This window comes from Canis lupus, chromosome 7 (genome assembly GCF_048164855.1).
Source record: "Canis lupus baileyi chromosome 7, mCanLup2.hap1, whole genome shotgun sequence".
NCBI classification, from domain to species: domain Eukaryota; kingdom Metazoa; phylum Chordata; class Mammalia; order Carnivora; family Canidae; genus Canis; species Canis lupus.
In genome coordinates, this window is record NC_132844.1 from 57,112,222 (window position 1) to 57,256,400 (window position 144,179).

General features: G+C 41.9%; 1 protein-coding gene and 1 pseudogene across 1 annotated transcript; one reads left to right on the forward strand and one right to left on the reverse strand.

Annotated features, from left to right (window-relative positions):
* Positions 1-14,893: 14,893 nt before the first annotated feature.
* Positions 14,894-15,688, reverse strand: LOC140636914 (peptidyl-prolyl cis-trans isomerase A pseudogene; annotated as a pseudogene).
* Positions 15,689-37,616: 21,928 nt separating this feature from the next.
* Positions 37,617-107,059, forward strand: TNFRSF21 (TNF receptor superfamily member 21). The gene is made up of 6 exons (XM_072832773.1): positions 37,617-37,801; positions 56,534-57,185; positions 58,707-59,201; positions 84,071-84,336; positions 104,105-104,333; positions 105,613-107,059. Exons 1-6 carry the CDS (start codon positions 37,655-37,657, stop codon positions 105,840-105,842), a joined length of 2,019 nt encoding a protein of 672 aa, XP_072688874.1. The 5' UTR covers positions 37,617-37,654; the 3' UTR covers positions 105,843-107,059.
* The last annotated feature ends 37,120 nt before the right edge of the window (positions 107,060-144,179 follow it).

The window sequence follows — 144,179 nt, forward strand, 5'->3', positions numbered from 1 at the left end:
AAAAATAATTGACAAAATAAGAAAATAGTGTGTAAAAAGTAGTTGCTTTACTATCTGTAGAATAGAATTCTTTTCTCAGATCTCTGGTTAATTTCAGATGTTCAGAGTGATTTGCGAACTATCTAGCTGAATCCCAGAGATCAGAAGAAATTAAGGTCCCCTACTCCTCTGCCATCTTAACACCTCTCCAAATAAGCTCACATTCAGAGGTTCTGGAGGATAAAACATTGACGTGTCTTTAGGTGAGCCACCTTTAACCCCTTATAAGTGGTTAAAGGTAAATGTTCCAGCTTTCTTACATAGATCAAATATGCTAATTTTCAAAAGGAAACAACTTTGATGTGAAATGTAATGTCACCTAGGGGGGCAGTTTTGAAAATTTAGAGTTACAATGATTGGGGGTACTATTGGTACAGTGGGCAAGGGTTTGGAATGCTCGTTGCCTTGCCATGTGTGGGACACTCCTGAATAAAGAAGGATTGACCCTGGGGATCCCTGGGTGGCTCAGTGGTTTAGTGCCGCCTTCGGCCCAGGCCATGATCCTGGAGACCCGGGATCGAGTCCCATGTCAGGCTCCCTGCATGGAGCCTGCTTCTCCTTCTGCCTGTGTCTCTTTCTCTCTCCCTCTCTCTCTCTCCCCCTCTCTCTCTCTCCTCTCTCTCTCTTTCTCTGTGTCTCGTATGAATAAATAAACAAAATCTTTAAAAAAAAAAAAAAGAAAGAAGAACTGACCCATATTCTATACAACTTTTCAAAATCCTACCCAAATTGCATATGTTCCCTAGGACCTTGATGTAGGTGAAGAACCAATTTGTCATTATCTGAGTTGAGAACATAACTCCATTTTACAAACAAGGAGGTTAGATCACCTGTGATTTTATTTCAGAGTAGTGAAAGGGACATTATAAAATATTTATTATAAAGGAGAGTTACTGAGTCTGATAGAATGGAAAGTCACTTACAGAAAAAAAAAGATTCCCCTAAGGTATTTTTCTCAAATCTTTTAAGCGAATTTTCTAGTTGGTAGTATTTTATTAGCATTTCCTAAAGTAATTACAATTGTCAGCCTCTCCTTGAGTGATGCATTCTTGGATCCAACCATAGTTCACGGCGGTGTCTTAGAAACCGTCTAGCACTGCTGGAATGGGAAGCAGAGTACTATGTAGCAAGACCGCTTCCACAGTCCTGTTGGGTGGCACTGGAACATGGTGACCAGCTTCTCTGAAACTTAATTTTATTATTTTTCTTTTTAAAAAAATTTTAAAAATTTTTATTATTTTTCAATCAGATATGTTATACATCAAGTGATTGTCATCTAAAGGTTAATCTAATTAAAATGTCCCCAAATAAATTATGAGGATGTACCTACTAATGAGATATTGAGAAGTCAGAACCCTCTGAACAGAAGGAAAGCTCATCAAGGCTGATGGCTTTCTCTGTTCCATGGCCTACAAGTACGGGCATTCGGAACTAAGAAGGTGGGGGAGGATAATAATCCATACTTTAAAACCAAATTCTCCAGTGGCGCTCCTATAATTAACTCCATTAATGGTAGACTATGACCTATGTTTTTAACATCTGTTCTCCTACTCTCAGATTGAATGTCCAAACAGTATCTTTTGAAGGAATTGGAAAAGGAATGCAAGGGAACCCAGGGTCTGAAAGATGCAGCTCCTGGTTGATGGTGGCCTTCAAATGGAATCCCTACCACAGCCTAAAAGATGACAAAATTTGACTTCCTGCCACTTCCTCCCCACCCATTGCCCTCTGTCCTCAGTGTCCTTGTCCTGCTTCTTGAAAGGTCAACCATGGTTTATTGTCTGCATCTCTCTTTGGAAATTTCTCTCTTTGGCTATTTTCTCATGCCCCATATTTTATATTTTATATGTCATATACCCTTCTTTTCTGATTTCTTTATATAAAATAGCACTTAACAATCGTATTCCTTTACCTTACTTTATTTTTTATCTTAACACCTGACATCATATTTTAAATGTATTCAATAATTTGTTTATTGCTCTTGTCTTCCCCTGGAATATAAGACCCATAAGAGCAGGGACATTGCCTACTTCATTGCTTTATCCTTCAGGCCGAGAACAGGATAGTATATAGTGAGCTCCCAATAAATGTTTGTTGACTGGATGCATTTCATTCTTTCTTAAATTATATATATATAATATATAAATTTATATATATATAAAATATATTATCAGATCTAGAATTCCAGGTCGATACTTATTCATGTGTTCCTCATGCATGTTTTCTTGATGATTGGTAAATGATACTCTTCTCTAGGGACAAGATATTTACCTTCTATTTTTGCTTTATTTCATGAATTTCCTTTTGATAATTAATAGATAGCTTTGCTTGATCAGCTTTTATTATTTGCATTAACCCAATTTGCTTGTCATGGCTTAAAGAACTAGTTAGAAATTTGGGTACAGAGGTAAGTTAGGTTTTGAAGGTCTCTAAACATGACTCAGCTAATTCCCTATGTAAATTTTGCAACTATAGACCGTTGAACATGGACAAGATTAATAGCATATTGTAAGGAGATTTACAGCAGATGATGGGAACGTGGACTCCCTGAATTGTTTATTATGCTGTACTGGGAAAAACAGTGGTTACCGGTTATCATAGTGTAATTACTGGTTATTAGACAGTAGACTATAAGTTCATGAGGGTAGAGATCTTGTCTCTCTTGCTCACCTCTGTGTATTCAGGACCTAGAACAGTGTCTAGCATATAGCTGGGGCTCAATAGATATTTTGAATGAATCCTTGAATGAAAGAAGGAACAGGGCAGAACCTGGTGGCGCGGCGGTTTAGCGCTGCCTGCAGCCCGGGGTGTGATCCTGGAGACCCGGGATCAAGTCCCTCATCGGGTTCCTTGCATGGGGCCTGCTTCTCCCTCTGCCTTTCTCTCTCTCTCTCTATGTCTCTATGAATACATAAATAAAATCTTAAAAAAAAAAAAAAAGAAAAAAAAAGAAAGAAGGAACAATACCATTGGGGAGGGAGCAAGAGGATACTCTGGAAAGTAATACTGGTTAGCTTTCTTTCTTTCTTTCTTTCTTTCTTTCTTTCTTTCTTTCTTTCTTCTTTCTTTTTCTTTCTTTCTTTCTTTCTTTCTTTCTTTCTTTCTTTCTTTCTTTCTTTCTTTCTTTCTTCTTTCTTTCTCTTTCTTTCTTTCTTTCTTTCTTTCTTTCTTTCTTTCTTTCTTTCTTTTTTTTCTCTTTCTTTCTTTTTCTTTCTTTCCTTTCTGGCTCCAAGTCCAGTATGGAGCCCAACACAGGGCTTGAACTCTTAACCCTGAGATCAAGATCTGAGTTGAGATCAAAAGTTACTTAACTGATAGAGTCACCCAGGAATACTGGTAAAATTTCTTTCTTATTTTTTTTTTAATTAAAAAAATTTTTTTTACTGGTAAAATTTCTTATGTATATGCCTTTCTTTCACAATTTTTCTTATCAGCAGAATAATTCAGAGTCCTATTGTCACATTCTTAGATTCACTGACATATTTTATCTCAGTTTTGGTAAAACTTAGCTAACAGTATCAATCATCATCTCCGAATAAGAAGAGATGAACTCTTCAAGTGTTGTTTTTAAAATTATTTCCTCAGGTGCCTGGATGGCTCAGTTCGTTAAGTGTCTGCCTTCAGTTCAGGTCATGATCCCAGGGTCCTGGGATTGAGTCCTGCATTGGGTTCTAGTCCCACATCAGGTTCCCTGCTCAGCAGGGAGTCTGCTTCTCCCTCTCCCTCTGCCCCTCCTCTCTGTTCATGCCCACTCTCTGTCTCTCAAAATAAATAAAATCTTTAAAATAAAATAAACTTCTTTTCTCACAGGATTTTGTGCTAGAACAATAAAAGTATTCTTTACTGTGTGATCAATTTTTGCAGCATGATCACTGTAATAGGTTGAATGGTGGACAAGATATATTTCTATGACCTAATCTCTAGAACCTGCGATTATTATTACCTTTTATGACAAAAGATGTGATTAAGTTAAGGACCTTAAGAGGGGAGCTTTTCATGCATTACCCAAGTGCACTCTATTTTTTTTTTAAGATTTTATTTATTTATTCATGAGAGACACACAGGAGAGAGAGAGAGAGAGAGAGAGAGAGAGAGAGGCAGAGACACAGGCAGAGGGAGAAGCAGGCTCCATACAGGGAGCCTGATTTGGGACTCGATCCCGGGTCCCCAGGATCACGCCCTGGGCTGAAGGTGTCCTAAACCACTGAGCCACCTGGGCTGCCCCCAAGTGCACTCTAAATGCAGTCCCATGCACTCCTCATAGAAACACTGAGGAGACACCCAGGAGAGGAGGAGGCAATGAGTGACAGGACCACAAGTCAAGAAATGGCAACAGCTACTCAAAACTAGAAGAGGCAAAGAATGAATCCTCTCCTGGAACCACTGGAGGGAGTGTGGCCTTGCTGACATCTTGAGTTTGAATTTTTGCCTGTAGAACTGTAGGAAAATATATTTCTATAGTTATAAGCAACCTCACTTATGAAGATTTTTTACATCGGCCATAGGAAACTAATGCATGTACCAGAGGCTCTTTTTAAAAAATAAGTGAGTTGCCATCAATTTTCCTAAGAGCCTTTCCTAATCCTTTGGCATTCTGATCAATCTCTTTTGACAGGTTGATCCTGCCATTAGTGTTGATCTTTTTTTTCTTCTATTATAAACCAGTAGTGCCCAGCCAGATTCTGTTCACCAAGGGCTTTTGCTTGGGATGTGAGCAGTTTCCTATCGGTGAGATGGGGTGATTAGGTGAAGATTAATTTTATATAATGATTTATATTTATATAACGATTCACGTTTCAGTAAGTACTGACAAATTACAACTGCTTTTGCTTCCTTGGCTCAACTCATAAATGGAGACTCAGAATGAAGGACTTGCCTGTACTCATTGTAAGGAAAATTAATTCAGAGAGATCAATGTGGGCTCCATAGAATTGTCAGGAAACTCTCTCAAGAAATACTTAGCCTGTGTCCTAAATGACAGACCAGGGGCTGGATTAGGGAGAGAAGGCATTGAGAAAGGGCATTCTAGGCCCTAGATAGCTTATGATCTGAGCTACTTCCCTTGCCAACTTTACTTGGTAGGTCGCCATAAAATGCCTTATTCAATCAAGCTATGTCTAAGATTAGGAGTCTCACTTGGGGCTTTGGTTATGCAGACAGAATCAAAGGCAGAAGAAGCAGGTCTGGGTGGAGTTTCCAGTCCACATTTTCATTCTGTTTACCCATCTCTGAGCACCTGGAGGGTGGCAGATGGGCGCCACTTAATTACCTTCCCAGAAAGGAAGTGAGAAGGACAAACCCAGTTTTGATCTGCAGTCAGGCTAAGTGGCATGTTCTGTTCCCTCCACCTACTGATCTCAGCTATGCTCTGCTACCCTGAGCAGGCCCTGGGATCCTGACCTAACATAACAAATTAATAGTGCAGCCCTTTCATTTGTTTTGTAGGTAAATTCCTAGTATCATCTGTCAATTAAGTTGATATAAATTGGACCCAATTTCCCCACATTTGGACACAGCCTTGGAAGCAAAAGTCCAAAAATCTGGGTCAAGTCTTGGTCAATTCGATTTTTTAGATTTGTGGCTCAGATTTTTCTTGAGTCTTGATTTTTCATCTCTAAAATGATTACTCTCCCTCTCCTAATTAGATCAGGTGTGGCTATCTTTAGCAAACTTAGTATTCCTGTGACTGCTTGAATAATAATATCTGTCTTTTCCCTTGGACCATAAACTCTACATATGGTCGGACACTGTCTGCCCTTGTTCTCTCTTGAATCCTCAGATTGTAATGGAGCATGTTGCACATAGCAGATACTCAACAAACACTTGTTTCAGTGAATAAATGAAACATGTTTCACTTTATAGTCCCAAGGAGGTTGAAGCCAAATGGTTCAGAGTCACCAGAGATGGATGAAAACATACATCTTTGGCCTCCTTGACACAGAAATACAGAACTGCACTTGACACAGAAATCAGAGAACAGCTCGTACTCTGATGTCATACCATTCTTTGTCACAGGCTATATCACCACTACATCTTGGAAACTGCACTGTACATCCTCATGGATCATTGGGTGTTTTGTGAACATCTTTCTTTTTCCCTGGGAAGTGTTTTTCTTATCTGCTTCTATAAGTTTTCTAGTGCCACTGCTATCTTTAGATTTCTTTGCAAAAATACATATCTGAATTCCCTTTCATGGATAAATACTTGTCATGAAAGAGAACATCGAATCACATCAGCTAGGTCTTGGACAATCTGGGCAAAAAGCATTCATCTAGACTAGATAATCTAGTCCCTCAGGAAAAGTTCTGAAATGTACCTCTAGATATCAAGTGTTAGAATAATGACATTATCTCAAAGGTAATCTATGTGAACATGTACTAATGTAACGATGAGGCAATGGGAAAAAATGTTAGGCTTTTCCCCACCTATTTGTTTGGAGTGTGTCTGGTTCTTTCCCTAGTCCTCTGTTTGCCTGATCTATGAAATGGGTGTGCGAACACCACACCTTCCCAAAGGACTGTAACTTTGACGTCAGCAAGCTTCATTAGCTACTGTTTGCCTAACCAAAGAGAACATAGGAGACGTGGAAAGTGTTTTTTAATTATGTGTCTGCTCACATGCCAGATGCTACTCTTCCAGCTTTCAGATTGAGATTGGCATCAAATCGACCAACCAAGGAAAGAAACATGGAACAATGGAAATAAAAAGCAGAAAAGGAGCCCAAGAGAGGCTGCTGAGTAACAGAGCTTTGGTCTGAGTGTTTGGAGGTTAGGCAGGCTCAGATTCAAGTCCCAGAGGAGCGACTTTCTGTAAGTTACTTAAATGTCTGAGGGTTACCTCCAAGATTAAAATGGGGATCATCATGCAAACATTCTAGGGTTGTCACGAGAATCAGGGATGTGTATGTGAACCAAATGCTTCATCATGCCACTCCATAACTACTAGTTGATACTGTTTCTGATGGTCTGGGGAGAGAGAAGATAGTTTGATAACTTCCCTTGTATGTTCAAGTGGAAGAAAGTAGCCAGTTGTTCTTTTACATGCTATTGAGAAACTATTACCTACCAGTTACTGGTAGATAGATTTTAAAGATGAAATTTTGCTTCAAAAATAGTCCCTTGCCTCTCTTACTCATCAGTTTTGTTTAGTTTTGCTTTTCTCCTGAAACATTTCTCTTATAAACTTACCCTCGGCTGTAGCTGAGGTCATTGGATTCGAATTAAAAACGAAATGTAAACTTGCCTCATCCTGGTGGGTTTCTCCTCCCATCCCAAGCACATTGGTGGTGATGTCTTATGCCCCAAGTCCCATGCTCATACAGACACTAGCCATGGACTCAAGCCTGCAGAAGGATGTTCTAGAGCCACAGTGGCCACACAAGCACTTCTATTTGCCATCTTGAGAGCTCCTCACTCCAGTGTCTGTGAGCTTTGTGTTCTGTGGAAACCCTAAAATACTTTATTTTATTTTTAGAAAGATTTTATTTATTTCTTTGACAGAGAGAAAGAGCACAAGCAGGGAGGAAGGGCAGAGGGAGAGGGAGAAGCAGACACCCTGCTGAGCAGGGAGCCCAATGTGGGGTTCCATCACAGGATCCTGGGATCATGACCTGAGCCAAAGGCAGATGCTCAACTAACTGAGTCACCCAGGTGCTCCAAACCTAAGATATTTTAGAAGAACACATAAAGTTTTCTAGCAAGAATTGCAGCTATCAGAATCTTGTGAGACAAACAGGTGTTACCCTGGCCTTAGGCAGAGCCTTGAGGGAGCTAACATAGAATTGAAGTCCAGGTAAAAATAAGACTTTTACAAAGGCCAAGAATGGAGAACCCAAATATGTAAGGGGAGTGGTGAAAAGTAAAGGAGAAGGAGGGGGGTTGTACCATTGGTTTAGCCAAGATATCATGCCATATATTAGCAAACAACCTTGGACATGTTACCTAACCTAAGTCGTATTTTCTACAGTTTTGAGATGGGGATAATGAATATCTACCTCAAATGTTTATTACCATGATTAAGTAGAATAATGTTGGTGAAATACCTTGTAGATTACCCAGTACTTAATAGGCACTAAAAAAGATCAGCTGCTACATCCTTTCCAGATCCTCTTTCTTATTTAGTGAGGTGTTGGAGTTGGCTCACACTGGAGCCAGGATCAATTGCCTGCATTTCTCATCTACTTTATGTTCAGGGACATCATGTTGGTGGCTTGAAGCTTGCTATGGTGGGATTATTTACACCATGGAAATTGGCAAATGCCATCACTCAGGACTTTCTTATCCACTCTCTCCCTAGAGAGCTTGTTGGTAAATATTTATCAGCACACCACTGGGTACTGACCAGGTAACCTGACATCTTTGAGTCAAGAATGAGACACATTCTACCGATCTCACAGGGATTTTGTGTCAAATAACAATGAAAACCTGAACATGACTGTGAGTAGTAATGGTTAACATTACCGTTAGCCAGAGAAGGCGCTCACGGCACTTCTCCAGTGAAGGGCTCTCAAATCCTCGTTTTTCTGAGTATCCTGAGGAGGTAGAAGGACTACAGTGGTGAAAATCTCGAGTAGAATAAGGTTGGGATACTTACCTTCTAACCAAATACACTCAGCAAACATATAAACCCTATTCCAAATGCCAAGGATACAACAGTGGTGAACGTCTCTGCCTTCAAGGGACTTATAGTCTAAGAAAGGATGGTCTAGTAAAGCAGAGTAACAATTCTGTGTGGTAAGTGTTATGACAAGGGTGAGCACAGGTTGCATTGGAACTAACTATGCGGTCTAATGCAGCAGCCTCTGGCCACATGTGGCTGCTGAGTATTTGTATTGTGGTTATTCAAATTTTGAAGGCTTCATAAAAAAAAGTAAGCTAACTCATAATTTTTATTATGTTAATAACATGTCAAAATATTGATATTTTCGACATATTGAGTTAAATGAAATATATTATTGACATGAATCTCACTAGTTTCTTTTTACCTTTTTTTTTCTTTTTACCTTTTTTAATGACACTGTTAGAAAATTTAAAATTGCGTCGGTGCTCACATATTTTTATTGGCCATTTGTATCTCTTTGGAGAACTGTCTATTCAAATTATTTGCCCATGTGTAAATTGGGTTGTCTCTCCTTTTGTTGTTAAATTATGTGTTCTTTATTATTCTGGATACTAGACTCATCAGATGAATGATTTGCAAATGTATTTTCTCTGTGCCTTTGCGCTACTTTAGAAGTTTTCTTCTCTCTCTTTCTCTCTCTCTTTTGAGGGAGAGAAGTGGAGAGGAGGGGCAGAGGGAGATGAAGAGAGAGGATCTTAGGCAGGCTCACCACTGAGCTTGGAGCTCTACCCAGGGGCTCAATCTCATGGCCTGAGCCTAAACCAAGAGTTGGACACTTAACTGGCTGAGCCACCCAAGCGCTCCAAGTCTCCTTTTAAAGACTATTTTGGCTATTCTGGGTCCCTTACATTCCCATGTGAATTTTAAGACCAGCTTGTCCATTTCTGCAAAAAAGACAGTTGAAATGCTTATAAGGGTCACCCTGCATCTAAAGATCAGAATACTGGGAAGTATTGCTATCTTACTATTAAGTTTTCCAATCCATGAAGATTTATTTAGGTCTTCTTTGACTTCATTCTGTAATGTTTTGTAACTTTCAGTGTACACAAAAACTTGATTAAATCTTTTCCTAAGAATTTGTGTTTATTTTATTGATAACTATTATAAATGGAATTATCCCACTGGGATGGTAGGTGATTTCGTTAGGACTGGCTTTGACCCCATTAAGCTGACTGCCTCTGGGGGTTTCACATCCAGCTTCCCTGCTCCTCTAATTGCTGACTGATCGCTCTATTGCTTAGACAATGCCCTGATTGTCAACTTGCTTTCCCTCAGATCCAACTAAACTTTACCTCCTTTACAGAGGTAGTTTTTGAGGCAAGTCTTTGAGGTTTGTTTTGACCTCTGAAGGGCTCTCCTCAGCAATGTGTTTTCCTGGTTCTTTTTGATAAACTAGCTGATCGATGGTTTAACTTGTTACTCTAATGGAACCACCAGCCTCCTTTTAATTAATGTCTTCAAACCTCCAATGTTTTTAAGAGTGACTTTAGGCTTGAACTTCCCCATATTCTGTTTCAAATAAAGTTAGTTCCTCTGGGTATAGCTTTGGAACTTTCTGTTCTTATGGACTGCCTCTCTCTCTGGGCAAAATCTCTGAGTTTCTGCTCTGGATGTGGAAACAGTGGTTCATTTCTTCTGTAGTAATACTGCAGCTTAACAAGCAGGAACTAAAAAACAAACAAACAAACAAACAAACAAACAACAAACAGAGTACTGGATGAGGGTAATAGCTTCTGGTCATTTTATTTTGCCTCTCCTACCATAGAATCTCTGCCCTATGAATGAGCTAGGGCAAGGGTGTCCAGGGCCGCAATGTTTTCCACCTGTCACATCTGGAGCTAAGCCTGTGGCCCCGTAAGTGTGAGATGGATGGAAGAAGGGAGTCCCCTATCTTTTGATCACACTCACCAGGAATTTAACTTCAGCAATTTAGAGCTGGAAGGGGATGAGAAACGCTGCTTTGTTCCTTCTGGTATACTATCATATTCCTTGTTTGGAAGCAAGGAGGAAAGGGAGCCTTTTTTTTTTGGCCACACCCATTTGGATTGGGGCTTCTGTCATGGCACCGAGGTACAGATGAGGGAAGAAAGGAGCAATCTTGGTGCAAGTGCCACAGATCCTTGATGTAACTACTGAAATTACTGAGATTTAGCAGATTTTCTTGAATAAGTATTTCTTCATTTGTTGTATGCCATTAAGACAACTTTCAGAAACTCTGAATGGTTGTTTTTTTATATAACTTTTCACCAAATTATAGCTGTCCCCTGTGGAGTGAGTCCACAGAGCTTCTCATGCTATCATCCTAGAAGTGGAAGTAGTAATGATTTTTTAAATCAAAACTCCAAAACCACAAAGGGGACAATTTATTTATTTATTTTTAATATTAGAATAAAAGGTTTTTGTTCAAGAATGAGAAGTATAAGGGTGCCTAGGTGGCTCAGGGTCCTGGGATGGAGTACTGAGTCAGGCTTCCAGCTCAGTAGGGGACCCTGCTTCTCCCTCTGCCCCTGCTCATGCTCTCTGTCTCACTCACTCTCTCTCAAATAAATAAATAAATAAACAAACAAACAAATAAATAAATAAATAAAATCTTTTAAAAAATGAAAAGCAAATGCAATGCTTGGCATAATAGAACATAAAATATAATTCTGTATTTTTCATTGTTACATAAATTTGTGAATAAAGATATGGATGATGGAATAATATACCTGAAATATAAGAGCATGGGCATGCAGGATAGGACATCAGATGGCAAATGGCATGGGGGTTAGGGAAGTGAAGATGACAAAAAAAATAAATGAATTAAAATTAAACAAAAAATGGACTATGAAAGGGCACCAGAAAAAAAAAGATGGGACACCTGGGTGGCTCAGTGGTTGAGCACCTGCCCCCGGCTCAGGGTGTGATCCCGTGGTCTCAGGATCGAGTCTCACATCAGGCTCCCTGCCTGGAGCCTGCTTCTCCCTCTGCCTGGGTCTCTGCCTTTCTCTCTGTGTGTCTTTCATGAATAAATAAATAAATAAAATCTTTTTAAAAAAAGTCTACGCAGGTAGTACTGTCAATAATATGCCCCAAACTAAGGACTATGATTGGTCCCATTAGTGTAATTCTGTGTGCCTGTGAGTCCCATAATACTTTTTTTTAAAGATTTTTTTTTAAATTTATTTGAGAGTGTGAGAACACAAGTGGGGAGGAGCAGCAGGAGAGGGAGAAGCAGGCTTCCCACTGAGCAGGGAGTTCAATGCCAGGCTTTATCCCAGGACCCCAGGACTCTGACCTACGCCAAAGGCAGATGCTTAACCGACTGAGCCACCCAGGTGTCCCCCATAATATTTTTTGATGACAAAATGAGATAATGTGTGTGTAAGTAACTAGAGTGCTATGACCTTTGCTACTTCTCTGTCACTTTCTGACTACCTCACGGGTATAGCAGCAGAATGAAGGAGGTAAATATTCAAGATAGACTTTGCAGATTCCTGCAAAAATTATAGTTGGGATTACCTCTGTAAGAATTAGGCATGGATTACTATTATAAAAATGACTATTCATTCATTTAAATTGGCCAGTAGCTGAGTCAGACAGAGATCAACTGGGAGGATAGAGTTTAAAAAGAAAATATTTTCGCAAGGCAAGTGGTCAAGGTGTATACACAGAAAATGAAAACAACAAATTCCTGGACAAAATCTGTAAGTCTGGAAATATGGTCCAAATGGTGCCATCTGCTCATAAAATCATGGGAGGCTTTTGGAACTTTCCAGCACTGGGTTGGACTGTCTCCACAAAATTCTGTGGCACTAGCTCATCAGGAGTGTTTCCAAGGGAGAAGGCCGCTGGGATACTTTCACTCTTCTTGCCTTGTTTCTGCTTAGCAATTCCCACACCAAAAAAATTGAGGATTTTCCTTCATAAAACACCAGTCTAAACTAAACTCACTTTCACTGAACTAGATCTGGGAGTTCTCCTACTTGATTATTGTCACCCATCTAAGTGATAATCACTCTTCAAATTTCATTTCAAGTCCAAAAGTATGTGGAACAAGCAAGGGCATTGGATACAGACAAACTTGGGTTCAAATCTAGATTCAACTTCTTATTGACTGCATGAACTTGGGCATAGTTTTAATTTTTTGAGGTGTTTTTGTTGTTGTTTATTTTAGAGAGGAAGAGAGAGAGAGTAAGAGGGAGAGAGAAAGAATCTCAGCCAGGCTTCATGCCCAGTGCAGTGCCCAACATGGGCTCAATCTCACAACCCTGAGATCATGATCTGAGCTACAATCAAGAGTCAGATGCTTGATAGACTGAGACACCCAGGCACCCCATTTGGTCATGAGGTTTTAAATTTCACTGTGCTGTGATTGCCTGAGCAAAATGGCAGGGGTGTGGGGGGAATATCTAACTTTCAGATATGAAAAAAATCAGAGCAGATGCTTGAATCAAGATTGACATATTATTTTCTCCTCATGTACCTTGACTACTCTTGTCCCTGTCCATCTTTCCCCAACTCATATAGGTGCAACTCAGTAACTTCCATATATATATATATGTATATAATATATTATTATATAAATTATATATTACCATATATATAATTTATTCATAAGAGACACAGAAAGAGAAAGAGACAGACAGACAGACAGACAGAAACATAGGCAGAGAGAGAAGCAAGCTCCCTGCAAGGAGCCCAGTGTGGAACGCCACAAGCTGAAGGCAGACGCCCTGAGTCAAAGGCAGATGCTCAACTGCTGAGCCACCCAGGCATCCCTTTTCTATCTTGATTGTAATTTCATTTCATGATGTAAGTCTTAACTCACCAGGAAGAGCTTGGCATGAACTTTCTTCCCCTTCTTTTCACCTTACCCCCTGCTTCCTCTCTCCATTTCCCCTCTCCTGTGCTTAGCAGACCTGGTACTTATTAAATACTTGTGGACATCATGATGAGGATGCTCCCAGCCTTCCCAGAGGCCTCCAGGAAAACATCTTGGTCAGGTGCAAAATATCTGGATGGGTGTGCAGGAAAAGCTCATTATCAGAAAGTGAAACAAAATGTCACTCTTGGACAGACAGTGACCCTCAATGCAGAGGGAAGTGCCAAGTATTTCTGTGTGTACCTAGAGTCACTTTACTTCTTATAGCACCAACCTCAGGCAACCAGAGGCCTTTTCCAATTGGTTTCTCTTTTCTCCTCCCCAATGACCCCAACTTCTCCTTATTCTGCTGCCACAAAGGGAGGTGGACAATTTATTTCTTCTATGATAAACCTAAAGTAGATAATCACTCTTTTCTCCACATAATAAGGCAACACTCAGAGCCAAAAGGGTTCTCTTTTTCTAGTTCATTTAAACTCCTAATTTCCCATGGGCCAATGATGACATACCAAACCACTAAAATAGGTCAGTTTCATCCTACTGCTCCCAATCAGAAAATTAGAATTTAATTGGTAAGAGAGGGTAGTGATAGCTATATTTCTTATAAAATCTTTAAGCCAGGAGTGCCTGGGTGGCTCAGATCATGACTGAACTGCAAATTCAAAGAAGTAGTTTAAACTTTTCAGGGTAACGAGAGCAAGCCCTCTTTGGGTTCTGTGCTCAGTAGGGTGGTGGTGGGGTTTGCTTGAGAGTCTCTCTCCTTCTGCTCCTTTCTCTACCCGTTTGCATACATGCACCCTCTCTCTCTCTCAAATAAATAAATACATCTTAAAAAATCTTTAAGCCATATGGATTATTTCATAGCTCTTCATTTTCCCAGTGAATTTTCCTGGTGAATCCTCAAGACGCTCCCTATTTTTCTGGGTGCAGAAAGCCGGATGCCCTGCTTGATGGGAATGCATATGGGGTGCCTTTTCAATTTCCATGCCATAGTGGTTCCCAGGAAGGCAGTCACTCAGCCAGCTCCAGGGCGTCCAATTGCCAAGACTCTCCAGTCAAAGGTCTTTACACCTCTTTATGTAATACAAATTTCTATGAAGAGCTTATAACCTTCAAAAGAGCTTAAAGTAGTTATATTCTGGCTTTAATATAGAGGCCATTTGTTCTACTCATTTGTATCAATTCAGTTATATTTCAGTTTACACTATTAATATTTGCTGAGTGGCTACTATGAACAAAACATTATATAAAGGCTTAAGAATAGCAGTTCTCACTCATGGAGGGAATATAAGAAGACCTGGAGAGATTTTAGTTTCTTTTTTAAAACCAGTTTTGTTGAGGTTTAACTTATATACTCATAGAATTTACCCATTTTAAGGATATGATTCAATGGTTTATTTTATTTTATTTTATTTTTTGTGGTTTAGATTTTATTTCATCATCATAAACTGAACTCTGCAATCCAGCTAGACCTGGGGGAAGGAACCACGGAGCCGCAGAACTGCAGTGAGAGTGCGGAGACTGGGCTATTTCAAGCAGGTGGGGGTGGAGGGGCGCTCTCCTGAGCTAAAGGAACGGGTCTGGAAGTTCAGATAAAACAGGAGTTAGATTCATCAGATCTGTCCACAGTCGGCGATGGTGATCTTCTTGCTGGTCTTGCCTTTCCTGGACCCGAAGCCTCCATGGCTTCCACGATGTTCATGCCCTCCTTGACCTTGCCAAAGACCACATGCTTGCCGTCCAACCACTCAGTCTTGGCGGTGCAGATGAAAAACTGGGAACCGTTTGTGTTGGGTCCAGCGTTGGCCATGGACAAGATGCCAGGCCCCGTGTGCTTCAGGATGAAGTTCTCGTCATCAGACTTCTCCCCGTGGATGGACTTGCGGCCAGTGCCATTGTGACGCGTGAAGTCCCCACCCTGGCACATAAATCCCGGGATAATCCCGTGAAAGCGGGAACCTTTGTAACCGAATCCCTTCTCTCCAGTACTCAGAGCACGAAAGTTCTCTGCTGACTTTGGAACTTTGTCTGCAAACAGCTCGAAGGAGCCGCGGCCCAAAGGCTCGCCGTCCACCGCGATGTCAAAGAACACGGTGGGGTTGACCATGGCTGGACAGCGACGGCCACTCCGGGGCGGCGGCGTCTGCCTGATTCAATGGTTTATAGGACATTTGCAGAATTGTGTGAACATTGTCCCAACCCAATTTTGGAAAATTTCCATCAAGTCAGGAGCCTTAAAAAATGTTGATGCCCGGGCCATCCAGACCCATGTAGTCAGACTTTGGGAGGATTTAGGCAGCTCCCCAAGTAGTTTTGAAATGCAGAATGTTGAGGACTGCTGCAGAGGATATAACACGGGTGGTTCCTAGTGCCTGTTCTTAGGGAACTTATAGTCTACAGCTGCCCCTATCTAGGCATTAGTGACATTTTGAACTGGATGATTCTTGTGAAGGTCTCTTCTGTGCATTGTATGGTGTTTAGTAACATCACTGGCCCCTATCTACTAGTAGCACTGTTTCTCCCTACTCCCAAATTGTAACAATCAAAATTATCTCCAGACATTATCAAATGTCCTCAGGGGGGAAATTAGCCCCAGTTGAGAACCAATGATCTATAGAGGCAACAAAACATGAGAGAAATAAGTTGAAAACTCGACAGAAACACAGTAATATCATGAGAGATACAAAAGGAATGCTGTAGCATTTTAAAGAAGAAAAGATCTTGTGTGTGTCTCAGTGTGGCACGGTGTCAAGATGGTAGGCTTGAAGCAGCAAATGTTTAGATTGATATCCTGGCTCTGACAGTGGCTGGCTTTATGATCTTGGATAAGGTAGCCAAATTTTATGAGCCTGTTGTCTCATAATAGCCATTCAGTATATATGTGGCTTAGTATTATCTGCAAAATGAAGATAATGATACCTTGGCAGGAAGTGTAGAGGTAGCGTGCCAAGAATTAGCGCACAGTAGGCACTTGATAATAGCCTTACATTAATTGAGCATTTACTCTGCCAGGCACTGGAGTAAATGCATTACATAATATCACATTTCATCTTTGCTACAATCTTATTAATTATGTATAATGATCATTCCTAGTTTACAAACTGGATAAGGCTTTAAGCTGAAACTTAGAGTCTAAGTTGATAAACTTACTGAGATCTTGGAGTTTGGTAAAGAGAGGTTCAAGAAGCAGATGGGTCTGACTTAAAAGCCAGAGTATTTGCAAGCTAAGCTATATGACAAAGCCTTTTAAACCTGCTCATCAGAAAGCCACCTGGTACATCATTAAAAATGCACATAGGGACGCCTGGGTGGCTCAGCGGTTGGGCGTCTGCCTTTGGCTCAGGGCGTGATCCTGGAGTCCAGGGATTGAGTCCCACATCCAGCTCTCTGCATGGAGCCTGCTTCTCTCTCTGTCTACGTCTCTGCCTCTGTCTCTCATGAATAAATAAATAAAATCTTTAAAAAATGCACTTCTACAGATTCAGAAGTTTTGTGACTGTGTTTTCTACAAGTGCCACAAATGATTTCTATGATCATCCAAGTTTGAGAGTGGTTGTTATGGTGCTTCTCATAAATACTAAATAAATGTTAAATAAAAAATAAGCTAGCTAAAAATTCTGGCTTGGGAAATGTGTAGGATTTCAATAGAAATAGTAAGGAGGGAATAGCATAAACAAAGATAAGAGGCTTAAACGTATAGGGTGTGCTTGGCTATTGTAGTAAGAAGAGCTAATGCTATTTTGCTTTTACAGGCACTGTCCAAAGCATATTACATGTATCATCTTATTTAATCTTCTCAAACCACTTTGTGAGGTAGGCACCACCATTTTCTCATTTGTAGATGAAAAAAGTGAAGTGCAAGGAGGTGGAATAACTTGCGTAAGATCTTGTAGCTGGCAAGTGGTCAAGCCAGGACTTGAAAACAGATGGCTTGTATCCCATCCTTATACAACCAAATCAAAGTATCTGAGTGTATGGAACTTGCACAACATAGCTACTTAGTCACAAAGATCAGATTGAAATTTGAGTTCCTCTATTCCCAAATCTTGATTTTTCCACTATATCACAATTGTTTCACTTCAAATTGTAGGGAGCTTTGAACACTGTAGCTTTCAAATTACTTTAAAAAAATATTTATTTCATGTCCTCTCTTCACTCGACAAGTAGTCATGGAATGCATGCAGTGGATCAGCCATAAAACTGCAGAGGACTAAGGCATGGTTGTGTCCTGGGGGGAATAACCATCTTTTGTGGAAGCAGACACATAAGTAATTAATTCTAACAGTAGGAAAGTGTAAAAAACACTGTTTAGAGAACAGAAAGGGCTAAAGTCTGCCCAAGGTAGTAGAGACTTGAAGAACAAGCCCAGGAAATGTGGTGAGTGCAGTCTATTCTTAATTCTTCAGATAATAGGGCACAGGTGAAAGCAGATTCAAAACAGCATTTTAAGATTAACTGATGGTAGGGTGGAAATCAATTGAAAGGAGATAAATTGTTAGTCCAGTTGGGCAGTTATTATAGCAACCTGAGAATAAGATGGGAGACACTGGGGTCCTAAATTAGGGCCATGAGTGTGGGGAAGGGAAGGTGGGGAGAGATGGTGGAGAATATGTGTACTTTGAACATGCAGTTAGTTACTAAGCCCTTCTAAGAGCTCTCTACTGGGCAGGAGGACTTACAGTGGGAAAGGGCACAAAGTGCAAGGTTGGATCTCTCTAATTATTCCCGACTCTAGTAGCAGCTGCATGAATCCAGAGAAAAGGAAGAGAATCTTAAAATTCCTGCACATAAAACTTTCTCTCCCTTCTCCCAGACATAGAATTCTTCCATTTAGAGGTCTTCCAGCATTAGAAAGTTATCTTTTGGTAATGCAGATGCCTTTGGGTGAATGTCTGACATCTAGGAGGAAGTGAATGAGAGGTCAAGATCTACCTGGGAATAGAATCTACCCTGGACATGGGAGGCTCTACCAGGATTGACTGGAGGTTTCCAAATTCTTAAGGCAAATCAAAACTTGGCAATCCTTTCCAGGAGGAATCACTGACAGGCAAACTGGACTGCCCTCTACAGAAAAAAACACAGAAAGGGATAGCCTGAAAAATTCAAGAGAAAGGAACCCATGAAACACTCAGATGCCAGAGGGCCATCTGAGTGCATCTCTTGCTATATAGTGGCCAAGAGGAATCACAGAAGCTCACTGAGAACAAGCTAATGGGGCTGGCAAGGAAGCAAAAGAGGCTAAGAAACCACCTGAAAAAGACAGCAATGGCTCCCACATGGCTCCCACAAAGGCAGCACTGAAGCAAAAGTTTTCTGCTCCCCGAGTTGGTGGAAGACACCACATTGGCAGATGAGATTTTTAAATAAAGATCTGACTATAAAAAAAGAACTCAGTTCTTAAAATAAGATACAAATATTTACATCTTTTCCTTTCCTCTATCCTCAGCACCCCCCTCTCCCTCCCCCAACAAATGAGGCTTCTGTGAGTTAGTCATGACTTCCTTTCGTACTTCCCTGCCCTCAAACATCTAGACTTGATTGGCTAGAACCCCATTCCATGCCCAATAGTTCAAAGCCCACTCTAAGATACCTTTATTCCCAGGAGGGGTACAGCGTGTTCTGATCCAAGCTCCTGTTTTTCTCTGAGTTCAGAGGTTGATGAATCACCTGGAAAAATTCTGAGTCTCTTCTTGCTTAACCATTCACTCCAGGCAGGAATATAGGACTCACTAAAGACCTAGGGGTCCAGAGGGAGCTTGTATATTGCAGGAAGGCAAATATTTTCAAATCTATAAAGTTGTTCAACCTATCACTGACAGTGACCTTCCATGTCTCAGCACAGACTCCCAGAGCCCCCTTGAAATTCTTCTCTTTGCTTTCCAAGAAAAGGTCCCAACGGCCCACTCTTTCAGACCCACTGGATGTTCAAGAGCTCAACAGCACTGAAGGCGATCTAAACTGAACAGAATCCAGCCTTCTGAGATGGGAAATTGTGGTTGTAAATACATTCTTGTGCCCCTCGAATCCCTTCATTCTGCACTTCTACTGTTACATATACCTTTCCTTTAGGAGATTTTAGTCCCTTGGGAATAAGACCTAATAAGGATACATGCAAAGTGCTGGAAGGATATTAGTAAAAAAGACACTTGCACCCAAAAGGACTTGTAGGATTAAGGGAAAGCTGTATGAGTAATCTTCCCCATCTGTTCATCCATCCATCCATCCATCCATCCATCCATCCATCCATCCAACATTGACACTGGTCTAGCCATGGGGCATTTAGTCATGAACAAAACAGCAAGGGCTATGCCTTACCAGGGTTTATATTCTAGTAGGGGGATATGAATTTTGATTCATGTCTTGCAGGAAGGATAGGGGTTCACTGTGTAGGTAAGGGAGAAGGTAGCTTCTCTATCCCATAGAGAGGATAAGACATACAAAGGCAAGAAATAGCATGAAATATAATTAAACCCCTAAAAAACTTAATATGGTTGGCTCATAAGATGTGCAGTGGGATTGGAAAGATAGGGAGAGATGAGGCAGGGCCAATCAGGCACATAGCTGGGAGCTTGGATATTATCCTGTGGTGCGGGGAAGGTTTAATTAATTGTGCAATGTCTCTGCCTTCCTTTTCCCCCACTGCTGTGCCCTCTCCTCCTCTGTATTCCAGTCAGCATGTATGCTTGTCACTCCCACCAAATGAGTCATTGGAGATGGGAGCATTAATTTATTTGAGCAGACATGTGTCAACATCATTTGGAGTAAAGGCACCAGACCCATTACACACACTCAAATAACATGATTAGGAATAGTTTGAAAGCAGCAAACCTCAGGCCTTTCTGGTTCAGTTCTGATTGGTTTAGCCCACTTTCCTGCTCAGTCTGTCTCCCTACCGAATTTCTACTTCCCTATCTCCCCACCCTCTCATCACCTGCCCGCCCCTCACACACACATTCACACAACTCTGTCTCTTTCTTGTTGTCTTAATTCTTATTAGGGTAACCCATAATATTCACTGGATTGCCATAACAAGGAAGGGGTAAATTCTTAGGACCTATCTCCCTTTATGTAGGGGAAGGCACTAGAATAAAAAACATGGTCTGATCCTCATCTCCTCACACCTTTGTTAGATTCATGAAACTGTAAAGGCAAGATCTGGACAGGATCTTAGAGACTATCTAGTGAAATCCACCTTCATTTTAGAAAAAAAGTCTCAGAGAAATTTATCTGAAGTTAACAAGGCTCTGGAGTTGAAAGCAACACAAGCACTTACTGGTTCCTTAAACAATGGGGGATACATATGAGTGTGTATGAGTGTGTGTGTGTGTGTGTGTTTGAAGAGGAATGCATGGTAGGAAGCCCTGGGGCTATGTGGGAAAGTTGAAAAGGTAAGACTCAATCCCAACAGCCATACAGCCAAGCTTCCCAATGCTGGAACATTCTTTAGGTTCTGCAGGAGTTGAATGAGCACCACATCTAGGCCATCTGGCCATGTCCTCAGCATCAAGAAGTCCTAGTTCCTACTTAAGGGTAATACCTTGTAATATCCCCATTCTTCTCGACCTCTGGTTCTATTATTCCAGTTGCTTCTGCTATTTCAGGACAATGACTTGAGAAAAACCTCATCTGTCTTCTTTATGGCTTATTCTGACTCTTGGCTGCTCCTGACTGTGGTTTCTGCTGGTTGGTTTTCTCTGTGGATTATTCAGCTTGTGCCCATTGCTAACACTCTTTCTTGTGTAGCCTTCAAACTCCCTAAGAGAGAGGGACTGATTGTTTCATTTAGTCTCATGGTTATTCTTTGTGGACAAAATTCTTGTGCTAGCCCTTCTTGGAGACTGCCATCTGGCCTGTAGATCAGCTGTCCTTGGGCCCTTCACCTGTGATCAGGGTGGCAGGAGTTTGCTTTCATAAGATGGGACTGCACAGGTGGCAGTGCTGCACCTCCTCTCCAAGTAGACTCTGCATAACTATTAGTGATTAAGATAGGGCTTGAATTCAGGTTCAGACTCCTAGTTTAGTGCCCTTTCCACTATGCCAAGCTCGCCTGAGTTCTCGATGATTCTGTGTATTTCTCCTGCACCACCTGCCTACCCCTTAGCTTCTCAAGTTGAGCATGGCATCCTACTGCATTCACTCTCCCATAGAGCAAGGCCCACGCTTAGATGCTGGAATCCTTGAAAAGGACCCGATAAAGTAATTATAGCTAAGAATGGCTTAGTTTCTTTGCTTGTGTATTTACATTTTAATGATGCCTTAAGCTGAGCAAATTACCCTCTAATGTGGCATTTCAGACTGTTCAGGAAGGAAAGAAGAATTGGGGAGGGAGCAAATTTTCCACGGTTGCTCCAATTACCATATAAACAGCAACTTATTCTGTATGCCAATAAATAAAACTTCCAGCCTCTTCTACATACACCATCTCCTCTGTCATCACCACCTTTATTTCACTGATGAAGATTAAGAAATTAATATATTTTCTGGGCACAATCCAGATTAGGGATGTTGAGACTGGCACATATAACCACTTTTTATGTTTCAAAAGAAGCTTATGCAACACAAGGTGAACGATGGAAAGTCCCTGTAAAAGGGAAAAATTTCCTAATTTGAAGAATTCTCAAACTTTCTATTACCCACAGCACTCTCCTGCAAGGCAGAGGTATGTTGTCATTCACAGACCTGAAATTAGTTGTCTTGTATTCCTGGAGAGTTATTAATCAACAATATTATCCCAGTGCCCACTATGGATTGGGTAATATTTAAGAAGTGCCAGTTAGCAGCCAGTACTAAGTAAGTAGCTCCCCTGGAGATGCCCACTGTAAATATTTTTATTTTTACATTTATTTCATTCATGTTTCAAATAAAATTGAGAATACTTATGTGTTATGTATATCCATATATATATATACATTAATATTATATTATCTTAATTTCATATTATAGGAATTTTAAAGTAATTGAACATGTGGAAAGATACTATTCTCAAAAGATGTTATCCTAATGGACTACATAATATTCCATCACTTTAATATATTGTATAAATTAAATATTTCCCTCTTGGTGGAAATTCAGGTCGTTTTCAAATTTTCACTATTGCAATGATACTGTAAATATTCTTTTACATAAATCCTTATTTGCATTGATTATTATTCCTTTTTCCTCTGCTTCCCATACATGATGGGAGAGCAGGTTCTAGGCATACCATGCAAAATCTGGAATCCTTGGAGCTTAATATGGTGACTGGCATGTAGTAGGCACTGCTTAACTATTAATTGTTGAATTTCTGATAAATTTGGTCAGTGTGGCAGTGGGACAAAGCATATAGTAACGCGAGATGTGGAATCTAAAGCCAGATTTTGAAGGGGAGGATTCGGGTTACAGATCCTAAATCGGGTTAATCTGCATTTCCTCATGTGGTGGTTGAAAAATGTCCCCCAAAGATGTCCACGTCTTCATCCCTGGAAGCTTAATATCTTAGAATAAAATACTAAGGTTTGCCTGGTCAAGTAGCCAACCAACCCATCAATTATAAATGGAATTTTTTCTTAATTTCTCTTTGATAGTTTGTTACAGAAATGCAACAGATATCTGTACATATTTGTGCCTCCCGTTTTAAATTTGGCCATTACACTGGTCAAAATTGAGGACTGAAAGGTAAAACCCGGTATTAACAATAACAATTACAATGAAAACAAAATGTAACTTTTTTGTTTTTGACAGGTCTCATCACTCTGGCTTATTTTTAAAAAGAATGCAAAGAGTAGGCCTGCCTAATTCTGAAACTTAACAAATGCATAACTTTAGGTATATGGTTACATTTCTTCATACCAGAGTTTTTCTTGGGTGTAAATATGGGTAGAAATACCCCGCTTACAAATACGTAGATTAACTAATGGGATATATCTAGCAAGTTACCTAACCTGTAGGGAAGGCCCATTCTCCCTTCTTCTTAACTTTATTTCCTCCCTTCCTCTCTCCCCGTCTTCCTTTTGATTTTTTAAAGGGCTATATGGTATTTCAAAGATATTTAGAAAGCACTAATGTCTGAAAAAAACTTTTTATGAAAATGTATTTTTCTAAGGAAATATGTCTGTGTTTATAGCAGGTATCATAGAAACCCAAAGCAATGATAAGGAGAGGGAAGAGAAAAAAAAGGAAGGAAAAACCTACATAATTTCCTTTCCCTCCTTCCTCCTCCTCTTTCTAATCTCTTTCTCTCTTTCTCGCTCCCCACCCCCCCCTCAGAATACAAATTCCTGGGGGGCAAGTTTTCCAAGCATATTTTTATATCAACACAAGTAATGTGTTGCAGAAAAAAAAATAGACTTACTGCTAATCTTGAATTAGCTGAATAAACAAAAGTTTTCCAAGCCTCTGTATGGACAGCATTGTTCCAGGTGCTATGAGGTGATAGGAACATGAATAAGAAAGGTCTGCTTTCAAGTGGCTAGTGGTCTAGCTATAGTCACATATTATCTTATGGAAGTACAATAACTCTAATGCAATGCAGATAGCCATGCATGAAAAAAAGCATGTGTTAGAACCAAATAACCTAATTGTCCTTTCTATATGTGCTTGAGGGTTTTTTTAGTTTTTATTTATTTATTTTTTTATCTATAGAGGATATGAGGATGTGGGGCAAAGCTGGCACTCTTTTTTTTTTAAATTTTTATTTATTTATGATAGTCACACAGAAAGAGAGAGAGAGGCAGAGACATAGGCAGAGGGAGAAGCAGGCTCCATGCACCGGGAGCCCGATGTGGGATTCGACCCCGTGTCTCCAGGATAGCGCACTGGGCCAAAGGCAGGCGCTAAACCGCTGTGCCACCCAGGGATCCCACAAAGTTGGCACTCTTGACACCAGCCCTGGTCCAAGGCACTACCCTCTCTGGTTATTTCAGCAACCTCTTAACTGCTATGTCAACTCCCCCATAGTCTATTCTCAACACAACAGCCAGATCGATCCAGACAAACACACATCAGACCATGAAACTCTTGCTCAATGGTTTCCTGATTCACTGGGAAAGAAGCCAGTATCTTATCCGTGGTCCACAAGGCCCTCCAGAATCCTGTCCCTGTTGTCCCTTGTCCACTCTCCTGTCATTCTTTAGCACTTGGCTTTTTTAGGGTTCCTCCAAAATAATGGGAACACTGCTACCAGGGCTTCTGAAGGGGTTATTTCTCTGAGACATCTGCCTGGCTCCCTGCCTCCCTTTCTTCAAATCTTTACACAAATATGGTCTTCTTTGATCACCTTATTTAGAAATTGCAATCTGTCTCTCTCTCTGCCTTGTCTTGCCACTATCATACTGTATAACTCTATCAGTTTACTGGAGCTGTCATAACAAAGCACCACAGACTAGATGGCTCAACAGCAGAATTTATTTTCTCACAGCCATGGAGGCTGGAAGTAAAAGATCAAGGTGTCTGCAGGATTGGTTTCCCTGAGGTTTCCCTCCTTGGCTTTAAATGGCTGTCTCTCTGTATCTCACTGGGTCTTCTTCCCTTTGTAGGTGTCTTTGTCCTCATCTCCCCTTTGTATGAAGACACCAGTCATACTGGAATAGGGTTCAAGCCAATGCCCTCATTTTACCTTAAATACCTCTTTAAAACTCCATCTCCAAATATAGTCACTTTCTGAGGTACTGGGGGTCAGACATTAATGTGTAAATTTGGGTTGGGGGGAACAAAATTCAGCCCATGAAAATAGCTTAAGTGTTTTTTACCTGTTTCTTAGTAAGTTCCAAGACTGCAGATTGTCTGTTTTGTTTGTTGCCTCTACCCGGAACTAAAAAAGTTTTGAGGGTTTTTTTAGTTTTTAGGTCCATAGTGGCTGATTAATTAGCATTTGAAATGAATAGGTAGTAAAGGAATAGACAAGAAAGCCAAAGTAATCTTTCAATAGTTTGGATATGCAATGCCTGTGGACAATGCACATCGTGAATTTAGAGAGCTGTCATCAGCAAGGGTCAGCTGGTCAAGGGAGACAGATCTCAGATTCTTCTCTGATCTTAGCTGATTTTTAACTGGATAGCGCTCCTCCACCTGCAGGAGCTACCAACAGGTGTCTTCCCCAAGTGACTGGGAAAGATTCCAGCCTTATCAATTGGCTACGTGAGCTTGGACCAGTTGCTTGCCACTTTGGAAATTTGTTTTTGCCTGTAAAATATGGTTAAGGATTCTTGCCTCACAGGAGTAATGTGAGGTATCTGTGAAAATGTCCGGTATACAGTATTCACTCAAGCTAAAGTTTCTGACCCATGAAATTTCAAGTTATACCCCTTTCAGAGATCTACAGAGATAACAACCCACCCCTTCACCCTGCTTTCCCAGACTTAAGTTTTGTTATCTGCCTTCCAAATCCTTCTGCCTCTGCCCACTGACAGAAGAGTTTGAAAGAGAAGTAATAGAAATGAGAGTATGGTTTTTTCCCATGGCTTGTAAATAGATATATCAGGGAAACAGTAATTTAATGCCTTAAAATCAAACTCATTTTAAGAATTACTTCAAAGAGAAAAATTGCATAAAATACCAATTTAGCTACCCATAAAATCATTTACAACTTTTCCTTTTTAAAATCATAAACAGCTCTAGATTAAAGACAGAGCTTAACTGATTTGTGGAGCAGACGTGTAAGTAGGATGGGCTTTCAAACAACATCATTCATAAGTCATTTCTAGAAATGACTGCTTTAGGATAAAATATCTATTGTGCTCATCATTATGAATTTTTTATGTAGCATTAGTTTTAGTGCTATGAAGAGAGATGGCTGAAACAGCATTTTTGGTTAAACTAAGCCTTTGCAATATTTTAAATATTTCAGTGAAATGATTGTTTTTCAAGCAAACTCTGGTGGTCTATGTTGCCTGAAACGTGATTTCAGTTCAAGCAAATTATTTCAACTGAGCCTAAGGCATGATATGTGCAGGATGCAAGCTTTAATGACTAGAGAAGTATAGATGTTACAAACAACAATAACAAATCATTTGAAAATGTTATTTAAATTATTTTAAAATTATGAATTTTGAATAATCAATCTTTTTTGTTTTGGTCAATGTTCACCACCTTCAGTTAGAGGGACAAAGATTAAAATGAAATGTGTATTATCCCAAAAGACGAAAAATGTAGCGACTATATAGAAAAAGCTTAAAAATTAGACTTTCAGGGGAGCCCGGGTGGCTCAGTTGGTTAAGTGTCTACCTTAGCATCTACCTTTGGCTCAAGTCATGGTCTCAGGGTCCTGGGATCTAGTCCCTGCTCAACAGGGAATCTGCTTTTCCCTCCCCCTTCCCCTAAGTCTCTCCTCCCCTTTCTCCCCCTTCCTGCTCTCTGTGCTCCCTCTCCTACTTCTCTCAAATAAAATCTTTAAAAAAATTAACTTTTTGGGTATATCTTTTTATTGGAGTTCAATTTGCCAACATAGAGTATAACACACAGTGTTCATCCCGTCAAGTGCCCCCCTCAGTGCCCATCACCCAGTCACCCCATCCCCCCGCCCACCTTCCCTTCTACTACCCTTGTTCATTTCCCAGAGTTAGGAGTCTCTCGTGTTCTCTCACCGTCTCTGATTTTTCCCACTCATTTTCTCTCCTTTCCCCTTTAATCCCTTTCACTGTTTTTTAAATTCCCTGTATGAGTGAAACTATATGATTGTCCTTCTCCAATCGACTTACTTCACTTAGCATAATACCCTCCAGTTCCATCCACGTTGAAGCAAATGGTGGGTATTTGTCGTTTCTAATGGCTGAGTACTATTCCATTGTATACATAGACCACATCTTCTTTATCCATCTTTCTATGGACACCGAGGGCCCTTCCATGGTTTGGCTATTGTGGACATTGCTGCTATAAACATTGGGGTGCAGGTGTCTCGGTTTAAAAAAATTAAAATTAAAATTAAACTTTCAAATGTTTTTGGTAAATTTTTAACTCACCCCTTGGGGCACCCCTTGAAAACGCTCTATATAGTAAGTGCTGTGAGGAATAAAAGCAAAAGAAATTTAATCGGAAGGGGAAATTTCCACTCAAAAAAAAAAAAAAATCCCCTTTTCTTCAGCTCAATGGCTTCAGGCAGGGCACCAAAGACCAATCATCTAGAAAACGTAAAGACCTTCAAAGGCGTGAAGCAGTGGGGGTGGGGGGGAGGGATTGGGATATGAGATTATATTACTGACATTTCCATTGCTTAAATGAATCCAGTTTTCTCTTGCTGATGAAGGTGTTTCACCATCCATTTGGCAGAGGCTTTTAATGCTGCCCTTATCATTTATGCTGAAAGCATGGCTCATGAGAGGTGCTGCAGTATCTATCCAAGATCTTCTACAACTGGTAACCTACTCTCATGAGATAATCTATGTATTGGCAAAGCAGGAGAGCTATGAAGCCACAAGACTTGGATTCAAATTCTGTCTCCACCAATGTCTGGGTATGTAACTACAGGCAAGTTATAAAGCCTCTATAAGACACAGTTTGACCACTGGTACAAGGGGGATGATGAGGGGCGCCTGGGTGGCTCAGCTGGTTAAGCATCTGTGTTCAGCTCAGGGCATGATCCCAGAGTCCTAGGATCAAGCCCTACGCCAGGTAGGGAGCCTGCTTCTCCCTCTCCCTCCACTTGTGTGTGTGTCTCTATCTCTCCCCCTGCTCTGCTCTCTCTCAAATAAATAAATAAAATCTTAAAAAACAACAAGGAGGATGGTGATATTAATAATACTACCAGAAGCCTGCTGTCTGGATCAAATGAAATAATGCATGTAAAGGGCTTCCATGGTGCCTGGCATATAAGAAGTGTTCAATACATGTTGCTGACTCTTAATGTTACCCTGATTACAGTGCTCCAAACCCTGCCTCTGCTCCCATCATAAATGGAATCAGGTTTCTCCATTTGAGGCTGGCAAAAGGAGAAAACTGCTCCTTTGCTTTGCAAAATGCCTAATTGAAAGGCAAGGTTCTCAGTGTCAAGACAAAGGAAGCTGAAGGGCTATACATAAAAAGTAAAATATTTCTTCCCTAAGATGCATAGGTTTTTCCATGCAAAATAATTTTGGGTTTTCTTGGGATAGACCTTAGAAAGGTTTGGTGGAAGTGCAGGGAGGCTGGGAGTGCTATATAGGACTCTGTAGAGAGGGCTGGGCCAAGAAGCAAGGTGGGAGAAAGAAGGTTGCTTCACTCTGGCTTCCTTTAACAGGCAAAGTAACTTCAGAACAAAAGCATGTAATCTAACTTTGTGTTGTGCTCCGATCTTAACTTCTACACTGCAGGGCCTCCCTCTGCTGGAAATCTCTTTCTTTAGACCTTCCCATATGGGCTCCCACTCAAAATGAATCTTTACTTCCTATACTCTACTCTTGCACTACGTTTGCATCTCATACAACAATTAGTTAGTCATTCAGCAAACATGCATTGCATAATCTGTGTGCCGGGTTCTAGCTAGGTATCTAAGGCTGAGTGTCAAAATCAAAATGCATTTATATGTTTCCAATAACAGGTCTCTCAAAAATATTGTCAGCCCCTGAAGGCAGAAGTCACCTCCATTCACCACTGTATGACTCACATTGCCTAGCATAATGAATTGAATGGAGCCAGTCCTCAACAGATGTTTGCTGAATTGAATGGAATTAAATAAGAGAGGTGAAATACTAAGATGAGTCTTGGTGGATGATGTTAATTGGTAAGGATTCCAGGCAGAGAAAAATGGACTCCACAAAATCACTTAGGAAAATGCATGGTGTGGGGTAGGAATGGTGAGAAGTTCTTATTCTGTATAGCTAAGGGAGTGGTGAAGGATGTTGCAGAAAAGGGAGGTTGAGGCCATTTTGTAGAGAAGGCCAAAATGAAAATGTTATACTTAATTTTTTAATCAATGGGGAGCCATTGATTGTTCTTCAGCAGATGTGAGGAATAACCAAACCTGTGATTTAGGAAGCAGACTTTGGCCATGGTGTGTAAGAGCATTCGGGTAGATGAGCTAAAAAGAAGTAGGCCAATAATCAAACTAATTAAATCATCTAAGCAAAGATGTTAAAAACTTCGATTGGATTGTTTGTAGAGAGAAATGGAAAGACATAAAAAGACACAGGAGACTTTGCTAAAGTACAGGTCTTAGCAGCAAGGTAGATGTGAGCATTGGGAGATGGGAGAGAGAAGGCAAAGAAAAGGAGGAGTCAGGGATGGACTGGAAATCTAGGCCTGTGGATTAGAAAAATGTGGTGCCATGAACAAAAAAAAAAAAAAAACAGTGATTGCAAAAAGCATTGCTTTATTTAGGAAAGAAATGAAGAAATAGAAGGGTTTCTTTATTTGTTTGTACTTATTTAAGGATGAAGGTTCTTGATATTATAGGGATGGGGCAACCCAGAAAAGACAGATTTTTGAGATGCAGGGGTAATAAGAGTCATGATTTTAAAGGCTGGAGCAGTGAACTCAAGACCATAAAAGGAAGCATCAGCCTTGGCAAGGACAGGTGCTTCAAAGCACTGAAATGGAAGTAGAGAAAGAAAAGGAGGCAAAAAGTCAGAGAACAATTCAGCCTTGTGAAGAGGGGAACAGAGGAAGATTACCTTGCAGAACCATGACCATGAGGAGGATCTGATGAGGGTAAAGGGACCAAGGTTCTGGGGAGAAGATTTGAGGGAAATAGAAATAAAAGAAAAAAAGCCTGATTGTCACCAAGCAGTGAGGACCAAGCCAGAGTATGCTCACCATAATTACCTAGTCACTAAGTGGACGAAAGATCAAGTGAGGAAAGGTGAGAGAAGCCCATGACCTGATAAATCCCAAAATGGACAAGCAACTCCTGAACAGAAGCTAATGATTCTCCATCATGCTCCTTCCACACCTCCTTGCATCTGCTTGGACTTCTCCTTCCCAAATACTTTCCTTTTCAATCTTTCCTGTCTTCTGACTTTAAACAACTTGAACCCCTCTTGGCCGGGAGAAAGTATGCTATCAGAGCCAATTAGAATCCTAGGACTTTGGTAGTAGATAGAAGCATAAATGATCACTTTAGTAATCCATATTTATCATTTTGCCTATCAGGAAGCTTAACTAAGCCCAAATAGATACAGAGGAGTGTGGTGTCTTGTCCACATATGCACAGTTGGCTAATGCCAGAACTAAGATCAGGAGTCAGATTGCCTGTTGTACCTGTCTTGATACTACATTGCATTATATCAGAAGAAATAATTTTTCTATCTCTACTAACCCCAAATCCTAATGTGTCTATGAAGAAATATTATACTTTCCCATCTTTCCGTAATGAGCTTATAAAAGATTATCCTCCTGAGGTGTCTTGGTGGCTCAGTGGGTTAAGTGTCTGCCTTCAGCTCAGGTCATGGTCCCAGGATCCTGGGATTTAAACTCATGTCAGGCTCTCTGCTCAGTGGGGACCTGTTTCTCCCTCTCCTTCTTCCTGCTGCTTCTCCTGCTTGTGCACATTTGCATGCCCTCTCTCTCTCTGTCAAACAAATAAACAAATAATCAAATAAATAAATAAAATCTTTTTTTAAAAAAAGATTATCCTCTCAAATAAGTCAATCAGAGAAAGACAATTATCATATATCTCACTCATATGTGGAATTTAAGAAACAAAACAGAGGATCATAGGAGATGAGAGGAAAAAATAAAGATGAAATCAGAGAGGGAGACAAACCATAAGAGACTCTTAATCATAAGAAACAAACTGAGGGTCGCTAGAGGGGAGCGGGTGGGGGTACAGGGTAACTGAGTGATGGACATTAAGTAGGGCATGTGATGCGACCAGCACTGGGAGTTATATACAACTGATGAATCACTGAACTCTACTCTCTGAAGCCAATAATGCATTATATGTTAATTAACTGAATTAAAAAAAGATTATCCTCTCAAAAGGGGACTGGGGAAGAGGAATTGATTTATTGAGTACATACCGAAGGAGAAATGCAGTGCTAGGGATTTTACATATTTTATTCCATTTATTTTTCATTTTTTATTTTTTTTAATTTTTATTTATTTATGATAGTCACACAGAGAGAGAGAGAGGCAGAGACACAGGCAGAGGGAGAAGCAGGCTCCATGCACCGAAGCCTGACGTGGGATTCGATCCCGGGTCTCCAGGATCGCGCCCTGGGCCAAAGGCAGGCACCAAACTGCTGCGCCACCCAGGGATCCCCCATTTATTTTTCATATCACCACTATGAGATAGTTCTTACATCTTACAAATGGAGAAGCTCAAAAATATTAATATTAATATTAATCTCATACCCACCGAATTAGAAAGTGATATAATGGAGATTTGATCCCATATTTGGTGACTCCTCAAACCCACTGTCTTTTGATTAAACTATTAAATGTTAAGTCTACAAATATAAATATATATAATACATGATGTATAAAATTATATAATAATGTATTTATAAATATACAAATAAAAATATATATACAATGGAATATTACTCAGCCATCAGAAAGGATGAATACCTACCATTTGCTTTGTTGCGGATGAACTGGAGGGTATTATGCTGAGTGAAATAAGTCAATCAGAGAAGGACAATCATCATGTGGTTTCACTTACACGCAGAATATAAAAAATAGTGAAAGGGACCCTAAGGGAAAGGAGGGAAACTGAGTGGGGAAAAATCAGAGAGGAAGATAAACCATGAAAGACTCCTAACTCTGGGAAACAAAGGGTTACAGAAGGGGAGATGGCGGGGGGATGGGTGACTGGGTGATGGGCACTAAGAAGGGCACTTGATGGGATGAGCACTGGGTGTTACACTATATGTTGGCAATTTGAATTAAATAAAAAAAAGAAGAAAGAAACAAATTAAATATAAAGCTATTAAACTTTCTCATCAACTCTCACATGAAGTGAAAAATTATTTAGGGCCCTGGGTGAAAAAGTTTATGGCAAAATGAAAACATTATAGTCATGGACTCCTAAAGTGGATGGGTTATGGGCAATTCAAGGTGAGCCCCACTTTTCCTCATGCTGAGGTTCTCTCCTTCAGGAAAATGAACAAATTTAATCACCTCATTGTTCTTGGGAGTGAAACAAAGGTGTCATACCTTCAAAAGACTGTGTTTTGTATTTTTCGAATCATCCTTCTCTTATCACCCAAGAGAGAAGGAAGCTTCTGGAACTGCGCCTGCTTTGCAAGTCTATTCCCATTTGATCTTATCCAAGAGTGCCTTCTTCATAGAATGTCACCATGGAGACTTGATCAAACTCATGCTCTTGCACTTAATCTTGCAATCTGTTGCTGAATGGCTGATATTCCTTCTTAGGCCAAAGAACAGCAAGTTCATAAATGAGTTTTTGAAGGAAACCGAGCTGCGGACAAAATGTTTAACCCGAGAGTGGGACGTGGCACTTTGGTGATATACAAGATTAAACCTATTGTTGCATAACACAACTCAGGATGTTTAAATTAAGGCTTGGAAAAAGAAAATGTACAACCAGGTGTGTTAACTATTCTGCTGCTTGTCAAATTTTCCAAGTTTGTTTCACTCAACTAATATTTACTGAGTTAGGTAAATGTCTTGAATCTTGACTATGGAGATATAAAGATGATTGAGATATAGACTTTGGCCCCAAAGAGCTCAAAGTTTGGCCAGAGATGTGGAAAGGTAAGCAAACTATAGTATAATGTCATACATGCAGTAACAGAACCATCTGGGAAAAAAAAAACAAGAGGCAGGAACAACTAAGTCTATCCAAATGGGATAGAGAAGGTGAAGAGAGGACATCATGGAAGGCTTCTTGGATGAAGTACCACTTGAGGTTGGTCTTAAAGGGTCGATTCATAGGAATTCTAAAGCAGAGGAGGGGAAATGAAAAGAAAACAAAACCTAACAAAGTCTGGAAGAATCACAAGGGTGAGGAAGTTAAGAAACACGGTGATCTAATACGATTAGTATATAGACCTTGGGGTCTGTAGGGATTGGCAGCAATGGGAAATGGAAAAGTGAGCTGGATATAGGAAGTAAAGGCTCTGTGCATCATATTTGTGATGTTTACTCAACCATGTGGCAGTGGTGAGGGTTGAACCATAAGGAGAGTTCAAAATATGAATAGTTTTATTATGACTTTGAACTTCAAATTGAGTGTAACGAGGGTTCTTTGTTGGGCTCTTGGCAAGGGAATGACATGATCAGATTAGGTTCTAAAAAGCTCATTTTCCTTAAGATGTAAAGAAGAGATTTATTGTGGTACTGAGAAGTCCAACGCAAAACTAGAGGCGGGGATGCTAATCAGGTTTGTGTAATCATCTAAGCAAGAGGTGGAAGGGATTTAGAGGAGGAGAAAAGGGAAAAAAACTGACATAGAATTAGATCAGAAGTGACTGAGATAGAATTAGCAGGTCTTAGTAAAGTCTGCATAGGAGGGGTGATGGATAACTAAGTTCTAGCCAATGGGAATGTTTTTCAGAAGACATACATTTCGATTCTGCTTGGTGGAAACAGGAGTTGCGTGCAGGCTTAGGAACACTGGAGTCTGGGAAAGTTGATCTTTTATTCTGGGCAGCCACATGGTAGTTGAAATAGGTGTGTACCTGTAATGGGGGTACAATAGCAGTCTCTACCACTCACACCCGCTCAACTATTTCCTCTCCCTGAGACTGTGACTCCTCAAAGACAAGATCACTCCTTATTACTGTTTTTGCAGTACTCAACACTGCCTGACACATAAGAGATACTTGGTACATGTTGCAATGAAACAATCTTGCTGTTGCTTAGACAAGTTTCATGCTCTCCTGCCCTCTGAGCTTGGCTTCAGCTGCTTCTTGTACCTTCTGCAGGCTCACAGCTATTCCTGTTGATTTCTGCCGTTCTGTCACAAGGATCAGCTCAGGATGTTGGCCATAAAGCAGTCACTACTCAGAATGTGGACAATTGCTGTTTTCATGCTAAAAACTGGGTACTCACATTTTTGAAAGTTGAAGTTTTATTACAACTGCCCACAGTGTGCAGGAGAAATAAAAGTATAAGGCAAAACTGAAGGCAAGACGGTAATTTTGGTGATTTCTCCAGCATCCAAATATGTAATAAGGATTTAGATAGAAAGAGAAAATGGACAAATTGGAGGATAGAAAAACAGATTGGTGGGATCCCTGGGTGGCGCAGTGGTTTAGCCCCTGCCTTTGGCCCAGGGCGCGATCCTGGAGACCCAGGATCGAATCCCACGTCGGGCTCCCAGTGCATGGAGCCTGCTTCTCCCTCTGCCTGTGTCTCTGCCTCTCTCTCTCTCTGTGTGACTATCATAAATAAATAAAAATTAAAAAAAAGAAAAGAAAAACAGATTGGCTGGAAAAGCACTAAGGGAGGGAAAGCAATCAATGAATGAAACTGGAATATTAGGAAGAATGTATAGCACTGACAGAAATTTTAAAAAAGCCCAAAGCTCGAACGTGTGTAAGGAGATGGCAGTTGGAGAGTGAATATAATGGCAAAGATATGACAAAGCTAATCCTTATGGATTATTGGATTTCCATCCTTTCTCAGAAAATAAACCTAGCTAAATTACCATACTGAAAATGTGGCGATGAGTTAATCAATAGTTGAAGACTTTTTATGAAGTGAAATAAAAGCATTTATAAATTGCAATTCAAAGTAATAAAGTTTCATACCCTGTTTAGATTCAAATTATTTGTAATCCATTTATGACTCAGAGGGACATGAATTTAAGTGTTAGTGGTAAATAGGATTGAGTGGATTTATCCTCCCTTAAAATGGGTATTCAGTTTCAACTTGATGTGATCAATAGCACACCAGGAAATGATAAAATTCGCAAGTAGTGAGAGCACAATTCAAACTTCTTTTAGGTTTTAGGAAGAGAGATAATTATGAAAGGACTCCTCATGCCTGCAAAGTAACCCAAATTCTAAACTTGAATTTTGCTCACTTCATGGAGCACATCAGTCAGATCCAACTTTGAGTAGGTTTGGTTGTAAGGAGTTAAATGAACTAGCTAACAAAGGCTTTTATCTTTCACTGCTCCCCTTTTTGTACACCTCTGTAACTTCTTTTTGAAAAATATGATGATATTTAGCAGTCAGTCGAATTTTTAAAGAAATAATTGAAACTATTACATATGGAGACACAATAGATAACCCTTACTCTTTTGAAGTTCTGGAAGTAGACTCAAGTCCAGACATTACCTGCCCTCCCCCCCACCCCCATTACATATGTAATGATAATATTTTTTAGAACTTGTTTGAATTTCACCAGAGATTATATGTTATGGCTTTTCCCCCATCCAATATTTATGGATAATCCTTTTCTTTACTAATAGATGTTTGAAATAAGAAATTGGAATGAATCTTGATATTTTTATCATCTTCTAAGTGTGCACAGAACAAAGTGTACACAATATATTAATCAGAAAAAGAATAGTTCACATTTGTATTTTATAGTGGGTTATCTTCAGGTCTACTGGGTGGTGAGTGTCAAAGCTGGTAATTGAGAAAGTGTGTTTACTTTTTTTTTTTTTTTAAGATTTTGTTTATTTATTCATGAGAGAGACACACACACAGAGAGGCAGAGACACAGGCAGAGGGAGAAGCAGGCTCCATGCAGGGAGCCCCATGTGGGACTCGATCCCAGGACTCCAGGATCACGCCCCGGGCCAAAGGCAGGCACTAAACCACTGAGCGACCCAGGGATCCCCGAGAAAGTGTGTTTATAATGAAATAGAAGGGGTCCCGGAAAGCTAGAATAAGTGCAGCACCACCAGGGCTCACAAATGAGTGGTGTGGCCCACATGGCAAAAGTGGTAGCTTCCATATAGCATAGTGTGAACGGTCAGTACCTAGAGGATGGACACCCCTGTACCAGACACGGTGGACCCTGGGGAGACTGACTCCCTCCAGGCGAAACAAAGACAGGAATGCCAGGTCCTGTGTCACATTCAGAACTGTAGGAGATGTCAACCATCCAAGCTACTGTTCTGGTTGTTCCTTCTTCTGGAGCAGTGTGATAACTTCCTTTCTACCCACCCACAACCCACAAAGGCATCCGAAACTCAACTCAAAAATTTTAAAGCTTTTTAGGGGGAAGGATTTTTTTTTTTTAAAATCTCTGTGATAATCTAATTCAAAACATTGGAAGATGTTTAATTAGGAAGATGCACTTGCCTACACATTTCAAGGATTTCCAAGGCCTCTCAAAGACCACCCACGGACCAAACTGCACAGCCTCTGAGTTTGGAAGCCTTCAGTCCGGGCGTCCTTAACTGCATTCATTACCCCAGAGGTTTCCAAACTTTGCTCCGTATTAAGAATCACCCGGAGAACCTTTAAACATCCCAGGGCTCGGACCACACCCCGCTTTGGATTAAATTAGCATCTCAGGAGGGTGGGTGCGTGGGTGGGTGAGATGAGATCTGCACACCTACGTTTTCAACTCTAGGTTATTGTGAAGTCCAGGCTGGTTTGAGAACCAAGTCGCGATGCGTTTTTGGCAGGCGGGGGACCGCGGTGTTCTGTGGCCACTGGCCGTTTTTAATCACTGCGTCAAAAGCGGCAGAACGGTGCCTGTCGCAGAAATAATTTAAGTAAACTAAGTCACTTGGTTAAGCAACTAAGTCAACCAAGCAGCATCGCGTCAGGAAAAATAAGCCGATTGGGGCAAGGGGCGCGATCCCTCCGCCGCGGGCGCCGCGGCCCAGCGGGCGGCTGCAGTTCCGCCGGCCGACGCCGGGGGGCGCCGTGTCCCGCCCGCGCCGCCCGCACAAAGAGCCCGGCCTCCTGCCGGTGACATCACAAAGGGCCGATCCCCCGCCCCGCCGGCGCCACCACGTGTGTGCCCGCGCCCGGCGGCCGCCGACTCAGTCCGTCGCCGGCCGGTCCGGGCAGCGGTGGAGGGGTCGCCGCGGCCGGAGGCTTCGCTATGGGAAGCCGGCCCCCCGCCGCCCCGCGCGCAGCCCTCCTGCCTGCTTCTCCGCGGCCGCTGCGGGACGGGAGCACCGGGGGGCGCGGGCCGCGGCGGCCGCTGCCTCTCCCCGCCCGGGCGGCCGCGCCGCTGGGCAGGTGCTGAGCCCCCGAGCCCGCCCGGCCCCCGCCCGCCGCCCCCCGGCCCCGCCCGCCCCCAGCCCGCCCCCGCCCCCGCCCCCGCCCCCGCCCGGCCGCCGCAGTGCACATGGGGCGCCGGAGGTAGATGGGCGCCCGGCCCGGCCCGGGCGGCGGCGGCGGGTGCGGCGCTGGGCAGAAGCAGCCGCCGACTCCAGCTGCGGGGGGCTCGGCCATGGGCACCTCCTGCGGCCGCGCGGCCGGCGCTACGATGGTCGCGGGCGCCCTTCTCCTGGTGAGCGCTGGGCCGGGCGGGGGCGGGGGCGGGGGCGGGGGCGGGCGGGGGCGGGCTGCGGCGCGGCAGGCGTCCTGCGCATCCCCGGGCTCGCCCCCTCGGCGTGGTGCGGGCCCCCTCGGCGTGGTGCGGGCCCGGGCTGCCGAGTCGCGGCTGCAGCGTCACGTCGGGATGTTACCGCAGCGGCCGTGCACCCCCGAGCGGCGGCCGCACCTGCACCCCGAGCGGCGCGCCAGCCGCCGTCCCCGCCGCGCCGCCTCGGCTGGGGGGGGGGCGGGGGTCCCGGCTCCTGCGAGCCGCGAACGGAGCCCCTAGACCCACTCTCGGGCGTCGCCGGAGCGCCGGCTCCCAGCCAGCCAGCCAGCGCGCTGGCCCGGGGGATGGGGGGGGCAGGTCCGCATAAAGGAAGAGGAATCCCTCCCTCCAGGCTTGTCTCCTGTCCCTCGGCCAGTCACCTGTGCTCAGGCAGGTGACCCCGCAAGGCGGAGCAGGCTCCCGCTCGGCACCCGAGCACCCGAGCACCCGAGCAGCGTTCAGCTCCAGGGCGTGCCCCATACCTAGCCCTCCCTCACTCACCTGGTCAAAGCCTGAAACCACCCTTGACCCAAAACTTATCCCCAACTTCCCCTACATCCTTTCCCCCTTCCTAAAGGCCAGAGGGCAGGGGCCGGGTTAGGTGGAAGAAAATGTATTTGAGATCAAACCCCTGAGCCACCGTAAGCTTCCCATGCCTATCTTTTTTTTTTTTTTTTTTTTTTTTTTTTTTTTTTTTGTCTCTGAAGGGAGGACAGAGGTTCTTAGCTGAAACCCAAACAAAAACAAAAGACCAGAGCCTGTTTTCACGGCAGGGCTGTGTAAGGAGAAGGCAGGCTTGCTGTCTCCTTCCCAAAAAGGGCTTAATGCCTGGTCGGCCAAGATCTCTTAGATCCCAGGGCATTGCAGTTGCTATGGCCTGGGAATTCACCCTACAGACGCTCTGGTTCCCTGTGTGAGTGTGGATTTTAAGGGGGAAAGCGACTGAAGAAAAGTTTGGTGCTGTTAGCATTTATAATGAGGCAAGTCGCAGGATCCTTTCAGAGAGTCTTTTCCGCCCATTTATAGTAATGGCAGAGTCAAGATCTGTATCCTCCAAACAAGTGTGGGGGATGCTGAGCAGTAAGGGGGTCCCTTCAAGCAATGAACCTGGATTGACAGTGTTGCTGTGTAGAGAAATCCGTTTCAGTTCATGGGAACACCGACCCTGACATCAGTGCAGGTAGATCTGTCCTTGAGGTTCCTCCTTCCGTCTACCACTCTACCCACCCCATGCCTATGCGGTCCCTCAGACAGAACCCATTATTCCATGCCTCACAGAGTCTGCTCCCTTAGATGAAATCTTAAGTCAGTGTGCTATTTCATTCATTTTACATTTGAGTATGAGACCGGTGTTTTCAAGTAAGGCCTCCATGTAATGAAACTGTAGGTACTTTAGCCAACTGAGAGAGAGCCCAATTCCTTTTCTTAAACCATTAAACTCAGTTCATCCAAAAATTGTGCACTGGATTTGCAACTGAAGACCTGAGAATTTAAGTTTGGCTGTCTTTTTTTTTTTTTTTTTAATGAACTTTGTTAAGGAGCTCAGAAGCAATCTTAAGCTGTTAACTAAAGCAAGAGTCCTCCTTCTCTTGGTAACTAATAGAAAGGCTCTGCTTCAGACCATGGAATGGCTTGGGGTTGACCCTGTTGTCCTCAGGGCTGACGGAGACGGTGTACCAGGGATCACCAGGGATTTGGCTGTAACCCCCAAGCAGGGTGGGCAGGCAATGTCTTTTCTTTTCTTTTTTTCCCATCCCCAATCTGCAAGCTCTAGTCCCCAGGATAGGTGTTGCTCCTGTAAAAAATAATGCTCTCATGATATTGATATAAGGATTATTTTTCCAAATGGGATTCTCAGCTATATGAAAATGACAGACACCAGGCACCAGAGCCCAGCTAAACATGGCAGGTGCTCAGAACACTACTGCGGGTGGTGGTGGTGTCCTACTCATATATTGCAGTTAGATTAAAAAAGAATAAACTCAATAAAAGGTCCTGTTTATTACAGCTTTCAGTTACAATTGTTTTTCCAGTATTTTCCTTTTTGTGCCAGTATTTGTTACTGTCATCATTTTTGACACTTTTTTTTTTTTCCTGTGAGGACTGGCTCACTGTCTGAAAGAGAACTCTCATAAGGCTTTAATAAGCTTTAAAAGAATCATGATACCTAACATAATGCCATAAATTACTGTGTGTCAGATGCTTTCTATACAGTGTTTCATTTACTCCCCACCTGTCTGTGAAGCAGGAAGGAGTTATCTCCGTTTTACAGATGAGAAGATGGATGCTGGGCCAACTTCATTGGTTTGTGCCTGGGCTGCACAGCTGGCCAGTGGTGGTTCTCGGGCTGGGAGCTGGGAGGGCCTGACTCATACCCTTGCTCATACCCTTGCTCCCTCCTTTGCCACATTACCTATTTCACAACTCCGATTTGCTAGACAATGAAATGTAGCAACAGAGAAGGCTCACTGGAGCCAAGGTGAGACTGGTGGTTTGGTGTGTGGCAGAAAATTAACGAGAGTTACATGAGTGCCTTTGGAAGAAAGTGTTCCTGCTCCTTGTACTTATGTTTCTGATGAGTCCAGGTGTCTGCACCATACATGGAAATAGACCACAAACTGAAGGATAAAAATGTCATGTGTTCCAGACCAAAAGCAAAAATCTGGAGGGAGGATCAGGGAAGCCTTTAAGCTGGTGCCAGTGTTAAGGAATGCCCTTAATGTCCAGCATGACAGGACACACTCAGAGAGGTCTCTTGCCCTCAGGGAGCTTGCTTTGCCTGGACCCATAAAATGTTGGCAATCGATGCTAACGTGCATGAGGTTCTGTGTTAGCAAACCTACACGGAGCACCCGTTCTGAGAGGGGCACTGCACCAGGTGGTGAGAACCCAGGGGTGAATTAGGATTTGGATCTTGCCCTGCAGGCACAGGTCATAGGGTACGTAAAACGTACCTGGCTATCAGTAGTGCTGGTTGGGTTTCACGAGCTTATATGGAATCAGTGGATAAATGGACTCAGAGTAATACTCGAAATGTGGTTGATGTTAAAATCTTTAAATCACTTCAAGTAACTTGGGCTAGTTTAATCAGTTGGAAAGCCAGCAGAAGAAAAACCTTCCCAAATCTCCAAATAGAATTACATACATTAGGGTTGGTAGGGAAAGTGACTTCTACTCAGTATAGGGAGGGCAGACTGCTACTGGAATGCAGGATTTCCGACTTACCCCATGAATCTCCCATTCTTGTCAAAATGTGTAGTAGAGGATCAAGCTTTCTCGATCTGAGTGGTTTCTGGAGACATATGGCTAAACCTGCCTCAGGTTTAGCCCCAAACAGACAGACCTCCAGTGTAAATAAAATAGACAAGCAAACAAAAGCAGCAAGAAAAAAAAAAATGCCTTGCCATGGACTGTATACTATATACTCCCTTACATTGAGGAAAAAACCCAAGACTAGATAGACATGGATCCACCAACCAGCTAACTTACATATTTTAGTGTGGTTACATCTGTGCAAAGGCTACCACGCCGAGTGTGGTCCAAATAGTTAATGCCCCTATTCCAGGACAGGTTGCAGAAGGTACCTGCTCCAGGTGTGCCTTCTTGGAGAGATGCAAGGAGGCATGGCTTACAGGGCAGGCTCCAACAGATGGTCTGTGTACTTTGTCGGTTGTAGATCAGAATGTGGAGACATCACACTTGAGCTGTACCTGAGGGGTAAAGCTTTGGTGACTCCATAGACCAGCTGCAAATTGGTTTTGTATTTCGCCAGCCCTTTATAATGCACAGTTGGCCTAAGGAAACTTGATTGACTGACTGATTGGTGCTGGGAAATAGTCAGATGCATCGCCAGATACTCAGGAGCCAGTATGAGTCCGGAGACTTTCCACCGCATAAACGGCAATGTCTGTTTTCCAGTAAGCACTAAACACTGTTGGCCTTCTTCCCCCAAACAGGCCTGCAAATTCCGGGGAGGCCAGGTCACTGGCAACTTCCTGGAAAACTCAGATGCTTGCTCTTCTGTGACAGGAGGAGCCCAGGGTATGTCATCGCCTTTGGGCATATGCCCGATGACCATTGGAAGCAGATTCAGTCTGGACCATCAGGCACGGATACGTGTGTTTGATGGAATGAAAACAGAAGCCTTAATGGGAGTTCCCCCGAAATTGAATCCCCGCTTAGCATGAGGACACTGGGCTTTGTTGCTGCTGGGATAGCAGCTATTGAGCTTTGAGTCTTTAGAAAAAGAGGGGGCCAGATTATGCATAAATACCTGCTTTGCCCCAGTGTTTGTATTTGTCAAATACCAAAAAATAAACAAGAATCTTAATTTGGCTTGTATCCTTGCCACCTGGCTCTCCTACCACCTCCCATTTCCAGGCCGAGTGCAGGAGAGAGGAGCCGGGCAGAGGTTATAACCAGGGAGGAACCTGGCCGATGTCAGGGACTGTGTGCTCACTTTGGGCCTGCAGAGAGGTGGGGCGCACTGGTATTCAGGCTGTTGATTCAAAGCCATGGTTCCACTGATATTTAGGCTGTTGACCTCATTCTTCTGGAGAGGTGGAAAGTCCGCCAGGAATGGTCCATTCTCTCTGGATTCTGGCTATCTGGATTCCCCCCTCCCCGCATATGTCAGTGTCTGGCCTTGTAGAGACAGATGCTTGCAGTGATGGGAGTTTGCCCAGAGGGACCTCAGGCAGGTGTATATGAGCTATGTAGTCCCATCTCTTTAGAAGATTGAAGAAGATTCAAATCTTCAGAAGGTTTGAAAATTATGTCTAAGGTTTTGTTCTAAACTAAAGAACAAATCAAACACAACAAAAAGGAGAGGGGGCTTTGTAAGCTGAGTCATAGCCAGGCTCACTCTCTGATCTTTACACGGTTTTCCCTTTGCCCTTCTGCCGCCGGAAGGGATTGGTGGATCAGCCTTTTGGAGCTGTTTTGGGAGAAGAAACATGACTTTAATGGATTTAGGAGGCAGGAGAGGAATGAGCCCGGAAGTCCTGGAATCAAATGAGAGCAGCTGTAGCTTCAAGAAGGCTTCAGCACTGAGAGCCCAGAGAGGGGAAATATTAATGCCTGCTAATATTAATCATTTATATTGAATTACTAAGCTCCTATTTATTATTTACCATTGACATTGTGTTGAATATCTTCTACAAATGATCTCAGGAAACCTTACAAGTCCACGATATGGTAGCATTAGCCCCATTTTATCGATAAGGGTTTGAGTTGTGGTCAAGCAACTGGCAGCTGCCAGAGAGAGGATTCAGATCTAGGTTCGTGTGGTTTCAGACCCACTGCTTTTTTTCTGCCAAGTTGTGGGCAGGGGACAAATAAGCTTAATTTACTGGAATTTTCTTTCTTGTGAAGGGAATGATTTTACCCGAGAGCTGCTCATTCCCTTTCTCTCTGGGAAGCAGTTCTGCTCCGTGATGGCGCTTTGGAAGTTTAGCCAGGAGAGCTGATTAGGAAGTAAGAGCAACCTGTGTGTGTGTGGCTTGAAAGCAGAGGGTGTGGAGCCCTTGGCCAACATTTTCCAGTGGTGTGACTCTGATGGGCAATGGTGCCATGGTTAAGATGGAAAGATACTCTTGCAAATTGAAATGTTATAAATAGGGAATGGGTGCTTTGCTTTCCTGCTACGTGGGTCATTTTGAAAAATATTTGCTTAGTGAGTAACAGTGTGACATGGGTTCTGCTTAGTTAGTAGTTTTCACTCACTTATCCTGAGAACTTGAGGATGGGGTAGGGTTTTCTTTGCTGCCAGCTTGATTATTTGTATAGGATTAGTGCACAGGTTTGCATCATCTGCTATTAAGTATTTATTTTGTTAACTTTTCAGGTCTCTCAGAAACTGGTTTAACTCCCTGATTGATTTGCATGGTCCCATAAGTCATGTTTTTGTGTGTGGTTTATCCCACTCACTTTTAGCATTCTCTTAAGCAGGCTTTTAAACATGGCTCTCCCTAGATTGTAGATGCTGAGTGGATGAAAGCGAGGCAAAGAGTGAGAAGAAATTTAATCATTGGTTCTGGGAAAGAGGTTGGAAATTCTGCTTTCCCAAAGAACTCATGAGACGATGATTATTTGATTTCATCCTAGGTATGGCCAGGTCAGCTTAACCAGGATTAAGAGAAATGGGGAGCAGGGGATGGAAAAAAAGATTCAAAGGCAAATGGTGACAGGTTTCCAGAATAATTTAACTGGTTATTGTTCACTCCTTGCTCTTCCTTTTATTTCTGCAAGTCCATGGCCCCTCTCTCCTCTGTGGTTTGAGTTTTGTGTATCTGGTCTGGGAAAAAAAAATACCAAATCAGACAAGGTTTGCGTGTAATTCACTCCTCACTTGAAATGCTCAGGGCCAATGTTGTTACTCCATTTCAGCTTCTTAAAGACAACATACAATGTGCTATTCATCTTTGTGTTTTTGGCTTAATGCCCTGACACAGAGTAGTTAAGCAGTAAATGATTGTTGAATAAATTCCAGAAGGATCTTGCTCTAAACTAACCATTCATTCTAGACAGGTTAGAAGGTAGTTGGATCTGGAGCTACATCTCAATACTTTGAGCTACAGCTGAAGGGTATTTGAGTTATTAACAAAGGATATTTTAAACTCAAGTGAATTGTCAACTAGAAGGGCCTAAGTGGGTGTGGTTTCTCTTCCCAATTCATTTTTATTCTTTGACATTATATGAACACTTATGTACAGTTAAGCTCTGCTTTTCTTTATGTAGCTATTTTTTTTTCTCACAGAGATATATTTTTAATTCATTTAAAAAATATTTCTGGTGCATTGCTAAATTACATTGCAAAATGTCAGGCATTGCTGGACTTCTGTATGTGACAGTAAAAGGCCACTCGTGGTCCTTGCCTTTTGGAGTTAATGGTTTATCAGGGAAGACAGAAAGGGGTAATGTTCTAAAGGAGCAGAAGGAAGAGTATGCCAGTGAGAAGGAACAGCATGCAGAGTGGCCCAGAGGTAGGAAAGAGCCTACGTGTTCAAAGAGGAGAAAGAAGGCCTTGCGGTTGGCACTTAGTGAACAGGGACAAAGGGAGTGTGATTGAGGTGGAGCAGGCAGGGACCAGATTGGATGAGCCCTTTAAGGTCTGAACATGTCAGGATGTTGCTGGGCATACAGTTGTAGGCAAAGTTATAATATGGTTTTAATGAGATTTCTTTTAAATATCACTCTGGCAGTTCTGTGGAGGATGGATTGGAAAAGGGGAAGTGGAGATGCGGGAGATTGCAGGAGATGATGGTTCTGGGGTGGTGGCGGTGAAGATGGGGATTACTAGGTCGATTTTAAAGATTTTGAAGAAAGTCTACTGCTGGTGAGATGTGAGAGGGCAGGGATCGAAGGAAAGCATGACAACTGTCTGTCATGGCTGACTCTTTGGTTCCTGAGTTGAGTCTTTGGTGGCCTGATGACTTTGAAGGGCAAAGCTGGGGGAGGCCTGGGTGGGCTTGGGGGCCCCAACGTTTGGGTACACGTTAGTGACTTTGAGGGGCCTGTGATTCCTGCAGTTCAAACTTCAGGCCTGCCATGCCACCTCTCCTCTGGGTTGGTGTTGTGTTGAGCCATCCTGCTGTTGTCGGACAGACGCTTAGGTGCTGTCATTGCTCTGCAAGGGAGCAGCGCTGATGACATGGTCTCTGTACAGATCAATTGCTCTTTTTCTTTCTGGGTTGTTCCCAAAAGTGAGGTATATTTGGGGTGCATGGCCCAAAGTGGATCGTTGGGTCACAGGAAATGAATGAATGGTTTTATGGCTCCAGCAGTGCATTGCCAGATTGTCTTTAGAAAGACTGAATTAATTTAGAATGCCACCAGGAACTATAAATGTGCCTTTTACCCCACCAGGCTGCCAACACTGGAGTTTATAATTTTCATTTATTTATGCTGCTTTAATACAGATATGTAAGGGTCCTTGGTCGTGCACATTTGTACTTCAGTAGTCACTAGGGATGGTCGTATATTTATCCGTGTGATAATTACCTTTGTAATAACTCATGTCATCCTCTGCCTCAACTAGTGAGTGGAATTTATGTTAACCTCATTTCCATTAATTCTTTACATTTTTGTTTATAAGCTTTTATTAACCATGTATGGCATACTTTTTTTTTTGAAGATTTTATTTATTTATTCATGAGAGACACAGAGAGAGGCAGACACATAGGCAGAGGGAGAAGCAGGCTCCCTTCAGGGAGCCTGATGGGGACTCTCACAGTATTCTGGGATCACAACCTGAGCCAAAGGCAGCCGCTCAACCACTGAGTGACCCAGGTGCCCCTAATTTTTTTTTTTTAAAGTAGATTCCTTGCCCAGTGTGGAGTCCAGTATGGGGCTTAAACTCACCACCCTGAGATCAAGATCTGAGCAGAGATCAAGAGTTGGACACTTAACTGCCGGAGCCACCCAGGTGCCCCTGGCATACATTTTTATAGTCTACTTTTAATATTACATTCAATAACAAAAATTTAGGTTAATATTCTTAAACCTCTTTTTGTGTCAGAGAGTATCCTTTTTTTGGGTCTGAGAGTATCCTTTGTTGCCATTGGTTTTGTTTTATTTATTTATTTATTTTAAAGATTTTATTCATTTATTCATGAGAGACCCAGAGAGAGAGGCAGAGACACAGGCAGAGGGAGAGGCAGGCTCCATGCGAGGAACCCGAAGTGGGACTCGATCCGAGGACCCCAGGATCACGCCCTGGGCTGAAGGCAGGCGTCCAACCACTAAGCCACCCAGGGATCCCACCATTGGTTTTGTTTTAATAGTCAGAAATTGATCTCTTTCCCAATACTTTAAATAAACTATTCTGGTTACTTTGAATTTTATATTTGATCTTTTTAAGGTTGGGTTTGTTGACTTTTCTGGACGTCAGCAGCATGTTGGTGGTGGAGACTGCCTCAGTGTGTTCTGCAAGATGTTCATACATCTTGCGTGAGTAAAGGATTGTATGGCCATATAAGTTTGGGAAATGCCAGATTCAACAAAGTCACTGTTTTCTGCAGCTGGGCCCCCTACTGGGCCTCCTGGAGCCATCAACAGGCTAATATTAATTGTGCCTCTGTGAGGGCTGCCATCAGGAGCATTTCCTAAACTTTTAGGCCAGGATTTGGTAAACTTCATCTGTACAGAGCTAAATAGTATTTTTGGCTTTGTGGGCCATGTGGTTTCTGCAGAAACTACTCACCTCTGCCTTTGTACTTCGAACACAGCTCTGGGCAGTGCCTCAAAGAAGGAGTGTGGCTCGTTCCAATAAAACTTAAGATTTGTGGACACCGAAATCTGAATTTCAAAATTTTGACAAAATTTTATTCTTCTTTTGATTCCCACCCCCTGTTGCAGCTATTTACCTATTTAAGATTTTATTTATTTATTCATGAGAGACACAGAGAGAGAGGCAGAGACATAGACAGAGAAGTAGGCTCCCCTCAGAGTCCCATGTGGGACTCAATCCCGGGACCAGGACCACGCCCTGAGCCGAGGCAGGTGCTCAACCGCCGAGCCACCCAGGCGTCCCTGCTGCAGCTCTTTAAAATGTAGAAGTCATTCTTAGCTTGTGGACTATAAAAAAGCAGGCAACTGGTTGGTTCACCCCGTGTTTTATATCCGAGGTCATTAGCATCCTGTGGGACTCCATCAGGGAAACTCATTCTGGAAAGTGCTTGCTGAAATTCTGCTCCATTTGTCTAAAGTGCACTTTATTAATAGAAAATCCTTTCTCCTCTCCTGGTTTTCTCATTTGTTCTATGTTGTTTATATGTTAGGCCTTTTTTGAAGCCTTTATTAATTTATTTGAGAGAGAGAGAGTTGTGGAGGGTGGAGCAGAGGGAGAAGGACAAGCAGACTCCAAGCTGAGCGCAGAGCCGGAGGCAGGGCTCAATCCCACAACCCTGAGATCATGGCCTGAGCCAAATTCAAGAGTCCACCGCTCAACTGACTTCACCACCCAGGCGCCCTTGTTAAGCTTGTTTTGAAGTGTTGCTTGCTTGGTTCTTATTTGTCTTTTAACGTATCACCATGCAGTCTGCATTTTGTTTGTATTTTTTTTGTTTTGTAGAATGCTCCAGGTCTAGTAGGGGATGTTTCAGGACTACAGCTTTTTAAAATCTGGGGTCTCTGATACACTTCTCAGGAATTGGGCATTTGCATTTCACTTGGGGTGTTTTAAAAGATTGTCTAGTACCGGGGCCCCTGGGTAGCTCAGTCAGTTAAGTGTCTGCCTTCAGCTCAGGTCATGATCTCCAGGTCCTGGGATCGAGCCTCGCACTGGGCTCCCTGCTTAGCGGGGAGTCTGCTTCTCCTTTCCTCACTATCTCTCAAATTAAAAAAAAAAAAAAATCTTAAAAAAGGTTGATCCGAAGGGAATGAAGCTAAACCATAGTAATATGATAAGTTGAAGGAGTGATCGTTAAAATAACTAAAGTATATGGGCGACTTGTGTCCCCATGTTGCACCTGCTTTATTAACAATTCTGAAAACAATCTTAGGAGGGTAAGTGTTACCATTATCTGCACTATGCTGATGAGGAAAACGAGGTTTCCTCAAACAGGTTGGGTCACTTGCCAAGAACCCCTGGTAGAGTGGAGCCTGCTGAGCACACAAGAGGCTAAAATAGGTTTTTGTTTATGCTTTCTTGCTGGAACTGCTACACTGGCTGGTGGTGTTAGTTTTGCCTTGGTTTCTATGAAGACTCTATAAACCTCAGTGAGCACAGAGGAGTATTTCCCCCTACACCTTTGCCACTGTCTTGTTTCTAATGTGGCTTCTCCATGTAGGTGGGGGTCGTAGCCTACAGGAGTAGCAGTGGGCATGGGTGGAAGGAGATAAAGTCTCTGGTCTAAGGACTGTGTGCTGCGCACACATGCTCCTCTGCATTGCAGGTTCCAGGGAACACAGCATCTGGGTTAAGTCGTGCCTGTTTTTTTTTTTTTTTTCCTTTTCCCACTGTGCCCTGAGCTTGCCTCCTTCAGTCCTGGAGTCAGCACATTCTAGCCTTGGCGTTCTTTATATTCTCCGGCATTAGCAGCAGTCCCTGCTTTTGCCTTAGCAACAGAAGACTTTTTTAAGTCAGGGAAGATAATAGGAAATGCAAGAGCTGACCATATTTATATAACATACCTAGGAACAGTTCTGTGTTTTTTTTTTTATTTTTTTTTTATTTTTTATTTATGATAGTCACACAGAGAGAGAGAGAGAGAGAGGCAGAGACACAGGCAGAGGGAGAAGCAGGCTCCATGCACCGGGAGCCCGACGTGGGATTCGATCCCGGGTCTCCAGGATCGCGCCCTGGGCCAAAGGCAGGCGCCAAACTGCTGCGCCACCCAGGGATCCCCCAGTTCTGTGTTTTGTGGAAGCTTTACCAATGGAGGTTTTCCTCTTTATATCATTCGTTTTTCCCTTCAAATCTGGAGGACTCCCAGCAGTCAGGGTCTTGTGATTGTAAATTTAATGTGATTCTCATAATAAAATGGTCAGAAATTCTGGGGCTGCCTTGTTATGCCTGGCTTTTGCCTTTTGATTATTAGTTGGCATGTTTTATGGTCACCGTCTTAGAAATAATTTGCTTGCTGTATCTTTGTTATAATCTCACAGTAATGAGATGCCTCTTAAAATATTAGTTTTTTGGACCATTAAACATTTTTGATAGCAGACTCACCGTCAGTCTTCCTGCTTGCCCATTATGAGAAGACAGCGGTTTATCACTGCCTTGAGTTTACTCATTTTCCATGAAAAATTACTGGAATTAAAAAAAAAATTACTGGAATTTGATACAGAACAAGAATGGCATAAATATGTTGTGCTCGTAAACTGCAGGGAATTTTTTTCCCACTTGTTTGCAGGATGAGGTCAGGGGATGAGAATCGTTAAAGATAAATAGGCATCGGCAGTCTCACATGTGTTAGCACATCTGGGTGCTTCTTGTCCTCAGTCCCATCCCAAAGCCCTAGAGGACAAGTGGCAACAGGACCAGTGTGACATTGACCACCAAGGTGAGCATGGAAGCCTTGGAAGCCTTTATAGCGGGTTACTTGAGAACTACTTCTTCCTTCTTCTGAACTGTGCTTTGTCCTGGGGTTTGGATCTTTTGGTTACTCAATAAGGATTTACAGCACCCCTATATCCTGTACAGTTTGGGATGGCACACTGATACTTGGCTCTTATCCATTATTTTCAGTGAAATTGTTGTCCTGGATAAATGAAATTTTCCATATAACTGAAGTTTAAACTAGGACGGAACCTAAATGACTTTTGAAGGATAATCCCATAATACTTCTAACAATTCCAAATATCAAGTTGGTGTCATTTGTTTTTTTAATAAAATGAGGGGGGATGTTTTAAATTCTTCTTTACATTTGCTTGTAATTATAAGCACCATGCTGAGCATCATTCTTGGAAGCCAGTTATGGTTCTATTAAAAAAGTGATGTGGCCTCAGTGGCTTTGGAGGTGAAGCACACTACTTGCCCTTCCACTGAAGGGTGCCAGACGGCTTTATCCCTTGAATTATTATGGCCTTATTGAGGAGGCCTTTGGCTTTCTCACATGTGGTCTTATACCTGTGCTCCAGCAACCTCTTCTACCATCACCATTTCATTTGTTGCTTCTAATTATTTATGGTCTGCAAATCCATTCATTCAGTCAGCAAACCCTTGTTGGGTATGTCATGAGTCGGATACTGGCCTTGAGGGCTAGGATAGTAAAATAGACTCTGTCTGTGCCCTCATGGAGCTTGTGGTGCAGACGAGAAGACACACTACACCAATAAATGTATGACTACAAAATTATGGTAGTCATATAGGAAAAACGTTTTAAGCAGGGGATAAAAGGATCAGATTTGGTGTGTGAGCTGGCATGAGTGTCAGTAAGGGAGGTCAAGAACTCAATACTAATTGCTAGATTCTAGAGGAGGTCTGAGGGTTCCAGTGAATGGGCTCCTGGTCCCTGCATTTTTGACATTTTTTTGGACTGCTCAGAGAAGGTATTGCCTGGCTTTTTTTTTTTTTTTTTTCTGTCAAGGGCCGGGTAGTAAATATTTTGAGTTTGTGGGCCATATGGTTTCTTTTGCAACTATCCAGCTCTGCCTTTGTAGTGTGAAAGCTGCTATAGGCGATACCTAAATAAATGGCTGCATTCCAATAAAACATATACAAGAATAAGTGGCATGTGGAAATTCGTTGGTTGACCCCTGGCTCCGAGTACGCTTTGTTTATGATTTCCATGGTCTTCATTATTGAAGTGGTTGAGCAAGGAAGGAAATGCAATCTCCATGGTTGTCCTTGGCCTCGAGCTGCTCAGAATCATTATGGGAAGATAAATATATACACCTATGAGACCATCAACAAACATTACCAGCAAGATGTAATTAGGCACTGAAATGAAGAATAGAAACAGGAAATGTGATGAAGAGTTTGCTCATCTGCTTGGAATCTGGGTGGCTAAGAGTAATTGTAAAGCCTTCATGAAAAAGGTGGAAGTGGACCTATCATTGCAGACAGCTTGAAGGTTAGAGTTCAGTACGACCTAGCCCAACATACTAATTTTACATGCAAGTAAGACAGGGTCCTACTTAAGGACAGAGCCTGGACAGAAACACGTCTTCTGTTTTCTAAATCTTTGCCCACATATTCTTTCTTATTCACGTTTGGTCCTCCCACAAGCTGAGAACACTTAAGAGAGCAGATTCATATGAATAGGGACAAGGTATGTGAGTGAGAGCTTCCAAGTTATGTGTTAGTTAGAGGCTTCTTTTGTCCTTGAAGGAAGTGATTTGTGAGAGACTGAGAGCAGGATGAGTGGACAGAGTGTGTCTGTCATTTGGGGTGGGAAGGACAGAAAAGGAAAACAGGAGTGGGGTGAGGGGCACCTGGGTGGCTCAGTGGTTGAGCATCTGCCTTTGGTTCAGGTCGTGATCATGGGGTCCTGGGATGGAGTCCCACATCAAGCTCTGCCTGCTTCTCCCTCCTCTGCTTATGTCTCTGCCATTCTCTCTCTCTCTTTGTGTCTCTCATGAATAAGTAAATAAAATCTTAAAAAAAAAAAAAAACATGTGTGGGGTGGAAAAGCAAGGAGAGGAATGTGAAATGCAGAAGAATGGATAAGGAACATGCCCTCAGTAGGAGAAATCCCTGCATTGGGGCATATCCATCCTGTTGAAGAGCACTTGGGCCATCATAAGGAAGAAAGTAGTCTGTATTCTGATATGGGATGATTTCAGTGATGAACAAAAGCAAATCAGAGAACAGTTTGTATGGCCTCTTCCTTTTCAATGTGTGAGACAAAAACACCCCAAAGCAACTGAAACAGTCAACTCGAAGTTCATGTGTATGTATTATGCGTGAAAGCTCAGGTAAGGGTCTGGAAAGATGTGCATGAGAATTACCTGTGAGTTTCTCTGAGGATGAGTGGGTTTAAGTATGGACTTCAACATTTTACTCTATTTTGTCATTGTTGGAATTATTATAAGAAGGCTGATTTTTGTTGTAAGACAATAAAAAGTATCAGGTTTTGTGGGAGGCAGGGGGAGGGACTCTGACATTGGACCTGGGAGTTCTCCAAAGGAATTCTCAGAATCAGGGAAGATTAGAGCCAGAGGGGTCTTGCCTCAGTTCAGGGGGTCCCAAACTTGGCCAGGGCATTGGAATCACTTGGAAAGCTTAAAAACAAAATATATTCCTGGCTCTATTGCAGACCCACAGTTGTTTCAGGTGATAGGACTGCAGATGTGGATTTTTTTTTTTTTTAAACTTCCCAGGTAAGTTTTATGCTGTGTTTGAAGTGTGAGACTTTGGGTGAACCCCTGATTTAGTTTTTCTCCCTCTGTGCAAAGGAGAGAATTAAAAATTTTGATCTGATGGAACCAGCCTCAAGTGCTCTGCTTCCCTGACTCGCAGTTTTCAATGACAGGTCTCCTGATTCAGGTGTTTTCCTAACATTAGCTTTTAGGTATCATCTAAACTTGTTTTTACATTTTGTAGGGAATATTTTTCTTTTAAAAAGATTTTTGTTTATCTATTTATTTGAGAGAGAAAGAAAAAGAGAGTAGGGGGAGGAGCAGAGAAAGAGGGACAAGTAGACTTAAACTTGTTTTAGGAGTAATCCCTCATAATCCTTCCTTCAAATGAATTCAGACTTGGTCCTCCTATTAAAAAATTGGTAGATCGGAGCTGCTGCAGAAATGGGAGGTTTGGAGCCCTACCTCCTGACCCTGCCATGGGCCCACATGGGCACCCTCCTGGCTCGAGGGGTAGCTTTGAGTAAGCTGTTTGTTCCATCCTGTGATCTCCAGAGTCCAATTTGAAGGTGATTGATTTTTTTCCCCTCTCTCCTTCCATAGGTAATCATTCATCAGCTCTAGCTGCTCTGACCTCTCAAATCTTGTTGCCTTCTCCTTCCATGGCCAACCCCTAAATCAAAGTCACCCAGGACTTTCACCTTCTAAGTGGGTTTTTCCATCAACTCTCCCCCCAACCACTGCCAGTTAACTTTTTTATTCACAAATGTGATTGTGTCTCTTCCCCTCCAGCCCCCCAGTGTAAACAAAGAGTGGTTTCTCACTGCATTTTTGGGTTAAGATCAAAATGCGGAGCTTCTCCAAATTTAACTACGGCCACTGTGTTACATTCTCCCATTGGTTGGAGAACCATGTAAACTTTTTGGTTCCCGAGCTGAGCTTCATTCGGCTTCAGATTTTTGCTGTGGGGTTCCCTCTGCCTAATCCACATTCCCTTCTCCCTGACCAGAATTAAATTCTGCTTCTCTGTCCTTGAGAGTGACTCTAAATGCTTCTGTAACATCCCTCTGCTGGGAAGCACCTGCTAACCTCCCCCTCATAGGACTCTGTGTTTCTCCTCAGCAGCAATCTCAATTCTAATTAGGTAATTCCTGATTAATTAGTTGTTTCCGTCTGTCCTGCCTTAGAAGGTATACTCCATGTGGCTGGGATAGAGTTCACAAATGACGTTGTCAGCTTGTGGCATGGTCCCTTGTATGTAACATAGGTCTTCAATAACTATTTGTCCTAGTGCTCAGTCCAGGTGAGATGTAGAGGCATCATTGTTAACTCTGTATGTAAGAGCTGGAATTGCCTCCTGTAACATGAGGTAATGAAAGGTCCATTTTTAGAGCCCCATTGTCTAAAGTGGGTTAGTTAGAATGAGAGAGTTAAAGAGCTCTGAGCTTTGCCTTAGTTAGAAACATCACCGGTTATTCTAAATGAACCAAGAACTGAAAAATCTACTCAATGAGTGGGGAAGAGTGTGGGGTGCAGTGGGATCTGGAGGCAGGTTTTGTGTGCTACTGGGGGACCCATCGTAATTGGGTAGTCAGGGGGCTGATGGATCCCCAACAAGTGTGTGCCCTAGGGAGAGAAGTGAACTGTAGGAAGACAAGCCCTAACCCCATCCCTGGACGCCAGCACACACACACACACACACACACACACACACACACACAGGGCTGTTCGCCACCCCCCTGTGGTCATTCTGCAGAGCCACGTCGGGGTGTGTGCCTGGCTGCCTGCCCAGCCTGCCTGCAAGGGATGGGGGAGCCAGACTCAGAGCCCACGGCACAGCAGGGTGATGATGTTCGTACCCAACCACCGCTCTCTGGCCAGATCTCCTGTTACCTTCTCTGCTTTTATCTTGTTTGTGCAAATGTAATAACCTGCCATTTAGGTTATTTATACATCTTTCAAACCTCCAGAACGCTGTGGCCATCTAAAAGGGCTTTTGCATTTAGAAACTAGATGTAAAGGAACTCGGGGAAATACAGAAGCAGAGCCACTGTCGCAACCTCTTGGGTGGGTCCTTAGCGCCAGGGAGACTGGGATGAAATTTGTCCTCTTGTACTTGCCAAATGGAACCTGTGCTCCACACGATAGTGGCCGCTTTCTGCCCTCAATCTAAGCCACATTGCCAGGGCAGAAGGGGGTGGCTGGGCCGATTTTGCAAACAGAAGGACCAAGAAAAGAAAGAAAGCCAGAAAGAGACAAAGAGAGATAGTACAGAATTTACCATTATGAAGCAGATTTTTTTTCTTCAGTCTAAGATGCTATTAAAGTTTCTTTTGTTTTTCTTTTTTTTAAGATTTTATTTATTTATTCATGAGACACACACACACACACACACACACACACAGAGGCAGGCAGAGGGAGAAGCAGGCTCCATGCAGGAAGCCCGATGTGGGACTTGATCCCAGGATCCCAGGATCACACCCTGGGCTGAAGGCAGACGCTCAACCACTGAGGCACCCAAGAGTCCCAAGGGAGATACTTTTGATTCAAATCATTAAATTTTTTTGGGAGGGGAGGGGAACTGAATCTTGGATTAACCTTCAAGGTGCCAATGAGTCGGGAACTATGATCAATTTTTAAAGACATTCTTGTTTTATTCCCTTAGCTCCTGGTACTCATTTTAGAAGGAGCTTGCCCTGATGGGCATCTGATAGTTTGGGGCGGCCACTGTTTTCTTGACACTTAACCCTTCTCCATTTTGTAGAAGGCAGTGGAAGCTTCCTTGGTGGGACCTCTCAAACTTCATTCATGCAGAAAAACTCTTTCACTATTCATTATTAAATATTTCCCCCCAGCTCTCAGAAGGACCTTAGGATTTAGTACCACAAACATAATTTCCTTTCTCCCAAGTTTTCAGTGTAAGAGAGTATAAAATCCTGTCTAGCTGGGTGAAGTTTCTGTCCTATGAACTAAATTTACCTCTGTGGAGTCCCGGCTGAGCCTGGTTTTGTGCTGGGACCTCCAGGTGTCTGCAGGTTCCTGCTCCAGTGACCATGGCCTTTAGAGGCTCAGCGAACAGAATATACCTCTAAAAGCATCAACTCTGTTACTTAAAGCAAATTAAGAATGCCAAGGACCTGCCTCTGTTTTGCAAATAAAACAAAACCAAAACCAAAAAATGTTTGGCTTTGCATAGAGAAAGGCTTTGAAAAAATAACTCCACATGGGTAATCTGGTGCTATAGCAGAAGGAGCTTGAACATATGCCATCCAATCCTCAGTTGCTTTATCTTGGTGCTAAGAAATGGCAACCTAACATTTGGATTATGGGAAGGAAGACAGCTATTCAGCAAGCTATTTTCTTCTTTCATTAGGATTTTTCACTTCTATACACATTTAAAATTTTTTCTTAAATTTGAGAAAATGTTTTAAGTAAGCTCTCTGCCCAACATGGGACTTGAACTCATGACCCTGAGATCAAGGGTTGCATGCTCTATCAACTGATCCAGCCAGGTCCCCCTGTATAGTGTTTTGGGTTTTTTTTGTTTTTTATGTATAGCGTTTTGAACAACAAAGTACTTACATGTTCATATTCTCAATTGATCTTTATAATTGAGTTGAGCAGTATTGTCAACCTCACTTACTAGACAGAAAAAAAAGGAAGTTAAAGCAAAGGTCATACAATAAGACCAAAGCTTCATAGCCAGTAGGTCAGGCCCCATGATGGAATCATAGTCTTTGTTTCTCTCTTTCTACTGTGTTGCTCTGACAGGGTTAAAAGAATGCAGGACCGTTAAGATCTTTAATGGGGATGGTGGTGGTGATATTGGGATTGTTCCATCCTTTCTTCTCTGTTCTTGTATAACCCATTCTTGATTTTTGTTCGTTTTCCCTCCCCTTTTATTTCTTTCAGCTTGGATTCCTTAGCACCACCACAGCTCAGCTAGAACAGAAGGCCTCAAATCTCATTGGCAAATACCACCATGTTGACCGTGCCACCGGCCAGGTGCTAACCTGTGACAAGTGTCCAGCAGGAACCTATGTGTCTGAGCACTGTACCAACACGAGCCTGCGTGTCTGTAGCAGTTGCCCTGTGGGGACCTTTACCAGGCATGAGAATGGCATAGAGAAATGCCATGACTGTAGTCAGCCATGCCCATGGCCAATGGTTGAGAAATTACCTTGTGCTGCCTTGACTGACCGAGAATGTGCTTGCCCACCTGGCATGTTCCAGTTTAATGGTACCTGCGCCCCCCATACGGTGTGTCCTGTGGGGTGGGGTGTGCGGAAGAAAGGGACAGAGACCGAGGACGTGCGGTGTAAGCAGTGTGCTCGGGGTACCTTCTCTGATGTGCCTTCTAGTGTGATGAAATGCAAAGCATACACAGACTGTCTGAGTCAGAACCTGGTGGTGATCAAGCCGGGGACCAAGGAAGCAGACAATGTCTGTGGCACACTTCCGCCCTTCTCCAGCACGACCTCACCTACCCCTGGTACAACCATCTTTTCACACCCGGAGCACATGGAATCCCATGAAGTCCCTTCCTCCACTTATGTTCCCAAAGGTAACTTAACCTCATGAGTTATTTATATGAAAAAGTCTTTGAGCCCAATGGAACTACCAAAAATGGGCTTGTACCAAGGATACTTTCTTTATTTTGTATATTCCAAAGTCACCCCTTGAAGAAGGGGCCTCCATTTTGTGGTTAATCTGTCTTCTTTGGATGTATTAGAAACATTTAGACTCAGGTTTTCTGTTAGGGGGGATCAAATATCTAAAAACTAGGTCACATCAAGCTTAAAAAGAAAGAACTGAGAGAAATAAGGACAATACATGGCCTTATGTAAGTCACTTCTTCAGGCCTTGGCTTCAAACTTGGCAAATACATGAGTGATTTAGATGTTCAAGCTTCCTTCCAGATTAAAAGCTTCCCAACATGGAATCAATCCTGGATAGACACAGCCAGAAGGAAGGGAGGAAGGAAAAGGGGAGAAAATACCATGATGCCTGGAAGGGAAGGATTAAATATTGAAACCAAGGTGGGTTGAAAAAGGGGAAAGAAAGAAAGAAGCTTCAGGAAACAAGTTTGTAGCTTGTTGAAGATAACTAGCATTTGCATCTGGAAAATGATGTTTAATTTTTTCAAATGATTTTAATTTTATGCTCTTCCATCGAGTATCCTAGTTGTCCTCAGGATTTTGAGCCTCAGGAAGAATGCAAAGTTTATTCTTTATTTTCAAATCCTTTTTGATTAATTTTCTTGAAAGGATAGCCAACTGGAGTTGTGCTTTCTAGCATAGTCTTCACGTGTAATTACATTGGACCTTTATGATAGCTCTATGAGGAGGGCCTTACAACCACCAGTTTGAAATGAAGAAACAGGTTCAGAGAGCTCCAGTGACCTGTCTAGGTTTTCTCAGGGACTAATGTAATCCAGGTCCTGTCTCTTGGGACTTGAAATCCCTGGCTCTCACACTCCTTAATGAAGACTGCTTGTGGAAACTTCTCTGAAGGAAGTACACTCAGCTGCCAGCCCAAAACTTATCTCTTAATATAGATCCTAAGAAAGTCTTGCCTTGTTTTATTCACTGATTAGTCTCACCAAAGCTTTTGCTGGTCAAATTTGGATTTGGGTTTGAGTTCTTTTCCCTATCTTATCATATTCCCAGTTTTTACCATTGTATCTTAAAATGGCCAAAAGGTGGGAGAAGGAGAATAAAGGGATCACATTTGAACTGGTTTTGTGAACAATCAGCACATTTAAGAGTTGACTAGAACCCTGAACATACATGAGTCCACTCTGTATGTGAAACATAGGGGAGCTGCTGTGAAGCTTGGACATTGGATCTGTAAGGATGCCATTGGTTTTGCCCTGAGGATGCAAGTTTAGCTGTGAAGTTTAGTTTTTATCTTCCACATAAAGGTGCTGTTAGAATCTTTATGAAAATGTGCCGTATGATTTATCCGTAAGCTCCAAAGTTCATCTCTTCTTTCATTATCTGGCCTGGCTTGGAGATGAGCAGGAAGCGGAGGAATATACAGATCCCCAGATATAGAAAAGCTCTTCCCCCCTCCTTTTTTCTAGGCATGAACTCAACAGAATCCAACTCTTCTGCCTCTGTTAGACCAAAGGTACCGAGTGGCATCCAGGAAGGGACAGTCCCTGACAACACAAGCTCGGCAAGGGGTGAGGAAGGCATGAACAAGACCCTCCCAAACCTCCAGGTAGTCAACCACCAGCAAGGCCCCCACCACAGACACATCCTGAAGCTGCTGCCGTCCATGGAGGCAACTGGGGGCGAGAAATCCAGCACACCCATCAAAGGCCTCAAGCGGACTCACCCCAGACAGAACTTGCACAAGCATTTTGACATCAATGAACATTTGCCCTGGATGATTGTGCTTTTTCTGCTGCTGGTGCTTGTGGTGATAGTGGTATGCAGTATCCGGAAAAGCTCAAGAACTCTGAAAAAGGGGCCCCGGCAGGACCCTAGCACCATTGTGGAAAAGGCAGGGCTGAAGAAATCCGTGACCCCAACCCAGAACCGGGAGAAGTGGATCTACTATTGCAATGGTCACGGTGAGCCTTCTTTCCTCTTTGCTCACAGATCCCCACCCTGCCTTAGTCCTTGCTGGCTGAAGGAGTGGGAAATGCAAAGTTTCTAGAAGTTCCTATCTACCAAGTGCTATTTGATCTAGTTGGGTTATGAAAAATGAGGTGGTCAGCATTTGATAGAATCCATTCGGAGAGCATAACTACTCTGTCCTTTTCTCCCCTGGCACATTTAAAAGAGACTGTTGACAAACCAGAGACCTGAGAATGACCTTTAGGGACTTTGTTTAACTGTCATTTAACAAGTGAGGAGATAGAGTCCTGGGAGGTTTGGCTGTGTCCTTGATCCAGGCTGGTTGTTCATTCAGATGGATGGGCTTGACTCCACATCTCCTGACTGTTGGGTGCCTTGCTTTTCCAATTCTAGACTCCTGAAAAATGAGAGGGTAAAAACCCCAACTTGTCTTCATTAAGTTTGCCTTTTTGAATCTGAACCTTGCTTTTCGATTCCCATCACTTTCTCACATGTGCTTTTCCCCTCCTTGTGTTTTTGGGATCTCATTTCTCCCAGGACGTTAGGAAGGTCTTCTAGATTATAGAAACCCAAAGCTTAATGTACTGGTTATCATCTGAGGCTGGACCATACATCTTTTACCTAGCAATCAGAATGTGTTGATGATACAGGCTAGAATATTTCATTTCTCCTTTTTTGAAGACAAAAAAATAGCTTACAGAACTTGTGCCAATAGCCAAGTTTGGTCTGAAGACCGCAGTTTTTAGCTTGTGGCAGTTAATTCCCTTTCTTTAAATCCTCAATGAGATATCAACCCAAAGTTTTGATAATTCCCTTCAGTTATCTTTTTCCTTAAAGATACAGGCATAAACCTAACTTTCTAAAAGTCATTTGGCCTTTTTTGCATTGAGTCTTAAAAATGTTTAGACCCTTTGCCCCGGGAACTTAATTTTTGTGAATCCGTCATAAAGGTATAAACCAGAAATACTAAAAAGAAAGATTTAAGCACAGAGATCTTAAGCTTTTAACTCAGCACTATGTGTAATAAATAAAAATTGGAAATGATCAAAGGCCCAGTTTTAGGAAAATGGATAAGTTAATTATGGCATATCCATATAGTGGAATACTGTGTTGATATTGAAGATTTAAGTTTTTTTTTCCCTTTTTACCCATGACAGGAAAATGTTAATACTAGGTTAAAGGAAAAACAACAAAACCAAACCAGGCTATGCACTTTTTACACTGTAATCCTAATTCTCTTAAATCTTTGGGGAAAGGACTGAAAAGAAATATGCCAAAATAAAAATTCTTCCAATTTGGTGGGATATGGTGGAATTTATGTATTTTTTTTCTTCATTAGTTTTCTTTTCCCCAAATTTTCCGTAATAAGGATATGAGATTTTTATAATCAAATTTAGAGAAAGTTAAAAAAAAAAAACCAACAATTTTATCTTGCTCCTTTTGCTAGTCTGTATGAATGACCAATCCAGGTGAAAATCAGACTGAGGCCAACATCCCACCTGTGATAGAGCCTACATAGACTTGAATAAAACAGCTCTTTGCTGGCAACTCAGCGGGGGAAGGAATGCTTCAATTCTCCCCTCCTTTTTAGTGAATTGGACATAATTTCAGACTTTGGAAAAATTTGCAATAGTACAAAGAATACCGATATATACCTGTGCTCAGATTGAAGTATTGTTAACTTTTGCCCTTTTGCTTTATTATTTGCCTTTTTTTACATAAAAATACATACAGATTTCATATTAAGACATATATAACATCCACTAGTTTGTTACATATAATATAATGTTATGTAGCATATGTAGTATATATAATATAATGTATACATAGTATATGTAACAATGTTTTTAAAAATATTTTATTTATTTATTTGAGAGAGAGAGCATGAGTGAGGTGAGATGGGCAAAGGGAGAGGGAGAGGCCCACTGAGCATGGAGCCCAATTTGGGGCTCGATCCCAGGAGTCCCCCCTATAATCCCAGAGTCCCAGGATTGAGCCTCCCATCAAGCTCCCCGCTCAGTGAGGAGTCTGTTTCTCTCTCTGACCCTCTCTCCTCTTGTGCTGTCTCCCTCACACACACTCTCTCAAATAAATAAAATCTTTTGAAAAAAGATATTCAGCACTTTATTATAAAATAATAAATGCTTTGCGTTAGATGATTTTGCCCAATATAGGCTAATCATGAGTTTAAGACTAGGCAAAGCTGTGATGTTTGGTAGATGAGGTGTATTTTTTTTTTAATTTTATTTATTTATTCATGACACATACAGAGAGAGAGAAGCAGAGACACAGGCAGAGGAAGAAGCAGGCTCCACGCAAGGAGCCTGAGATGGGACTGGATCCCAGTCTGGATCCAGGAGCCCAGGATTATGCCCTGAGCCGAAGGCAGATGCTCAGTCATTGAGCTATCCAGGCATCCTGAGGTGTATTTTTTTGTAACTGAGAATAATGGATTAGATGCATCAAATGTGTTTACAACTTACTGTATTAAATGATATTTTCAACCCGTAATGAGTTTATCAGGATGTTACCCCATCATAAGTCAAGAAAGATCTGTATACATAAATACAGACATAGAATACTTTTTCTGAATCATTTCATGGCTGACCCTTTAATGCCTAGATTCTTCAGTATTTATTTCCCAACAATAAAGACAGTCTCTTTAAAAAACATAGTTATTTCAACCCCAATAAATTTAACATGGATACAATATTTTATTTTTTTAAAGATTTTATTTATTTATTCATGAGAGACACACACAGAGAGAGAGAGGCAGAGAGATAGAGGGAGAAGCAGGTTTCTCGCAGGGGGCCTGATGTGGGACTTGATCTCAGGACCCTGGGATCACGTCCTGAGCCAAAGCCAGATACCCAACCGCTGAGCTACCCAGGCATCCCAGGATACAATATTTTAATACACTGTCCATATTCCAGTATTGCCAGTTGACCAGTTAAAGCCCTCAATCGATAGCATCCCTTTTTCCTCTGATCTAGGATCAGCCTAGGATCAGTTATTTCACTGAATTGCCCTTTTAAGTAAGTGGCCAGTCAGAACACTCGTCTGATCTATCTAATTAGGAGAAAGTTAGCAGAGAACATCCTGCTGGATTTGTAAACGTCTGAAACTCTCCTCCCACCTTATTAAAGAAGTGACTCCCTTTCTCTAGTGGTTGCACTTAACGGATTAGATCTCGGTCAGCTGTTATTTCTAAAAGCTGTTTTACAGTAGAGTTGTCAGAGTTGTCAGAATTCTTGAGAACACCATGAGTTGTAGAAGTAAAGCTGGTCCAGCAGCAGAAAGCAGCCTAATACGATGACCTGAGTCATTCTGGTGTCCAACGTCACCTTGTAAACTGTGCCTGTGTCCTTGAAACCATATCCTGTTTCGTAAAAGGAATCGAAGTGCCAAGTCAAACAAAGCCCAACCATCCCTCCTATGATAGCAGTACCTGGGCAGTATGCTTTTCCAGCTAAATCACAGTAGTCTCATTCAGGTGCAATGAGCTCTTCCCATAGTTTAACCTTCTCTCCCAGGTTTTTGCATTGCAGGTTTATATGTGAGGTGTTTTTTTTCTAAGGAAAGTCTCCTCTTTCCTAGTTGCTATTCTCAAAGGTACAACCAGGTAAAATCCTATTAAAAAGAGAGGTTCTGTTTAATAAAAACCATCCCAGGGGATCAGGAGATGCCTCTAGAAACAATACCCGTTTGATCTGATCATAGTGAGTCTTGGGCAGCAGATGATCTTGTATAAAAAGATCTTTTCTGTGATCCTCATCCATTTCACACCGAATTGTTCATGAGGATGAGAGTGGGGATAAAATCACCTAGCTCTGGGGCATGCTCTGTAAGAGGTCATGGAGGACCTCACTTAACCCTTCCTACCTTTGGCAGACCTGGTCACGCATGGCCCTGAGTGCCTTATAGACCTTTAGCACTCTAAAGCTGGGCCATTGGTTCCCATCGTTGTCACCAACAAGAGACTCTTCTTTATTAGGCCCCACTTACCCATCTTCACCTACCATGGACTTAGGGCTTTTAAAGTTTGAACTCTACAAAACTGCAATCCTACTTTCATGGAATGCTAACGTTGGAAACATCAGATGGGACACTGGTCAGATGGGACTACGTGACCAGGAGGATTGAAGAGCGAAGGTGCTGGGGTACCTTGTATACTTCCTTCTTTTCTAAACTCATAACAATTTTATGTCTGGTAGGTCTGGACTGTACTGCGGTTTCCTATAATATATCTACTGCAGTAACAGACTTAGAAGTCCCTTTAGAATTTTTATACACAAAAGTCTATGTAGGAGTTTATTACCGGGTCCAACCATCATCAAGATGTAAGTCTTGTTAAGGCTCCATTTGCCATATTTTTGTCATTTTTAAAAACGTTCTTTCTGGAGTATAACCCCAACACAATGAAGCAAGTGGTAGGTCCAAGAAGTTCCATTTAAAGTCAAGAAGAGTATGGGTTCACATTTAGTTGGGAGGTTACATGAGAAACAATAGTTTTTATTTGTTTCGTCACAAAAGGCACAAAAGTAGAGATAATGAAACTCAGGTTTTTTTTTTTTTTTTTTTTTTAACCCAACTGGCCACACATTGCAATGCATAAGGCTCAGATGATCTCAAAATAGTTGTGCCCTTCACTTTCTGGTAACCATAGAAGATCAAGATCTGTGGTCCAGTCCACCTCGAGAACCGGATGGTTGAGAAAGGCGATCGGACGCGGCTCTCTTTGCTGTTCCTTTACAGGCCACTTCTATTTACCTTTCCTTCCCATTTTCCTCTTCTCTCTCTCCTTTCCCTACTTCTCTCTCTCTTCTTCCTTTGTTCCCCCCTTCTCTTCAACTCTTTGCAGAAGGTGTGAAGTTGGCTTCCTGGGCAACCTATTGCCCAAGGGATTTGGAGGGGAAATTTGAAAAGCCGGTTGAGGAGTAGTAGTCACTCTGAAAATGCTTGTACAGAGAAGAGGAAAATCACTAAAGAGGAGGGCCCTGCAAGGTGATACAAGGGGCCAGCGATGAGCAGTATGTCTCCCCGATCATATTTCCTTTTTCTCTTAGACTTCAGAAAAATGAGGAATAAAATTAAATGAGGGGAAAAGGAATTGGATTGATCTTGTTTTCACTGAGCTTAGTTCCTGATTAGCCCGTCCTTAGTCCCATGTCTTGAGGAGATACTAAACATTTGGCAGGGGCAGTGATCCCTTTGGGTCTAGCTACTTCAAGCACGTGACATATAAGGATAGCAGCATGTCCTTTTTTTTTAAGATATTGTTTTTTTGACAGAGAGAGAGAGAGAGAGCATAAGCAGAGGGAGGGGCAGAGCAAGAGGGAGAAGCAGATGCCCTGCTGAGCAGGGAGCCTGATGCAAGGCTTGTTCTGAGGCCCCTGGAATTGTGACCTGAGCCAAAGGCAGACGCTTAACCGACTCACTACCCAGGTAGATACCCCAATGGTATCTCCTTTGAATGGACTGCAAAAGTGATAGTGGAAGCAGCTGGTGTGCTCTTTCTCAAGCAGATTGTTTTGTAACCCAGTGGCCAAAGGGTAAAGGACTCAATCTGTAGAACCAGGTTCTAAGATGCTATTTCTTTCTTTCTCTTTCTTTCTTTCTCTTTCTTTCTTTCTTTCTTTCTTTCTTTCTTTCTTTCTTTCTTTCTTTCTTTCTTTCTCTCTTTCTTTTTCTTTTTCTTTTTCTTTCCTTTCCTTTCCTTTTCCTTCCTTCCTTCCTTCCTTCCTTCCTTCCTTCCTTCCTTCCTTCCTTCCTTCCTTCCTTTCTTTCTTTCTTTCTTTCTTTCTTTCTTTCTTTCTTTCTTTCTTTCTTTCTTTCTTTCTTTCTTTCTTTCTTTCTTTCTTTCTTTCTTTCTTTCTTTCTTTCAGATTTTATTTATTTATTCATGAGAGACACACACAGAGAGAGGCAGAGACACAGGCAGAGGGAGAAGCAGGCTCCATGCAGGGAGCCCAATGCGGGACTTGATCCTCGGACTCCAGGATCACGCCACAGGCCGAAGGCGGCACTAAACCGCTGAGCCACCCAAGGATCCCTACGATGCTATTTCTTAATTCCCATAGCTCTTATTGTCTGGCACCATTTAACTGTTTGTGTGTATGTAGTTTGCTTCCTCACATTGCTTATAGGTTCTTAAAGAACAGACCCTGGGTTTTTGTGTGTCCCCATGCCAGGTCAGTAGCATGGGGACCTAGGAAGGGTGGTCGGGAGCCCAGCTGGCCCATATGGTAGCCACCTGAGCTATTTAATTTAAAGGTAAAATGAACTAAAATTAAAAACTCAAGACCTCTGTCGTGCCACAGTTCAAATGCTCAAGAGCTACATGTGGCTAGTAATTACCCTATTGGACAGGACAGATAATAAAGCATTTTCATCATAAAAGTTCTACTAGATAACACTAATCTAGAGCAACTATGAACTAATTAATCTACTTAATCCTTTTCAAGGTTGGATTGTTTTCAACCCATTGAACTGTTGGATTTTTTCCCTTTTGACTTATAATGGTATTTGGTGCTAGGGATTTAACACGGATCTTAACGTGGGTTCTTTATACAAAATTGCCATAGATGAGGTAAAAGGGGCTTCCGTGACAGCAATGCTTTAAAATATGCAGAAACCAGCTACCAAAAATTACCAATATTCTTCCATTTGATTTGCTTCTTCAAAATGGAACACTTTGGCCCATGGACACTGGGGAGCTGGGTGATGTGAAGAGAGAGAAAACAGCTAACTGATGAATGCCTCCATGCTTGTCTGTAAACAAAATGGAAATGGCTTAGTCTGGTGGGTGGCCTTCGGCAGAGAAGCATATGGGGGAGTCCTGTGGTTGGGTCAGAGGTGAGAGTGGCAGGGGTAGTGGAGTTAAGGGGGTTTTGGGAAGAAAGCGACACCACAGACTAGAAATGGCAGCAATAAAGCTGGGTTCTCAAATTCTAGATTTACCATTCCCTGTTCATTCCCTGCCATTCCCTGTTAAGGCCTTTTACTTCTCTGGGTCTCTGTTTATAAGGTTAGAAAAAAGGTATTATCATATGCACTTAAGAGCAAAGACGGGAATCTGGTTTCACTTACTAGCTATGTGGTCAAGGTCCAATTATTATTATTATTTTTAAAGATTTTATTTATTTATGAGATACAGAGAGAGAGGCAGAGACACAGGCAGAGAGAGAAGCAGGCTCCATGCAGGGAGCCCGACATGGGACTTGATCCCAGGCCCCCAGGATCACATCCCTGGCCGAAGGCAGGCGCTACACTGCTGAGCCACCCGGGGATCCCCAAGGTCCAATTATTTAACCACTCTGTGCCTCATTTTCCTTATGTCTAAAATCGGACTCAATAGTACATGGTTTGTTGTGAGAGTTAACTAAGTGTACCCAGTGCCCAGTATGTTGCTGGCCACATGGCCAGTGGTCCGTCAGTACTAGTAGTGATGAGGGTGGTAGAGATGACTCATCATCACCACCTCCGACTTCTCTGGTAATCTCTAGGTTTGTTTCCTGATTCACTCACGGAAAGAATGACCATGAAAAAAGCAGAAGTAGTCTCCTTTATAATGCATGCAGCTGTACTTACTGAGGGGCAAATCTTCCACCTTAAAAGAGCCTACTGGAAATGTGGTTTTTCCTCCAAGCTGGGGATGGGGTGTTATTGGTTTAATTAATCCATTATTGTAGGTGATGCTGTCTCAAATGGCAGAAAGCCTCCTAGATAATCAAATAAAACTCCTTATTGGCTTTATAGTTGGATGTAGATTTATCCTTTCTGTAGTAATATAGTCTCTAACTTGTATCAGGGTCAGCAAGCTAGGAAGTATTTTATTGAAATTTGTTTATTTATTTATTTATTTATTTATTTATTTATTTAGATTTTATTTATTTATTGAGAGAGAGAGAGAGAGAGGGAGAGAGAGCACAGGAGCCAGGAGAGGAGCAGAGGGAGAGAAAGAGAGAGAGAGAGAGAGAGAGAGAGAGAGAGAGAATCTCAAGCAGGCTTTATGCTGAGTGGGAGCCCAACACAGGACTCAATCTCAGGACCCCGAGATCATGACCTGGGCCCAAATCAAGAGTCAGGCACTCAACCGACTGAGTCACCCAAAGGTTCCAGCTAGGAAGTGTTTTAAACTTTGGGGGATCCCTGGGTGGCGCAGCGGTTTGGCGCCTGCCTTTGGCCCAGGGTGCGATCCTGGAGACCCGGGATCGAATCCCACGTCGGGCTCCCGGTGCATGGAGCCTGCTTCTCCCTCTGCCTGTGTCTCTGCCTCTCTCTCTCTCTCTCTCTCTCTCTGTGTGACTATCATAAATAAATAAAATTAAAAAAAAACCAAAAAAACCCTGGGAGTTATTCTAGAATGACAGTTCCCTTCACTTAATTTCTAAGTGGTCATTAACTCCTCATTAAAAAAAACAAAACAAAACAAAACAAAACAAAAAACTTTGAAGGTCGTACAGTCTATGTTACCGTACTCTGCTCTGCTTTAGTATGAAAACAGCCATAGGCAACATGTAAGTGATGGATGTGGTGTGTTCCAATAAAACTTATAGAAATCAAGGGCTTGACCTGCAGGTTATAGTTTGCCAGCCCCTGGATCTGTGTACCATAGCATCGTCTCTTAGCGGCTCTTGTCTCCTGCTTCCCCGTGGCTCGTATGGCTTGGAGAAGCAGTCTGGTTCTCCTTGGAGAGCTTCTTGAGTTCTAGCCACTAGTGTTCCACCTTATATTTAGCAGTAACTGTTTCCTAGTCTGCTGAGTGCTGGAGGGATAAGTTACAAAACAGGACTGTCAGATATGTGTGGGAGTGAGAGAAAGGTGGCAGTTTATCCTGTATTTTGCTTAAAAATTGCTGCTCCGTACTTCCCCCATATCCTCCTGAAAGATACCAGTTTCTACCAGGAGACCTCAGTCTTACTCTCCTGGGTCTATCTCACAGGGGCACCTGCCACACGCTTGTCACAACTTGCCTCTCAGGCAAACTGGAGCCATAGAAGAGGGGGAGAGAGAGTAGCTTGGGGTGTAATTGGCCTGCCTAACTTCTGTCTGTTTGCTCAGGGAACCGATATACTTTGAATGGAGAGAGGGGCCAAGAGGAGCAGTAGATAGACGCAACCAGCTGTAGACTCCAGAGCACTCCTGCTGCCCTTAGAGAGGAGCCTAGAGAGTGAACTGTTGTATCTTCTTAGTTCAAGTGCTGTTGAGGACAGTTGGAAGGGAGGCATGCTGGGTAAGGAGATCCAAAATCCAGTCCTTGTGAGAAGTATGAGCTGGTTGAGCAGAGCCCTGGGGGTATGCTTCAAAGGCTGGATCCCAGTCTGCAGGAGGAGCCCTGGCAGCAGAAACAACATTGGACTATGAGACCTGAAGTCCAGCTTTGGTTCTTCTACTAAAAGGCTGCATGATCCTGGGCAGAAGACTTGCTCTCTTTGAATCTCAACTTTGTAAAATGAGGAAACTTGAACCCCTCACAACAGGTCACCCGATTTTGATCCATGTGACCATTTCACTGTAACCAAGTCCACTGCTGTCACGGTGCTTGTCTGTGCTGGGAAACACTGCCCTGATTGATACTGCAGTGTGCTGTAGAGTGGGGTACAGGGGCTCCCAGGCAGAGATTAGAGAGGCCAGGCTCAACCCCAAACTGATGCCAAAGAAGGACTGTCTGTGTGTTCACCGCCACTTGGAAGAGCTTTCCCTTGTGCTTCCCATAGAGTAAGGTCAGGACAGCGAAAATTTCCACTGAAGTCAGGACAGGTGGGTGGGGAGGCCCAGGAGAACGTGCAGTAAGTGTGCATGCTTTTAGGGGGAGAGGAGACATTTCTGTAGCACGGTAGAGATCAAGCAGCTAGTTATAGGACTACTTCTGAGTCTTTCAGTTCCTTCAAGTGTGTCACCTTGATTGCAGTGGAGAAGCTGTGCTCTAGGCTCTCGTGCATTTCTGAATTTTTATGCAGAGGGGTACCTTGGTTTCCTCATATAGGCCAGGGAGCCCCAGCCACAAATGGAACTCCTGAGGACAGCATTGCACGGGTCACAAGGGAGGGCATACTTGGGAAATGCTTTCCTGCTTTAGAAAAATTACCCAACTCACACTGGCTGGCGGGAGGCCAGCAGCTCATATAAACCGCTCAAGAGTGGGCAGCTTCTAGGATACATGTGATGAGTGCCCCCTCTCCCTCTAGCTAAATATCAATAAAGAAGTTCAGACTCGCTATACTGAAACCCTCTTTAGCTCTCCTATATCCTCATTAGTTATTAGCTCGTTAGTGTGAGCATTACTCTCCCCTGTAAAGAAGTTCTTAAATGACACGTTGAACCACAGATCCATGTATCTTTATAATTCATTGGGGACTTTGTGCTTGAAACTTTACAGGGTAATCTAACAGTAATCCTAGAGGATGGGGGGAACTGTCACTCATATAAGAGTGGAAGGCTGGAGTTACAGAAAGAATTATTTCACTTCCCGAAAGCAATATTCAAGTCTGGTTTCACCTGCGGGGAATAGGACAGGTGTCCAGCCTGGCCCTCCGAGATCCAGGAAGAGCTCTTGTCCACAGGATTTGTCTTTAGCCAGGACAGCCATGAATTTCTTCTAGGAAAAAAAGTTGCTACGAGAGATACTAGATTGCAGAGGAGCTATTCTCCATCTTAGTTTACATATTTCTCCCTCTCTGTTTGGGCTTTTGCTATATTATCTCCTGTTTGAGAGTTGTTGTCCAGATGGTGAATTATTTTCCTCAAGAGAAATTCAATGGCCAATCTCCCTGATTCTGAATTAGGTGTACTTTGGCTGAAATAGGGGACAATAGGATCTGGATAAACTTTACCTATTTGTGACCAGGTTTACCTTTAAGGCATTCCAAGGCAAAAAAAAAAAGGAAGGAAAGAAAGAAAGAGGGGGATCCCTGGGTGGCGCAGCGGTTTGGCGCCTGCCTTTGGTCCAGGGCACGATCCTGGAGACCCGGGATCGAATCCCACATCGGGCTCCCGGTGCATGGAGCCTGCTTCTCCCTCTGCCTATGTCTCTGCCTCTCTCTCTCTGTGTGACTATCATAAATTAAAAAAAGAAAGAAAGAAAGAAAGAAAAGATTAAGAAATTTCAAGCATGACTCATTATTAAACTGCTTAACTTCTGTTATTTTTCATTTAATTATATGTATGTGAACACTGAGTTCAAGGTGCTGTCCTAGAACTAGGCTTTAGTAACATACAGGGTGTTTGTTTTAGTTTTCTTTGGGGAGAGCTGCAAGCTGGAGATCATGGAGAAGTGTGTGTGTGTGTGTGTGTGTGTGTATTTCTAATCCATCCATCCTTTTTTTTTTTTTTTTTTAAATTTATTCATGAGAGAGACAGAGCAGAAACATAGGCAGAGAGAGAAGGAGTCCTCGCAGGAAGCCTGATGTGGGACTGGATCCCTGGACCCTGGGATCATGCCTTGAGCCAAAGGCAGACGCTCAACCACTGAACCACCCAGGTGTCCCTAATCCATCCTTTTACAGAAGCTAAAACTGAGTCCCAGGGAAGAACCATGACTTACCCAAGGTTACATGGCCAGCAGGGTTAGAGAAGAGACTAGGGCTGAGTCTCCTGACTCCTGGGACAGTGCTTTTTAGATTTCCCATGTTGCTTCTCTGCTCAAAGGACTACAGGGTTCTGCTCAATACAGAGGGTGTGGTGGTTTGAAAGCAATTACTCCATCTCTTGAAAGACAGAGTGGAGAGGTGGTTTGCCTGTGAGGCTACTGGGGGCTGAGGCTGGGGGAGCAAAAGAACTCTTAGCTGTTTGGCCTCAGGGACTGAGGAGGGCATGAGGGAGAAAGAGATGGAGGCTCGTTTCGGAGTGGGACGTCCTCTGGCTTGTTTCTCCCTGGATTGCCTTCATGGGAATGGTGCTGTCCCTAGGTGCTCATTCAGGGTTGGGGGGCAGAGGTCATGGTAGTTCTCGTTGCCTTTGCCCACCATCATAATTGGATGATTTCAGACTAGCGGAGGTGAAGGAGCCGATGGCTGGAGATGAATCAGATCTTGGCTGCAGGTGAAAGTAGAGAAATGCTTAAGGCTCTTACAGTCTACACAGAACCTTCCCACCTTGACCTTGAGAGGCAAAATCATCCCCTCTTCACTTATCCTTTCTGTACACTCTCTTAACCCGTCTCTCAGGCATTTAGCGCCTTTCTGGTTGCTCTTGTCATTCTCAGACTTCAACTCCGTTTTATTTGCGGATGTCCTTGTCCAAGATTATTCTATAGGCAAATTGCTCCAAGGGAACCTGTGGAAGGACTTATTACTGACACATTAGTTTGGGGGAAGATAGAGAAATGCCACTTCATGGTTATTGAAGGCTTACTGTATGCCAGGCAGCATTCTGTGGGATTTATATGTACTCTCTTATTTTAGTTCTCATGATGACCTTCTAATGTCAGGGTCATGCCCGTTTTTCGTATTAAGAACGGAGGCACAGAAGGATTACATGACCTGACAGGTCACATCTCAAGTCCGTGGGGAGCCAGGACTGGCCCTCAGGCAGTCAGCCTTGGATTCTGAGCCGGTAACTAGTGTGCAGCACTGCTGCTCACCCGTGTCTCTCCATTGGTTGGAGGAGGAAGGGTGGGGTGTGGGCAGACAGCTGAAACCTAGGCTATTGAAAACAAATCATTATAGCAGATTTTTCTTTCCATTTGTCTCCTTTCCTATGACCCGCATGAAGGGGGGAGTATGGGTTGGTGGAAGACATATTCTAAAGATATATGTTCAAAGAAGCAACCAAGGGATGCCTAGGTGGCTCAGTGATTGAGCATCTGCCTTCAGCTCAGGGTGTGATCCCCGGGTCCTGGATCAAGTCCTGCATCAGGCTCCCCACAGGGAGCCTGCTTCTCCCTCTGCCCATGTCTCTGCCTCTCTCTCTCTCTGTGTCTCTCATGAATAAATGAATGAAATCTTAAAAAAAAAAAAAAAGATTTATGTTCAAAGAAGCAACCAAGACTCAAGAAAGACAGGGTTGGTAACACTTTGCTTAGTCTTGGGAGGCAGCATGGTGCAGAGACATAAGGGCCGATGGGATGAGTCTGATTGACCTGGATTTTGACTCTGTGCCCTCACTAGGCAACTGTGCCAAGCTACTGAACCTCTTCTCAGTTTTCCTATCTGGAATGTGGACATAATCCTGTCTCATGGGGTTGTTTATGAAGCTCAAATGAGATCATAGGAAATTCATAGGTAATATTGATAAAGCTGCTTGCTCGCCTTTTTTTTCTTTGTCTCTTTCCTCATAGAAAGGTCAGGACGTTGAGGTGTACTAAGCATTCCTGGAGAACTAAGGTCAGGGTGGAGGGGCGGTTGTATCTGATTTTCAACCCAAGTAGAACTCCATCAGAGGTGAGACTTAATGAGTCATATAGGCCAGGAGAAATGGCTGCAGAGAAAACACCTCTCTCTACTAAGAACATTGGCCGTAGCATGTCTCAGCCTAATTGATGTACAAAGACAGCTTGAGAGGAACTGTCTGTGTGGCACATGGCATCTGATTGTCAGATGTTCTCAAGGGTGAGAGGAAGAAATTCTGCTTGCTCCCACCTGCTCCTGTGAGGAGCACTGCTGAGGAGACGGTGCAGCCTGGGGCCATGGGAGAGGGGCACACACCATACTCGGGGGCAGGTGCAGTGGGGCAGTGTTGGCTGAGGGAAGCTGTGCCGAGGGAAGGAGCTTGTGCAGCCCACTTGTGCTCACTGGTACGATGAAGGTCTGGGATTCAAGTATCTCCAACGTCTTCCATTCTAAAACCCTATCCTTCAGTGCCGCAGAAACGGAACGGTGAAGTTGAAAACAACCCACAACTAAACTGCTTCGGGATCTCAGGCTTGAAACCCAAAGAAGAAGTTAAAGTGCAGACCAGCTGGCTTGGTGGTTAAACCTCTTATTTGAATAGTTGATTGCATAACTTTATTTGTATGAGATTGATACCCCAATCTGTATGTGAAGGCTGTTCTTTGGGGAAACAGGGCTGCTTCAGAACCAGGACATAATTTGCTTGTGTTCTTATTTGAAAAGTTTAGACACAGTCCTTGAACCGAGCTACATTTTAGATGTTGAGAATTTCTGGTCATAGAATTTTTGTTTCTTCCGTCCTGTCTCCTCTCTACCACCCACCGCTCCAGCAAAGCAGTACATGACATCATCCCACATTACCTAGCAAACAGGCAAAACCTATCCCTTCTCATCTGCGTTTTCTCTAGGTTTTACTCGGGAACAACACTCTTAGGTCTAGGTCCTTACAAATCCCAATGATCTAGGCTTAGGAGATATGTTTCCTTTCTTCCCAAACTGTGGTTTCCTTCCCCCTGTGGGTGGGTCAGGTCTTTCTGGGGGTGGTGAAGGAAACCCAGCTCTGCAGCCCTCATTCCTCTTTCCCGGGAAAGCAGTAAGATTCAGTCAGCCAAACTGGGATGGCAATGCAGTGAAATTGGGATGGTGTTTCCTGATATAAATCTGGAAGGTTGCAGTGGATGGTTAGGGGACAGATGTTGGGTAACTGGAAGCTGAGCCCCGAGTGTATTGAAACAGTATCAATATTCTCTTCCATCAGGTTTCAGAAATGACTTTAAACATTTTTAACTGAATTACGAAAACTACTATATGCAGTGTTCAGAGAAGAACAAATGAAGCGTGTTAGGAATTTGATAATAAGTACTTGTCCACTCCCTAAAGTGACATTGTGGGCTGTTTTTTTTTTTTTGGTATCAACATAGGCAAGATCATCAAGCGATTCTGAGATGCAAAGATCACCTGCTGCACTGTCACTACGAAACCTATTTTTCCTTTTTTTTTTTTTTTCTTTTATGATAGTCACACACACAGAGAGAGAGGGAGAGACACAGGCAGAGGGAGAAGCAGGCTCCATGCACCGGGAGCCCGACGTGGGATTCGATCCCGGGTCTCCAGGATCGCGCTCTGGGCCAAAGGCAGGCGCTAAACCGCTGCGCCACCCAAGGATCCCCGAGACCTATTTTTCTAACCTTACAAGAAAGATTTCTGTTCCCATTAAGTCTTGTTTACTTTTCTTCAACAAAGACTTGTCTCATGCTAACTGAGCGCCACATCTTACTCTAAGTATCTTCTTTTTTTTTTTTTTTTTTTAAAGATTTTTTTTATTTATTTATTCATGATAGTCACAGAGAGAGAGAGAGAGGCAGAGACACAGGCAGAGGGAGAAGCAGGCTCCATGCACCGGGGGCCCGATGTGGGATTCGATCCCGAGTCTCCAGGATCGCGCCCTGGGCCAAAGGCAGGCGCCAAACCGCTGCGCCACCCAGGGATCCCCATTACTCTAAGTATCTTCTAAATATTAACCTAATTGCTATAACCCTGGGAGGCAGGCCACTATCGTCACCATTTTACAGATGGGGAAACTGAGTTAGAGGGAGTAACTCGCTCCAGGTCGCACAGCTAGGAAGTGGCAATGCCTGGTTTTAAACTTGGGCATTAGTCTGACTCTATATACTGCCCCTTGATTCTTACAATCTGAATTTCCCATGAATCACCTGAGGCTAGAAATGTCTAGGTTTCTATGGTTGATTGTGTGTGTGTGTGTGTGTGTGTGTGTGTGATACTCCATTAAGAAAATGTTAGTTTGGGGCACCTGGGTGGTTCAGCGGTTGAGCGGCTGCCTTTGGCTCAGGGCGTGATCCCGCGGGGGTCCTGGGATCGAGTCCCACATCAGGTTCCCAGCAGGGAGCCTGCCTCTCCCTCTGCCTGTGTCTCTCATGAATAAATACGGAAAATCTTAAAGAGAAAAGAAAAGAAAAGAAAATGTTCTTTCCCTTAGCAAAGCCTAGCTTGTTCTGAAGTAAAACAACTACAAAATTGTCGCCAGTGTGTTGTCCTTTATAGAAGTCACATTGACTTCCTACTTTTTTTTCTTGGATTGCTTGAAAGGGGAACATTCTAAAGCCACATACCCAGTGGCCTCAAGGCTCTGGAGGCTGTGTTAAAAATAAAGGCTGTGACAGATAAGTCAGAGGTGCTGGAGTCCTGCAAGTCGGAAGTCGCATCTGTGGAACGTGCTGGTTTTCTCAGCCCCAGACAGCAGACAGCTGCAACCAAAGAAACCTTCCTTCTTTGCCTGAAGCCTCCTTGACTAAAAATTCCAGACGGTCACCTCTCTGTCTGCTCAAATTTCCTATGGGAAGTAGACTTGAAGTGTAAACACCAGGAGGCTAGGCAGAAGGGAGCAGCAGATTGTTTCGGGGGGAGGCTGCTGGGCCCTTTGCTCTGTCCCCAGGGCCGCCCTACTGCAGTGATTCTCTAGCAGGGGAAGAGGCTTTTTCCCACTTAACCCCTCGCCCCACTGCCTTTTCCACCTTTGCTTCCAGCGATGCCACTTCCAGCAGACAGCACCTTTCTGGTTAACCTCTGAGGACGTCTGAGGGTTGTGCAGCAGACGGAACTGTGGCAGGAGGAAAACCTCTTATCACTGTAGCCTAAAAAGCATTTTCTCGTGACCAAAGTGGCCAGAGATGGGCTTTTGCCCTTGGGGGTCACCGGCTGCTGTCCTCCTCAGGCTCGCCCACTGATGACTTCTTCCTCTAGGCTTTTAGGGGGGAGGTGTTTCTTTTTTCAACATGTTTTATTTTGTAGTTTATCTAACTAACAGCGTTTATATTTAAGCTGTTTAGGCTATTGAAAAACAAATGAGCATTTCCCCCACATAGGATAAAAATACCAACAGAAACAACAACAAAAAATCCTTAAAATCAGTGCCCTTCAATCCAACCTGGTCAGGTGTCACGTAAGCAGATTTTGCCAAGGAGGAGTTGTTTCTAGATTGCTGGTGATCTTTCTTGACGAGTAACTGCTTGTTGACATTGCAGGGTATGCATAGAACTTGACATATTCAGTATGCCGATGGTATGTCGAATTTTAGAAAATAGGTGGGTTCAAGTTTAATGTTCAAAAAATAATGACTCTTACTATATTTATATATATAAAAGATATATATATAAAAGATATATATATATAAAAGATATATATATATATATATATATATATATATATATATAAAAGATTTTATTTATTCATGAGAGACACAGAGAAAGAGGCAGAGACACAGGCAGAGGGAGAAGCAGGCTCCGTACTGGGAGCCCGATGCAGGACTCGATCCCAGGACCTCAGGATCATGACCTGAGCCAAAGACAAACGCTCAACCGCTGAGCCACCCAGGTGCCCCGAATCTTACTATATTTTATCAAATCTAAGACATCACTGATGGTGACAGTTTTTTATATACCACCAAGGAAGAAAACCCACTGTAACCAAGCTATGAAAAGACATTGACTCAAATAACACATTCGAATGTCTTAGAATCAGTGAACTACGGGCAGTATCTTAGCCACCATCTTGCGTCTTTTCCTTAGAGTCTGACAACATGGTTCTGACTGCACTGTTGGGTTTAGTTTCCTCTGCCTGGCCTATTGGCAACATTTAACATTCTTGATGGCTTTTTCCACCAAACATTTCCTTACCTTGGCTGCCAGGACAGTGTTCTCTGCTCGTCCTCCTCTCACTTCCCTGGCTATTCCTTCTCCATCTCTTTGGCTGGTTCCTCCTCTTTAACTTGATTTGTGAACAGTGGACAGCCCCAGGGCTCAGGACTTGCACCTCTTTTCTGCCTGCACACGCCCCCTCCCTGGGTGACCCAGACTTTTCAATACCGTCTATCTGCTGGTGGTTCCCAAGTGCGGAGATCCAGCCTGGATCTTGTACTTGAATGCAACATGCGAATATCCTTACCCTTGCTTGACAGACCCGGGATGTCTAGATGCATGACACCTAGGATGTATAAATCCCAAACGACACCTCCACATCAGTCACCCATTACAGAAAGAGGTGCCCACTCCAGCCTTCCAGTTGCTCAGACCAGAGCAGAGGGTGACTCCTTCCCTTCCCTCGCACCCCGTAGTTAGCAAACCCAGTAGCAAATCCCATCAGCTTTTCCTTCAAAATATATACAGAAGTTGACGATTTCCTTTCATCACCTCTCTCACCCAATCAATCCCCTCCTCTGGATGATTGCTGTGGCCTCCCGACTGGTGGCTCCTCTTCTGCTCATGCCCCTTCCATGTATTCTTGACACAACAGCCCGGATGATCCTGTTCAAATGTAAGTTAGATGGTGCCATTCGAGACTGAGACATTGAGACTTTGTTTAAAAGTCTCCAGTGACTCTTTGTTGCATGCACAGTCCCAGCCTACAGACCCATATCTGTCTGCACTCCCCCTTCACCATTTGTCTCTTAGCTTATGACCCCCGTACTCTGCCCCCTGCTCACTGGCTTTCACCACATCAGCCTCTCTGCTTCTCCCTGTGTGTGCCAACACCCTTCCTTCCTCCATACCTGCTGTTCTCTCTGCCTGGGGTTCCATTCCCTCACATACCTGAATGACTTGCTGTCCTACCACCTGTGGGTCTTGATTCAAATGTTGTACCTCATTTCTTTCAGACATTGAGGGAGAAGGCCCTGTATCTAAAATACCCTTGCATCCCCAGCCCTTGCTCTATTTTTCTCTTTAGTATACCTCCCTATCTATCACTAAATATTTCTTGTTTTTTTAAAATTTAATTAATTTATTTATGAGAGACATAGAGAGAGAGAGACAGAGACATAGGCAGAGGGAGAAGCAGGCTGACTCGATCCCAGGACTCCAGGATCATGACCTGAGCCAAAGGCAGATGCTCAACCACTGAGCCAACCAAACGTCCCTATCACTAAATATTTCATTACTTCTCACATCCCTTGGTAGAATGCAGGCTTCACGAGGAAAGGCTTTTGTTCTGCTCTGTGTTTTTCCATGCCCCCGGGGCCTAGAATAGTGTCATGTGTGGGATAACCGCTCAAGAACTTTTCATTGGATAAATAAATGAGCAAACAGCATGAAACACAGACTAAGACCAGGAGGAAGGAGACATTTTTGGCTTTGTGCTTTTTGTTTGCCTCCATGGAATGAAATGAAAGGTTATTAGTTTTCCTCATAGCTTCAGTGATATCTGTTTTTTCCATCTGGAGAGTTGTCTACTGTTTTGATAGAACTTGTCATGGTAAACAGTCCATCATTAGTTTTATGAGAACACTTTGCACAGTGGTATTTTTAGTAGTTAATGAGATTCATCTGAGCTCACAATGATTGTCCACTGAACCTTCAATAAGATAGTGATTAATTCCGCTTCAGAAGTCACTTTTTAGGTTAAAATGAAGTCTAAGCAGTTCCTCTAACATTTATTCTTCAACTAGGGAAGGAGTGTTTTTAACTTGGGGCATTCTAAGCTCCCAATCACTGATAAAGCAGTTTCCTGTGTAATGTGTTGGGAGTGATCCCTGTTGCTATCTCATTTTTTAATCATCCTATGATATACTAGTTACTACAAAACACATGCTCATGTTTTGGGTTTGTTGCTTTTAGAGCACTTACTGTGTAATTGGGCCAGACAGACCTTGGTCTAGACAGCTTCTCCCTGCAGGGGAAGAATCCGGGAGATTTTCCTCTGGCTCCTGACATGGATGTGGTGGGCCACCCTCATGGGGAAGAGGGAGGCGACAGAGGGAGAGGCTCTTGCCTAAGAGCGGGGTTCCTATGCTGGGAAGCCCAGCTTCCACTCATTGTTGATCGCAGGACATCTGGCATGGCTTCATGGCAAGGGTGTGTTGGCACGTGGCTCCTCAGTTTCTCAATGGCTGCAGTTATAGAGATTAATGAGATGATAAAAAGTGGGGAAGGGGGGTCAGGCAAGAGGGGAAAGCTGTCAAAAAAGGCTGTCATTCGTTCATTTGTTCGTTCATGCATTCAAGATGTTCACTGTATTCCTAGTATGCACTTTGCTCTGGGAGGTGCTAGGGATAATGGTAGTCAAGTCGACCTGGGGCTTGGGCAGAAGGTGGTCAGAAAAGGTATCAATGAGGACATGACCGTAGTGGAGGGAAGAAGCTCAATTCTAGGTATGCTAAAGCCACGCTTTGATTCAGATTTCGAACTTGATGTATGTTGCTCTGTACATACATTGAACGTGCTGTACCCATCTTCACCCCTGTACCTGCAGTTTGTAAGGCTGAGATCACAGCGCGTACTAACAGAGAGTAATGTCTGGGGGCAGGAATTAGGGGGATGGTAGAAGGGAGATAATGCTGAGCTCGTGTCTCCTGTTTTTTGTGTGTACTCACAGGAGAGACTGCGGTGTGTAGAGAAACCGGCATAGGGATAACTATGGAGTCATCTGTCCTGGGAGGAGGTTGTGTATTAATGACCTTGATGGGGATTATCTCAGTATTAGTCCCTCTACCTTTCTTTCTTGAAGAGTAACAAGAAGGGATATTACATTTCACAAGTATGGGAGATGCAGTGGGAATGCTTGAGTCTTTTTTTTTTTTTTTTGAAGATTTTATTTATTTGATAGAGAGGCCGAGATAGCAACAGAGATAGTGAGATAGAGCACAAGCAGAGGGAGGGGCAGAGGGAGAGGGAGAAGCAAGCTTTCTGCTCAGCAGGCACCTGGAATCATGACCTGAGCCGAAGGCAGACGCTTAACCTACTGAGCCACCCAGGTGCCCCTGCTGAGTCTTTTAAGTGATGAGGACTTGGTACCATCACAAAGGTTATAACCTACTCATCTCTCCCACGCACCCATTCTGTGCGAATCCAGGTGTAGAGCGTGAATCTGGGTTCTGTGTTGTGCATTACAGACGGCCTTTGTTTCCTCTGGTTCCATCACCACTGTCCTTCATACCTCGTCCAGGGAGGCTTTCATGTGGGTTTTAATGATGGCACTCATTTCTGATATTTCTCTCTAAAAGGAAAGAGCTTTAATACCCTCTCTGATTATAAAGGTCGATTCAGGTTTTTATGAAGAGGTGGAACTCTTTTTTTTTTTTGCATACTGGAGCTGACATGAGACTTTAAAAAAATGAGCCTCAAATTACTGTTGTCACCCAGATGATATCCAATTCAGGATTTTAGAATGCACTAGAGAATGTCACTTCTTCCACAGTAGCCCAGTCGATGACCTCATGCCTCTGCTCCTGAGTTCCCTGACAGGAGATCTGGGCGGTGTCAGCAGTGGGTACTGATGGGACGCCCTGCTTGTTTTTTTCTTTGGCATTTGCCTTTCTGTGGATGGTGCCCTTCTGTGTGACGGTGCTCCTTCTGACATGTACCAGTGAGATTCTGAAAAGCACAGGAGCCAGAGCTGTGGTGCTTGCCTTCATTGTTCAGTGCCTGCAGTCCTGGTGTTAAAACCTATGTCTCTGCAAAACCCCTGCCGCCTTTTAGGTCCATTGCCCCCACGACTTGTCGTGTAGAGATGGAGGGGATGGAGGAAGCAAAACCCATGTGCTTGCAGGCTCCTGGCTTGCCGGTTTTACTACCTGGTCCCATACATTGCCTTACCTACCCTATGAATGAGAGGTGGTATTGTCATTTTATTGGCGTGGATACTGAAATCTTAGAAGTGGTCATTTTCCAGGGTCACACAACTGACAAGTCATGGCATGAAACCATAAATTGTGATGGCTAAGTTCATGATCTTTCCACAACCTATACCTTAAAATTCAAAAGCTCTGTCCTGGGGCCAGGGCCCCTTTTTGCACACAGCTCCTGGCAAGAACAGCATCTGGTGGATAAGGGCTTGCTTGACTCCTGTGACGATTTCTTTGGAAGCTTCATTCTCAGAGCGCTAGGACCTGACATCACAGGAAAAGCAGAGTTAAGCTCCATACCCCTGTCAATGCTTTGGTGGGTTGAGGGATGTGTTGTTTTTCAACCTAAGAAAAAAGAGACTTGGCATCATTTTCAGCTAAGTGAGTCAGATCTATTCAACACATCTGGATGAAAACTTGGAACTCTGACGGGACAGGTGACTGGGGCACTTGGTCAGCCAGAGAGTTGGTCTCCGTTTCACTTACCCTGATGTCACATTAATTAATAATTGGTAGAAACTTGCATTGTCTCGTGTGTGTGTATGTGTATTTGCGTGCGCACGCGTGCACACACCTGTGTGTGTGCGTGTGTGTGTGTATGTGTAGGGGTGTTTCTTTTAACAAAATGCTTTTCTAAATCTTTATGCAGTTTGATAATTTAGCCACAGTCCCTCTAAACTGCAACAATTTCAGGGGTTGGTGAACTTCAGTGTGGGCACCATATCCAGGCCCCTACTGGGTTTTGTGAATAAGGTTTTTTATTAGAGCACAGCCACACTCATGTTGTATTGCCTATGGCTACTCTCACATTGCAAGAGTCCAGGAATTGCAAGAGAGCGTGCGGCACTCCAAACCTAATATGTTTACTGTTGTCCTTTACAGAAAAAGTTTGTTGACCTCTCCTTCTTTCCCTCCTAAGGGTACCATGCCAGAATTTTAAAGAAAAGAAATAAACTTGTTAGCTCCAGAGAAAAGTTTCCCACCTTAAATTTAGCTTCCAGTCAATGTGAGTTGAAGGAAAGTCTCATTGTATCCATTCTTCGTGGTTTTCTTTTTTCCTCTTTTTTTTCTTTGTTTTGTGGCTGAAGAAAAAGTATGAAGAGGAAACTGGTTTTGGAAGAGGAAACTGTTCTTATGTTTGAGCCTTTAAAACTCTGTAATTACCCTATAGAGTCTGTATATTTGCATCAGAAATGCATTTAGTCTTAAGTTTTAGTGTTCAGTATATGGAGCATTTATAATGATGGGGTACTTCCAAAAATAAATCAACTCTATAGAAAATGTTAATCAGCTCATCCCCAGGGACCATAGGGAGTATGTCCATTGTACAAATGAGGAAATGGACATGACAGTTAGTGGTTTGCCCAAAGCCACACTGTCATCGGCATTATGAAGATTTAAGCAAAGGTCCCATGTACAAGAAAATGCAGTCGTGTTTTCATGTAAGACACTGCGGGCTTTCGTTAAATTAACTTCAATTAAGATTCAGGAACTAATATGCGTTTTGGTATTTGGAAGAAACTACCGAATCACAAAGAGCTGGCTTGCTCCTTAAAATTACCTGCAGGGTTTTTAAGTAGGACATGGAATTTTTTTTTTTTCCCCGAGGAGTCTGTTGCTTGAAATCAAAAGCTCTATATCTGGCTAAACATTGCCATGAAAATTGAAAAGCAACTGGTTCAAGTGTATTTCACACTGCCAGGGAAAATCATGTGAAAAGCTCAGTAATGCCTCATTATGTGGCATTCTACTCAGAGTCGACAAGAAAGCAGCCTTCTACTAGGAACTTATTTTTTAAAAGCCATTTGTGGATGGTTGATTCAGGATGTGTATGCAGTCTTGCAGCTCATCTGTCTCTATAGGTTTGCATGGTGGAGTAAGGATTTATGTTGAGGAAACAGCGGGTCCTCCATTTTCAAAGAAACTTCTGGGATGAGTATTGCTCTTTTCTTAGGCAAAAATTGAGAGCTAATTTTAGAAATATTTTGCCCAACAACTGATGGGAGCAAACACAGATTTTTTTTTCCCTCCTGGTTAACCTCTAGTTAATTGAAAAATTCGATTTTCTGTAACAGGAAGCTCCTCTTTATTTTCTTTTCCTTTTTTTTTGTTTTTTGTTTTTTGTTTTCCTACTTCACTTGGAAATGACTTTTTTTTTTTAGTAGTATTTTAAAGACATTGTTAACTATTATAACTCTGGTATCTGGGCATGTGGATATGGAATACCTTTCAGAGACAGGGTATTGGCTGAGAGGATTCACCCATCCCTGTTGTGGTAAAGTGCCAGGTGCCATACTGTGAGGTTCTGTATGACCCCATTTATCAATTTGGGCAAAGCCAGTATATAAATTCACAGAGAAGGTGCTGTGAAGAGGAAGACACCAGAGTGTGCTGCTCAGGGAAAGCTTCCCCTCACAGACGGTCCCTGTCATCTTGAGCTTGCAGCTTCCAAGCTTCAAGACTTGACTTGGCATTTGGCCCTGCTTTCATCAGATCTGCATACTGCAGACCCACATCCACTGAGTTTATAAGTGACTGATAAGCTGGAATGACAGTATAATACACTGTCCAGTAAGTTGGGTTCTGTTTCCACTCAGCTACCTTTGTGATCTTGGGCAAATTATCTAATTTTTCTAGGTGTTATTGTCTTGTCTGTGCAATTGGAATGTTAATGCTTTATAAAGACGTTCCATGAGCTAATACCTTAACATAAAACCTAGGAGATCATAGTGATTGTTATTATACTATCATTTTGGTTATTGTCTCCGTTATAACTGTACAGGTCAACTTACAAGACTGAATAATAGATCAGAAACTTGCTTGTTGAACATACAATTAGAGCCAGGAATGCCTTGGGCTGGAATGGCTGGGCACACTGTTGTTTGACTTGAAGGATACTATTGCCAGAATCTGAAGATCCTTTACCCAGACAATGCTGGCTCAACTCCACTGCAGTTTTAATCCATGGCTTACCTTTTTCTTAATTTCATGAAGTCACCACTTTTTTAGTCTAGGGGGCCTCTCTTTGGTGACACTTGTTTTTAGCAGTAATAAAAGAATCACTGATTATTTTGTTTGGGTTTGGCTTTTGAAACAGCTTTATCAGGGCAATTTATTGTCCTTCCAGGATTGCTCCTTCTTTTTGGCTCCACATTCAGGAAGTGAAATTTATAGGAGGGTACCTAATTATTCCCCGGGATGGGCTGCCTATGCTAAGTGCTTTATGGAAGGCAGTCTATTCCTTTGGCATGTAACTATGGGAGAGCATGCTTTTTTTAGTTTATTAGAACAGAATGGCTATATATAAAGACCTTTCCTTCCATGCCTGTGTGTTTGTCTTTTTGTGTATGTGTGTGTGTGTGTGTTTGTCTTTAATCTTATTTTCTCTCTGGGTTAGGGATTGACATCCTGAAACTCGTAGCAGCCCAAGTTGGAAGCCAGTGGAAGGACATCTATCAGTTCCTGTGCAATGCCAGTGAGAGAGAAGTGGCTGCTTTCTCCAATGGGTACACGGCGGACCATGAGCGGGCCTACGCAGCTCTGCAGCACTGGACCATCCGGGGTCCTGAGGCCAGCCTTGCCCAACTAATTAGTGCCCTCCGCCAGCACCGGCGCAATGATGTTGTGGAGAAGATTCGGGGGCTGATGGAAGATACGGCCCAGGTAATGTACCTGGGTTGTTGGTCTTTCCAACTAACCTTTTGGTTTCTGTAGTCAGATTTTACCAAGTATATGTAATAAGGAAAAATACTGCTACCAGGTGTTTAGGTTCACACACATTCCCCTTCTAGGGCAAAGGTTCACAGAGGTTGTCCATTAGAATCATCTATAAACTTTATTTTTTTTTAATTTTTATTTTTTAAAAGATTTTATTTATTTATTTGAGAGAGAGAGTGAGCATGAGCGAGGGTAGGGGCAGAGGGGAGGGAGAAGTAGGCTCCCTGCCGAGCAGGGACCCAATGCCCGGCGTGATCCCAGTTCCTTGGAATCATGACCTGAGCTGAAGGCAGCCGCTCAACCGACTGAGCCACCCAGGTGCCCCTCAACTAGGAACTTTAAAAAAATTCTGATACTTAGCGCCCCCCCCCCAAAATCAATAAGATCAGAATCTCTAGGGGAGGACCAAAAATCAGTATTTTAAGAAGTTCCCTAAGATGCACATTTGAGAATCATCATGTTTGGGGTATGATCTAGCTAGCATCAGGCATACAGCCAGATATGCTGACAGCAGTGGGTAGCAGGATTGATCATTCCTTCTGGGCTTGTTCCACCTGTACATCAGATGGGAACCGAGGGGACCTAGGAGTGTCATTTATTTATAGACTCTGGTCACTGAGCTTTGGCTTTAGAGCCGGGCAGCAGCACCAGATTTGAATCCTGGCTCTGACACTTATTAGCTGGGTGACCAAGGGCAAGTTCCTTCAGCTTTCTCTGCTTCTGTTTTCTCACGTGTAAGCCAGCCTTATAGGGCTAATTACGATTAGAAATGAAGTATATAGGATACTCGATGCATTGAAGGTGTTTTACAAATGGTAGCTATGATCATAACATAACTGATTTTATTTAGCTTTTCCTTAATCATAGCATGCTTCCCTGAAAGGCCATGAATTAAGTACAAATTTGAGTATTGACTTATATGTCTCAGAAGATTTCGATGAAAGTTTCTGAATGTATTACCAAAGTAAAGAAAATGTGGCCACCGAGACCTGATAAAACCCACTTAAAATTTAAAAGGCCATTCTGTCGGTGTTATTTTTCCAGTGCTCTAAACTCATTACCTAAAGAGCTGGAGAGAGACTTTTACCCCATCAACTCTAATTCACTACCATTCTCAATTTTCTATATTTAAGAGATCCAAGTGCTTTTCTTTATTTTTTCCCCCTTTCTTTTTATACCAACAGTGTAGTCTTTCTTCACTATGGAAGTAAACATCAGGTGCATCTTTTATTTAAGTGACTGGATAAAATTTATAGGTGCTAATCGATGCCAAAAGTGGTCATTAAACTCCTGGTGTATATTTAACTTCTTTGATATGGGGAATTTCAGAAAAAAATATTTATGAATAGTTGCAGTGGTAAACATTTAAAGGCACACACCAGTGTCTTGTGACTTCCTAAGAATGATACCAGAATTTTGGCTTACTGGACACCTGGGTGGTTCAGTGGTTGAGCATTGGCCTTTGGCCTCAGGGCATGATTCTGGAGTCACAGGATGGAGTTTTGCATCGTTCTCCTCACAGGGAGCCTGCTTCTCCCTCTGCCTGTGTCTCTGCCTCTCTCTGTGTCTCTCATGAATGAATAAATAAAATCTTAAAAGAAGTGTGGCTCACAACTAAAACTAGGCATCAGGTAGCGGGATTTGAAGAAAGGAAAGGAAGATGTAATCTCTAATTAAATAAAATGACTGCAGTTTGAATAAAGGGAGTTGAGAGGCAAACGTGAATGGGCTTCCTTGAAATGTCAACTTTAAGAGCTTATCGGACAAGCAGCAGACCTGAAGAAGGATTCAGATATTGGAGAATAAGCCATTAGATCTTTTTGATGATACCTACAAGAAAGGTAAAATATGATTGACGTAATGTTAGGATTTGGATAAATGGAATATTTGATAAAGTGGAAAGATGATTATGATGAATTCTTAAAGGAAAAGGAGGCGGTTTCTCATTAGAAAAAAACAAATACGAGCATAGGAAAATATAAACATAGGGAAATGAGAAAGCATAAATGTTAATGTTATATTATTAAATCCAGGTGGTACAATTAGAAGTGATTTTTTTAAATTATTTTCTGTCATGAAAACACATGACTTTTGTGATTTAAAGTATTTTTTCAAATGACTAAGCTGAAAGGGCACATGATAAAGGATAGATAGGGCTTCGTTTCTGCTAAATTGGGATTCTCTCTTCATTTCAATTTTGAGAAAGCAGACAGTAGTTTGTGTGGCAATCCATTCTTCCTTGTTAAGATCGACTGAGGTTTATGATGTTGGGTCAGATTCACCAAAAAAAAAAAAAATTGGTAAAATTTACTTTGCTTCTGGTTTCTGCACATCTCTCTTATTTTTCTGTGTACACTCAGCAATCATTTAGAATTTGGTCGTAGTCTTCAGGATACTTCTCTTTTTGGGGGGAGTGGTGGTGATGGTGGTGGGGTATTGACTATCACAAATGACCTTGGTATGTTTCTCTGATGATCCTGTTGAGGTCCATAAATGTTTATTCAGCACCTACTTTATTCCAGGCACTGTCACAGGTGCTGGGAAAGGTGGGCCCTAGGACTCTGTGGAGGAGGCTGCATGTCAAGGAGAGCGACTCTTAACAAAAATCATGGAGTCAGAGAATAAGAAAAAGTAAACTATGTAGTCCCCAAGTGCCAAACTCTTGTACCCTTTAGTTCTTTCCTCTTCTCTATATCCAGCAAGATTCTAATAACCATTTTGTTATTTATTTTTTAAGGAACAGTGTGATCAATGCATCCTAGAGCTTTTTCTGTGGTTCTCATGCAAACTGTTGATGATGAAGGCTGAGAAGCCAATAATAAGCTCCTCGTCCATGTTTTAATAATGTCCATTATTGTCTAGCAACACTGTGGACTCAACTCTGACTCTAATTTTAAAAGCCAATGAGCATGGATTTCTGCCTGCCAGCTCTTATTAATCACACAGTATATAATTGTCTGCAGGTTATCTCTGAGATTAGTTGAGTCAAACAGGACACAGAGTGCAGGGGGCATAATTGAGACTTATACTTTCCACTTATGATGGATTTGTATTCTTTGTGTATTGTGGTCCTGCTGGGGACTTGAGACTTTGCCCTCAGAGTTAATGGAAGCTTAATGTGTAAAAATGACTGTGTGTGTATGTTTGAAAATGGTTAATGTTTTTTTCCTATTCATGAACCTGAGAGCACCCACGTTATGTTCCACTCAAAGGATTAGCCTGGTGTGCCTTCTAGTTGCCTTTGTCAAGAACAGCTGGTCCATTATTAACCATGGTGGCCTATTAGCCATTTTTTAATTAAAACACATCCAAAGCCTGATTTTTTCTTCTTTTTTAGTTTTTTTTTTTATGTACTAAAAAAATTTTATAGTAATATTCACTTTTTGGCATGCTGTTGAGTCCTTTTTTTTTTTTTTTTTAAACAAAACAAAGCAAAACAACAACTTAAGTTTTCAAGAGCAGTTTTAAGTTTAAAACAAAATTGAGAGGGACACCTGGTTGGCTTAGTGGTTGAGTGTCTGCCTTTGGCTCAGGTCGTGACCCTGGGGTCCTGCAATCGAGTCCTGTATCAGGCTCCCTGCAGGGAGCCTACTTCTCCCTGTACCTATATCTCTGTCTCTCATGAATAAATAAAGAAAATCTTTAAAAAAGGGGGGAGGGGAAATAAAACAAAATTGAGAAGGAGGTACAGAGATTTCCCATATATCTTCTGCTCCAACATATGCAGAGCCTCTCCCACTGTCAGTATCACTTATCAGAATGCTACATTTTTTTTTTTTTTTTTTTTTTACTGAAGACAAACCTTCATTGACATAGACATAATCACTGTAGGCCCATTGCCTTAGCGCTTACTAAGTTGTATATTCTGTAGGTTTGGACAAATGTGTAATGAGGACATATATCCATCACTATACTGTCATACAGAATATTGAGACTGCCCTAAAAATCCTCTGTACTGTGCCTATTTATCCCTCCCTCCTACCCCACCACTGACAACCACTGATCTTTTTATGGTCTCCATGGTTTTGCCTTTTCCAGAATGTCATATAGTGGGAATCATGCAGTATGTAGCCTTTTCAGATTGACTTCTTTCCCTTAGTAATGTGCAGCTAGGGTTCCCTCATGTCCTTGCATCACTTGATAGCTCATTTGTCTTTAGCTCTCAATAATATCCCGTTATCTGGTTGTACCAGTTTATTTCCCCGTGCACCTTCTGATCGTTTCTTAATCTGAGGTAGGAGTCATATTTTTCGAGTTCAACATCTGAAGCCTTCCAGAATCATATGCAGTCTTCCTGTCCAGGGCATCAGCATTTGGTAGAAGCAGCAAAGCATTGGGACAATAGTTGGAAGTTATTGGGACTTTGCCAGAGCTATTTAAAAATCCTAATACGGCATTCCAAATTATATGTTATCTCTTTTTTTCTATCCTTTTATTTTGATTTTTTTAAAACTGAGGCTTTATTTAAAGAAAGTCTTTTGTAAGTAACATATATTTAAGGTTTCAAAAAATCTAGTCCGACAGTGTTGTCATTTAATTAGAGAATTTGAGTGTGGTTACATTTCTCATGGAATTCCTCATATATTTGAGTTTAAATTTACTATCCAATTATTTGTTTTGTATTTGTCCTCTCTCTCTTTCTTCTTCTCTTCTTTCTTGCCTTCTTTTGGATTAATCAAGTATTTTTTATTACTCCACTTTTCCTCCTCTTTCGGCTTGTTAGTTACATGTGTTTTACTTTACTTTTAATGATTCGCATAGAGATTACAACTTGCACACCTAAATTATGGAAGATATTTCATAGGTGTGTACTTCTTACTATTTCCAAACAGCACAAGAACCTTAGGGGACTTTAATTCTGTTTATCCTTCTCTTGCATTATGTTTTTTATTGTCATGAATTTTAACACCACACATTTTTTAGCTCCCCAAAGGCATAATTATTATTGTTTTATCCAGTCAAGATCCATATGGATTTACCTGCATCTTGAGCTTTTCTGTTGTTCTTCATTACTTTCTGCAGCTTCAACTTCTACCTGAGATCATTTTTCTTTGGCCTCAAGAATACTTAGTGCAGGTTTCCAGCGATAAATTCTGTTTATCTGTGTCTGGAAAGTGCTGATTAAATAAATAAATAAATAGTGTTACTTGTCCTTTGTTTTTCAAGGATAGCTGGAAAAGAGAATTTAGTTTGACTGTTATTTCCTTTTGATGTTTTCATATCTGGATTTAAGTTTCCCCTGGGAAAGAGCAAAGGGATAAAGTGATCCTATGTTAGAATATATATTATGTAACAAATTAGGTGTACAGTATCATACCAGACACTTTTGGCAATGATGAGTGTAAGAGTCAGTGCTGTCAAGGAAGCTTATGGTTGAATGGAAGAAACTTGTATACTTCCATAGTTAAATGGGAATAAATCCACAAGGGTGGGAGGAGGGAAGTCTTGGATGTATGGCTCATCTGCCGTTACAGCTCCAAATAGGAACATCATTGTGGAGATGTGTGCCAGGTTAAATTCATTCTGGCAGCATGTCACTCTGGGAACATTCTGGCAAGTTCCCTGGCCTCTGTGCCTCAGTTTATTTCTAAGGAAATGGGAACACCATTAGTGCCTGTCCTATGAGCTGTTGTGAGAATTAGTTGAGTATGCCCTACAGTAAGTACTTGGTGAATGTTTATTATTCATAGTTGTAGTTATTCCTCAGCTCTAGAGGCAAGAGAATTGGAAGAATGTTCCCAAGTAGCTCCAACTCATACACATAATGGATCCTTTAAATCCTGAACACTGAGCAGTTAGTTACTTACTGTCGGGGGGGTGGCTACTTCCAGTTCCAACACTGTTAAAGTGGACGGTTGAGCATCAGGGTTGCCATTTGGGTTCAGTGCCCGAGAACTGGAAATTCCCGCTGATAGTAAATATTTATTCCTCACTGCCTGAACAAATGTTCCTAGGCTGGGGATGTTTTCTCTAGTGAAGAAACAAAGGTGATGGTATGTGTGAAGATAACAGTCTGCTTTCTCACTGGCTGTCAGAAAAAGGGTAACAAAATTGAGCAACTGAATTTCTAGGTCTTCTTTCTCTTCTCTTCTCTTCTCTTCTCTTCTCTTCTCTTCTCTTCTCTTCTCTTCTCTTCTCTCCTCTCCTCTCCTCTCCTCTCCTCTCCTCTCCTCTCCTCTCCTCTCCTCTCCTCTCCTCTCCTCTCCTCTCCTCTCCTCTCCTCTCCTCTCCTCTCTTTCTTCCCCCTGCTTGGAGGGGGTGGACTTGTTTATTTTATCTACAGGAAACCTTGAGTAAATGATTTCTCAGACTCAGATTTTTCTGTTCAACATGGGAAATCAAGTGGTTATCAGAATTAAATGAGGTACGGTTTTGTTAAACTGGAGGATATAAGAAAGTGAGGTAATAAAGTGACACTTACTGGCCAGGTTCAGCAGAATTGTGATTTGAATCTCAGTGTTCCTTTATTGTCTTGTTTCGATAAAGGATGGAAAAAGGAATTTTCTGTATATTAAAAATGATAATATTAAAAACAACCACAATAATTTAAAATAATATAAAGTGTTACTGCCTGAATAATATAAAGAAATGTTCAGCTATCTGCTTTGACCAGAGATTCACAAATATAAGGAATTGGTGCTGGGTGGCATCAGCGTGGCCCAGTCAGTGAAGTGTCTGACTCTTGGTTTTGGCTCAGTCATGATCTCAGGTTGTGAGATCGAGCCCCACATCTGGCTCCACACTCTGTGCAGAGTTTGCTTGAGGTTCTCTCTCCCTCCCCACCCCCATGCAAATAAAATAAATAAATAAATAAATAAATAAATAAATAAATAAATAAATAAATAAAATCTTTAAAAAAATAAAAAGAGAGAATTGGGACCACTCAGGCAGGGATTTGGGTATCTTATCACTCCTTCCCTCTTTCTATTGAATTAGCTAGAATTAAAACTACACTGTAATTTAACTAATGGACCTGAAACAAATGTTGTTGTGGGCTGTGGTATAGTAGAATGATCTTTTGTTAGAGATTCTTGATCCCTTCTAGAAACCATGCAGGAGACCTATGTCCCAGAGACAGTCCTCTCCTCTCCCCCAACTACAGTAGACACTGTTTGGAGACTGGATGGTTTTGCTCTGTACAATCAACTGGGAGAGTCTCAAGAGCATGGAGAGCACTGGGCAGTCTGTCTTGGCAAGGACAGTACCACTGCTTCTGCTGCAGAGGGAACTACAGTTGCTGATTTTTTTGGTTTCCCAGCTGCAGGATACAGCTGTCTTCTCTATGGTCTGACTGAGACAAGCTATTTTCAGAAATTTTATACAGTGAGGGCAAATGGAGGCAAGTGCCAGCTGTATGTTTAACTGCTGGTTTTTTGGCTATTCGAATTTGTCTTTGTCTTCCATTTGCCAGTTGGTCATCTCTCAGAAAATGAGGATTATTATCCCCAGGCCCCAAGCTGTTAACTGAACTAGCCTGTATCTTGTGCCTGCCCTCTGCTATGTTACCACACACAGCCTCAGGGATCATTTAAGGTCAAGTTTCTTGATTTGCTGGGTGTGGCAGTGAGCTCTGGGGAACCCTTGGTATAGTGAGAAGGGGACTTTAAAATGAGATTGCTGTCACGCAATAGGCCCAGGTCCATTGAGTGGTGCTTATGTGTAGGATGATCATCGTACAAAGAAGGGAGACCTGTGAATAAGCCTTTAGGCTTATTTATTTTAAATGTATTTTTATTTATTTATTTTTAAGATTTTATTTATTTACCTGACAGAGAGAGAGAGAGCGCGCGCGCTCGAGAGAGAGAGAGAGAGAGAGAGAGAGAGAGCGCGCACAAGCAGGGGGAATGGGTCGAGAGAGGGAGAAGCAGACTCCCCACAGAGCACGGAGCCAGACGCAGGGCTCCATCCCAGGACCCTGGGATCATGACTTGAGCCGAAAGCAAACACTAAACCTACTGAGTCACCCAGGTGCCCCAGATTTTAGGTTTTTAATGTCATTTCAAGCCATTCTACTTATTATCATATTCCAAGGTTTCATTCAGTTAGTCAACAACCTCTTGTCAGATACCAGCTGTGTGTCTGGTACTATGTAAAGAAGGAAGGTGGTCTCTGGGCCTTTCAGTAGCTCATTTACCAAATTGAAGACTTTTGTGCAAATAATGACAATTTAATGTGATCAGCAGATGTTCTAACAGAAGGGTGCACAGGCAATTACAAGGTTATAGCAGAAGGCAGGGGTACTGACCCACCAAATAATACATAGAAAACAATAGCAGACATATATTTGCCCATTTGAAAGCCTTTTTTTTTTTGAAAGCCATTTTTAAAGAAAAAAAACAGACTGTAGTTTCTTTCAAGACTGGATTTTGGTCCTCATCCCTGAGATTTTCCATTGGGTTTCTGCCTGTGGAGCCCTACCTATTTGATCACACCAACATCTTCTTGGGCCTTTGACTCTGCAAAGAACACTTGTTTTACTGAGAACCTTGTTTTGTTTTGCTCAGTTTCCAAGCTTTTCAGAAAGCTTTCACTGTTATGCAGTATTATAAGTAGAGGAATAAAGGTGCAATGTCTCACTTCATGGAAGTGCTAGAGTTTGAACTTTGAATCTCTAAGAACTAATAGAAGGGACTGGTGGATTCAACAGTTTGACTTTCAACGTAAATTTATAGCTGTCTTGTAAGGATCTGGGAAGGATTAGAGACCAAGTGTATATACTGGAGATCATGAGTGTAAATGTCTGATCCTGAACTTGATATTGAGTAGGGGCTCAACACATTTTTACTACTATCTTCAGTGTTGAAATTTGAATTCTGTATTCTCCTTTTTTAACTCAAGAGCAAATGATACCCCTCTGTACTTTTAAGGAGAAGGGGAGCAAGCATCTGCTGAGTATCCTTGGGACACAATAGATACTCAGCAGATGCTTGTCTGGTGCTTGACATCTGTGATTACCTAGCAAGCTTTCATGGTCCTGAGAGGTATAGGTCGGTATTAGAATTCAAACATATTTCTCTATTTCGTTGGAAATACATGTTCATTGTACGATGCACTGTTATATACATGGTTAAGGAAATTATTAAAACACTACCATTTATGGTTGTAAGATATATCCTTATTTGAGAGATGTTAAAATGTGAAAAAAATACATCATAGAATTAATCAAATATGATAGTTGAGTTTGAGTGTACAGTTTATAAGGAGAAGTGTAGAAGCAGAATTTTGGGTCTTGAGATCGATACTCTCTCTCTCCTAATGTGTATTTACACATACTTTTTTTTTTTCTTTTTAAAATTGCCTTTAAGGTTAAGATGGATTAACATAAGTCACTTATTTAGTAAGCACTAATGGAACTCTCATTATGTTTCGAACCCTGTACCAGACACTAGAGATACTAGATGAAAATACATGTGTACAAAACACACACAAAATGAAACACACAAACAGGGAATCCTCCCTGAAGAAGCTGACAGTTCTATAGGAGGGATAGGTATGTGAGCCACACGTCAGGATATTCTGGGGACTTGAAGTGGGCTTTTATTGTTTTTCCTGAGACACAGTGTCTCCATGTTCAGAAAAGGCCGAATTTATTAGCCGATGACACTTTTCACCCCTTAATCCACACCCTCACTGGCTTTCTCAAAGAATCCACTGAGCGGAAATTAGAATCAGTATTGTGAAAACAAGCTTATTTTCTCCATCAACTACCAGTGCTGGTTATATTTTTATTTATTTTTGAAGCTAAAACTCCTATCTGGATAAAGCTTAATAACTTCCAGTTTGGGCCCAGCTTCTCTATCCTGTGTTTATGAGACTGTCTCTTGATCTGTTATAACTCACGTGCCATTAGCAGATACACTTGCTAGGAAGAAATTGCATCACGGTTAGCAGTAGGTTTCATTATATGCCAGTTGATTTCAACATTTTAAACGCTGATTCCTCATTCTTTGGGAGGGTCAGCTGTCGCTCCTGATTTTCCCATTAATATTTTTTTTCACAGAGAAATTTTGATTTATCCACAGTTGGGCTTTGTCAGGGGACAGTCTGGAATGACCAACCATTAAAATGACTTGTCCCCAAAAAAAGAACTAGAAAAAAACATGGGGAAATTCTTTTTTTGTTTTTATTCTCACAACAGTAGGTAAGTCTCTTCTGACAATGATAGGAAACATGGAAGTCGTACAAGAAAGATTCAACTACTTAATAAATGCACAAGCCAGAAAACATCATAGGCAAATCAAAAGACAGAATAATGACTAGGAGAAGTTGTTTGCAACAGAGTTAATGGCCTTAAAAAAATGAAGAGCTTTTAGGAATTAATTAAGAGACCAATGACCCAAAAGAAAAATGCACAGTCTGTGAACAAGACAGCTCACAGAAAGGGAAATACTGAAGACTCTTAAAGGTATATAGATTTCCTAGCCTTGCTCAGAATAAGAAAAAATTAAAATGGAAACCTACACTGCAATACAATTTTAACTTCTTAGATGGTAAGAAGTGGGAAGATATGATACCATTTTTGTGTTGTAAGGGTGTAGGGAAAAACGAACAGTATCTATTGACGTGTGTGTGTACATTAGTCCAACCCTTACAGAGAGTCATCTGGTATTATCTACCGAAGTATATGGCAGTTGACTACTGACCCTGCACTTCCAGGAATATGTCCTACATATAGTCCCACATACCTCCTTTATGTGTGTAGAATGTTGCATGTACAAGTATTCCTCGTAGCATCATTTGTAATAAAAGAGGGGTGGCAGCATAAATGCCCTTCAACAGAGACCTGGTCCTGTACACTGTGGGACATCCATACAGAGGGACAGTCCGCACTTGTCCAAAGGAGCAAGTCAGCTATTTATGTGCTAACCTCAAGAACGGTTTTTAAATGAAAAAAAGGCAAAGTGCAGAACAGTGGGTGCACTCGGCTGCCATGTTGTGTTAAAAAAAAAGTGAAAGTAAAAAAAATGTAAAAAATAAAGAAGAGCTGGGATTGGGTGGAGAATATATATTACCTATTTATTGGTGTAAGTATCGACTGTATGGAAGAGGACACGAAGAGTTGGTAAGAGTTACCGCCAGCAGGGAAGCTGAGAAGCCAAGTACTGTAAGTCAGAGGTTAATTAGGGAGAAGTATTTTTCAAGGTAACCCCTTTCGTAGTTTTGGAATTATGTACCAGGTATATTCTAATTCTAATGGCGTGCATCCACCTAATGATTTTTATTAAATAATACTAATTTAATCAAATTGAGCAAGTTCAAAACACTTGAGTCATGGAGATGAGCTTGAGCCTTCTTATCTCAAGGTCATGAGTTTCCTATGAAGTTACTTTCTATCTTCCACACCGCCCTAAGGCTAGCTTCTTGTAAGATTCATGCAACTTTTTTTCATGGTTAGAATTGTTCAAAGGCTTTTTTGTGGGAAAGGCTTCCTAGTGGGTTCTCAGCGAGTGAAATTTAGGGAAACCCACGTCATTTCCAACAGCATGATCTCCTCGTGTGTCCATGGGGCTGAGCTCTTGTAAGGTTCAGCAGTATGTTTGAATGTGAGTGGGCTCCAGCTCTGAACCAAGAGAGCCCACTTACTCTATCATCACTTCCTTTTTCGAGAAAGCTGGTCTGTGAGTCAGCTCAGGGCTGTAACATTACCGTTGATGTCAGCAGCCCCGACAGCTTGCAGACACATGCGCCAGCGGCTGGGCGGGGCTCACCCTCCCTTCCTTCTCCCTCCAGAGCCAGCTGGTTCTTACCAGCTCTGGCAGCTTTGTACAGCACTACTTGTGGCTTCCTGTGGCATTTCCCCTCTGCATCCAGGAGAGGAACAGTTCTTTTGCCTAGGGCAAGGATTAGCCACCTTCACTTAAATGTGGGTGGATTTGTAGCCTTTGGGATTCAGTTTTGAACTTAACTCTTAGAAATAAACAGAATTGGGACGCCTGGGTGGCTCAGGCGGTTAAGTGTCTGCTTTAGGGCCCTGGGATGGAGCCCCATGTCAGGCTCCCTGCTCAATGGGGAACATGCTTCTCTATCCCCCAGCACGTGAGTTGTCTCTCTCTCTAATTAATTAATTAATTAATTAATAAAAAAAGAAATTTAAAAAAAGAAATAAACAATAGATGGATGACATACACACAAGACTAGCAACTGCCTTGACTTGGGCTTGGGGTAGTTAAAGGATAAACACACTATATCCAGCTAACCTGGGATAAAGTTTAAATATAGTCTTAAGTAAGGTTGCAGTTGGTACAAAAGACTTTCTCATTATGCTATGCTTGGATAGAACTAGGGTGGGTGTGAAGTGCCTTTTAAAATAATTCCCCAGTGGTTCTGATATTTGTTGGCCAAGTTAATCCTCTGAGCCTCACGAGGGCGAGTTCCTTCATTCTGCAGGCTCTGCTGTGGCTCCCAGCTCTCGGGGGCAGTGCATGGCTGGGTGGCCACTCAGCTGTGCTACCGCTGTCGTCTGACACAGGACTTCCCAGGGAAGCTGAGCAGGGCTTCTTGGCATTGCACTCCTGTTCCTGCTTCCATCCTATGACCTCCAGTGACCCTGGGGGGATCTAGACCACATAAGGGCAGCAATGTCCACTTGCCAACTGATGATTTGATTTATGTGTTAGCCCTTTCCCTACTTATGCAATGGAAGCACCTTCTGGTCTCCCTTTCCTGTGGCAAGAGAAGAAAGACGGAAAGACAACAACAGACTAAAGAATCAGAAGCCTAGGAAAAGTTTGGGGAATTTTTGTCTTATAGTTATTTGGCTCTTAGCCCTTTTGTAAAATTTATTTTCCCAACTAAAAAATAAGGCTTATGAAACAAAGAAAAGTTGAAAACACAGTACAGCAAATACCCATAAATTTACCACCTAGATTGAACAGTCAATTCACATTTTGACATCTTTGCTTTATCAATATATACACACATGTGTATTTCTAATTCATATTTCCATTTCCAAGAGTTCCCTCCAAATTTCTTAAAACTGTTAACACTTCTTCTAAGGGCTAAGGGATCAACAACATCTTGTGTTGTTCTTTTCTTCTTTTTGTTTGGAAAAAAGTTGTACTCTGTAAATTTGGATTATCTTGCCAAGACTTATTTCTCTGAGTTGAATTTATTTATTTTTTAATCTTTTTTTAAAAAGATTTTATTTATTTATTCAGGAGAGACACACAGAGAGGCAGAGACATAGGCAGAGGGAGAAGCAGGGCTCCCTGAAGGAAGCTCGATGCAGGACTTGATCAAAGGACTCCAGGATCATGCCCTGAGTCAAAGGGAGACAACTGAATTGAATTTAATAAGAATTCACACTAGAAGAGTAAACTCATTGTCTCCTACCCATTTTTCCTTTTTTTAAAATTAGGGGCCACCTTTGTGTTTGTTTCATTTTTTTTTTTTTTAAAGGTTTTCTCAACTATTTTTTTTAAATTTTTATTTATTTATGATAGTCACAGAGAGAGAGAGAGAGAGAGAGAGAGAGAGGCAGAGACACAGGCAGAGGGAGAAGCAGGCTCCATGCACCGGGAGCCCGATGTGGGATTCGATCCAGGGTCTCCAAGATCGTGCCCTGGACCAAAGGCAGGCGCTAAACCGCTACGCCACCCAGGGATCCCTGTTTCATTTTTTTAAGGGAGAAATCACTGTACTTCTCAGATATTCTTTACTACCTGAACTTAGGAATTGAATAGACTCAGATAATTTTTTGAGAGATGGTTGGTAACTGTCATTATCTGAACCCTCATTTATATCTGAAATCCTGGCACTACCTAGATTCAGGTAACAAAGCTTTCCTTACTATCTGCATCCTTGTTCTCTAAACATAGGGACTGCATAGATTCAGATATCTAGATATTTATATGGCAAGGGAGATAGCCCTTGCTTTTATCAGAGCCCGGTCTTATATATCTACTAGACTTATAGGAGGTAATGAAATCTAATTTGATTTTGATACCGTGAGCAGCTGGGAGAGCAGGGGAAACAAGCTTGAGAAAATATAATCCTTAAATCATTTTAGTTATATATTTATTTGTGACTGTAATTCCTTTGAGATAAAACTTTAGTAGAAATTGAATGTGTTTGTTTCTCTTAACTGTCACTGGTCTGTTGGGACCTGGAATATTTTCAAATACAAAACTAAATTATTGGGCCGTAGTTGAGGTATCTGATATTTATGGAATCTTTCATCTTTATCTCAGGGCGGCCATCTGGCTTATTGCTTGCACTGAGTTTACAGGGGGGTTGACATTTCCTGTAAACATAGTGGGTCCAGGCAGAGAAGTGACAACGGCTCAGCCAGGAGGATCATTTGGAAAGTGGACGGACCTGATCTTGAATCCTGGTACTCTGACCTTGGGCAGGTTATGCAAACCTCTTAGAGACTCAGTTTTCTCATCTGTCAGATGATGCTCATAAGAGCAAATGGATTACTTATATTTCATGCTGAATCATTTTACATATACTGGTAATGGTTTATTTCTTAAAGTCCCTGTTGTTTATTGGATCTGAGTAACAAGCTGGCCAACTCAGATGGAATAGCAATTAGTGTTCATTGAATTTAGCAGATGAGCTTTTAAAGACCATTATTAAAGTGATGAAAAATTTCACAAATGTGGCATAGGATTCTCCCTTCTTATTGAGTGTTGGATGAGGTCTGGAGGGAAAGTTCAGTGGAAGAAGTATCCCTGACTGTAAAGGAGGCTTCTTCTTGAGTCTGTCAGGCATAACTGGCTCTGGAGGGGGGGAGAGGGGCCTTGGGGAATCCAACTGGGTGGTGCCAGGAGCCAAGGGGTTAAGTTGAACCATTTTAGCAGATTGGCAAAGAGCATCTAGGCTGGGTAATTAATGCTTCATTTCAGGGGGTCATTGATGCATCAAAGTTGTTAATTACTTTTATGAAAATAGATTGTGCAACCACAGGGAGATTGTAATTGGGTAGTAATTGAAAATAACTCAGTGGTAAACTTGAGTTGAGTGAACCAGGTGGTGGGGGTAACTTGGAAAGAGAAAGAGAGTTGCGGTGGGTGGGTTGGTGGCAGAGAGAATGACATAGCAATAGTAGGGCAGACAATAAATTAGATACAAGTTGAATAGAGATGACCTGGTCTAAATCTTTTTTGCTCAGAAATGAGGAAACAGGTAAAAGGAGGGAAGGGATTTTTCTAAGGCCACACAGCTAGTTAGAGGTCTATTTCCTTTTTTCCCTTGCAGTGAAATTCCAGGATATTCATGACTTTCAGGTTTAAGAGTTGACTGTGAGGAACATACAATGCATGCTGGAAAGATTGCTTCTGAGGCTGGAGTTCTCTGGCCATTCCTATTTGCAGAGTATGCTTAGGAAAACTGCTAGCTTGTAGCAGGGAAGAAAGGGAGTCCTAGGACCTTGTTTCATTTATAAACCACTTTTGCCATGACCAAGGCTTGGAAGGGTGTTCCTTTACCATCCATGGCTGCACCATCCCCCAGGGCAAGAAAACTTCAGTCTTCCACAGTGTATCCCCTTAGGAAGTGCGAGGCAACGGTGAAAGTGCTTTTGGGTTTGGTATTATAAGAGAAGACTTATTTTTGAGCTTCAGCTTCAGGCTGTAATTTAGCTGAGTGCCCAGAGTGGGTATTTTGGAACCTGTAGGAGCAGAGGATTGCCAGGACGCAGCTGGAAATGGCTCGTTCCAGTGTAGCCCAAATACAAGTTCAAGCGCTGTTCTCACAAACGCTGCTGCAAACCTCTACAGCCCAGAGATGTTCAAGCCCACACATTTCAGTCAATACCTTGTTTACCTCATCCATTTGGCTGGTTCCTTGTCCTCAGTGGTTCTGGTAATCGGAAAGGAGAACAGTCAGGTCAGCAGCGGAGCTTTAGATGTGACTCAGCCATGGAGTTAAGGTGAAATATTTATCTCTCTTTCCCTCTCACTTGGGACTAATAAATACAGTATCAGGAAGGACTGAGTGTACTTGCGTGGAAGCTGATCAGGAGGACATTTGGGGGCCCATTTGGCCAAAATAAATTGCATGCTCTTGAAGTTCACACGATAGAACCTGGTTTGGGCTGCTTGGGGAGCTCCCCTCCTCGTTATCCCTGCCTCCTCCCCTTTCTTACCGTCTCTACCTCATTTCCCCAGTGAGTCTTCCCAGTTAGCGTGATTAGCTCGTGGCTGGAAGGCAAAAAGAATATTTTTTTTAAAAAAAATATTTTATTTATTTACTTGAGAGAGCACAGGCAGTGGAGAAGGAGAAGCAGGAATCCCATTGAGCAGGGAGCCTGACGTGGGGCTCCATCCCAGGACCCTGGGATCATAACCTGAGCCAAAGGCAGCTGCTTAACCGACTGAGCCACCTAGGTGCCCCAAGAATGACATTTTATAGGTTTCTGCAAAGGAACTTTAATTATCTGGTGGGTAGATTGCCTTCCCTGGCCAAGTTTCCCGAGAGGCCTTTCTCTTAAGGCTTTGTATCTACCTCACTGCAGTAAGTTGGGGGACAGTGTTCCCCTTTTGTGCCTGTGAATGCTTGACAGACATCTAGAGAGGCACTCAGCCAAGTCGGTGATCTTCCAACTCTCCTGTTCCTTGGCTACCCATATAAATAGGAGCCACAGCAGCCATAACATTGTCAAGTTCGCAAAGGGAAAACATACTTATCAGTGGCAACTGCTTTTAAAAATAACATACATTGTTTTTATAATCATAAAAGTTAATATGTCCCTGTAGAGAATTTGGAAGGCTCAGAGATGTATAAGGAATAAATTAAGTCACTTGTAATCTACTTTTTGAATATTTGGGTAAGTTTATGCTTACAGCTTTTGCAAGAGGATGAGACCCTTCTCTGGCTTTCTTGTTTAGAGTATTTGTCTTTTCATATCTAAATCTTGTTACAGCTATTCTTTATTTGCTGTGAACCCCTCAATGAACTTGCTGAATCAATAAAGAATTAATTTATTCCACATATCCCAGTGACTTCATTTCCGATTAGAGCTATCATAGGTCAAACAGTGCTCGAGTTGCTATGTTGCAATGAAGTTTGGATGGATATTATAAATAGTAAGGTAAAGGGAGGAAAAAAGTTAAGTTTCTATCAGCAACGTTTTCTTATAGAAAAAAATGCAAATACCTCTAGAGAAACCTGGAATGCAGCTGGCTGCTATGTATCCTGCATAAAGTAAAGGATACCTTACTTAGTAGCTGAATAGATTTTCTAGAAAGATGACTGTCACATGATCTCAGGCTTTGGCTATGGTTCTTAGCCCCACTGTGTCGACGCTAAAACCATTCTTAGGGGCATTTTCATATTCACTTGACTCATTGTTAATTATAAGAGAGCATTCTTGTAGCATTCTGTCTTCCTGAATGATGTTGGCAATCATGTACTTAATTTCCATGGATGGGATTCTTTGGCAAAAGTGGGGAAAAAATTAAATATTTAAGGTTTTGAACTAAGTTCAGGAAGCGGGTGGGTGGACTCCTTAGTCTGTTGGCATGTGATTTGTGGGCAGGGATTTCTTTTTTTAAAGCAAGAACAGTGCACTATATTGACTGACCATGTTGTCCAATGTAATGTTGTCCCTGAGAACCAAAGTGTAGACAAGTGCTCTTTGTCTAATTGAGTGAATAAAAAAATGCGTATTGGCATGAATGGCCATGTGCATTTTCACAGAGGAGGGGCACATGCCAGGGACTATTGAATTATAAATTTTAAAGCCTATACATAAAACTCGTCTGTGGATCGAAAGGGGACAGCTGGGAATGCTTTACCCGAGTCTTAAACTTGCACTGGAAGCAGAAGCCGGGTGTGGGTGGTTGTACAGAGGCAAAATGCTGTTGGAAGGATAGACTAATCGGTGGTCTTTGGAATCTGCAGTCAATTGTAAGAATTTCTCGGGCCTTGCAGGTTGTAAAAGAGGCAATTGTGTTTGCCTAGTGCTTTTTACAACTATTCAACCCAATACTTTGAAATGAGGGTCAATGTCTTCTTGATTGAAGAACTTGAAAATGTTTTGTTTGTGTGTGTGAGTGAAGTCATGAGGGTTCTAATGAGCGGTGATTAACACTCCCTGAACCCTGCCCTGTAGGCTCTGGCCACCTGGTTCCCAGGTAGCTTTCATGCTGGAAGAGCCAATAAAAAGTTTAAGGTCCATGGACTAGTAGATGTGACAAGTGCCTGCCAGAGTTCTAAAGCATAATGTTAGATGACAAGCCAAGTAGAGATATCAAGCTGACCCGTGTTGAGCACTGGCCTCCCAATGGCTGTGTGTCCTCTCTGGGCCTTAGTGACCTCACCTGTCAAATGGAATGATATCTTCTATCATTTCCCCACTGCACACCGGGGTGCAAGCTGTGATTTCACCTCACCTGGCCACGGTAACAGCTTCCCAAGTGGTCTGTTTTGTTTTTCGACCCCCTCCCCATCCAAATCCATTCTCCACAAAGTGGCCAGTGGTCATGGAGCTCACCATCTCCATCTGAAACCATCTTGTTTGTTTACTTTCTTGTTATTGTCTTTGTGACTCTCTCCTCCAGAATGCCAGCTTCTTGGTCTCCGTTAAATCCACAGGAGCTGTACTACACTGGCTCCAGGGGGGTGGTCCTCCCTTTCTCCTTCTGGCTGCTTTTGCCTCTGGTGTCCTCCCGAGCTGCTTTCAAATGGGAGTCAGGCTGCCTAGGGTCTGGTTCTGCCGCTTATTGGGCGGGAGCCTATAATTAAGGGAGTCTCAGCATTTCTCCAGACCTCAGTTTCCTTACTTGTAAAGAGAGGGTGTATTGGTTTGCTAGGGCTACCGCGATGAAGTACTACAGACTGGAAGCTGAAACAACAGAAGCTTATTTTGTCACAATTCTGGAGGCTACAAGTTTGAGATAAAGGTGTCGTGAGGCTTCTCTCCTTGGCTTGTAGAAGATGATAGCCTTTACCCTGTGGCTTTATCTGGTCTTCCCACTGTGTGTGTCTGTGTCCTAATGGCTTCTCATAAGGACGTCAGTCATATTGGATTGGAGTAGGGCTCAACTATTCCTTAATAACCACTTTTTAAAGTTACTTAGTTGGTCCTATCTCCACATAGAGTTATATTCTGGGACATAGAAAGTTACGAAAGTTAGGACTTCAACATAAGAATTTTGGGACATAATTCAACCCACGCAGAGGGGAATGTACTAGATGCTATCTAAGACCTTTTCCAGCTCTATTGAAAAATATATATATATATATATATATATATATATATATATATATATATTTTAAGATTTTATAATTTATTTGAGAGACAGAGAAGTAAGAGAGACCACAGGCAGGGGGAGGGGCAGAAGGAGAAGCAGACCCCGGCTCAGTGGAGAGCCTGCTGCAGGACCCCCCAGGATCATGACCTGAGCCAAAGGCAGCCGCTGAGCTGACTGAGCCACCAGGTGCCCCTATCAAATTATATTTTGAGTTGGAGATCTTCCCCTTCACTCCCTTGTCCAGTTTGAGTCCTGTGAGGTAAGAGCTTGGTGTATATGCTTCCTCATTTCTAACGCTTTCGCATAGCCCCACGTATATTTTTGAAGGCTTTAAAAAATGTGTATGTGTGTGCCTAGCAATAATGTAAGCTACGGCCTGTCAAAACGGCCGAATGTATGCATAAACCATGACGTGGGACAAAAAAGGGCACCTGAGAAGGGGTCCCGATTTTATTTTTTTTCCTCTATAATTTTTGAAGTAGCTAAGAAAAAACATTGTTTGCTTCCTCCCCCAGCTGGAAACGGACAAACTGGCTCTCCCGATGAGCCCCAGCCCCCTTAGCCCGAGCCCCATCCCCAGCCCCAACACGAAACTGGAGAATTCCGCTCTGCTGACCGTGGAGCCTTCCCCGCTGGATAAGAACAAGGGCTTCTTCGTGGATGAGTCCGAGCCCCTGCTTCGCTGTGACTCCACATCCAGCGGCTCGTCGGCGCTGAGCAGGACGGGCTCCTTTATTACCAAAGGTAGGGCTGGCAGGCCGCCCACGAGGATATGCATTCTTTAGGCGTCCCCGAGGAGCCCCGGGGTTTGAGTCAGGGGGGTGGCCTGCCCGGGAAGACCTTCTCTCCTAGCCCCCAGGCCTGGGAGACGCAGCAAGGGCTTTAGCTGTGATGATCACGCCGGGGGCCTGCACGGGTCACCCTCTATCCTCATGATGCTATCTTAGGAGTTTCGGGGAAGGTCTGATAAAATGTAGTCTGGCAGGTTTATTTTGAAAATTATTTACCAGGTTTAGAGAATCCAAGGATTTAAAGTCCTAACCTATCTTGAGAGTCAGAAGTGTAGGTTTCAGTGACTCAAATTAAAATTCACTCTGTTAAGGATTGTTGCGAATAGCAATGTTTTAAACATTGTGGATTGCCGTGTTTGGTAAATAATTTGCCACTTGCAGTTTTGAATAGCAGGGGAGGGATTAGCATGCGCCCTATATTGATGACAGATTTTTGCTCGAAATTTCCCAGTTTGGGTAATTCCAGTTATACTTCAGTGAAAGGGTGATGTTTTAGGTTATGTTATAGTCTGTGCTTATAAAATATGTCCTATTTTCCATACTTTGCCTATCTATCTTTGTCTATTTTATATTTATATGAAAGATTTATACTTTAGTTTGTATTTTATGTTACGTGTTATATTTTAGAGAAAGCTTTTTATAATAGTAATCAAAGTTAGTGTCCCTCACCTCATTGAAGGGTATGACCCAGGAAGCAGTATTTTCTTAGTCCTGTGCTTTTGCTCTTAGCAGTTTAGTTTTAAACAAGGGCAGTGTAATTAGAAAGTCAGATCAGCAGATTACATTGGCTTGGAGTGTTTGAGGGGAAAGGTGGGGACTGATGTCTTTGTTTAGTAACACAGGACAGATGGGGAGAATGCTTTTCTGTTTGTTTTGTTTTGTTTTAGATTTTTACGTTTCTGTAAGCATTTCAGCATTCTCCCAAGTTGGAGAAGAATCTAGATGTCTTTTTAAGTCAAGGCAAAAGTCATGCTAATGACAATCAGCAACCCATTCAAGTGGTTCTTTGTGTGATCTCTATTAGTCAAATCTTGTTTGTTATCTTAAGTGCAGTGCAAATAAAAACTCCCTCTTGTTGAAAATGCGCCAGAGGTTCCCTTACTCACCTTGAGGGTGGGGGTGGGGGGTGTGGACAGCCTCGGGAGAGGGGAGCTGTGCCTCCTAACTCTCCTGGCTTTCCCCAGTTCGGCCCCTTTACCTCTGTCCCCTTCTCTCCCCTCTCCTCCCTGCAGAAAAGAAGGACACAGTGTTGCGGCAGGTACGCCTGGACCCCTGTGACTTGCAGCCTATTTTTGATGACATGCTCCACATTCTGAATCCTGAGGAGCTGCGGGTGATTGAAGAGATTCCTCAGGCTGAGGACAAGCTGGACCGGCTATTTGAGATTATTGGAGTCAAGAGCCAGGAAGCCAGTCAGACCCTCTTGGACTCTGTATATAGCCATCTTCCCGACCTACTGTAGAACAACGAGGGATACCGCACTCTGGAAATTACTCCATTTAGTGGCAGGGTGGTTTTTCATTTGTTTTGGTTTTATTTTTCTGGTTTTTTGGGGGATGTGTGTGCGTGCGTGTGCGTGCGTGTGCATGTGTGTGTGTGTTTAATAGAGTATATGGCCAGTGTTTTGGGTTCTTTTTTTCTTTTTTTAACCCTTCTAGGAAGATAGTTTATGAGCCTTCTCAAGGTGTTAACTGTTGAAAAATGCCCACCACTAAAGTTTTTTAGTTTCCATACTTTCTTTGTTTTGACTTCTTATGTGTTTTCAAAATTGTTCTGTGCACTTTAAATTCACTTAATATACCACAAATGCAGTGTAGCTTTTCCCTGCACACTGGATTGTGAGGCTTTTAGCTTCTTAAAAGTATAATGGCATCTTGTGAATTCTATCAGCAGTCTTCATGTCTCGACATCCACATCCCCTTTTTTTTTTAATCATTACTATTTTTATTATTGTTTGTAATTTACAAATTTTCTTAAGATTTAAAGAAATGTAATACCCCATTGAGTTACTGTAATGCAATTAGATTTTGAGTTCTCTTTTTAATATGCCTTGTATAGTTCATATTCATGGCTGAAACTTGACCACACTGTTGCTGATTGTATGGTTTTCACTTGAGCACCGTGTAGAATGCCTGATTCCTTGTGCTACTCTTCTGCTAATATGCTCTGGGCTGGAGACATGAAATCCTCAAGCCATCAGAACTTGCTACTTAAGTGGCTTGACAACTGGGCCACCAAAGAACTTGAACTTCATCTTTTAGGAATTGAGCTGTTCTGGAACATACTGCTGCACTTTGGAAAGTCCCAACTAAGTGCCAGTGGCACCTTTTTCCATAGGGAATTTGCCCAGCTTTGCTTTAAACGATGTCTTGTTTTTTATATATAAGTAGTCTGTAGGTCCAATCCGCCTCAAGGCCTTGGTCTTGGTGGGTCTCCTTCGTCATTCAATCACTTTAATTAAAAATGGCTGCAGCTGTAAGGACTCTTGTCTGATATATTTGCAACTCTGCTCCCATTTATAAACCTGCTCTCTCTCTAATGCTCAGTTGGCAGACTCGAATGCAAAGGTGGTGTGGACTCCCTTTGTGTGGGTGGGATTTGTGGGTCATGGTGAGGGATTGATATGAGAAAAATGCCTTCAAGTGTACTAATTTATTAATAAATATTAGGTGTTTGTTACTTGAGTAGTTTGAGTGTATTTCCTACTTGCCTGGTATATGTGCTCAAGTTATAACTCTTTGATTAGTCTTTCGGGAAAAATGTATGTATTCTAAAAATCTCAGCATTTCTGATCTGTAAATCATGCAAATTAACAAAGCTTTGTGTCTGGAGGAGTATCTGGAGATTCACAGGGAAGGATGGTCAAGTGTTAAAGATGATAAAGGATTTCCTGGTCTTTTGGGGGTAAATCTGAGGCTCCTGTTTTGGAGACTGTCCCTATTTTAAGAAATGAGGATTTGGAGGTGGAGAGGTGGAAATGATGACCAGACCCTGGAGTCTATTCTTACTCATTTCCATTTAAGAAGTTGACTACTCGTGGGGGGTCTATACCAGTTTACAGGCTTTGATGTGAAATTTCATTCCCTCTGAGTAACTTTAAGGGGCTTTTGTGGCAATAGGGCAAGATAAAGTCTTATGTTGATGGGACACATTACATCACATCATATGTATTGTTTTACATATGTTGTATTTTGTATTTGATCACATACCCCCCTTAGCTTGGGTACGCTGGCTCTATAAAATTCCAATGGCCAGGGCATCAGCAATTTTGAGTTCCTCTTTCAGTGAGAAACTGGAAGTAGATGGCCTGCCTGAACACTTTGACTCCCATGGGAGTGGATATTAAAGGGGTTTTCTGCTTTCATCCACTTCCATGTGGCTAGTTTCTAGAGAACCATTCTGGCATTTGTTTTTATGGTTCTCAGGCCAGGTTTCCCTTCCTCTTTTGTCAACAGAAGACAGAAACTCTTCGCAGAAGAAAAGCAAACTAGAATGGGTCAGAGATAGTAGGGGAGGACACAGAGTGTGTTTTTCAGATTTTAAGACTTATGCCACTTATTTTGGGGGAGTTGAAAACAAATAAATCAGAGTCATGGTTATTAAGTTTGTAAGTTATTCATAGCTTGGGGATTATTATTTTCTTAACCATTTATGTGGCTTTATACTTTGCAAAGTGATTTTTACATTATTTCAATGAAACCTCATAACTATCTTATAAGTTAGGTACTATTATTGTACCCATTCTATAGATGAAGAATAGGCTTATAAAGCCTAAGGAACTTGTTTAAGGCTCTACAACAAAAGTTGTAGAGGTCAGATTGGATCTGAATCCAAGACTGTTTACTCAGGACTGATAACCAGAACTCCTTTGTTGGGCTGAAGCAGTGGACATAGAGATCACAGGGATGAAATTTATTTGGCTTAGACGTAAAGCCTTATACTTATGTTCAGTAAATAAAGGTGAAAGCATAGGAATGGGGTAGCATCTCCGGATGACCCAAGGGAAGGGGACATAGTGGTGGTTAAACAGAAGCTTAATATTGAATTAACATAATACATAGCCTACCCCCTCCAAAAAAAGCAACCCCAAGCTGCATTATTAAATATATATATATAATGTTCGGGTTAGAGTCTGATTTATATGTTATGTGTTTCACTTTGGAGGTTTTCTCTGGTTTGAGCTGCCTTACTTTGAGGGCTAGGCAGAACTAGAAGGTTCCTGATGTGGGGGTTGGAAGGATAACCAGAAGGGTATGAAACAGAATCAGGAGCAATTGGGAAATCTAAACCTGACGACAAAGATCATTTGGGTAGAGGGAAGACTATCTTATTATTTCCAAGGCTAAGGAAGAGACAGTTTATTTTTCCTTAGAGAGTAATACTGTTTGCTCTAGGCCAATTTAGGTTAAATGCAGATGAACTTTTAAACAATTAGATCAGACTGCTTTTCAAAGGAGAAAATGACTTCTACTCTGGGGAAAAGTTGGACGTGCTTCAGTGATTCTCAACTTTACATGAAAATAATCACATGGGAATGAGCAGTCTATTATAAAGGCGACTTCCCAGAGAGTTTGATTCAGAAAATTTGCAATGAAGTAGAGAACCAGCACCTCATACCCTTTTTTTTCCTGGAAACTCATTTTGTGCTAAATGCTCAAGATCCTTGCCACTCTGGGCTGCCACAACATGTGGGAGTTTGTTACGATGTCTGATTTGAGGCCACTTTGCTATGCTCCTTAAACTTTAATGAGCAAACAAAACACTTGGGGATCTTACTAAAATGCAGATTGTTTCAGTTCTTAAGGGGGGTGGGTACCTAGGTGATGTGGGTGCTACTGGTCTCTAGATCACCCTGAGTTGCCGGCAACTGTGCCTTGGTTTTATGCAGAGTAGTGCTAATATGGGACAGGATTACACCAATTCCAAATGAGAGAAATAAATAATTTTGGACAATCTGGAGAGATTTCCAGAGTCGGGCAGTCCTGGCCTTGATCCTGGTGGTTCTTGATCCTGGTTGCTTATTGAAATCAGCAGGGGAACTTTGGGAAATCGAGTACCAGGCTAACCTCCATACCAGTTATACCAGAGTCTAAGGGCCTGGGACCCAGGCATGAGCATTTTTTAAAGCTCTCCGGGAGATGCCGATGTGTAGCCAGCTTGGATGGCCACTGGTTTAAGAGTTTCTGAAGAGAGTGCTTCTCGATCCTCACCCTGGATCTTATAGATGAATCTTAACAGGGAGTTAACCTGGAAATCTGCAATTGTGATTTTGCCATACGTAGTCCTCCTCAACTCTACAGACTTGCTTTAGTACCCATATCCCTACTGTAAAATTCTATGTACCTGTTAAGAACTGATACACTACCAAGCATGGATTGGACAACATTTTAAAGCTTAATTGCATAGATGAACAATTGACACAACTAATCAATTCTTCGTGGCTTTGAGCATAATGTATAAGGTATGATTACTCAAGAACATTTGGGATGTGATGTTATTCTGATTTGTGTGTCTATATATACTTGATTGAAGTTTGCCAATTTTCCAAAAATAAAGATCTGATGAGTCATTAACTGCACTATGTCATAGAATCTTAGATTGTTCTAGACTCTGATAGCATTAATCTCATTGTACAGTCCTGTAACTGTAGATGCCTTAGGTAACTATCTTAAACCTAGATTTGAGAAAAAGGAGATGTGATCAATCTCTTGTTTAAGCAGAATTTTGGCTTTTACCTTTGTAAGGAAACTTGGACATTATGGAGAAATCTTATGGTTTTCAGGTGGGAATTTAAGCTCATTTTTGCTACATAATGGCAGAGCCCAGTTACCTTAGTCCCTGCCAGCACTCTTTCACTGTTCCAAGATCCTTATTTTGCCTCTTTTCTTGAAAGTAACTAGAAAATAAAGTTAGTGATTTGAACAAGAATTATTTGAATTAGAGATCCAAAACAGGCTTTACCCTATTTGACTTCAAGTAGTTGAATATGTGAAGCATGTTGGATGCCAGAGTCTTCATTATTTCCAAAATACAGGTATTCATAGAATGCCTTACAAGGATATATAAAAAACATGGCAATGGATACCTCCAGGGAGAGAGACAGCTTGTCCAGGAGACAGGAAGAGGAAACGAAGGACATGTTTTTTTCATGATTTGTTCTTTGGAGCCTTTTGAGTTTTGCACCATGTGCATATATTCTGGAATTTTAAAAATTATGAATAAAAATTATTTTTAGAACATTTCTAAGGCATCCAGGGAATGTATACCCATAAAGACCAAGGTAAGAGTTCCATGAACCAAATTTAAAATGTCAGTCATAGTTTTGTAAGGGGTATTTTTGTAAATCTGCAAAGGGAGACAGCATCCTGCTCTACTCACCACCGACCACAACCTCTGTGATTTTAGATTCTTTTTCTGGACTTGGCTCTAAAGCTGACTTAATTAATGCAAAAATTTAAATGGAGAGACTTCAAACTTAGAAATTTAAAGACATGGAACATCACAGTGATTTTCTGGCCAATCTTTTTTCTACTTCTCAATATAGGAATCATTTGTAATTACTATCTTGAGGAGGAAAAAGGTCATGATTTAAGAGTCTTTGGGTGGTTCTTCATCTCTCCAGAGGAGACACCTCTGTTCTGCACTGGTATCTTGTTTTCACTTACCTATTGTTTTATGCACAGCAAAACACCAAACTGGAAATCTCATGAGGGAGGTAGAAGAGGCAAAAAGGTAGCTCATTTCCAATAGTCCTATGACAACCTTTTCTCATTCTCTTTAGAAATTGGGATAGTCTATTTTTCACTAGATTTTGGCTCATTTTTTTTTTTTTTGATTTTGGCTCATTTTGTTTAAATATAGGGTACCCACCAAGAGAAATGCTTATTTTATCGCTCCACTCATCCATCCACAAAACATTTAAGCACCAAGCATGGGTCAGGCACTATGCCAGAATCTAAGAATGCAAAGAAGAATTCCATGCAAGACAGTAACCACCATTGATATCAGGGCATTTGTCTATTCACTGCTCTATCCTCGGCATTTAGAACAGTGCCGGGGACGTGGTAGGTACTCAGTTACTGTATGTGGAATAAATGAAGGAAAGCATGCAGGCCTTGACCTCAAGTTCACATGTCAGAAAGGAAACAAACGTATGGACATTATAATCCAATCTATCTAAACGAATTGCTGTAAATACAAAGAGTATTAGGAGAGTCAGAAACCAGATATGAATTAAGGGAAAATATGAAGTTCTTTAGTGGAAGTCTTAATTTCAAAGAAAACTGCACCAAAAAGCAGAGGGCTGACAGTGGTAGTTTTATACATTTCAAAGGAGTGAGTTTGAAAAGGGGAAGCAATCCAGAAGGAAAACAGAGGTGGTGTAGACATTATTATTCAAGCAAGGAGTGTTTATACATTGGCCAACCATGAGGATGAGACATGAGGCCCAGTCATGTGACTGTTGTGCACTTACCACATATTCAAAAGACAACATGTGTACCTTCATGGAACTCCACCTCCTCCCATAAAGTATCCAAAGCACTTGGTATAATCAATTCTAATCCTAACCTGTATCTTATGATGCAGGAACTGTTAGAATTTCCCTCCTGCTGATGGGGAAACTGATGCACAGATAGATTGTGACTTCCCCCACCTCACACGCCTAGTAAGGCTATTATAGAACTGAGTGAGTCAGGCAAAGTCCTAAATAACAAATAAGGTGCCTGCCCTTCTAGAGCCTCTCCTCTGGACTCAGTTGAAGCTGAATTGTTTTTTCTTTCTTTCTTTTTCTTTCTTTCTTTCTTTCTTTCTTTCTTTCTTTCTTTCTTTCTTTCTTTCTTTTTTTCTTTCTTCTTTCTTCTTTCGGCTTTCTCGTTAATTTTTTTTCTTTTCTTTTTCTTTTTTCTTTTTTTACTTTGAAATAATTTAAGATACACAAGAAATTCCAAAGTAGTATAGGGAGTTCCTATCCACCCTTTGCCTAGCTTCCCCAGGATGACATTGTTAATAGCCATAGTATTACTCAAACCAGGAAATTGACATTCACACAATATTATTAACTAAGCTATAGACTACTGCATTCACACCAGTGTAACATGCACTTTAGTTTTGGGATTTTTTTCTGATGTGTTCATTGTACTCTGTTGTTTTATCACATGTGGATTCATGAAACCTCTACATAATCAGAATACAGAACTGCTTTTTAAAAAAAGATTTATTTATTTATTATTTATTTATTTATTTATTTATTTATTTATTTATTTATTTGAGAGAGTATGTGGGACGGGGGCAGAGCTAAAGGGAGGGTGAAAGGAAGACAATCTTAAGCAGGCTCTGCCAGCACAGAACCTGTCTCACGGTTGGATCTCTCAACCCTGGGATCATGACCTGAGTCAAAATCAACAGTTGGGGGATCCCTGGGTGGCTCAGCGGTTTGGCGCCGCCTTCAGCCCAGGGCGTGATCCTGGAGACCCAGGATCGAGTCCCACCTCAGGCTCCCTGCATGGAGCCTGCTTCTCCCTCTGCCTTGTGTTGTCTGCCTCTCTCTCTCTGTCTACCATGAATAAATAAATATTAAAAAAAAAATCTACAGTTGGATGCTTAACCTACTGAGCCACTCAGGTGCCCCAAGAACAGCTTTATCAGCACAAAGAGACTTCCTCCTGCTGCCTCTTTATAATGACATCTTCCCCTCCACTCTGACCTTTGATGCCTGTTTTCCACCACCAGTTTGTCATTTATAAAGTTATATAAATGGAACCATGCAGGATAAAATCTGAGACTGACTTATTTTCACAGCATAATTCCATTGCCATCTAACCCAATGGTTACACCTATGAAGACTTTGTTCCTTTTCACTGCTGAGTAGTAATCCATGGTAGGTATGTACCTTGGTGCATTTAACCATTCATGCATTGGAAAACATTTGGAGTATTTCCGTTTTTTGGCGATTACAAATAAAACTGCTAGGACCATTTGTGTACAGGCTTTATGTAGAAACAAATTTCATTTCCTTAGGAAAATACTCAGGTGTAGGATTGTTAGATAAAATGTAAAGTGTATTTTTAGCTTTATTAGTAAACTGATGAAACAGTAAACTGTTTTCACAGTGGTGGGTCCATTGTGTATTCCCAGAAGATATATAAGAGATCCAATAGCTCTGCATCCTTGCTAGTCCTCAATATTTTTAGTATTTTTATTTTAGTCATTCTAGTACATGTGTAGTAGTACAAATCTGAATTTATAGTTATGGAAACATGCAGATAAGAATTTAAAGTAAAAAACTGCTACGTTTCAGATGTTCATTCTATCTAATTGCCATAATTTCATTCTTTTAAAAATTTAATTTGTTGGTTACTTAAACACGAGATTGACCCTCATGACAAATTTTTAAGTGCACAGTACAGTGTCATTTACCACAGGTGCAATGTATTCAGTAAATCTCTAGAACTTATTAATTTTGCTTAATTAAAATTTATGTCCCTTGATTAGTGGCTCCCAATTTTCTCCCTACTCCCAGCCCCTGGCAACCACTTTTCCATTCTCTGATTCTGAATTTGAGTATTTTAGATCCCTCACATAAGTGAAGTCATACAGTGTCATTCTGTGACTGGGTTATTTCACTTAGGCATCATGTCCTCAAGGTTCATCCATGTTGTCACACATGGCAGAAATCCTTTCCTTTTCAAAGTCTAAATAATATTCCATTGTAGGTATATACCAGATTTTCCTTATCCATCTCTCAGTAGAAATTTAATATGTTTCCACATTTTGGCTATTGTGAATAGGGTTGCAGTGAGCATGATGGTACTAGTATCTCTTCAAGATCCTAATTTCAGAGATGCCTGGGTGGCTTAGCAGTTTAGTGCCACCTTCGACCCAGGGCCTGATCCTGGAGACGCGGGATCAAGTCCCATGTTGGGCTCGCTTCATGGGGCCTGCTTCTCTGCCTCTCTCTCTGTGTTTCTCATGAATAAATAAAAAAAATCTTTAAAGAAATCCTGATTTCACTTATTCTTTTTTTATTTCACTTATTTTTTTATAAATTCCCAGAGGTGGGATTGCTGGATCATATAGTCATTCTATTTTTAATTTCTTGAGGAATAACCATACCGTTTTCCGTAAAAGCTATAACTAATTTATGTTCTTAGTAATACTGTACAAAAATTCCCTTTACTCCACATCCTCAACAACATGATATCTTTTGCCTTTTTTAAAAACTGAGGTATAATTGACTTACATTATGTTAGTTTCAGGTGTACAACATAATGATTTGATATTTATATATATGCAAACTGATCACCACAATAGGTCTAGTCAATATTTAGCTCTTTCAACTTTTCAATTATAACCATCCTAACAGATTTAAATCTCACTGCGGTTTTGATTTGCACTTCTCTGATGATTGGTGACATTGAGCATCTTTTTATAGAACTCTTGGCCATTTGTATGTTCTTTTTGGAGAAATGTCTATTCATGTCTTTAGTCTATTTAAGGGCATTTTTGCTACTAGGTTGTAGGAGTTCTTTATATATTTTGGAAATTAACTTCTTACTAGATAAATAGTTTGCAAATATTTTCCCCCATCCTATTTGTTGTCTTTTCACTGTTGACTGTTTCCTTTGCTGTGTAGAAGCTTTTTAGTTTGATGCAGTTCATGACAAACTTTTAAGTGTACAGTACAGTATCATTTACCACAGGTGCAATGTATTCAGTAGATCTCTAGAACTTATAAATTTTGCTTAATTAAAATTTATGCCCCTTGATTAGTGACTCCCAATTTTCTTGCTACTCCCAGCCCCTGGCAACCACTTTTCCACTCTCTGATTCTATGAATTTTTTTTTTTTTAAGAGAGAAAGAGAACAAATATAAGCAGGGGGAAGGCAGGGGGAGAATCCTAGGCAAGCTCCATACCTAGAGAAGAACCCTAGGTGGGGTTTGATCTCATGATCCTGAGATCGTGACCTGAGCCAAAATCAAGAGTCAGTCACTTAACCAACTGAGCCACCCAGGTGCCCCCACTTGTCTATTTTTACTTTTCTTATCTGTGCTTTTGGTGTCAGACATGAAATCATTGCCAAGACCAATGTCAAATTTTCTTCTATGTTTTCTTCTAGGAGTTTTTTAGTGTCAAGTCATATATTTAAGTCTTACTCCGTTTTGAGTAGGGTTTTGTGAATGGTGTAAGATAAGGCTCCAGTTTTATTCTAATTTTTAGGGACATCTTGTCTCCCCTGCTTATTTATGTTAAGTCTGAGAGAAATTTGTTCAGGTCAGTGTTAAAGAATGGAGCTTAAGCCTGATGAGATGTTTAGAATGTTCCACAGAAGAAAACTCTATAGGCCAATGCATTTGGAAAAAACTATGCACTCTGCTTCTCTCCCCCTACCTCTTGAATATTACAATGCCCACTACAGAGGGCCTAAAAGTCTTGTAATGAAGTAACCCATTTAACATTGTTTAACACAGCATTTTCCAAATTCACATGACTATGAAATACACACATACATATGCTTTCTAGTGAATTCATTTGCTTGTTTTACAAATGCCTATTGTCTCATGGAATAGTAATTTTCTACAGAGCGGAGTCTAGAAAATGCTGAGATAGATCATAACATCGTGGTATACTAGAAAAAAACAATGATTTAGGGTCAGAAGATTGGGGCCTTTTGCTGCTGTTGGTTAAGCCTGGGAAAGTCTGAACACATGTGAGCCAGCTGTGGGAGTAAGATAATAACCTGGTGGCCAAAGAGGCTCTGAGAGTTCCATGGAAGCAAGAGGCATAAAATGGTCATTGTTACCATGGTCAGGTCAAATTCTGGATCAAAGACCAGCCTTGGGACGTGGAAGCAAAAAAAAAAAAAAAAAAAAAAAATCAATACTAGGCAAAGCCAATTAAAAAGTGATAATGTGGTGCTTTTAACTAGGCAAGGCTTTGGCACAGCCAGAGATTTTACCTTTACTTTGGTCAGAATAAAGTCCAGGATCATAAGTGGAGCCTTTGGGCTGGCAGGGGCTGGGATAAGCCTCGGGAACCGAGCCCAAGCAAAGATGTCAAGCCAGGCCTGAAGGTCCACATGAGAGCACAGCTGAGAGATATATGGGGGCATGGTTCTAGATTGGATGTGTCCCAGGGATCTAGAATTTGTAGGCCACAGGGACAATTTTCCAGGTCTCATGGTTTAAAATCCAGTGGTGCTTTGAGCAGAAGAGTAGGAGATCAGCCAAGGCCCAGAGAGCAGAACATTAGTATCTCGAAAGCTAGCAGCATTTGTCAGGTCGGAAGCCCCTTTAAAGTTTGGAAATAGGCATAAAATCCACTCTAGTGATGATCTGAGACTGGGGGCATTAAAAAAGATTGTAGTCTCCAAGTACCCCCAAACAGCCCGTCTCTAAGACTAGATCTATCCCTGGGAGGCCTAATTGAGCTTATAGATGAGGGTGAGAGATGATAAGCGGAAGCCCAGAAAGACAACACAGTCAGGGTGCTGAAAAACATGGGCCACAAATCAGGAAAACAGGAGAGTGAGCCCCTGACTCAAATGGACAAATGAGTGGAAGTGAAGTCATGTGTGGATGCAGGGGACCTGGTATTGCCCTGGAACAGGGTTCTAAATCTCATAAAGTATGAAACTAGATCTCAAAATGGTCAAACTTTCCCCTCCACCTTTCCAACTGGTCACTGAGTCATCTGCCTGAAGTTCGGTTAACTTTATTTGAGAATAAAATGATTATAAATGTAGTAGCTTCAGGTATCTGGGGCCCAAGGACAAGGGAGTTATGTAAATGGAAGGAACATTAGAGGTCACTTAATCACACTTTCACTCCAGAACTCTCTATCACGTACTTCTCTGCAATTTAAATTCATGACCCCTGAAACTTATAAACATCCCTCCAGCCTTTGAGCTCTGAAACCAGTCAAGTGCAACCACTCAAGTGCAAAGTGTGGGATTTTTAACTGCCAAGCAAATTGGGGCAGTGACGATAGCCAGAATAGATAATTCCATGGCAATGATTATCTATGCACTCCAATTCAGCTGCCAAATGGCAACTCTGGATTTCATTTTGAGTTCTATGAATCTAGCTCAAAGTCTCAGCTACATGAGTAAATAGTTCTTGTGCTATGAAGCAAATATTTCCAAATATATTTGCACAGGTGCAATTACAGATACAGTGAACTAATAACAAGCACAATAAAAATAATTTATCTACATTACCATCCTTTCGTTCCAATTAGCAGTTGTTTTGTGGCACCAAGTGAAACAAATATATGAAAATAATAAGGTCTGGTCTGCTCTCAGTTTTGAAAACATCTTCAGAGAAAACAAATGCTTGCAAACTAAATAAATGTGCATGCTTAAATCATATGCCAAGTTTGGCACATAGGTTCTATATCAGGGAAATATGTTTTGTGGGGGAGGCATCCTTCTTTAGGAAACTATCTAAGAGATATGCTAGTCCCGGGAGGGCATGTTCACATAGGAGAGGTTGCAGAAGGTGAAAAGTTCCAGGTTGAATCCAAGTGCTTAGGGAATGCTTCATGGCTGTGTCTCCAACTTAACAGGACTCCTCTCTCCTACCAGTCCAACTCCAACTAGCTCCCATCCCAATCCAGTCAGTGCTGTCCTCTGAGGACTGGACTGTGCTTTATTCTACATTTTCAATCCTCATTGTTCTCCCCTCTATCCATTCAAATTTATTGGTCCACTCCAGTGATGTATTTTGCAGTCCCCCACATTGGCCCCAAATTTCCTTTGTAGACTTTTGTCAGGGCTGCTTCCTCTGCCTGGAATTCCTGCATCCTCAATTGCCTCTCACCTCCTCCTTTGTTGGCGAATTCATCTTTCCCTGGGAAGACTCAGCTGCACCTGCCAGCTTCCTGCCACTGCTCAGCCTCCAATGGCCTGCTAGCTGGTTCCATCTTATTTTTATTGGCTGTATGGCAGGAGCTGTACCCAGTAAATATAGATGGAATTAATAATAGAAAGTTAAAGAGTCTTCAAGAGGTTAGGAGGAAGACAGAATATTAAGAAGAAAAGGAAGTAGGTAGGCCAGATGTCATATGGAGCGCTAGAACATATAACGTTAAAGTCAATGAGAAGGAAATGTGGCTCTTGCTAGCAGGTGTTTCCAGTTCAATTGTAGTTGGTGAGACAAACCCAAGTGAGACTATTAAAGCTACAAATTACAGGGCAGCATATATAACAACAATGACAAAGAATAAATGGAATAAATGCATGGTGGAGAAGCAATTAAAATGGCGTAGAATTAGTCACTTTCTGCCCATCCTGGCAACTGGGTGCCTTGTTTTCCTCTTTGCCATGCCCTGTCTCTTGTTTCAGGAAAAGTAAAATTTATGTAAAAACCGTGTGTGCTTTCTCTCTTTCCTTTCTCATCATAAAAATATTCTCATCATGAAGTGATATGGTGTTTGGGATTTCTTTCAAAATAATTTGGGTTTGGGCAGGGAGAGAGTGGGATGTATGTGAAACATGCCTGGCTATAAGTTGATTATTCTCAAAGCCGGGTGATGGTACACTGGGGCTTATTAAACGTTTCTACTTTTGTGTAAATTATTAATAATAAAAAATACAAAATAAGTGCTCATCAGGAAGTATGAATTCTGCTCTAGTTAAATAATTCAGCAGGCTAACTTAAATCCTAATTGGAGATTTATACATGCCTTCAACAAATCTTTTTTTTTTTTATTGGTGTTCAATTTACCAACATACAGAATAACCCCCAGTGCCCGTCACCCAATCACCCCCACCCCCCGCCCTCCTCCCCTTCTACCACCCCTAGTTCGTTTCCCAGAGTTAGCAGTCTTTACGTTCTGTCTCCCTTTCTGATATTTCCCACACATTTCTTCTCCCTTCCTTTATATTCCCTTTCACTATTATATTTCCCACATGAATGAGAACATATAATGTTTGTCCTTCTCCGACTGACTTACTTCACTCAGCCAACAAATCTTAATGTACATGTGGAATGTGCCAGACACTTAATGAGGTCTAAGGTATTTACTGTGATAAATGTGAATGCCCCTATGTTTCCTCCTTAACCTGAATCCTGGTTTTCCTAGGCCTTAAGTTCAGGGATGATTTTGGGAGAGATTGTAAGGATTATCAATGGCCTCCTAGTTGAGAAATGGACATCGTTTTCTTCTGTCATTGGGTGCCACTGACACCTAATGACAGCTCCACCGGACTTCTTACATAGTAAACGTCCACAAAATATGGGGACATTTACTACTACCGTGCTATATCTCTTATGTGGTTTCATTCATCTACTATCCTTAGATAAGGAAATCAAGGCACAGAGAGGTTAAATAACTTGTCCAATGTCACACAGCAGTAAGGGGCAGATAGAGGAATTGAACTTAGGGTGTCAGACTCCAAAGCCAATTCATCTAATGACTATGAAATGTCCAAGTCAGCCTTACATGTGCTGGCTCCCATATCTACCTCATTTGGTCTCAAACCGTCCCACTCTCAAATACTGGCTTTAGGGAAAACTCCGCCCCCCCACCCCCATTTTAGAGGATAATTCTCTCTCTATCTTTCATTTAACCTGGATTGCCTTAGGCTAAATATGACTATTCTGGTCCTCAGATGTAATTTTTCCCCCATAGCTAAATTATTTTTGGTCTGGGGTCCTTGACATTGCCAGTTATAAGATGTGGTACTATGATGGCAAAGGGCAAAGAAGGAAAGGAAGATGTCAACTGCTATCTTAAGAAATTACTGATGCCCCTTCTTCTTTCTAAAGACAGCTCATTGAAGAGGTAGAGAAAGCTAATGACAGTAACAACAAACATTTAGTGATTACTCAATGGACTTTGTACAATGCCCAGTACTTTATAGCATTTATACTTAGCTCTTACAACAACCCAGTGGGGAAGGCACAATGCTCTCCATTTTACAAGTGAGGGATGGAGGCTGATAGAATTTAAGGACTTGTCTAAGGTCACGCAGCTAGTGGGCAGCAAAGGAGGGATTTGCAACAAGAGTTGCTGGGTACCTCTGTGCAGGTCTTTCTGATGGGCACCCAGGTGCTATGCAGAATAGTGGACACCCTGTGTGAACCCAGGCCCAGCCAACTTGGCATTTGGAGCTTTGAGTCTTGATCCCCCCAGTGGTAAGCCTGAACTTTCTGCAGAGCTTTGACACTCCCTGGGGTACACTGGATTTTACAATGACATTTTGAGAAGGGAGAGATCAATGTGGATTGGTAAAGAAGAAGCACTCACGGAAGAAGTAAGCCTAAGCCACACTTTGATGGACAGACGGATCATTTTTAGACAGGGGGAGAACACAATTTCTCTAGGTAAGAGAAGAGGGAAAGAGGCAAGAGAAAAAAGCGCATAGAGAGCACGGGGAGGAGTAGAAGTCGGTTCTGACTCAAGTGGGCGTGCAGGTGGGGGGGGGGTGCCAAGGATGGGGAGGGAGGCAGGGCTGGACCAGGGACAGAGCAGTTTAGACTTGAAGCAAGAGGTGGTATGGAGCCAGGGGAGTGCTCTGATCCGGGGAGGGGTGAGATGTAAGCATTTTCAGGAGGATTAGGCTGGCTGAGGCACAAGATGACTTGGTCTTAGGCAGGTTCAGACCAAGGGTTGACATGAAGTCCTGAAGGAACTGCCATATTCTGAGGTTTAGCCCAGTTTTGCCTCCCAGTTTGGTGACAGCAGTCTTCGTAAGAAGGCTGAATTATCTAAGGGACCTCCATGTACGTCTCTGGGACTCGTTGTATCACCAGGTTTGCTTCTCTGCTATCCTCTCACCTGACATTTCTAGCTGATGCAGACCAGAGGTTGGCAGGCTGAGGTTTTCAGAGGCAACTACCTGAACTTGCCTGGTCTGGCTTTCCTCTCCTGCAAAGAGGAGAAAATGCGTTGCTCAACCAGGGGCCTTTGTGGTCATGTGGCCACAGCTGACCCGGCCTTCTCTTTGGCTCACCTCATAACCCCGTCTCCTCTTGTGTGGCCCTTTCTCCCACCTGTTCATTCATTGCACTTATTTAAGCCTTCTCTAACCCTCTGGAAGCTCTGAGAAGAAATTGTGCTGCCAGCTCCAGCGGCAAGGTGTGGAAAGACACTATGTACTGCCAAGTCTGGGTTGGGGACTTAATGAGAGGTGAGCCTCATCACTCCTGCTCTCCCTCACTGGCAGTGGTTTATGGGTGACAAAGAAGGCTCCCGGCAGGCATTTGTGCCCCACCCCAAGGCACGTTGGGAGTGGGTCTGAGTTGCAACTCTTGCTCAACCAGAGCCTGGCCCAGGCTCCACAGCATCCCCAGGTCCTGCTTCTCCACTGGTGCAATTGGGGGGTGCTTCAGGATCCCCAGCCTTCAGGATTCCCTGAGCATCTTCTCATTCTCAGTGTGTGGGCTGGGTAGAATCACAGCTCTTACTGGGGCTGTGGCTGCCCAGTGTGGGTACATAAAATGACCACCATGTAGAAACTGCTCCTATAGTCACATGTGTGCCACACTGACCAACCTACACACAAGCTTTGCCTCCTGTGACTCTGACTCCAATCTCTCCAGGAAGGATGAATGCAATTACACTTTCCCCAAGAAGCTTCTGTGAACAAATTATGTGACCCTTGTCACTAATCCTCCTGCATGTGTTAAGGCCCTTGGTTGAGACAAAGATCAGGGAAATTCTATGTTGAGTTTGCCTGTGTGATCCCTAAGTCACGCCATTGCCTAGTCCCTCTGCTCTGCTTCATTCCCTTGAGTTGCCAAACTCTTCTCTGCTGTTCTTAGCCCACAGCAACAACAGTCAACAGAAGGTGCATATTCTCAGTGCTGTCTCAGATGTGTGTAAGCCAGGGTTTCATGGGGAAAGGAGAGTTCAGTCTGTTTAAGGGAGACAGGTACCAATCCTCAACCCTACAGAAAAGTTTATGTGGTAAATCCCCAGGAGGAGAGAGGCCACAGGAGTCCTCCTTTCAGCTGAGGAGCAGATAGGCACAGGGAAGGTTCCCAGTGGATGCACCTGCAGGATTGGGAGGATTTGATAAGTGGAGTATTCACAGGGAGATTTCCCAGAAGAACATGAGCCAGTGTGCATGTTAGAAAGAGGAGGTCTGTGACAAACCTGGATTTGTCAGTTTGAGGCAGTTTCATGGGTAATAAGAGATAATAGTGGAGAGAGAAGAGGCATCTGTCAAGGATGCTGGGGACAAGCTGAACAGTCTGTCTCTGGAAAGGTGTGTGTGTGTGTGTGTGTGTGTGTGTATGTGTGTGTGTGTGTTGCTACTAAGGTTCTCATGGGACAGTCAGTTGATTGTAGAGACTTGGTTATGAAGTTAGCACTGCTAGGAAATCCTATGACAACTTTGAGGAAATGAGGTCGGTTATAAGAGGTCGGTATGTTTTTTCAGCCAATATTTTGCCTTAGAGTGAGATTGGCCTTCCTTTGTCCATTCCAGTAACTATAATTGCTCAAAGTGATGCCTCACAGGCTTTGAACATGGGTTTCCTGTGGACAGGACAAATTGCTAGCAATATCAGGTGTGTGTGTGTGTGTGTGTGTGTGTAAGAGAGAGAGAGAGAGACTAATAGAGAGATAACACATTGAGATTGAGAAGAGAAGAAAGAAAAGATAGTGTAGTGTCTTACTGTTGATGGTCCATAAATGTTAATGCTTAATAAATGCTGCTGTATTGAACTCAAGAACACAGTAGAATCATAGAGCTGTGCTGGGACCACCATATTCTCTTTCTTATTTGGTGGACTCTTCTACCAACTAAGTTAGCACTATGCAGTCATGCTCATCAGCACACAAATGTTGACAAAAGGAGGGAGGAGCTTGGAAGCCAATGTCTTTGGAGATCATTTTGCTCTTTCTTGTCCTTAGGTTCTGCGGTCTTGTATTCATTAATACGAGAATTAATGTTTGCTTTGCACCAAGGCTATTACCGGTCCCATAACCCTGGGCCAGCCACTTGATAAATGCAGGGACCCCTGAGAGTATGATTGGCTCCACATTAAACTGTCACCACTACTGAAGTCACACACACAAGATTCTCCTGAGTTTGGGCCAACACAGCAATGGTCAGAGATGAATGGAAGGTGACATATGCCATCTTTTCCAAGGAGCTGTGCTCTTGCTCCTGTTAAACAAGCAACCCATTAATCAAATTAGTACTAATTGAATGTCTATTGTGCTGTTCGGTATCTGGAGGCAGCCTCCTGTCCTTTGATACCTCAGGACTTTTAACTTTGACTTGAGCTTGGTCCTTCTCTTTCTCCAGAGTCACTTAGTTTCTCTTAACTAAATTTGTTTCTTCTTCTGGAAATTGAAAACTATGACTCTGACCTAAGGATTCATGGAGCAGTAGAGAAATGGGATAGTTATGAATCAGTATAAGAAATTCTTTCATTTATTGGGTTCTCCAGTAATTTTGGACTGCATGGATATTTTTTCTCTCATTCTACAGGTATGAAACATTTCACACCAAGAGAAAAGAATAGAGAGTAACATTGCGATAACCTGGATATCCATTCAGTTAGATATTACTAATATCTAACTTTCGTTAGATATTAATATTCTGCCATAGTTGCTTCAGAACTTTGGTTTTTGAAGAAATGGATCTTGTACTTAATCCCAATTCTATGATGTGACTTAGGAATGAGGGGATCCCTGGGTGGCGCAGCGGTTTGGCGCCTGCCTTTGGCCCAGGGCGCGATCCTGGAGACCCGGGATCGAATCCCACGTCAGGCTCCCGGTGCATGGAGCCTGCTTCTCCCTCTGCCTGTGTCTCTGCCTCTCTCTCTCTCTCTGTGTGACTATCATAAATAAATGAAAAAAAAATTAAAAAAAAAAAGGAATGAGTTGGTTATCTCTGTGCTGGGAAGTGCAGTGAAAAGTTGGGCTTTGAGAAAGGAAAGGTGATTAAGGTTCCAGATTCTGTTGCAGAAGAATTATAAAATATGCTTAGTAGAAATTCTAAAGTATTTTTAATGGCATTTACCAATTGTATTCATCAAACAGAGTTTAGTTGGACCTTAATTTCCCTAGCCACTAAAAGTTTTGAAAGATTTTGAAAGTATTTCTTCTATAAGATAACAAAAAAATCTATCATTCTAACGATTGTCCTTGCCTTCCACAAATTAGCTACCTATTGATCATCAGGCACTTTGAATTTAAGAATGTGACTTATTCTTTTGGTTTCAGTCCTTAGAAACCCAAAAGTTCAATGTTACTTTTTTTAAATTTATTTTTTATTGGTGTTCAATTTGCCAACATATAAACAATGTTAATTTTCTATTTTGGCTTTGTTTAACAATTTTCTGGGTTGTTCTTTGAAAAGAGAGATACGTGTGAATACTAAGTCAACCTCATTAAGGAAAGGGGACTTGGTACTCTGAGCTGAGAAGTCGAGTGGGTTGCTTCACTTGAATCAGACAGTTGGTTTGTAGGGTATCCATTCCTACAGAGAACCAAGCTGATAATGATTTATGGCATTTGGAATATGCGCAAAACGTGAATAATAGTGGACATATTTTGAGAGATTAAAGATAACCCTAGCAAATCCTAAGAGTTTCCATTCTCATTATAGATACCATTAAAAATCATTGTCTCTCCGAACAAAGATCATGACATATATAGCTTGTGCTTACCTCAATGCAAGAGAGAAGAGTCCATTGAGTTCAATTGAGGTGATAGCAGTGCCCAGTGCACTTACTTGGGAACTATGAAAGTTCAAAGATGACTAATACACAACTAGTTCGTCATCAAGTTATGTAGTCAGGGAAACAGGTGTGTGCAACTAAATGGGCCACAAGTTAGTAAGAAGCAAGTGCTGTAACAGATGTATGAGGGAAATTCCATGTGATCCGTGAACACACTTTGCTAATGCAGTGTGGCAAGTACTGAGTAATCAAACTGCCAGGAGTACAGGGAAGTTCAAGATATGATAGTATTTTATTTGGTCTTTTAATTTTTTTATTTTTTAAAAGATTTTATTTATTTGAGAGAGAGAGAGAGCATGAGTTGGAGGGGGCAGAGGGAAAGGGAGAAGCAGACTCCCCACTGAGCAGGAAGCCTGACTTGGGGCTCCAGCCCAGGCCTTGAAAAAGAGCCAGCATTTCAGTGGGAAGAGAATTGGGAATAACAGTATAGGCAAAATAGGGAAAGAAGCAGGACAGGAGGGAATTAGTACAGAATGAGCAAATGGCATAAAGATGTAGTGCGTTTTGAATTTCCATAAAGATTTGTCTAGAATTCCAATCTCCAGTGCCTTACCTTCCATACATTTCTCTCTCCACTGTGATCTAGCCTTGCCTACATCACTTGCTCAAATAGTTCTTGGCCAAGTCACTAGTGATTTTTCCACTCTGAGTCCAATGGACAACTCTAGTCTTTGTCTCTAGTCTTTGCAACTGTGGTCTGCTCTTGCCTTCTCACTCATCCTTTGGCTTCTGCAACACCTTGTTTTTCATCCTTTCTTCTGATTTCTATTCTAATTTCCCTTTTCTATGGCCATCCTTTCTTGTCCCAAGTCTGTATACATACATTTCCTTCTGGATTAATGACAACCCTCCCCCCATATTATATCTGAATAATTCTTATTCAGCTTCAGTTCTCAGCTCAGTTCCCTTGGCAAACCTTTCCTATTTCCCTATGCCCCAGATCTTGCCCCTGTGCAGTTAGGAGCCCCCAGATGATGGCTCATAGTGCCCAGCTCTCCTCCTAGATTAGTACTTACCATGTTTTCTTTTCACTGATTGTATCATCTAAATCTAAACACAGAAATCATGTCCCCATTATATTTCCAACACCTAGGACAGTGTTGGGCTAATGCCAAGTGCTTAATAAGTATTTATTGAATGAATAAATGGTTTATTCAGAGGCCATCAAGAAATTCGGGCTGGTTAAAATAGGTTGTATATAGGAAGAGGTGAGGGGCAAAATAGGTTGGGAGAGAATTTTGGACTTCAAACTAAAATGTTTTAATTCCATTCTATAGGCAATATTGATACTTGGAAGAACCCTGAGCCTAAAAACGACATGTTGTAGCATTAACCTGGTAGTCTGTTTTATTAGCTGGTGTAGTGTGACCCACGAGATGAAGCATAGAGAAGAATCTGGTTGAGCAACCATAAGAACAGAAGGATAGTGATTTATTGACAAGGCATGGTGACCAAAGGTTTATTGGAATGGTGAAAGAGAGAAAGGCATTGGAAATAACTCTGAGCATTCTCTTCTATATCACTACCCTTCACTGAGAGAAGGGGTGCAGAGAGAGAGCCAGAAGAAGAATGAGTGAGTTCATTTTTGATATGGTTTTTGGACTTGATAAGATATTATGGGGATAGTGCAGAGACATGTGGAAATTCCAGCCTGTAGATTAGAGAAGGTTTGAGCAAGAGATGTAGATTGGAGAGATGTTGAAAGAGGTAATGGTGGAAGCTGTGAAGTTTACCAGAGAGAGAAGATAAAAGGAAAAGAGTTAAGGGCTGCATGTGGAACCTTGAGGAAATCCCACCTTTTTGGTGAACAGACACAAGACAGCAAAAAACAAAGGAAGAGTTTTTCAAAAAGGAGAAGGTATCTCAAATATTGTTGAGATAAGAATCTTCAGAATATAGAAAAATAACTTGAAAGTTGATAGATGGTAGAGCAACGATGGAGTGAAGATGATAATCTGATATGGATTTCAAAAGAGGAGAGATAGTTGGGTTTAGAATGTGGAAAGTAATGCAAAGATGATCTAAAGCAATAGGGCGGGTAGAAGGCAATGAGAACGTGCCCTCTTCTTGACTTTGCAGTAAAGCAGAAATGAGGAAGAAAGTAAACTCTACTCCAGAGGGGGAAAAACCAGGTTAAAGAGAGACTTAGGTTTTCAGTAATGGAAGGAAGTGGAAGAAGGAGCAAAAGATGAAATTGTTCAGGGCAAAGGTCCAAAGTGTAAAGAAATTTATTGACAATGGAATGAGAGTTCCTAAGGTGATAGTAGCAAGGTTTAACTAGTCAATAAATTTCCACTGGGTCAAGTCAACCTGACATCATAGTGCATCTATCTCATCAGCTATCTGCCCAGGTATGTAAATAATGGGTCTGTTAACATTTATCATATATTACATTTTTCATGAGATAATATATAGTCATTAGCATTCCACCTTCCTGATTTTTGTTCTTCTGGAGAACTACCCCCTGCTATTTTCTTAAAATGGACTCACTGCTTTCTTATCCTCATTCTAAACATTAATATCCATGAAATCACTGGTTCTTACTTGTATCCTTATACACTATAAATTAAATATATAATTTAAGATACAAAATGTTTATACAGGTAGAGCATGGGATCTGGCACCTGACAACTTGAGTCAAGTTGTCTGCACCACTTACTAGCTGTGTAACCTTGGGTACCTCGCTTCACCTTTCTATGCTTCAGTTTTCTCTTATATAAAGTGAAAATTCTGGGTGCTCCAGCCCAGTATGATTTTCTCTGCCTCTCAAACTTTTTGGTAGCTCTTTCTTTTTCTTCTTTTTATAAAATTTATTTATTCATGAGAGACACACACAGAGAGAGGCACAACCATAGGCAGAGGGAGAAGCAGGCTCCTTGTGGGGAGCCTGATGTGGAACTCAATCAATCCCAGGGCCCCAGGGATCACAACCTGAGCTGAAGGCAGATGCTCAACCACTGTGTCACCCAAGTGCCCATTGATAGCTCTTTCTACTTGTTTACTATACAACTCATTTGTCACTTATTAAATAACAAAAATTCAATGGAGTTGGCTTTATTAAGTGACTCAGGAGTTGGGTAGCAAGTAGAAGGAGCTCTTGTACAAGATGGAAGGTTTTTATAGGTAGAAGGGTGGGGCAAAGAAGCTATTAGTAAAAAAATAAAATAAAATAAAATAAATAATATAAAAGGATGATTCAGGCAAGGTCACTTTCCTTTGTAGGGGCAAAGGCAGGAGGTCTTATTAGGTAGATTACCTCATCTTTCTCTTTGGGAGATGGAGAGGGCCCATATAACAGGTAAACTATGAGTGCTGATCAGAGAATTCCTGACTGACCAGTTAAGATTACATTCCTGGGGGAAGTTGAAACTGCTATTAGGTTAGATGTTAAGCCCCAGTCTGGTAGTCTGGTTACTTGGCCTAAAAGAAGCCAATTTTGGTCTGGGACTTTCTTTTTAACAGCCTTGTCCTATGCTACCTTCACTTTTTTATTCCAAGAAAATTGCTGAGCACCTACTATGTGCCAGTCACTGGGGGTACATTCTCCGCATGCATAGAATGTTTTTGAGCCTTGAGCAAGCTTTTTTGTTTGAAGAAGCCACAGACTTCGAAAGCATTCCCCCGTGGTCTTCCAGCAATTCAATATTTGTTGGATTAAATCTGGGGAACCACAAAGAGCCCCATTTCCAGTTCAAGCTCAAGGTGGGTACTGGCTTTTACACAAAGAGGAATGAAACCCTTTTGGAATCTGTGGACTGCCTGGTCAATCAGATAAAATCTTCTGAGATAGAAGTAAAAAGGAAGTTTCCAAGGGGATTTCAAAGTTTTTACTATAAGCAGCTGAGAAGCCCATAACTGAGTCTGAACTTCGCTTTGACTTCTTGGCCTTCGGGGTTGCCTTTAGATAAACACCAGCCACTTCTCTAACTTATCTCTGAAGTATAAAGAGCCTGTTTGTACTATAGGGTCTTCATTGCCTGAATTCTAGAAAAGAGAAAGTGAAAGTGATGAACACATCTTCTAGCTCTCAGGACTTGGATTTCAACATATAATGGATTTATTTATTCTTTTTAAATTCTGTGTATCAGAATTGTATGCCATCAAGCCAAATCAATATTAATCAACAATACTTAATTATGAACTGGATTTAAACTGAAATCTAACTAAGCATTACTGGACATCAATAATGAACTGTCATTTCATTCATGTCATCACATTTAATCATATTAATCTACACAACAAACTAGTGAGATAAGTATTATTAATCCTGTTCTAGAAATAAAGACACTGAGACTCAAGGACACTTAGCTAGTATCTTGCTCTAACTGTAACCTGAAGACAATAGTTTTTTTTTTAAAAAGATATTATTTTCATAGAGTGGAACTCAGGTATCCTGAACAAATGCAGAAACATTTACCAAATCGTATTTTTTCTTTTTAAAAAAGATTTTATTTACTTATTAGAGAGAGAGAGAGAGAGACCTAGTGGAGAGAGGAGCAGATGGAGAGGGAGAAGCAGACTCCTTGCTGAGTGGGGAGCCTGATGTGATGCTCAAGCCCAGGACTCTGGGATCATGACTTGAATCGAAGGCAGATGCTTAACTGACTGACTCACCCAGGCACCCCAAGAAATCATATTTTCGAAGCTATAAAGTAAGGGCAGTGAGATGAACTGTCCCTTTCTTGAGCCCATAGGCTATTTCTTGTTTTGCTTTTTATTCCTAGATTCCAGTATGAAGAGAAATTTTAATAAATGTTTATGGAATGGTGTGGATAAATAATAATGATTTCCTTGGGCCTTGGGTCAATGTATACATTTGCAAGAAAAAATAGAATTCCAGAATTGGAAGGGATCTTAGAACCATCTGCATCAGTGGTTCTCAAGCTTTAACATGTAGCTTTAGAATCCTCTGGAGGGTTTGTTAAAACACAGATTGCTGTGCCCAACCCCTCAGAATTTTTGGTTCCCAAGGTTTGGGGTGGGACTGAAAATGTGCATTTGTAACAAGTTCCCAGATGAGGGTAATGTTGCTGGCTCAGGAACCACAATTTGACCATCCCTAATCTGCTACAACAATAACATTTATCAAGGGCTTATTATGTGCCAGGCACTGTGCTAAGTGCATTAATTACATTATGTCATGTAATCCTTACATTGTGTCTATGGATGGTGATGTTATTAGGATCTCCATTTTATTTATAAGAAAAATGAGACCCAGAGAGGTTGTCTTTTGCCCAACTTCACTCTTCCAACAAGTAGTGGAAGCGAGGCTAAAAACTCGGGGCGGGGCGGGGGGGTTGATGCTAGATCTGGCACTAGTGATCACATTATGGCATAGGACCTCTCAGAGTGAACTGCTCCCTGCGTCAGTCCACATAAGGAAATGAAGCCTCACAAGAAATGACTTGCCCAAAGCCATGCAATGAATTGGGAGACAAGCATGAATGAGGATACAGGCTTCCCAGTTCAGCATCTTGTAGGATGCTTTCTTTTGACATAGAGCACTAAGAGCAGGCAAGGACTCTACTCTCTCTTCCAGTTTGGATTCCCAAGGAGGTCACCTTCTAACTGATGTGAGTGGCACAGATCCCTTACAGTGTTCTGATATTCTAATGGTTTCCCCCACTTGTCACTATTTCATCTGACTGAGTGGAGGAGAGAGAAGAGGTGATGGATGAGTCCCAAGGCTGGAGGCAAAGCTCCAGAAAGGAAAGGGATTAATTACATTGGTGAACGGCTAGAGTGGGTGGAAGGAAACATCTTCATGGGTCTTGGCAAGTCCTCAGTTGTATCTCAACCAACACTTTGACAATCCAGCTCTTAGGGACTTTAGGTCACTGTACTTCGACCTCCAAGTCTCCCAGGGATGCTGGGAAGCAAAATTAAGAATGTTTGGTTAGTGGAAGATTGGGCCCGGGAGGGCTCATAAATCCTAAAATCATCCCCCTGAGACTCTATCCTTAGCTGTGCTGTACCCATTGCCCCAGAGTGTGCCCTCTCCTGGGCCAGCTGTTGGACAAATATTTACAAAGAGAAGGAGCACACTGCACTGGCCAGAGCACTGGCCTTGGCCCAAGTCCCTTCTTGCCACTGACACCTTCATGAACTCAAGCAGGACTGTTATCTTTCAGAGCTGTCTTCCTTTTTTATAAAAGGATGAATAGTAAATAGAGTAATGACCTTCCCCAAATGTCTACATCATAATCCCTGGAGCCTGTGAATATGCTACCTAAATGGAAAAAGGAGATTTTCAGGTGTGATTAAGGGTTTTGAGATGAATAGATTATCCTATATTGGCTAGGTGAACCCAACATGATCACATGGGTCCTTAGAAGTAAAAGAGAGGCAGAGAAGTCAGAGCTAGAAGAGATGAGGTTGGAGTGATAGGGCTGCTGGCTTTGAAGCTGGAAGGGGACCACTAGCCTGGGAATGCAAGCAGCCTAGGGATGTAAACTGGAAAAGGCAAGGAACTGGTTCTCTTTTCTGAGCCTCCAGAAGACACCCAGCTCTGCTGACAGCTTGATTTTAGTCCCTTGGGACTCATTCCAGACTTCTGACCTACAGATACTGTAAGATAATATATATTTGTGTTTTAAGACACTAAGTCTGTGGTAATAGCAGTGGGAAACTAATATAGGGAGCAAATGATGCTTTTCTTGTCTACCTCTTAGGGTTGCTGTGAGATTCAAATAAAATTATTTATATCATGCCACTTAAGTATTGTAACTCAACATCCAAATACAGGTTTGCCAGCTACCTGTAACTGGAATGTTCTCATGAAACTGTTCATTATATGAAATGGAATAAAGGAAAGAAGCAATCACCATTAATTTATATGCAAAACTTTTTGAGGCTTCCCAGACCCTCAAAATAATGTCTCTTAGGCTTTTCTGATACTTTAGGACACATTTTGTTAATGCATGGGCAGGATAAATTGAGGTAAAGCACAGATGCTCCCAGACCAGTTCAAAGTTATGTCAGCTTGATTTTGGGATGTTGAGTGGAGTTCCTGGGAAAGCAGCTTGGTAGGGCCCCTCTTCCTGCTTGGGGTGTGCTGTCTTCATAACAGCTTGCTGCAAAAACAAATGCTGAATGCTATTTTTGCATTTCTCCTTTTTAAGTGAATCTTCTTCAGATTTCTTTCAGTTAACAAAAACAATTACTAATGTAGATATTATGTAAAAGCAAAATGACCTACTGCAAACTTTTGAAGAATGTGGGGATCCATATATAAGGTCCTGTCATTCTCAGCATTAGAAGAATTGCTTGAGATGGGAACCATGGATAGATAAGCAGAATGGTGTGCTGGTAAATATCTAATAACCAGCTCTTGGGACTAAGGTTGGGTGAGGGGAGCACTGATTTGTAGCATTTGCCTATTTCTATGTTATAAATATCCCCTATGATGACTGATTTGAACATGAAATCACTGCACCAAGAGTTGGGGGAAGATGTACACATCAACTCCTACCGCAGCAAGGCAGCTCCAATACTCCACTACAGAAGCTCAAATTCTGCCCCCACCACAAAAAAAAAAAAAAAAAAAAAAGCATGGAAAGTGCTTATTCTGGTAGGGTCTCAAGGTAATTCTCACACAGGAAGGCCAGAACGTTACAGTGAGCTCAGTGATACCATTATAGACATAACCTGCTTTCAGAATCTGCACTAGGATAGAGTTTGTAATTTTCTGAATGGGAGTATCTCTGTCTTGAATAAGGAAAGATCAAGAGGGAATGTGGTCTAAAGGTAAAAACTTCTAGTTATGAGATAAATAAGTTCTGAGGATATCATGTAAATCATGGTGACTATAGTTAACAATACTATATTGTATACTGAAACTTGCTAAGAAAGATCTTAAGGGTTCTCATCATAAGAAAAATACTGTAACTATGTGAGGTGATGACTGTTAACCAAACTTCTGGTGGTAATCATTTTGCATTATATATATTTATCAAATCATTATATTGTATACCTTGGACTAATACAATATTATAGGTCAATTATATCTCAAGTAAATCTGGGGGGGAAAAGTGAATAGAATTCTTACATAGACTCAGGGAGCATTCAAGTTTGGTTGAAGGAAAAGTCTTAAATACAAGGATAGTCTCTACCAGGTCAGGCTCCTACAGAGAAAACAAATTGGGGACCTGGAGATAGGTACTCTTTATGTGTGGCTCTTTGCTTAGGGCTGTAGGGAGGTTCCATCCAGCAAATAGACGTAGGACATACACTGTGTTCCAGCCCTGGGCTCATGAAAAGGTGTAACAAAAATTAGACATAGTCCCTGTCTTCAGGGAGCTCACGGTCTAGTACAATCATCACTCAGATATCATCCGTATGCCATCATCACACACAGATGTCATCACTTGGGTCTCATACTTATGGCGTCATCACTTGAGTCTCATATTTATGACATCACTACACTTAGATGTCACCACTTGAGTGTCATATTTTTTGCACAATTATGAATCACTGATACTTACATTTTCAAGTTGAAAATTTTAAATATAAAGGACAGAATTGGGTTTGGCTGTATCTAAGAGAAACCTAACCACAGTGGCTTAACCCAACAAGGGAGTTATTTTTCATGTAATAAAGAGACTACAGTTAGAAAGTTGAAGACAAAGATAGCTGCTCAATGAAACAGCCTCTTTCTTTTCTCCTCTTCCATGCTTAGCAACTTCTTGGTCCAAGGTATCTATCTATACCTCATCTAACCATTTCATCTGGCTTCCAGGTCAGAGATGGGGGGAACAGAGAGAAGTGAACAGAAAAGACATAAGCCTACTGCTTGACCCTTTTCATCAGGAAAACAATAGTTTCCCTTAAATTCTCATTCAGTAGACTTTTGTTTACATCTCATTGGCCAGAACTGGATGACACACCACACATAGCTGCAAGGGAGTCTGGAGAGATGAATATTTTTAAACTGGGAATGTTGCTACCTGAACAATACTTGGGTTCTGCGAATGGAAGAAGAAGATGAGATAGTATAGGCAAGAAGAAAAGTCCATCACCTAGTCAGTCTCATTTAAGAAATATCTGTATAATCATTTACCTCTGGGCCACTTGGAGTTAGTAGGCCGCTGGGCTAACACATGTTAAAATACCAAACAGAAATTAAAACATTAAGTGCATAGATACAAAGAATTTAAATAGCAGACTTAGGAACTGGACTTTCACTACCAGAGGTTTTTCTGGATTGCTTTGTGGAGAGGTAGAATTTGCTGAGTTCCCTTCCAGGGCCACAAGCCTAGTCCAGGCTTCAGATGAGAGATGATTTCCAAGGGCATGTGGCAGGAACTGACTCTGAGATGTAGGATCAGAAAGCAGGAATTAAAAAGTAGTGTTAAAAATAGAAGTATAATTATATACACTAAATTGCATAGATCTTAAATGTACCCTTTGATGAGTTTTAACAAATGTATACCCTCCGAAACCAATACCCCAATTAAGACCTATTTTTGTCACTCCAGAAAATTACCTCATGCCCTTTCTAGTCAATGTTTCCTCCACCTAGTATAATAATATTCTGATTTATATCCCCATAAATTGGTTATGCTAAACATGTGTCTTTGAGTCACATTCAGAATGGTCAGGGTAAAAACTTTTTTTTCTTTTTTTAGAGAGAGAGTGAGAGCAGGGGGAGGGGCAGAGGGAGAGAGAGAGTCTTTAAGCAGACTCAGTGCTCAGAGCAGAGCCCCATGCAGGGCTCTATCTCATGACCCTGAGATCATGAATTGAGCCAAAACCAAGAGTTGGACACTTAACCAACTGAGCCACCCTAGGCGTTCCCAGGGTAAAAACATTTTAAGGGAGTTTGTCATCAGAATTAAAGAAGAAACTCACCCACTTTTCAAAGTAACAAAGTACATGGCATATAGCAGATACTGGCAAGCGACATTTGCTTTGGTTGTGTTGCTAACCGATGCTGTCCTTTTTCTGGCCAGGAAAGGTTTCATTCAACACCCTATCTAAAAGGATCTAATTTCCTAAAGGGCTCTCCTCTCCCTGGGGAACATCACACACAGAGCTCTTTAATACTGGGATCACAGGCATTATTATTAATGGGACGATTTCCTAACTCCCTCAATGGCCTCATGTAGATGAGTAACCAGGCAAATGTCTGTGTAGCAGGCAGGTTTTCTCTTCAGGATGAGAAACTCTGTGAACATGTAGCCCCGAGAGCTTAGGTACCCTCAATGAGTCATTGGTAACGAGCAGACAAGACACAATGCATGGTTTGTCCATGACTCCAATGTCTCCCCCAACTTCACCCTCTGTAGGTAGGACAACTGAGTGGGAAGACACATTTTTGCAACCAAGATAAGGTTGGAATGACTGTTGCAGTGACCCAGCAATTCATCAGGAAAGCATTTTTCAGAGTCAGCATAATCAAGGGTGAGCTTGTTAAACTGCATTTCTCTTTTTCTCTGACTTAACACTGGAGATACACACTTTGATCAGTTTTTTGGTAAAAGCCAGGACAAATTGGATGCAATGGCACACTGATACCTAGCTGAAGTCAAATGCATCTTTGGCTGATTAAATGCCATGGGCCTGCTTGGTTCCCAGCCACACTGAGTTATATGTGCTGCAGATTTCTACACAGGGTATGGGTTTAGGGGTGGTGGAGACAGCATTTGGCTAATTGACTGGCTTTATGACCCCTGTGAGGCTCCTCACCTCACCCATAGCCACCAGAGTTTCTGGAATCTCTGTGTTAGTTGTGGTTTGGGCATGCAGTGTACTTGGAAGATTGTATTGTTTCCTTATACTTAGTTATTCTTAATTAAGCCCACAGGACTGAGCCTGGTATTCTAGTCCCTGGACAATCTGTTCCCAACCAACGGTTGTCACTGGCTTCTACCCGGAACAGAACTCATTCTTCTCTAACTAGTAAATTGTGATAGGCATGGACTCCAGAGACAGAAAAACCTGGGTTCTAATCCAGCTCTATTCACTATTCTTAGCTATATTGAGCTATAACTACTTTTCCCCACCCCCACTCCCTTGCTGATGTCATTATCTTGGCCTGAGATGAAATGGCTCTCTACTCCTTTGCATATATAGGCAAACCCTATTCACTGTCTGAGGCCAAGTACAAATACCACTTTTTGCTCCTTGTAACATCTAGGTGAGATCTTGTCTTCTGAATTATCTCAACCCCATCTGTTTGTCATTTTTCATATCTTGAGTTTAATTGTTCCTAGAGCTTTCTCTCTTCTGCATTTCTACCTTGATTCGCTGTCATAAAACTTTTTACATAGTAGGGTTGCCAGATAAAATGCAGGACACCCAGTGAAGTATGAACTTCCAATAAACAATGAGAATTGATTTAATATAGGTATGGCCCAAGTATTGCATGCGAAATGCTTATATTGAAAAATTTCTGTCATTTAGCTGACATTAAAATTTACCTGAACATCCTGAGTTGCACACATGCTAAATCTGGCCGCCCCTCACACTTGATTTTCTAATGGATAGTTGTATGCTTCTCTGGATCCTTCACTGGGTTGCACATTATGTGACAGTAGCAATCCTGTCTCATTTATCTTTGCATTCTCCAGTGTTTCTTCTTCCAAGCAGTTGCTTGGTAAGTCTTCATTGATTAGTGTAGGGGTTGTCACACCAGCAGGTCTGAGCACAGAACATGGTTTCTTTTTCTTTTCTTTTCTTTTCTTTTTTCTTTTCTTTCTTTTCTTTTTTTTTCTTTTCTTTCTTTTCTTTTCTTTCTTTCTTTCTTTCTTTTTTCTTTTTTTCTTTCTTTTCTTTTTTTTAAGATTTTATTTATTTATTCATAAGAGACACAGAGAGAGAGGCAGAGACACAGGCAGAGATAGAAGCAGGCTCCATGCAGGGAGCCCGAGGCAGGACTCGATCCTGGACTCCAGGATCATGCCCTGGGCTGAAGGCAGGGGCTAAACCGCTGAGCCACCCAGGGATCTCTGGAACATGGTTTCTAAGAGCCTCAGCTTTGGAATCAGATGAACCAGAATGTATCATATTCTCATCACTAGACTGTTAAGTTATCCCATTCTCATGTATGCTCATCTGTAAAATGGGAGGAAGAGTATGCCTATTCCGTAGGCATTCCCTACATTCAGTTCGCAGTATGCATGTAAAGGCCTTAACACAGTGTCTGATCCACAGAAAAGGCTCATTGTTAGCTATTGCCATTGGAAATGATGAAACACATTCAAATCAGCTAGGTTGGCCTTAGCAGCAACTTCTTTGCTACAGGGAGTCAAAGCTATATAAAGGAACTAACTGTATGTAGTTTGGAAACATAAAATGCAGGATGGATCCCAGTCTTCCTTTGGAGAGAGTTCTTCACTCATTTGGTTTTTCTTTTCAGCTTCCTAGGTTATGTTCTTTCCTCAGGCTGAAGCTCTTGTCTGCTCTTCTAAGATGGCAGTTCATCTCTTGTTCTAAGCCTGCCTTCCCCAGCATGCTGAGATGTTGTAGCTCCTTATCCAGCCTTCATGACTTTGTTTTACTTTCCTATTCTTTCTTTCCTCTGGTCCTGGGTGCATCGTTCCCCAATCAGAAATTATTTGCAGCTTTCTTTGGATAGCATTTCTCTGTGTGTGTGTTTGTGTGTGTGTGTAAATGTGCATATATGTGCACATATATGTGTGTAATGGGGGAAGGAAAAGATCATTTTGGTATCTCCTAATTATCCAGGCACAGTTGGGTGGGTGGCCATTAACAAAATCACTTAAATCTAAGATATATTTGTTATTACTAGGCTATGTGCACAGAACACCCTCAGTGACTTTAATGGAGCCTGTATGCTCCAGCAGGCATTATGTTACATACTTTGCTTACATTGTCCACTGAATAATCACAACAGTTCTATGGGGTAGATGTTCTTATCTCAACTTTGTGAATGAAGAATCAGAATGAGAAAGATTGGTAAACTTCCTTGAAGGCCACAAGGTAGGTAACTTCTAGCTGAAGTTCAAACTCAGTTCCCTGTCTTAACTCTCAGGCTCTTTTTCCAATGCCAATGATTCTTTACCCAGTTGATCATTATAATTAACCCAGGGAGTCTTTCCAATGTACTGATGTCTGGATCCTCTTGAGACCCAGAAATTTTGATTTGGTTATTTTTAAGAATCATTGCAGTGAGATGGGTCCACCATCATCCTATACGTTAGGACATGAATTAAAAGGCTCCAACACAATCTAATTTGATCCTCCATAGTCCCCATTTATAGAGCTTGGGTCCTAAAACTTTCTTATGATTTGTATTCAAAGATTACTTGTCTCAATCACTGTAGAATGATCCCAGGTATATACATGTTCCATGTAACTGTAGAAATGTGAATATGACAGATTGCCAAAGTAGATGTGACAGCCTATGTTGTTTATCTATTATATGAAAAAAATCCTTAAAAAAGTATTTTGATGATCCTTCCCAAGTTTATTTTACATTGTTTTTTTTTTTTTTTTTTTTTTTTTTTTTTTTGGAAACTTTGCTCAATTTACCCAGTTTCCAAAGATCTGTTTCACTTTGGTTAATCTTTACTTAGCAGACTACCTCATTTTTCTTTAGGCCAGGATGAAGCAAGCTAAGGCCAAACCATTTGTTTTCTGTGCTAAGTAGAATTTGTCTTCTTTTCTGTTTTTATTTTAGTCTAAGGAGTTTTCTGACTATATTCACTTTTCCCTTTTTCTTTTGCCTTCAATGTACCTTTGAAAGTCTTCCCCATCAAGAAAGCTGTCATGTGCTATTAATGATCTACATTTGACGTTGCTCTTTGTTTCAATACCATTGGCCTACTTATTAGGACTGGAATCCTGGACTAGTTTTCATTTTGGGGATCTCAGTTTTGTTCACTGTTAACTCAGGGTTAATAAAATCTGCCACCCATGATTTCCATGAAAATTCATTGACCAAACAAATTTGTGTGATTACTTGTTTAATGAATCTCCACTACTCTAAGCTCTTCTAGGCACCAAGTCTGTTTGGATTTTCATTGTATGTCTGGTGCCTAGAATTGTGGTAGTATTTAGGAGATGCTCAGTAAATATTGGTGGAATATTGACTGTCTAGTGGGCTTGGGAGTCAGACATGCTGAATTCTGAGCTTCTGACGCATGATGTAGAGGCAGTGTGACCCTGAGCAAGTTGTTTAATTCTATGTACCTTTGTTTCTACATTTGTAAAATAATGATAATGGTAATAATAAACTAGAGAGAAGAAAATGTTACTAAGAAACTCACAAGGAAAACACATTTAGTGTACTCTACCATAAAAAAACCACATATGAGTGAACTCATGCAGTTCAAACCTGTGTTGTTCAAGGGTCAACTGCATAGCAAAATGCTCATCATAGAATCTAAGGATTAGTGGTGTTCACTGAACACTTTTATCAATATTTTCATGTTTGACATTTTTCATAATAAAATATTGGGAGGAAAGAGTTGGGGGAACCTAAGGAAAGGCAACTTTTAAATCTGAGGGAGACTCATTTGTGCTGGATTTCAGGCATGTGGTACTTTTCAGTATCTATATTTTAGGAAGACTTCTTTGATTCTCTCTTAATCACAGCACGTAGAAAACCTCCAACACTACCTCTGCATAATGCGGACCCATATGAAGGAAAACAAGGTCTGAGATGAAAACAATAGCAATGGAAAGAACACATGAAGAATGGAAGACAGAAGCAAGCTATCCATTGGCATTTTGAGGAACAGCTAATTTATTAGAATCCCAGGAATCCAGAATGGCTGAGAGAATTATGAGACTCTGATCTCTGGCTTTTAGATCACCTATCATACCTATTGTTTACTGTGTAGGTGAAAAATGTTAGAAATAATTGACCACTTCATAGAGGTACAAAGGTACACATAGACCATTTCTTTGGAAAGGTATCTATGATCTTAACTTGGGTTTTTGTAACAGTAGCCTTTGTCTTGTTGTGGAAAGACATAGCAAGAAAGAATTAGACAAATTTGAGAATATGTGTCAATTACCTATAAGTTAGAATGTTTTGGAAATTTGGTTAAGATAAGTTTTAGGTTTATATACATGTAAATAATTAGGAACATACCCTTGTAGTCAAAGGAAATATAAGTATCTTCTCTTGACCATAGGAGATACCTGATGGAATACAGGAAGCCTTTAAAAAGAAGATGGGAAGGAGTGCCCATGCTATTGTACATCTGAACAAAGGGCCATGGTTTTATCATTAGCTCATTCAAATGGCAGTTGTGAGGCCTATTTATTTGACTTTTTCTTCTGTTTACACAAATGGAAACACCCTGCAAGGTTTACTAAAAGCAGATGTATTAAATATCAACACTAAAAACTGGTTTAACCAGGAAACAATGAGCATTAAAACACACGAAAAGGAGAGAATGAACAAGAGTCAGGAGAGAACAACGTGGCAACCCACAGGAATCCTAGGCAAAATACCCAAATCAAGGTCATAGACAGTTATAATCAGTCACACTGGGAAGAGAGCAAATAACACTTCTTTACCATTTACTCAAGAAACAGAACCAACTTCCTGCCTGTCTCTGATGTCTCTGTGATGATTCCAGGACTCTTAACAGCAGAACCCATGGGCTTATCCTTTAGGGAAGGTTGTAGGTGGCAAGACCATTGTCACTCTGTAATATGAAGTGCTTGGGGCCCTGCTAGCACAGTGACCACCTCTGTGTGCATGCTGGGTGGCTCAGGGTTGAGTGCCTGTCTTTGGTTCAGGTCATGATCCTGAGGTCCTGGGATCAAGACCCACATCAGGCTCCCCACAGGAAGCCTGCTTATCCCTCTGCCTGTATCACCGCATTTCTCTCTGTGTCTCTCATGAATAAATAAATAAAATCTTAAAACAAAAACCAAAGGTGCCCTCTGGGAGGATGAATGGCAAAATCTGACTTTTCCTCTGAGCTGGCACAAGATTTGGGGAGGGGAGTGGTTGTTGGATTTCAGCCCCTCTATACACCTCAGCTGGGTCCTCTCTGAAGTACAGATACTCTGTAACTGTACGTGGTGGCCCTGGAAAACTTCTTAACTATGCTACTCTAGATGTATCCCGTTTCACCAATGAGGAAGCTAAGTCCTAGAAGACTAGAATATCTTATTTTAGGATATAACACAAATAGCAATAGACTTTTCTTGGGAGAAAAGCCATTCCCAATGTGGACCTTGGTCAATGTTATTGTATAAAGCACTTGTTGCAAAAAAAAAAAAAAAAAAAAAAAAAAAAAAAATAAAGCACTTGTTGCACAGAAAGTGTTCTGTCAATTTCTAGGGTGTGGCGGGCTGCATCAATGCCTAGATGTTTCAAACCTAACTGTGAAGGAGGGCAGTGCATGCTGTGTGCTCCCCGAGCACCGTAGACCATGATAGCTATGGGAGCTCACAAGAAAGCATAACAATCACTCTTTTTCCTTGCAATTGGAGAAGGTTGCACTGCAAAGATGAGACTTGAGTTGAATGAAGAACTGGTAGGGCCCAGAAAACCAGAGAAGACCTGGCAGGATTGTAAGAGAAGAAAGCAGTGTGCACAATGGTGTGGAGAGAGGCTCCCCGTTGGTGATCCCAGTCACTCCATGGCATCATGTCACTCACTCTTGTTCCCCACTCCTCAATCTTTTTTTTTTAAGTATTTTTTTAAATTTTTATTTATTTATGATAGTCACACAGAGAGAGAGAGAGGCAGAGACACAGGCAGAGGGAGAAGCAGGCTCCATGCACCGGGAGCCCGATGTGGGATTCGATCCCGGGTCTCCAGGATCGCGCCCTGGGCCAAAGGCAGGCGCCAAACCGCTGCGCCACCCAAGGATCCCCCCACTCCTTAATCTTTTTTTTTTTAATTTTTATTTATTTATGATAGTCACAGAGAGAGAGAGAGAGAGGCAGAGACATAGGCAGAGGGAGAAGCAGGCTCCATGCACCGGGAGCCCGACATGGGATTCGATCCCGAGTCTCCAGGATCGCGCCCTGGGCCAAAGGCAGGCGCCAAACCGCTGCGCCACCCAGGGATCCCCCCACTCCTTAATCTTAAGTGCAATTTTGACTCCAGTCTAGAGCACTTTTCTTTTTTAAAGCTTTTATTTATTTATTCATGAGAGACACACACACACACACACACACAGAGGCTGAGACACAGGCAGAGGGAGAAGCAGGCTCCATGCAGGGAGCCTGATGTGGGACTCGATCCCGGTATTCCAGGATCATGCTCTGGGCCGAAGGCAGGGGCCAAACCATTGAGCCACCCAGGGATCCCCAACCAGAGCACTTTTTATTTTATTTTTTATTTTTTATTTTTTATTTATTTTATTTTTAATTTTTATTTATTTATTTTTTTTATAATAAATTGATTTTTTATTGGTGTTTAATTTGCCAACATACAGAATAACACCCAGTGCTCATCCCAGAGCACTTTTTGAAATAGAACTTACCCATCCTGTGTCTCATGCACCCCAGGTCTGCTTTCTGAGGGGTGGTAGCTAGTTACAGAAGAGAATCTGGTGTTAAGTATTAATACGTTAACCCACCCACATAATAAAGAAACATTGTAATGAGGAATTTCCGGATATATTGCCATAAAACATTTCTAAAACTTTGAGGATTATAGGTGGGGAGAGTTTATACTTTATATCTACTGTAATTCAATAAATTATCCTCCAAACTTGGCAACAACAAACATTTATCTCATGCAGTTTCTTAGGATCAGAAGTTCAGGAACAATCTGCTGTGTAGGTCTGGTTTGGGGTCTCTCATGAAATTTTAATCAAGGTACTGGCCAGTGCTGTGTCATCTGAAGGTTTGACTGGGACTGCAGTATCTGCCTGTTAGTTCATTTATCTGACAGTTGACAGGTGGCTTCAGTTTCATGGATATTTCCATAAAAGAGTGTTCTCACAACTGATCTTCCCCAGAATGAGTGATCATATTAAAAAACAAACAGAAACTTAATGGCTTTTATGACCTAGCCTCTGATAAAGCATCACTGCTGCTATATTTTACTGGTCACTCAGACCCCCACAAGGTTGCAACGCAGGAGGAAATTATATAAGGGGATAAATAAAGGTGGGGACCACTGAGGACCATCTCAAATATGCCAGTTCTACTGAATCATATTTTGGGGACAGTAGAGCTTTCAAAAACATATACCATAGGTAATATAATGCTCTGGATATCCTTAAAGCTTTCTCATTACAACACCTAATCATATTTTTAAAAGATTTTATTTATTTATTTATTTATTTATTTATTTGAGAGAGAGAGAGAAAGAGAACATGAGAGCATGAGCAGGGAGGAAGGGCAGAGGGAGAAGCAGACTCCTCACCGAGCAGAAAGTCTGCCATGCGGCTCGATCCCAAGACCCCGGGATCACAAACTGAACCAAAGACAGACACCCAATGACTAAGCCACCCCAGCACCCCAAACACCTAAATATTCTTAATAAAAAATGTTTAAAAATCTTTAAGAATGAACTGCTATGTTCACTGGGAAGGAACAGGCAAAATAAACATACAAATGAGGAAGCATGAATCCAGAGAGATAAATGAGTGTTTAAGCTGAAGGCTGCCCTGGGGACATCTGTCTACCCTCAAGTAATCCAGAGAGCTGGTTTAATGTCTACTTGGCAAGTGTGAGACAAAGTCTAGGGGAACATGAGAAATCAGATCAAAGACCATCTTATAAATTACTTTGGACCCCAAAAGATGTCTCCTCAGTGACAGTTTATAATTTTTTTTTTTTTTAAGTAAGCTCCATGCTCAGCATAGAGCCCAATGTGGGGCTCAAACTCATAGCCCTGAGATTAAGACCGGAGTGAGATCAAGAGTTGAACCCTTAACCAATTGAGCCACCCAGCTGCCCCTCCTTACTGACAGTTTAAATCTGGAGTTTCTGGGACACCATTTCCCCTCTGAAGAGGATAGAAAAGGTATTTGCCTGTCTTAACCCTGCTCTAGATAGCAGGAGGAAAAACCTGAGAATTTGTAACCACAGACTAACCTTTATGCAAGCTTATAGCCAAGTTGACACTCTCAGTATGGTTTGAAAAACTCTGGTTGATAATTTGTTTTCATGTGGCCCACAGTTGGCAGAACCCTCAGTGTAGAAATAAAT

What these genes read in the sequence shown, in the direction of transcription:
- TNFRSF21 (XM_072832773.1), top strand. Translation starts at nt 37,655, where the DNA reads ATGGGCGCCCGGCCCGGCCCGGGCGGCGGCGGCGGGTGCGGCGCTGGG. An exon ending in TCGCGGGCGCCCTTCTCCTG is followed by an intron (nt 37,802 to 56,533) that starts GTGAGCGCTGGG and finishes TATTTCTTTCAG; the next exon opens with CTTGGATTCCTTAGCACCAC. An exon ending in TGATGGAAGATACGGCCCAG is followed by an intron (nt 84,337 to 104,104) that starts GTAATGTACCTG and finishes TTCCTCCCCCAG; the next exon opens with CTGGAAACGGACAAACTGGC.